Raw genomic sequence first — 121,896 nt, 5'->3', positions numbered from 1 at the left:
ACTTATTTTAACAAGTAAATCGAGTTGAAGAGTTTATGTTGTTTCGCAAAGGTTAGGGGGCTTTTAAATGCTATTTAAAAGCTTTAACTATGGATGGAAAAAATTACAAAAATCATGGTTTGTTCTAATTCAAAATATACTTTACAATTATTAACAATATATTATTGTTTATTATCGACAATTAACAAGATGTGCTAAAAGGACTAAAATATTTACAAGAATAATTCAGTAAACTAATTGTTCATATTAATATCCACACAAGATTATTTTCTTTTGTAAATTTTGTTTCTTTTTGCATTAAATAGATATTACGAACAAAGCACTGTTGAATGATACGACTATATATTCTATTTAATATTTTATTAAAAATGGTATTATGTATATGTAGGGATGAATATTTTAGGATTTTATGGCAGGGTTAAGATAAAATCATAAAACACACAATAATTTTTTTAAAAGTAAAATATATTTTTAGATAAAAATTAAAATAAAGTATTCAAAGAATAATTATTTATCATATGTTCAAATTTGTAAAAAAATTGTGTTGTCACCTATTTGCCATATTTATAAATATTGGGATAAAATGAAATTATTGTTCGAATTACCACGTTTATGTTTTCTAAAAAAAAAAAAGGAATTTTAAAGGGTTGCCATTCACTTTTATATTTTCAGTAATACTAAAAGTATTAATTCAACATTTTATTCTAAATTTTGTAATCAAATAACTTAAAATGTAGACATATACCATATACTTAGTATGTAACGACTCGTTTGGTTAGATGAAATAACTATTTATTTTATTGGATGTGTAATAAGAATGGAATAGACATCTAATAATGAAATTTGAAAATAATTATTTCTTGTTATAATTTTTTATATAACTAATTATAACTAACTTATTAAGATTAATTTATTCATAAAAATAGCAAACTAAACATAACCTAAGTGTTTGAAGTTCAAACCTTAAATATGAATTTAAATAAAATTAAAAAGTTAAATTTGATTTAATTTCACATAATTTTAAAATGCATTCCAAACAAGATCATGAATACATTCAAAATGAGAATTATATTTTATATCCTAATAGTCTCATTCTAAAATTAAACTATCATCTAAAATTGACCATAGACAGTGTACCCGTAATTTGGATGGGGAAAGAAATAGTTTACCCGTAATATGGGGGTGCGATTGGCAATATGCTAAGACACGAGGGCACAATTGCAAAAAGGCCCTTCAATGAAAAATACATATAGTTGAAAGCCCTGTGTCTGAATTCTGCTCTCTCTCTCTCTCTCTCTCTCTCTCTCTCTCTGTGAAGGTCTTTGTCTCGTGTTTATAGTTTTTGAGTTTGGTTTGCGGAGGAAGAAGCCATGGGATGGTTTCCCTGTTCCGGAAAATCAAGCAAAAAAGCGAAGAAGAGGCAGCAGAACAACAAGCTTCACGATCAGATCCCATCCGCTTCAGGTATTTCTGTCAATCCCTCTCTGATCAAAATTTAGTCCGAAAAACACTATCACTTCTTTACCCTACTCTTGCTTTTCATGCTCATTAATTTTCAAGGCTTCTTTGAGTGCTTTCATGCGTCTGAACCTTCCTGATTCGCTTAAAAACTGAAGAAGAACTTGTTAAATGCGCAATTGCTTTGGGCTTTCTTTCGTGGGTCTGTGGTGTTGTTGCGATCTCCGTTGATTTTGGAGGAAATGGGTTTGGAAATTTTTGCTTGAATTTATCAAATAATAAGAAGAAGAAAAAAATTTCTCGTGTGGCTGATGCATGCCATGATTCTTATACGGGCATGTTTTTACAAAGAAGTCGGAGTCAAATGTGGTAATTTCAGGGGTAATCTTAAATGTTAGGATTATGATTGTTTTTTTTTTGGTTGGTGGGATTTCAATTGCCGGCATTAGATTGCTTTTAAATCGTAGCTTTGACTTACGGGTTAATTCCATTGTTAATCTGACTTGCTTCGTTGGTCAGTCTATATGTATGCGAAGCTAAATTTCTCAGTTTTAAAGTAATGAAATCAGTTTGAGTTTCTTTTATGGGTTGTGCGTTTTTAACTGAAGAGCTGCTGATGTTAATTTATTGTGCGTGATTGCTTCAAAAGAGTATAATAGAATTTCACTCAGCTCATAATCATATCATGGCCCATCATTGTGCCACAATGAACGCTGTTGATGTAGCCACGGTGCCTTAATATTAGAGTTGCATCATTCAAAAAGTTTGAATTGGGTGTACTTTTCCCTCTCTCTCTTTGCTGTTTATTATAATTTCCTAAGCTGTTATTAATGGCTCTTATTATTTTTTTTTTGTTCTCATGGAAATCAAATTAAAGCCCATTAATGTTTTTAACACGGTACATTTATTTTGCTATTTGTATCTCCCCAGTTAGCGTTGATTGCGTTTTTATTATTGTTTTTGTTTTAGAAAAATTAAAACTGAATCCTTCACTGGATGTAAAGAAAGAGGCGTCTAAGGATGGAGGATCTGATCACATAGCTGCGCATACGTTTACATTTCGTGAATTGGCAGCTGCAACAAAGAATTTCCGGGCTGATTGTCTTTTAGGTGAAGGAGGTTTTGGCAGAGTTTATAAGGGACGATTGGAGAGCACCAATAAGGTATGTTGGGTTCATCAGATTTGGGTCGAAAAAATAAAGTGAAATAACAAATCCTGCACGACTGAATAATTGTTGCAAATATATATTATTATGCTTATCCTTGTCATACTCAAAATTTTGATGGTTTGATTTGATTTTCCATGGCTGTATCAATTTCTTTTTGAGTATTATAACGTTTATTGCTTTTGTAGTTATGGGTTGAACTTTGGCACCATACAAGCTCATTCTAAGACTTGGACCTTGTTATCTTGTGTGATGTAGATTGTTGCTATCAAGCAGCTTGATCGGAATGGGCTACAAGGGAACCGAGAATTCCTTGTTGAAGTATTGATGTTGAGCCTACTTCACCACCCAAACCTTGTTAACTTAATTGGTTATTGTGCCGATGGAGATCAGAGACTTTTGGTTTATGAATACATGCCGCTAGGATCTTTGGAAGACCATCTACATGGTAAGTTTGGTATCTTTTGTGTCCTAATATATTGATTACCAGGTCCAGCAGTGAGGGCTGTACAAGTACAGTTCATTCCACATGTGGTTTGTAATTAAAGGCTTGAGACCTAATTAAATGGGTCCCACCAAATATATTTGCATGAACAAAGGACGATTGAATGATTTTGTAATCATTTGTACTTTGCTATGGAACTTCAAAGCGAATGATCCATCATCATTCAGTCATATTATTCATGCACCGGCAATCTTCTGAGCTGCAAACTAGTTGTCACTTGTGAGTGCTATACTGTTGCATGGTATGTGAAATTATGGTGCTCAGCAATCTATGCTTTTGGTTTTAGACTCAGGTGCCAGAGGCCCCTACTCCCATCATGGTGCAAATTTATTGTGTTTCAGTTGCTTTATCTTACTTTGGCATGCCATTTTTTCCCCTGAAAATAAAGTTATTTCATCTGACATGATTATATGTGCTCCAGACCTGCCGCCTGATAAAAAACGACTTGACTGGAATACAAGAATGAAAATAGCTGCGGGTGCTGCGAAAGGCTTGGAGTATTTGCATGACAAAGCAAGCCCCCCTGTTATATATCGCGACTTGAAGTGTTCAAACATTTTACTTGGTGAAGGATATCATCCCAAGCTTTCTGATTTTGGCTTGGCCAAATTGGGTCCGGTTGGGGATAAAACCCATGTGTCCACTAGAGTGATGGGAACTTATGGATATTGTGCACCAGAATATGCAATGACTGGTCAGCTTACATTGAAATCAGATGTCTATAGTTTTGGGGTTGTTCTTCTGGAAATCATTACTGGCAGAAAAGCAATTGACAATTCAAAAGCAGCTGGGGAGCACAATCTGGTTGCATGGGTGAGTAAGAGAACCACAACTTGTCCAACTCTATACAGTTAGTGTTTAAATGTTTCTAAAGGCATTTTTCTTGAAATACATGTTGATGCCAAGTGAGATGACCTCAAGAAAAGATTCCCCTGAAGCGGTATCAAATCTGGACCATTGAATTTGTGAGTGGCATTTATGTATTGTTGATCTGTGATCATTGAAGTGGCCAGAAAAACATGTACGATAATGAGGTTCACCTTCTGGACCAGAAGTGCAACTGAAGATGGTTCTTATTTTTAACATGAACTTTGTACAGATATTGGTCTTGAACATGAGGCTGACAGCAAATCTCTGTAGACAATCCTTAACTCCTAATCATTTATTTTTGTTTCTATATATTGCTCTGGAGCATCTTCCCCTTTAAGATGTTTTCTAGTGAATTCTCGGGCATCTTCCCTTTTAAGTTGTTTTCTAGTGAACTCGGCAAACATCTTCTCATTTAAGATTTTCTTCTAGCTAATCTTGAATTTACACTTCATCCTGTTTGGAGTGGATTTGACTCAAGAGTATGTACACACTATGTTCAGGCCACTACTTAATTATGACAGGTTTACAATAGTATGCCAAAACATCTGGATAACCCATCATGGTCCTTGTGGATATACTCCTGACAAATCTCCACAAGTTAATGGTTCTCTGACCCTTCTGCTCCAATAGTTTAGTTTTAGGAGCTTCATATACCATGCCACTTGAATTAATCTTTACCCCTGCAAATCCTTTTGCTATTCTAAGTTCACTGATGCACATTTGTAGAATAAATTGACCAATAAACAGATTGGTTCAAATGTTCAACACGAATAGTATATTTTGGGATGTGAAAAAATGTACTTTGTAGAAACACCCTGTTTTTGCTTCTAGTGAAATCAGGGTGCCTTCTTTAAATTGGTAAAAATAATGAGGAAAAAGTGAGCGACTTTTGTTGATCTTCTGTAAATGTTTTGTCCATGTCACAGGCACGACCCTTGTTCAAAGATCGAAGGAAATTCAATCAGATAGCTGATCCAATGCTCCAAGGGCAATACCCGATGAGGGGATTGTACCAAGCTCTTGCTGTTGCCGCCATGTGTGTTCAGGAGCAGCCTACAATGCGACCTCTCATAGCAGATGTAGTCACTGCTCTGACTTATCTTGCCTCTCAAAAATATGATCCCGAAACCCAGCCAGTTCAAAACTTCCGCTCGTGCTCTTCCACGCCTAGAACAAGAAGGGAACAGTAATAATTTCTTATTGGTCTGAGAGAGAATAAGCCCAGAGGCTATTTTGAAATCATTTTATCATTGCAAGCAATTACACGAGATTTTTCAAGACATGATATGATTGCTGTCACCCCCCTGCTGTTGCACTGCTGTGGAATGGTTTATCTACTCAGGATGGGCTTGTCTTTGTACTTTGATGGTCATAGAGATTGGAGCTAAGTCATTCGCCATTGTTGGGGCTGCACCTAGTCACCTACAGTCTTATCTGTTGATCGAATTTTGCGTCTCTCCAGATAACAGGTTCAATTACAAACCTCTTGTGTTTGTTGTGAAAGGAGATCTTTTTCTTTCTTGAATCCCACCCCTCTCCCCTCACTTTTCTTATTGTACAATTTAGCTTGAGTTCCTTTCCTTGTATTTAAATGCTTTTTCTATAGGAACTGGTCTTTTCTTGAATAGTAAAACCATTTGATTATTGGTTATTAGATTTTCACCTTCTCACTGGTTATATTGCTCATGTGTGTGCAAATTTGTCCTTGTGTGTGGTTGTCTGCATCAAGATAGAATGTGCACTTGAGATCTAAATGCCCCTTACTCTGAACATTTTCTCCTTCCATTTGCATATTAGTATTAGGAAACTTATTTATCTTCTTTTGGAAATTTTGTGTTCCTTTTTTGTTTGAATTATACTGGTGTATTATGTGATTTTGAGTGTCCTGTTAGTGTGTGTGTTTTGTCTATGTTATTTAGTTTAAGCTAGCATCATCTTATTTTATTTTTTTATTAGATTTTGTGGTAGACTTTCCTCTTTTTATGTTTCTTTTTTGGTTTTATTGCTTCATCTTATTCTATCTATAATCCTAAGTTATTCTAATTTGTGAATTATTTGATGCATGCTTCGATTTTTTGTTAGCTTTGTTATATTAATTTTATTATTGCATTATGTGGTTTTTGTATTTGCTTTTTCTATGTTTTATATAGCGTATTTTGTTTTATTTTTGCTTTTGTTTCCATTTCTTGTTAATTTTAATATTTTATTTGAAAACTTATGCTTATATATGCACCTTTGGGCTCTCCTTTTATCCCCCCTAAATTGTTTTTAATTAAAAAAAAAATTCACTTTTTAAATAATTATTTTAATCATTCAATTTATTTTCTTCTTAAAGATGCATACTTTATGCGTTCAAAAAATACTAGTTATTTTTGAAATCCCAAAAGGAACAAGAAGCAATAACAAACAATTCCTTTACCCCGTACCCTTTACATTGAGCTATGGGGTTGTCGTTTTTGTTTGTGCCCGCCGCTTACAAGCTATTTTAATTTTTTTTTTGGTTGCTTCTATATATGCTACCCCTTTCCCTTTATATGATCTTAGTTTCGCATGACATGCTTATTTTTACTTTACTCTTTTTGGTCGTTTCATTGTATAATTAGGTTATTCTGACAATTTTTGTTTTTTTCCTTAGAAATGCACACAATGCATGTTAAAAAATGCTAGGTATGGGAGAGGAACTATAAATTTTTTACAATTTTCTTTTGGGGAAAAATTTTACCATGTGCATGTTACGTGAGCAATGAAAAGTTTGTATTGGGTGATTGTCCCCCACAATGAATTAGCAATGCTTTGGGCTTTGAAGAGATGATGCAATTTTTCATTGAGACGCAACCATATGTTTTAAATTGTGTAATAGGAAAAACATAAAGGAAAGAGAGAGTTCAATCATTGGCGATGCTTAGTACCACAGCTAGAAAGGGGTGGAAAGGATGTTCTTTTGGCTCGCTCCAAGCTTAAAATTGTTTGTTTGGTTTGCTGGAAACAAAAATGACATTCTTCTGTGGTGCATCTTACATTTTAAAATCAAGTTACATTTCGCAACCAAAATGTTTTGTAGGACTCCATTGAATTTAGTGTTGTGGAGTTTATCCTATGTCAAATCTTATGTGAGTATCTTGTATTCGGCCAAACATTTACAAGGAGCAATTGCATGAGTTTTATCTTTTCTTTTCTTTATCTTTTGGCTTGTTTTGGTTTTAATAATGCCCACAACATGCCCCTAGCTTAGATTGTCAGCTCCAGCTCATCCCCTCTTTGCCTGTTCTTTCGCTACACCAAGTACGAGCCTAAAGTTACGTCTAATCTGCTGAATGGTTATTATTATCATAAGGTAAATGACAATTTCAAATTTTTTATGAATCTATAATAAAGAATGGAATAAGTAATAGATAAAAATAATAATAATTATTTCTATCATAAAAGGCTTCATTGTATTTTTTATTATTCTTAAAAATACTTATTCTGCAAACTAAATATCACCTGAAAGTGCCTAGAGGAGGAGGCCTAACACCCTTTTAACCCATGAACAAATCAGAAAAGACAAGCTTAATTTGCTAATTTCAAAACAACAACAACATTTACACGAGAGATTTTGGCATTAAAATGTAACAAACTTGTTAATTTCTCTCATTTCGTTTCTTTGGTGTCGTCCAGCCTCCATTGCCCTCGTAATCAGTACCACCAATTTTATTTTAAAAAAGAAAGCCTACCATTTAAGCCGACTCTGAAACTTAAAACTACTATTTACGTCTCCTCATTCCCATCTACATACCATTAAAGCTCCTAGCTAATGCCAAACCAAGGTAAAACTTATGAAGACTTGGGCAAAGATTATCCTCAAATTTCTTTTGATAAAACCAACATAATCAATATCCATCCAATGAGAAGTGAAAATTTTAAGCAACAAAATAATACAAGAAATGAACCAAAGATTATACAGTTATGTAACCATGGAGCCCATGTTCTTTTTTGTTTTTTTTCCCTAACATTCTTTTCTCTAAACTATAATTTTAAGGACCTAATTAGAAAACAATGGATGGATCTATATAGCATAAATGGATCTGCTTAAAACGAAATGGGAGATGGGACTACTAAAGCCTTGCTGCTCCCTGAACTGATATCAACATAGGAGAGGATATGACGACATCCTGGCATGAAAAACATTTGAGGGTTTCACAATTTTTAAACATGGCTCTCTTTACTGTTTCTCATGCACTTGATGGCCGTTTCTGTCTTTCTGCTCAGTGCCTGGACTTTCTGCCTCATTACTACACTTGAAATCAGTCGGCTCCTCATTGTTTGGGGATTTCACCTGCTGCTGCTGCTGCATGCAGTATATGTGATTTCACATACATAGAAAAGTTAATTTGTACCGGTAGTTGTATCATTCCTATTTTGGTTAGAGCTCCTAGGAAAATGATACTTTGATAACTAAACACAGCATAATTGGGAGTTATATTTAGGGTTTGTCTGGAACACAAGTAAAAAGTACTTATCTGAAAAAATAATTATCTAAAAGTAATCTGAAATTACTTATAAGTTCCTTTTTTTTTTTTTTCAAAAAAAAAATATTTTCAGAAAATATTTATTTTCTTAAAAAAATAATTTCGAAAAGTACCTTTTAAAAATTAGTTAAAAGTCAAATGAAAAAGTACGTCTTAAAATAATACTGTGCTTCTAAAACAAGCACCCATGTTCTACTGAAACAAAGGTTTCCAGTAAAAGAGAGAAGAAATACATGATAACTATTTTGTTAAATTAGTTGTAAATGTGTCCTACAGACTGGCAGCCCACCTGTTCTATATCATCTAATGGCATAATAAATCCTACTTGCGTGGATAATTTGGTAATCATCCTTAACTGCAAATTGACATGAGAACTAACCTTGTTTCTGTCACGCCAGCCAAGCCCAAATGGCCTGGCTAGCAAACCAATCTTCCTCATCGGCAGCTCTTGTGAGGGTTCTTGATTGCTTCGTCCTGGTGAAGAATCTGAATTTACAGAGCTACAAAGCAAATTTATATTTGTCAAAATATACCAGCTACATCCAGAGGCATGAAAAAAAAAATCCCTGGGCCACAAGGCTCTCTGCTTTATGAGGGTAAGAGAAGGGTCGTCAGTGTACGCAGCCTAACCCCTGCAGAGATGCTGTTTTTTTGGACTTGAACTTGTGACCAACCAGTAACGAAGGAGCAACCTTATTGTTGATCCAAGGGTAAATTTCATGCATATGTTTCAAGTCTTTTCACATGTTTCAGACAGCTATATGTTGGAACAGAGGAAAGAGACTTGGAAGAAGAATAACAGATGAATATCAAAACCGATATTAAAAATCATGCAGGATTAATTTTTCTTGACATTAAATATGCGACTGCAAGAGCATATAAACCTAATATGTATACCACATACCGTGGAGAAGGTTGTGCTTTAACTTGGCCAGATTGATACTGCAAAGTAGCCTCCAGCATGGATTCTGCCATCACCGCCCTCTTCTCCATTTGAGCGAGCGAGGCAACAGCCTCTTCATATTTTTCCTGCAGGTTGGATCAGTAAAAATTACAACTTGAAACAATATGAAATATTTGGATCTAGAACACCAGCATCATGAAATTAAAAGATAAGTTAAACAACTACCAAATCATTAGGTCTAGCATTTTTACAAATAGATGCAGAGCAGCATGTAAGTAGGGGAAAAGAATTTAAAATAATGCAAGAGATGGTGACAGAAATAGGAACAAGGTCAATGACGAAAGCAACAACCATGGGCAGACTTGTAGTAATTTCAGTGGAGTCAATTGAGCCCAACTAATTTGGTTAAAAAAATATATGTATCATGAAATATTGAAATATTTTTGGAACTTTTCCTAATTTGACCCACTAACAGTGAAAGATAAAATTGCGGGTACTTTTTATACCTTAAAAAGGGAAAAAACAATCAACACCAATCCTTACAATCTTGCCAATTAAAATTAATAGCCAAATTCACAATGCCCATGTTGAACTTTGGGAGAATAATAACCTGAAACAAACATCTACGCTTAACCAAATCAAGTTCAGATCTTTACCTATCCAACAAAAAACAAACTTTGGTCATTTAGGAATTTGATCCATAAAGCATACAACAGTTGTGTTTTTAATTTTATCATTTTTAATTTTAAAAAAAAAAAATATTTTGAAGCATAAAGTGATGTAGGTTTTTCATTTTGAAACATAAATTCAGGTACATTTTTCATGACTTGTATGTATTTCGAAGATTTTGAAGTACTTCAATTGTTCTTGAAAATTAGTTTAAATGTGATTACATTTTTTTACAAGGGGCAAGTTACTGTAAAATTCTACCAAGAAACATCTATGGCAATGCCAGTGATAACATCCCCACCACCACCACCAAATTTAATGCATGAACATGCCATGAATCAGTTTGAAGGGGGGGAGGGGGGGAAGTACAGGAAATACTGGGGGAGAAAAAGGTGAGGGCGGATGAAGAAGATGATAATCATGACAACAGCAACGATGATGATTGAAGGCCATGTACTATAGAATCATAAATCATCACCACCATTGTCATAACATGATCCCAAACTTATACCCATCCACTAAAGCCAATGGCTTGCTTTTGAATTGTGAATCTGTTCACACCATGTTGATAAATAATAAAAACATATTGAGGTTTTTTGAAGCAAAATTGTTGATTAATTTGTCAAAGAGTGGACCTCCAGGCTGCCAAATACCACCAACAATAAGACGGTTTCCCTAGAAGATGTGAAAGGAAACTAGCAATTTAGTGGGTTGATAGCCTCCTTTTGCCAAGGGTTTGATGTCTTACAAGATTAGAAAAGCATATACTTCTTTAAAGGAGCATAATTAATGGATCCAACTCTCACCTCATGTGGGGAATATGATATGGCAATAGAACACAAACACAGCTCGGTCCAGTGTGGAACCAAAACACAAATTCAGTGCCAATAACTAGTGGAAGCTCCCCCAATCTAGACAGACACAGCTAAACATGACTGTGAACATTAAAAGGGTATACAATATGTAAGAATACACTGGACATAAAGGAAAAAAGATTATTTTTTTAAGATAAAAGCAGAATATATATATATATTAAGAGAGAAAGATATACAAACAAAAGAGGATAAGACATTCTCAAAAAAGGAAACTAAAACAGAGAAGAAACAACCCAAAACAAAACTGGTCACCCTCCGAAAAAAAAAACCAAATAAGAGCTACCTTAGAAAGCCCTGTTTCAAACTCTTTCCATCATAATTAATACAACACTGCAAAGTGGACAATTCCTGTTGTCCCTTCCTAGCCTTACTTTTACCACCATCCAATTGGACTTCCTTCCCCTCCCGATCAGCTCATAAGTCATAACTGCAAACCCCTTTTAGCAAATATTGAAAGCGAGACCCAGAAACAGACAAAATAGAAGCCTCAGTTTGCTCAATCATATCTCTTTCTTGCCTATTCCATCATACTCTGAAGCATGAACTCCCTCTAAAACATCCATTGGAGGTCAAGGCCTATAAGAAAACTCCCTCAATGAATCAGAAAAATCTTATCCAAGCCTAAGTTGTTAGTCAACCTCATTGATAATTAACGCCCCATATAATCAAAATCATATCCAGCTAACCCTCCTTGCTACATACATCACCCCGTTTCTTCTTCTCAAAAGGATTATTCTCGCTAACCTTTTAGTAAAACCTTTTTTCACTAAATCTCTCTTTTAAAAAGTAAACTAACCTCGCATCTGCACTCATTCGCCTTTCAGCTCTGCTGAGTATTCCCCTTTTATATGATGATTAGATGACTTGTATTAAGTACAATCCCATGCACGTTCATAGTGACGCATAAATAGTTTAGTGGAACTAAAGCATGCTGACAAGCCCAGCTTGGTCAAAGTAGGATGTTGAGATAAAATAACTGGAATTCATATTGAAGAGGAATTTGAGTTGGCTGATAGAACAATGCCTTTGGAGCTTGCTTACAAAATCACCTTGATCAAAGCAGGAACATTTGAGAGAGAGAAATGGGATCAGCAGAATTCATCATAAAATGAGAGTCCAGTTAATGTAGTTTGAATAATATGGAAATGCAAAACAAAAGTTGATTACAGAATCCCACAAAGGTTGTTTCAGTTCACAATAAAAAAACTAGTCAGAGAGAAGCAGGCAACCCTGCGGATGACGTGTCTCAAGAAATTAATGAATGCAAATATGAGTGCCCATGGTTCAGTTTAATCCCATTTTTAATACTCTTATGTGATTTGAATGAAACCACATCTATAAGGAAACCAAACTAAAATATTAGGAGTACAATCTGGTTTCAATTTATCCAAAATATGAAGTATATATGTAAAATCAGGTTATTTTATATATAAATACATTCCAAAGATACTATTTATCTACTTTATCTATAAATAATATTTTCATTCTATGAATCAATAACCCTGTAGTTTGGATTGGAATATTTAAGTATCAAAGCCAATCAAGCTGTTGTTTCAAACCGAACTGAAACAAAAATTTCAGTTTGCTTCCGTTAGCAGGTCAAACTGAAAGTGCATACTTATAAATTTGGGTTTAAAGTTGAAACCCTGTAGTGTTCGCCTCTTGCCAAACCAAAAAGCTAAGAGAAAGTTCAATAATGATTACACTGAAGACTTGTAATGAAATAATATATAAAAACTATTTGCTTTAGGGAGGTTACATAGCTTATTCAACTTCTTAGTTAAAAGCATAACATAACATTAACACAAAATTCAAAAGAATGTGTAAGAAAAACGTCAATGCACAAGCAAATCAAAATAAAAGAACCTGAAGAACTTGTGTGGCATATCTTTGGGCTGCTGCATCTTGCTCGGCAAATCTGCGAGCATCTTCAGTTACCTTTTGTTCTTGCTCCACTCGCATCAAGACCTATAAAATTAATAAGTGATCTAGCAATAGCAATTAATAATGAAAAGCCCTTAACATGATTAGTTAAAGAATAGAGATACCAGGTAGACAACCATAAAATGAAACAAAAAAGATACCTGAAGCATGGCATGCTCTTGTTCCTGCTTCTCAGCAAGGGCTGTTTGAAGTCCAGCAACCTCTTGCTCCAATTGCTCAACCTGGACAACATAAGCAGGTACTCAGCATGACAGCATGCAATGCACATTAACAGGTTTTCTGAGTACTGAAAAAAAAAAAAACTAACAAGAACTCAGATGATAAACAAGCATCTAACTTGACAACAATGATTGGCATATCCCCGATTGAAGTTATTAATAAATCAAAAAATTGTAATTATAAAACAAATCAACAATCACAGCAATTAAGAAAACTATAACACCTACTTAGGGCCGAGATGATAAACAAGCATCTAACCTGACAACAATGATTAGCATAGCCCAGGTTGTAGTAATTAATAAAATCAACAAATTGCATTTACAAAACAAATCAACAAACACAGTAATTAAGAAAACCATAACAACTACTTAGGGCCGAGCAAACATAGATGCATGCCTTCAGAAAATTCTGCAATCATATGTATATCAATTTCTCATAGAAATGTATACAAAATTTCGATCTTTGTAATTCAGATGCATCAGATGTTGATAGCTCAATCAATGCAAGCAAGGGAAGATGAAAACCTTCTGGAGAAACTACATTTTAAGATAATGATTGGTTTTTGAAAAATTACTAAGGGATAAAATGTTTTTTCTTCTAGTAAAATTGTGCTTATTTACATTGGGAATTGGTCTGTTTTTTAAAGCCTCCCAAGGGGATAAAATGTTTAAATAAAGTTTAAACACACTCGATGTGTTTTTCATATTTACTATTAACAAAAATATAACTAAATAAAATATGCCAGAAGAAAACAAATAAAGAAATTCAAAACCAGAAAGAGAGGTCAAACTAACACATACATCAGATCTGGAACCCCTAAAATCAGCAACGCAACCAACAACCAGTATATTAGAAGCTCCTTTAATCTTTTTACTGTACTTTCGGAACATGGAAGTTTAAGATGCAAGGATGCTTAACGAAGCCTGTCAATATTTTTTATAACAGCATCAACCAAAATTCAAAATATTTACAACTAGATGTAGATACCAAGAAAAAATGCCTATTTTATCATATATTTTTTCACAGAATTCTCCAACGAATGACTACTTTTTCCATTGTCAATATTGAACCCCAAACCTCCCATAGCATGCCTCACTGAATAAGATTTTTTTACCACAGAGCTGTCTTACATATTTAAATTCATCTGTTCCTCAATAGTTGACCTTACTGAAAGTGTGGAACCATGTATTTTACTGATTATTATATTTCTCAATTGCTAATTTTCAATTCACACAGAATAACTCCCAAGGTTTGTACACCACTTCTTTTCTTCAAGTTTGTGCATTTTAAAGAAAAACATCATCTTCTGATTCCGTTCTTTGCATTTTCTTATTTCTGTTTAATCTAGCCTCTTCCCCTTTATTGCATTGCAAGCATCCAGTTTCTCATGTCAATATAATTGTTAGATATTATGTAATTCATGCAAAATAGAGAAGGTCATTGTCTAACCACAGATAATCCTCAAGGAAAAATGAAGTTTACAAACATAGGTGAGGCAGGGCTGAATGCTATAACCATAGCACATACACATGCAGGCAAGCATGCATATGCATGTGTGCACACACATCTTATTATAGCTTCACTATGCATATGGGGAGGGAGAGAGAGAGAAAGAGGGAGTCGCGAGCTTATTACAATATGCATAAGTTTGTAAAGAGAAGGAGATTAGGAGTGAAGTAGAATCAATAACATTAAAGTCACACAAACACAAGTTTCTTACAATGTCGCCTAATAACCGCATAACCAGCAAGGATAGCATAAACAATAAATATCTCTGGCTGCCAAAATTGGGGGGAAGGTGCAGGAGATGAGGGAAGAGAAGTAAAGGAGAATGGCACGTGTAAAGGTGCTAAGAAGATACCCTAGCACTCAATTGGCGCCGATTATCTTGCTTGACCATTTCCATCAAAGCTGTCTCTAGCTCCTCAGCCCTGAAAACAAAGCAGGAAAATAACTGAATATCAATTATCTATCAAGCAAAAATAAATAAACAAATACAAACCAAAATACATCTAAGTGAATTTTAGAATTTCCCAGCCCGTGTTTTTAAGGCTAGTGAGAATTAAGAAGCTCCATACTTCCAGCTTGGAATATAATCAAGATATATTAAAAACTGCAATATTTTGGAAATTAGAATTCCATTATTTGCAAACAAAGTCTCTCTTCTTTGTATTATACTTCTCAATCATAAATTAATACAATCTATTAATTGAGGATTTTGATATTATTTCCCTATATTTGTTTCCATAATAATATTTTGCAGAAAAACCGATATACATTTTGCATTTTTAAGGTAGCTTGCATGTTTGAGTATTGAAACTCCAATTGAACTTTTTTTTTTTTTTATTTGTGTCATTTTCCTCTAATTTTCTCCAAATTTTCTTTAATTTATCTTTAGTTGCTTTTCCTTTTTTTTCCCCCCTGCAAATGGTTCCTGCATTAACTTACAGTTGACTACTAATATTTTTTTCAGAAATGCACAGACAAACATGAAAACAAGTATGTTAACATCATTGTACATAAGATAGATCGCATAAGGTCCAACAAAACCAACACTAATTGGGGTCTGATGAGGCAAAAGAAAAAGGAGTGCCCTTGATATATAACTTATTACCAACCAAAGTTTGAAAAGCTGATAATGCAACATCAAACGGATAACAGAAACCTGAGGAGAGATGATCTTTTCTCCTCCAGCAACCTGCACAATTCAACCTTCAACCACACCACCTGCACAGCATCCGCACAGTAGAATTTTGAAAAAGGTCGTGAGATAACTACTCCAGTTGACCACTTAACAAGAAGTTCAAACATTAATGACCTCAAAAGGACATATACTATGACCAAAAAAAAAAAACGTCCATAAAATGATGCAACACCCTTCCTCCAAAAGACAAGTTCAATAGTTGCAGGTTTCTATCCTAGTCATCTAACATTTTGCGTGCAAGAGGCCAGGTTGAGAATAAAAGGGAATACAACATTCAACCTCCTTTTCCTTCTCATTTTCAGTTGAGTAGAGCAATTCACCATCAATTGAAGAAGCAATGTGCACTCAAAAACTTATAGGTAATAGTGAATATACCTAGCATTATTTACTCTTTATTTGAGAATAGAACATAACAATAGATTATCTGATGCAAATCAGGCTCATTTATCAACAAGTTCCACAATAACTTTAGTTATTTTCCACCAACAATACATCAACAATATGCCACAAGTGCTAAGTTTGAATATGAAGTTCTAAGGCAACCATCTATCATCAGATTTATAATGCTTCTCTGTCCATAAATGAATCAGAGGATAAGACAGTCCTGGGCCAATTCCCTATAAATATAATTCACAGTTAAATGGAAATAATCATGTAGCATGTACACAATGCCCAACTCAACAATCCTAGTACTCATGGAATTTGAGTATTATACACCTAAGAACTGGTCACTTTTTTTTTTTCTTCAAATCATACCCAGCCCAACACTGGCATCAGCAAGATAACAGTTGATCATGACTCTCAAGGGAAACAGTTCGTGTCTTAAAGATGAAACAGCAAAAGAAATAGCAAATCAGTTATCTGTATATTTCTACATTCTACAATAGCAAAAGGCAAAGACACAGTTGTCTAATGACAGGGCTGAATGAATACAGACAGTTTCGGAAACATTTAAGAGTTGATTCCAAGATAGAGGGAATGGATAAGATATCGTTCTGCAGAAAAATGAAAGGAATAAACTACCTGTTCTTGAAGATCTGGAACAGCATCAATCTCTACATCCCCTGTCAAGCCAATAAGAAATTGATCAACATTAGTGGATCCAGAGTCGATAGAAGATACTGCACCATTAGTTTGTGCATCAGCCACTCGTTCTGTTTTATTTGAATCAGTCATCAGAGATTCAGGGTCATGCTTGAAAGTCAATAACTTAGATGCCAGACCCTGTGAATCCCTCCATGCCCGAAGCCCCTTTGATCGTTCCTCAAGAGCAGCCATTACAGCCGGTCGATGTTTATCTCTCGACGCTTGCAATCTGGATTCATTTACATTTTGGAAACCCATGCAAGCTGTCAAGACAAGTTGACTACTATCAAATGTTGATCCAGCCAGTGTCTGCAGCAAAGTAACAGCATCTCCAGCATCTTTGGTTGTTACCAAAGCAGGACCTACATTAAACTGAATAAAATTAAGATTCATGCTGCAAAACATTCTAAACAGATAATTCATGTCAAATGCACCTAAAATGCATCAGATCAACGAGACAATCGTTTTACCCAGTACCATATAACTCCATCAATGCGAGGGCTGTTCTAAATAGCATGACGCGATTTCCTTCGAAAAGCACCACATCCCATATTCGAAGAACTGGAGTCAAGATAAAGATAACAGACAATTGGTAAACTCGCATCTAGAACAGTATCAACGCTCATGTCATAAATGGCAGTGAAAACATCAGTAGGAAGGCCAAACATTTGAAAATATCCAGACAACTTTAATTGCATACTCAAGAAAAAGATATTCAATAAAAATTATCAAGCTATAAATTTTATGCAAGACAACATAGAACCTGACCACTTTCCCATGGAAGCATATTCATAAAAATGGAAAGGAACCATGGTCCAGTAACCCAGGCCACCTGCACTCCCAGGTAATCCAGATGATTGACTGCGCCACAAGCACACGTAAAATAAGAAACCATCCAATTTCAGATAAAGAATACAGTTGGGAAAGACAATATATCAAATCATAACAAGAAAGTGAGAAACAAACCCAATTTAGGAAATCTCTCCCGCACCAGCTCCTCAAAAACAAGTTGGTCCACCTGACAGCATAGAAACTTGACAAATAAAATTTTAAGGTCTTGTACCACCAATTTACTGTGGCCTATATAAGAGATTCTTCAACTTCATTTATACAACTAGTTTAAGGAGAGAAACCTAGAGCTGAAAGAAAATCATAAATAAAATAAATGCAGTGGGGTAGTAATGCATTACATCTTAAAAACTACCTAAAATAAAATTACCCAACCCAAGAAAAAATTAGAAACAAAATATTACCTGAGATTCTATCATCTCCTCTGAATAATAACCATCGAAATAGTCATCAATAATGCCCATCAAAGTCCTGAGAATTTCTAACCATGTATGAGTCTACATAGCCTGTTAAACTGTAATAATAGAAACCAAAATGATGCTTATGACGCTGCACTAGATAGAAAACATTGTGTCATGTATTCTTCCATGATATAATTGAATAATAGAAAGAGTAAATCAAGCCTATCATAATAGAAATTACAACAAACATGTTCCATAATCAGAAAACGCTCCCTCTACTGGATTTACACAGCTTTTCTTTCACATAAACTCAAGGTGTGCCAAATTTAAAATGCAGACGAATAAAATTTCTGAACATACCAAAAGGCGTTTTCTTCAGGCATTAGCAGCAATAATAAGCCAGCAAAGAAATTCATGGCCTGGACATACATTAGACCAAGTAAGAGTAAGGACAGGGAGACAATATGCACACACATGGGGAATAAAATACAAGCAAACTGAAAATATTACTTATAGTGGCAGAACAAAATTTTATAGCAAAACAAAATATATTCCCATAAGAGGAGCCGCCCATGGAACCCTTCTGCTGCACCATAAACTTGATAATCTTGCTTAGATCAGTCAAATTGGAAGTTTAAAATTTCATATCTCAGATACTTCTTTTTTTGATAGATTAATAACAAAAATATTAGAAAAAGAAAAGGAATACAAAAAGTAATTAAAATAAAATACAAGCAATTTGATTAGATCAGTAAATTTGTCTCCTGTCAACTGTTTAAGATGCAGCAATTTTAAACATGAAGCTGCTACAAACATTACTGACCTGCATAACTAAACATTGGCCTTGTATTCCTTTGTTTTCTGTTTTGGAAAATTAAGCATAAGTCGTACATTTTCATATGCTCAGTGCTACTGCGATAATATAATACTAACGCCTACCAACTCACTCCTTAAACAAAATAAAGATTGTGCTCGTTCAGAAGCTAACTCATTATCTAAAGGCAGGGTTTCGCACATTGGGTCCATTATTGCAAGGATGATATAAAACTAATCCACTGCCAATAGGAACCTCCATGGGAGCAAATGGCACTTACCATTGTGAAGAATTATTTCTCTGACTTTTAGCCAAGTGAGTTGGTGGTGGAGACTACACCCATTATTTGGAGATTTTATATGTGCACTGAGCTAAATCTTGTTGACTCATTTCATTTTTGGAATGAGCAAAATTAAGCCATAATGCATGTTTAGACAAATTAGAAATTAAGAACCAAAATATTACATGTGTTTTTCACTTGCCATTATAAAAACTGCATGATGAGTGTAGAACGTTGAGTTGCTGGAAGATGCATATATGTTGTGCATCTAGGAATACAAATGTTGCAACCCGCAAATATGAAAACTAAAGTATCATAGACATTTCTAAAGCAATAGTTCCTTTCTTTTTGGTTAAAATATATTAGCGCCACATCTATGATAAAGTGTGCATAAACTCTTCTGAATTCAAATACCTGACAGTAGCCAACTGAGGGGTTATGTCGAGCATATGCTGTAAGTAGACGCCTCAAAGCATTTCTACCATCCTCATCCAGAGCAGGATGACCTGGGAATGTTCGAGGCAAATCCTGCTGTCAGAAAAAAAAATAATAAATAAAAATGAATTTGACTGAAGGTAGCAAGTACAAAACTTAGAAATTGAACACTAAAGTTCAAATCCCAACCACGTTATGACCTTTTCAATTTGTCCTTTCCATTTCTCAGCTATACACGCAGAATCTGCAGATAACCCCTTGCTATTGTCATCTGATTGCAAATCATGCTGCTCCATGTTCTTGCCAGACTTAGTTTCTGGAGCCAACAGATCTTGATAGTAGCTCTCCACACGGCGTGCCCTTGCACCCACAAAGGCTTGCCAAAGCTGCAATTGTGAAAATATGGCAAAAATCAAGCTTGTTCAGAGAGAGTGAGAGAGAGAGAGAGAGAGAGAAAGAGAGGGAGCATAATATACCTCTCCTCTGAGAGCCATTGGCACTCCCCCACGTACAAGGCACTCTAGCTCTTCTTTCCAAGGGAATAATGATTCAACATCACCAGCATTGCTCGCAGCTGTGGAACTTACATTGTCACTTGAAGGGACATCTTGAACCAAGTCTGACCTCTCCACATCATAAAACTCCTCCTCAGAGTCCTCCTCCGATGCTCCTTTTGGGGATCTAGCCTCTTCGATAGGAGTAAGAGGCTTTGCAGGTCCATTGTCAGGCTCAATTTTTGACAAGTTACTCCTTTTTACGCGATTACTCATCATCTTCTCAATGGCATGAAGGGATGGTCTAATCGGAGTCCATATTTGGACCATGTGAGTTTTTGCCTCAGCTGCCACTGAACCATGATTTTTATCACTATAATCATCTTCTTTGACTCCATTCTCTGAGTTAGCATCTGTTTCTTGCTCAGTCTCCCCAGCATGCTCTGGCCATAATCCATTTAGCGGCAATTGAGCAGACTCTGTTTGCTGTTCCAAAAAGTCTTTCCACCTTTCTGATCTTTCCTCCTCTTCTTCCTGAAAACATAATGCCATCACTCATGCTGGATATAATCTTTATTGGCCACTTTTGGCTCCATTTGGTTGCTTGAAAAGAAAGAGAAAGAAAAGGTGATAAAATCAAGTAAACTTTTGAATCTTGAACTTCAGTTATATGAGTGTGATAGACACCAAATCAACAATAACCTCCATGCAAATACTCCAAAATTTTCTTGAAAACTAAAACAATAACGAAAAAATAATAATTCAAAAATGCTTTCCTTATCTTTTCCCTTTTCCTTGGTTTCCTCGGAGCCCAACAAAGAAAATGAAAATGAGAAAAGTAAATAAAAGAAGCAAAATAACCTTGTAGATGTTAGCATATTCCCTGTATCTTTGCAAGTGCTGAGGTCTCACAGCAAACCCATAAGCATCCCTGTTCACAATTCACTACTAGTTATGTCAATTTTTCAGTCACAGTACTCAACAATAAATTTGAAATAAAATTCTTAATACCACGCCAAATCAAATCTGCTCAAAACTACGTCAAATATAGGAACATTGAGTCATCGCGTTAGCAACAACAACGCTGCTCAATTTACCAGCAATCGACCGCCAAAAACGCCCACCCAACTGGACAACGGCAAATTTCGCGTAATATCTCAATCTTACCATCCATAGAGTTTTGCATTGCCTAGCGAAAAGTCAAATCACTTATCTTCGCACCACATTTCACTCGCCAAACCAGAACTCCACTACACACACTACACTAAACCTAGACCTACCAGCATATCAAGCACAGTTCAGATCAGAATCACGGAGTGATAGAGAACTAAAAAGAACACCAATCCACATTACAAAGCAATTCACCCAATCTATCCCGCCATCAAAATTCAACGGATTCAAAAAAACAATCAAATCAAGTCTACTGTCATTTCAAACCAGGAAAAGCTAAATCCTCCACGACGACGCAATGATCATCGACCGACGCAAGTACTCGGACCATAATACAGTAAAAATCAACACGACACAGACACAAACTGAAGATCGGCGAGACAGTGAGTGAGCAAAAACCCTAGAAAAGTGAGAAAACGAGTGCGGAGGATGGAGTGGTGCGCGGAGAGTTGAACGTACCTTTTGAGTTCGAAAGAGACGAGAGGGTTTTTCAGGGCCTCGACCTTCATGGCAGCGGCGTGGATCGATTCGATTGGCGAGAGTGAGCAAGAGAACCGAAGTCGCTGGCTTGCAGAGGAAGATCTTGAAGACTGTCCTTAAAATTTCTGCAACTGAATTTGCAGAAGAGAGAGGGGAGTGGGGGTGGGGGTGGGGGTGGGGGAGTGAGGCAGCTTCCGGCGGGCGTGCTTTGGGGGGTTGTACTAAAGAGGAGAGAGAGGGAGAGAGAGAGAGAGGAGGCGGAGGAGGGCACATGCAAATGGGGCCGAGATTACCGTCACGTTACATGTGCCATTTTCGTAGCACGGAGAACCAAGACACGCACACAGAGGGCTACCCAGCGGAAAGAGAAGAATGGATAGTGGTGAACTGGATGGGATCTGGTGATGCCGAGACTATCAAGGTTCGGTGGGCTCGAGTTTTGAGGACCGTAGATCTGCTTTGCCTGTAGTACTTCTACTTTTTTAAAAAAAATATAAATAATAATGATTTTAACAAGTGGACAAACTTATATAACATCTAATAACAAGTATCCAAATATGAGACACTTTTATTAATTTATTAATTATAACAATTAATTATATAATATTTATTTTTTGATAATAACTTTTTTGACAACCTTATAAACCTCTTTAAATTCTTGTTTAATTAATGCATTTTTTATTTTTAAGTAATGTTATAATATCGTGTCTTATTAAATTATTAATTAAAAACTCATAGGATTTCTCGTTTGGTATAAAATTTATTTAAATTTGTATTATGCAGACCATATAATTACATAATTATCTTTGTATCTTTATAAAAGCTATAAATAAGTGCATTTAAAAATATTCCTACCAATTAAACTTTAAATATTACATAATAATTTTTTTATTTTACTTTTGTGATATTTTACTTTTAAGAAATTTTTTGAAATATTTGTAAATGTTATTATATATTTAGAATAATAAATTTTGAATGCTAAATTTTAGAAAATAAACCAACCTTTGTAATATTTTATTTTAGGAAATTTTTTGAAATATTAGTAAATATTATTATATATTTAGAATAATAATTTTTGTATTCAAAATTAGACAAAAACTTTTTTACTCAAAAGTTACTATTTCAATTATTTATAAACTTAAGATTGTGAAATATATAGTTAGAGTTTGTCTCGTAACTACTAACCAGTATGAAACGTGAGGAGAAAACGATAAAATGGATATATAAACTATGAGAGGCCTTATGCTATGTATGAGAATATAAATTCAAAACTAAAGTTATCAAATTTTATGTGTTAAACAGTGTGATTTAATAAACAATGTGCATTAATTACAAATAATTTTAAAACTAAACTAAATTAAGTTTCTAATTAATTTCATATATATATATATATGTATATATATATTAATATCTTGATCATCATAAAAGTTTAATATGTATCTAGATATTTTATTGGACTAGTTATTGCATTTTGGCCATTTGGTAACAGAAATATTATAATTAAAGTATTAAAAGACCATATGTTTAGACAATGTTGTTGGTTAAGGTTCAAATCTTGTACATAACTTATATTTATATTGAAGAGAGTAAGAAAGAAAGAAGGTCATTTTATTCTATGAATCATTGAAAATTTTGAAAATAATTATTATTGCTGTCAAGAATCGTACGACTTTTATAAAATCATATTTCAATTGTAACCACCTGAAAGAAATTAAATATTAATGACTTGTAGGATCCGAAATGTATTCCAAGGATCACTCTGATGTTTAAGTTAGGGAATGAGAGGTTTAGATTGCAACATTAAATAAAAAGTGAGTGAGAATGAGATGCTTATATCTTCTTGAGATCCTCTTTTTATAGTGGTGAAGGCAAACTCCCCTTCACCTTGACATTTAAGAGCGTGTCATCATGCTTAGCAGGGTTATGGGTGACTTGTCATTATGCTTAAGAGGGTTATTGGTGACTCACCTTTATACTTGAGAAGGTTATGTAAGACATCAATAGTAGTTATTATAACTACATCGGAGGTTATGGATAACCTGAATGTTGACTTTTTAAGTCCAATCCTTGGTTTTGATTATGATAAACTGCATATTATTAATGTGCGTGCCTAGTACTTGAACAGGTCATTAATTCAGTGTACACACATGAAAAAGGATTGATGGAAACTTGAAAGACTTAAAGATCATACTCCTGGCATATTTAATGGGAAAATGAAGGGCAAAAGAAGAAGATCTACTTGTGCTTCATTTGTAAATGCATTTATTATATTTGGGTTTGTAATAATTTATATCAGTCTGTAATAATCTCTACATGTCATTCATATAGGTAATTGTAAGCTCAACATGACCGTAGATTGACCATAGGGAACTGAATGTCACACGTCGGGTTTTTAGGTTTAATCAAAAAACCTAGACCGTAGACTGACCCTAGGTCCTTACACATACACTTAAGATAGTCCCCTAAATCACTTGCATTATCAAGGGAATCAATTAAAGTGAATAGGACATAAATGCCAAATCTATGAGAGATCGGACGATCGAACCCTTGGTGTTCAAAACACTTCAGGCGACCGAACCATTGACTGGTTAGAATGTTGACTTAGTTTCGAGCGGTTGAACTTAAATGACCGCATCGTCCTCGGGTGACCAAACCATAACTCTGATCTTTCCCACCAACTTGGCCCGAACTTCACGTTTAAAATAATCTCGGGCGACTGAACACATGAGTTTGGTTAAATGAACTCCTAACTAGGCGATCGAATCGCGAACCTTTTGGAAATTGCCTCGATTCACCCAACCGAACCTTGACTCAGGCACCCGAACCTTCAAAAATAACTTTTTTGACTGAGTCTGTTCAGGCGACTGAATCGTAGACCGGGCACCCGAAAACTCTTAGGTTGTTTTATTTTTACCGCGATTAAGCACTGTTAAAAAGGGTTAATATTTCTAATTGGTTTTAAAACAATTTTAATAATGCCCATATGAGTCCTTAACGGTTATAATTTGACATACTTCTATATATAGGGGCTCATTTGTGAATATTCGAAAGTAATTAGCAAACTCATTAGCAAGAAATCCTCTCAAACTTAAAAAGCTTATTTTGCCAAATACTAGCCCAAATACTTTCATACACTATTTTCTTTGATCATCCAAGCATTGTTAGAGTTCCTATTGTGTCAGTGCTCTATTGTAAATTACTTAAAACTCTCATTTGTGCTATTGTGATTGTGTTTGATTTTGGAGAGTTAAGCAAGAGTTAACTCACAGATTTAACTTGATAAATCTTGTATTGAGAAAACTCATTAACTTGAGGATCTTAGCATTGTCATTGCAAAATTTCCTAAAATAATAATTTTTGTGTGCAAAGAATTTTACAAGCTATATTTCAAACAAATCTTGTACTTATTTCATTAAGGAAAATCTTTTGAGTTTGTTTGAATATTTTCACCAGCATCTTTGAAACCCTAATCTGAATATTGAGATTTGTTATATCTTGTTTCAAAGATTAGCTTGTTTGTACACTCTTGAGCATATTTGAGATCATACATTGTTGTGTGTTGTTTGCACAAAATCACATCACAAAGCTTACAATACCTATACTGTTGATATGTGGTTGATTGATTATCATTGGTACATATATGCTTGATTAAGAAGCATAATCACTGTACCCAGTTTATATTGAGAATCTGTTGTATTCCAGGCGTAGCCTGAGGGGGCATTAATCCAGCCCAGAAGAATTGGTTTGTGAAGGTTGAGGTCAGCTCTGTGTTAATTGACCTGATTGTATTAGGTGTCGTTCCACCCGTTAAGTGAGCCTGTAGTGTAATCCTTGTGTTGGTGAGCCAAGGCGGGGACGTAGGCAATTTGCCGAACCTCAATAACATTTCTCGTGTCGTCTCTATTTACTGTTTTATTGTGCATGCTTAATTAGACTACTTGTGCAATTAAATTTTCGCTGAATATATATTAATTTATCTTATACGCACTAGATTGATCTTAAGTTTGTGTAATATTGTTACTAGTGGATCGACCTAGGGGATCAATTTTTAAAATACCAATTCATCCCCCCCTCTTGGGATTACACCAAAGCTAACACTGAAGGTGGTTATGCGAGATATATGGGCATACTTATCAATTTTGGGTGTACTAATTTTGGATGTATCAATTATCATACATTGCATGTTTGTAGACTCTTTGAATAAACAATAAAAAATTAAATAATTAGTTAAACAGTAAGTATAAATGAATCATTTGTTGTTAAGCTTGAGGTTTATTGTAGATCAAAAGCAAAGAATATTATTATTGAAAGTTCATGGGTATGGGTGGCAAAACGGGTCACTCGTGACTCGTCCGTTTAAAATGGGTTTGGGTTTATGAAAGTCAACTCATTTATAAACAGGTTAACCCTTGACCCGCCCATTTATTAACGGGTCAACCGGGGTTTGGGTCAGGTCACCCGCTAGGTGACCCGTTTATTTGGCTCATTAATCATTTAAGGATTTAACCCACTAACCCTACCCTACTGAGAGAAACCCCTAAATCCTTATTTTGCGTTGCGACTACCTCCTGCTTCTCCTCCAGTCCTCCATCCATTCTGCAGCAGAACGCGAGCTCTCTTGCATGCGAAAGGCTCAAACACTCGAAGACGAAGGGTTGTTGTTGGTTTTATGCTAGTTTGAAAGCTTGAAGACTCCAAGACGAAGGGCTCCTGCTGGTTTCATGCTAATTCGACGCTGTCTTGTGTTGCTGCTTCGTCTTCTTCATGTGCGACGCAGGTCGAGAACAAGAAGCCTTCACTGTGCTGCTGCTTCTTCTTCTTCTTCGTGTGCGACGCATGCCTAGAACAAGAAGCCTTCGCTTCTCTTGGGTTGTGTTCAAATCTTCATAATCAGATTAGCCTGGGGTTTTTTTTTTTTTTTTTTTATATTGTATGTTTAAAATTTTTTAATAAATAAATTATATTTTTAAACAGGTAACCCATGACCCGCTTGTTTAAAAAATAGCCAGGTTAGGGTTTACATGGTTGCGATCTGTTTACGACCCAACCCAACCCATTAACAACCTGTCCAGACCCGGCCCGTGAACCCGTTTTGCCACCCCTATTAATAGGTATGCCTAACAATGCAAACTGCTAAGGTCGTAGTATTTTAAGAATCTCTAAAATTTTATCCAAATAACAATATTACTGACTAGTGTTCTGAAGTCGAATAATTGGTGGATGTTTTATCTTTATGTAATACTAAATGAAAAAAGAAAAATGGTAAGAAAGAAATATTCCAAATTAAATGCATCAAATTGATAACAAAAATGAGACAAAAAAGAAAAAAAGAGAAATAAGAGAAAATGTGAGATGAGATAGAGAGAATAAGGGAAGTGTTACACAATTATAGTATAGTAAATGTTGGAATTTGTGTATTCCCAAGAGAGGGTGAATTGGAGATTTAAAAATGTTCTACCTAGGTCAATTTAATCCAGCAACAGTATATCACAACCTAGGGTCTTTACTAAACAGATCCAATTCAAATATGACAAGTTAAGCAAATATAATAACTTTAGAGCAATAAAATTTGCAGGTAATGATAAATAAACAAATACAAGAAATTGTAAAGAGCAATCACATATGACACCAGATATGTTATCGGGGTTCAGTAATAGTGCCTACGTCCTCGCCTCGAGCTCACAAGCAAAAGGATTTCCACTACTTTGCCCACTTATGGGTGGAGTGGCACCATTACAACCTCTCTCTTCTTACTGGGCAAGGGAAACCCCAGGTCACATTAACAAGGCTGACCCCAACCTTTACAACCTCTCCTTAATGGGGCGGAGAAGACCCACCTTAGGACATGCCTGGATCACAATAGATAATTCAAATTTCTTATACAATACAAATGCTTCTAAACAAACAGATATGTATCACAATTCAGTACAGTATAATCAATGCACTTCAATATGTTAGAAATTATAAGCTCAATGAAGATTATATGACTTCTCTCAAGATAATGCAAGTATAGTAATCAGTATGTGAGAGTGTATGTGTAGGGATCTTTGAATCAAGATATCTAAATCAATCACATAGTGCAATATTAAAAATCTGAAACACACAAGCAAAAATCTTGAAAATGATTTTCAAAAGTCAAGCACACAAAATATTTTGAAAATAAGCTTGTCAAAAATATTTTCCTCAAATCACAAGACAAACTCTTGAGTCTTGCAACAAGAATACAAATACTCACAAGGTTAAGAAAGTTTTCCCAAAATAAATTTATGGATTAAATCACAAGGGAAAACTTTTTGGCTTATTCTCACTAAAATCAAAAATCAAAAATCAATCAATGTATATGAGAGTGTAAGCTTGTAGTAACAGTATGGATTATCTTAAGATACTCTTACCAAAGATGCTTTTGCAAAAGGAATGAGTAAGGGTGGAGTATGTAAGCTTGAATGGGAAAGAATAACTCAAGGAATTTTAGAGAGTTTTTTTTTTTTGTTAATCAAGCCTTAATCCTTCTCTAATTTTTCCAAATGAAGGTATATATATAGCCTTTGACAAAAATATAACCATTGGGACTTAAAAGGAATTTTTAGAAAAGTTTAATAGGCATTTTTACCCTAATTACTGCGGTTAATTTATGACAACCCGACAGTTTTGGTTGTTCGGTCCTTAGGATTGGTTGCTCGAACAGATATAGAGAGAAAAGTGAATTTCTCGGGTTCGGTTAACCGTGGGAAACAATCGGTTGGCCGAGCCAGGTGATTTCCCAAACCTTCATGGTTTCGGTCGCCTAGTGAATGGTTCAGTCTACCGAACCTCACAATTTGGTCGTCTGGGATGATTTTGATCTAAAAGTTCGGTCGCCCGAGAACAGTGGAAAAGTAGCTTTTAAGCATTCGGTTGACTGGAGATAGTTAGTTCAATTTAAGTTCGGTCGCCCAGGCCTTAGTCAACTTGTTGACTCTTTGCACATTTGGTCGCCTGAACCATTTTTAACACTCTAGGTTCGGTCGCCCGAAGCCTTTTCAAAATTCAAGTTATGTTCTCATTAGCCTCATAAGTTTTGTCCCTATAAATGTAAGTGTGATATTTAAACTCTTAAGTATTTTTCATTATGTGTATGGGGACCTATGGTTAGTCTACGGCCTAAGTTTTTAAATTTAGCCTAAAAACCTAGCGTTAGTAGACTTCTATAGTCTTTGAACTTATTCAACCTACCATGCATGCGATACATTAATTATTACAGACCATATTACATACCCAAATGAATTAAACAAAAAATACAATTGAAAAATGTTTGGTCTTCATTTCCTTTGCTTCTCCAAACGCCATCATATGATGTGAGCATTGAGCTCTTCATGACCTCCACCGTATCCTTACCCTTGCGTGCTAAGAATGGTCCTGTACACAAACTCAGGGCACGTGTAATATACAAAGATATTTGTCATTATCAAAATAAGATATGACATATAAGGTCAACAATAAACATTTTAACTTTTACAGATAATAATTCTTAATTGTATTTAAAGCTCTTACCAAATAAAATTTGAGTTACCATGTAACTCCACTTACCAATTTTGAGCATTTTATCCCTGCTTTATTTATTTATTTATTATTTTAAGGCATGTTGCATCATTACAAGTTTTAAAAATGGGTTCAACATTTTAACGGATCCATCTAAATTCAGTTTTAAAAAATTGACATTATTAGCATATCTATTCAACACTATATATTATGTTAATTAACAATTAAGTCGAGTAAGAAAATCGGAGAAAAAATTATCATGTAATATTATAATTTTAAGCAAAATTTTGTTCTCCCAAAAAACGATTAAGTTAATAATTGGTAAAATAGTAAACTTTTTAATAATCCACCTAATGTTGTTGGAAGCAATACTTAATTGATGACATGTAAATGCAAATCTATTGGTTTTTTTTAAACTATTAAAATTTTCGAAGCATGCCCAAATTATAAAATTTAGTAATCAATTCAAATACTTTGAACTCTTCCAATGTTTAGAACTTTCTTTTTGATATTCATGTTGTATCAAGATTCGTAATGGACAAATTTGATATTAATGACAGACGATTGAAATGCATTTATGTTAATTTTGATTTGCAGAATAAAAAAGGATGATAAATTAAATCTACAAATGCCTTGAAATTTTTTTCCATTTTATTTTATTTTTTATCTTTATTGCAAGTAAAATGCATTTATCCTTATTACATGATAAAAGGGTTAGATCTCGCAACTTTATTTTTTGCTCTTATCTTATTTTTCTATAATTTTTCTCTTACCTTTTGATATGTGTTTTCTCTCAAGTCTCAGAGTTTCAATCCCCTTTTCATTGAATTTCAAGGCCGTAGTTCTAATTTTTTTTAAAATTAAAATATTACAATGATTTTATACTTCCCGTGACATGTCAAGAGTAATTATTTTATTTTTTTTTTTTACAGATTATACTTGAGCGACACATAAAATATATTCTATTCCCTATTTTTTATGCTTTCTCACTTCATTATAAGGTTATAATTTAACACTTCTCATATAAAAGTTTCAAATTCTAACTGTTAAAATGCACATTGATAGATAAATTTCTTAGTCTACAAGGTTACTAAAATGAATATACAATAATTATCAATTGACATTTTACTCACTATTATTATTTTTTTAAAAAAGTTTATTATCCTTTTCATGATGGTAATACAATTTTCAAATGAGGAAAAAATTGATGATTAATATGTAATGACCCGAAGAATAATGATATTTAAATAATAAAGAGAGAGAGAAATGGAAACAGTAACGGAAGGAGAAAGCCGACTTCGTTGACGAATGCAACGTTGCACTTAGGGGTATAAAAATAATTTAGGAATTTTTTGATGGCCTCGTCGACGAACACAGGGCATTCGTCGACGAGGATAACCTAGAGTCTCATCAACAAAGATAAATTTTGTCGACGAGAAGATACCGAGAGTGAATTTTTGGAAGTCTAAAATTTGTCGACGAGGGTGCAGGTTCGTCGACGAACTTTCTATAGGACTCGTCGACGAGGTGACGTGGCTCGTCGACGAATCCCACAGTATAAATAGTGCTTAAACTCAGTTTTACGCAGAAATTTCAACGAAGACTCTCTCCTCTCTCTCTACGGTCCCTCACCCATTTTTCTTCAATTTTGGCCCCGTCAGTCGCCAGATCGACGATTTAAGGCCACCACGACGCTCCTAGCAAAGTTCTCTTCAAGTTTGCTGGGGCGGATCGTTGGTGGGATCGAGTCGAATTTCTTCCCAGAATCAGGGTAAGGCCTTTTAGTCAATTTTTGACATTTTGGCAGTCATAGGAAATGATGTAGACAAAGAAATATTGATATTATGTTATGGAGAATGTGGTTTTCAGGGTGTTGAGTGGAGAATCCTGTGGGTTTAGGGCCCGTCATAGTAGGGGGATTTTAGCAGGAAACACGTAAGAGAAATATGTTATGCTAGGTGATTCTAGTATGTTTTAGTATAAATTATACATTTTTATCATATTATTGTTCACAACAGAAATTTACACAGTTTATCAAGTATGTTAAATATGTTTTTAAATTACTGTGTGACTTGAGAATATGAATATAGTACAGAGACATGCTTTACAATATTTTTTAGAGCTATGTTTTATAGAATATATAGACAAAGGAAGTATTTTATAGTAATTACAGAATATCATGATTATATAGTTGATACAAATACATTTTACAGTACCATGACATATAGTTTTACAGTTCATTTTTGACATACAGTTGATATAGATATAATTTATCACAGCATCATGGTTTATACAATTATTATAGAATCATGGTAAAACAGATAGTTGTATATAGAGATGTATTATAGAGTATCAGACCCTGTTAGACCATTACAGATTACAGAGCACGGTACCGTAGGTATATACAGCATATAAAGTGCAACCACCTATTCAGATAATACGTGGTATAACAGTCGATCATATAGAGCCCACGAGTAGACAGACTTCCCATCAGTTATGGGTTGAGGAGAGTTGACCAGACTGATGGAGTATAGTGGTTTATTCCTGGTTGGCCAGCCAGGGTAGATCCCGCCTTCGGGCCACATAACCCTGTCATGAGGGGTTAAATCATGACACACAGTTATTCACAGGAAAGTTTTCATTTATTATTATGTATATACAAATTTACGGAGACAGAAAATATACTTATATATATTAGAAGTATTTTGAGTAGAAACCTAAAGTACAGATATGTTAAGCAACATGAAAAAATGATGGTTTATATTACTTATATTGTATTTACAGATTCAGTTATACATGATTATATCGTAATAAATTTTCATAATATTGTAACTCATTTGCCACACACTAGCAATAACATATTTCGTCTTACTGAGAGTTGGCTTATCCCATTACTTTAACATTTTTCAGGTGATCTAGGTAGGCGAGCAGATCAGACTTGCAGATAGAAGGGCCTCAGTATTGCCCTAATAATAGAGTGAGTATTTTTAGGAGTATTTTTGTATAACCCTAACCCAATTGAGAGTAATTTTGGAAAGCAGTCATATATATACATATTTTGGGAAACATTTTAACTTTCTGGTATTGTATATAATTATATATGGTTGTGTTTATCTGATTTTCGTTTCTCGCTGCTTAGGTTGATGGTTGGGTTTAATTTCAGTTTGGTATCAGAACATTATAAATCTCATAGTATATATAAAAAAAAAACCTCAAGTTAAATAACAGATCGTTACAATTTGGTATCAAAACCTAAGTTGTTAGGTTATGTAGACTTTAGAGTGCAGCGGAAGCAATATTAGAGTATAGAAAAGGAGTTGAGGTTTGTTCTATGGTCTGGGTATAAGATTACCGCCGTGATTTCTGTGTTTTTTTTGTGATGACGATTTCACGAAAATCATAGTAAACTATTGTCGGGTCGTGTATCTAGGAGACAGAACTAGAGATTGAGTTAAGGTTAGGGAAGATAGTTAATTTTGAATTGGTATAAGATAGGTTTTGTCCTATTTTTGGATCGGAGTCCTCTAAACCAAGGATTACTGTGTGAGTAATTATTTTTACTATTCTAATAATTTTAAAATTTTAAAATAAAAATTACCACACTTGTGAGTCAAACTTTATATATTTTGAATTTAACATGATTTAAAACCTTTTCACTAAAATTATTCTCCTGAATAAAAAATACTCTTGAAGAATAAAATAAGATCCCTCTATACAAAATATGGAACAAACATATGATTTTATATTATTATTATTTAGAAGAATTGAAGTAGCACGAATTCACATCTGTACGCATGTCCACTATTACTATATTTCATCTTATTCCAAAAAATAGTTGTTCTATGAATTAAACAAAATTTAAAAATATATAAATTTTTTAAAATTAAAATAGGCAAAATCATCAATTTTAAAATTAAAATCAATATGTAGATAAATTTATATTTTATTCAAATTTATAAAATACAATTTTAAAGTATAAATTTGAAAACATGCCGCACAAAACGGTGTCGGTGATGCAGGATGGAAAGAGCATCTAATAAATATTGTGAAGCCAAGGAGTCAAAGATATATTATTATGGATCTCGAGGAGGAGCTTGGAAAATAAAAAAATAAGTATATATATATTTTTTCCCGAAAGATGGTCCAATCTGAGGACCGTTGGATCTGATCATCCCATGATTCTCATGCCTTTTCATTGATTTGCATTTTGCACTTTTGTAATGTACAAAAAAAGGGTGGGCCCTGAGCCATTTTAATTTGTCGGGGGTGGCAACGTGGGGGCCATGACCATAAGCTTGCACCGCAGAAGAATTTACTAAATTCACACGCGAGGAATTAGAGACCACTTTTTTGACCCGACCCGACCCGACCCGCCACCTTCAGCTTTGCTTCAGCATGGTGGTGTCAGGTGTGGTCAGTGGTGAGTTGGTGACTAAGTTTTTACCAGATTAGTGCTGTCGTGTCCTACTCACCACTCCCCCGTTGGAAGAGATTGTGACTGGAGCCACTTTAGAAAGAGACAACACGGGCCCAGACCATATTATTATATCTACATAAATATCCTGCGGCTGTGAATGAAGGATTGTAACTTTTAATTAGGAGCATGAGCTTAAGCCGCTTAATTTAAATTTAGATAGATCTTGATAAATTTAATATAAATATTTACTATATTTTATATAAATTTATATCAATTTGAGAGTAAAAGATACTAATTTCTGTTAAGATTTGGTAAAAAGAAACTAACTTCTACTGGGGTTTCAAAATTTTCAACATCTTTATTGAAATTCGTAAAAAAAACACAAACATTCTCTTATGTTTTGTAAAAAATGAGTCATTTGAGTGAAATTTGACAAATTTTAAAAAAGATTTATGACATTTTTTGAAATCTCAGGGTCTTAGGGCAGGTCCCCTGTCTTTTTGCTAAATCTTAATAGAAATAAGTGCCTTTTACCCTAAATTTAAATTTAAGTGTTCTCTCAAACATAGTATAAAAGATTTTAAGTTCAACTTTCGTAAACACGTTTTTTACTATATGGTGTTCATTGTGACGAGTATGATAAGTATAATTTGGATACATATCAATAAAATATTACGTTTTTTTTCTTAGTGAGAAAATCTTGATATTGAAAAGGATAATAAATGAGACTATTATGTATTAAAAAGGATAAGAAATGAGATTGAGTCCATCGAGATAACGAAAAAAATAATAACACTAATTATATATTTATTAGGAATATAATAAATTTAGTATTCAAATTTTATATTTTCATCACATAGTTATTCAATCCATCATGCACTAAGCAAGCCATAATTTGTAAGTAATTGCAAAAAAGGGGATGATACAACGTCCTCAGGACTAGCAAAATAACTATTCTAAAATAAGATGTAATATAATGTAAAATTGAGGTGCTCAGACAATCATGTTAAAATTTGGGAATAATTATTTTTTATTTATTTCTTATTTTGACTCATAAAAAGTTCACTTTGTTTTTTGCTTTATAATAATAACTTAATTTCTTATTTGTTAATATAATTAATTATAACTAATCCATTGTACCTAATTTATTTTAAGAGTAAACATTGCGCAAATAAAAGGTAACCTTAATAAAAAGAATTTTAAGTTGTGAAGAGATACATGTTGTGAATAGGATTGAGAGTAATATAAATACAATTATTGAGAAGCTTCCCCATAAAGCATGGATAATGACTACTGAATTTTATTAGTTGCTAAATGGAATCCAAGGGAAGGAGAGAGAGAGAGAGAGAGAGAGAGAGAGAGAGAGAGAGAGAGAGAGAGAGGGAGAGAGCTAAATAGAATCCAAAGGAGAGAGAGAGAGAGAGAGAATTGCCATACACCCATTATTGAATTAATTTAGATAAAATTTAAAAGGTGTTTTACAAGACTTAATAATAAAAAATAATTTATAAGCTTTTATTAAGAGTTGTGGGTTTTGTTACGAAAACAATTATTTCATTTCATTTCAAAGAATTATAGAAATTTTCTTTTATTTTTTATTTTATCAATTTCTAACATTCACATAGAAAAATAATTGAGCAACATCTTTTTATTGCATAAATAAAATGATCGTTTTGTAATTTTAAAAAATAAAAAATAATAAAGCAGTCACAACTCTAGTTTCTTGCATAGATATAACAAATTTTAAAAATAAAATAATAATTTTAATTTATAACTATAAAATTTTAAAATTTTCCTTTGATATAAAAAGTACGATTAAAGAGTTTTAACTTATTTTTCTTTTTAGTCGATTGAAAACTCAATCTAAACTCGAGCTACACCAAAAAATAACTCATCCCTCGTATATTTTTATTATCTTATTCAAAATTTGAACTGTCAAGATAAAGTATTTAGATATCCCAATGATTTATAAAATATAAATTTTAAAGAACTGTCAACTGTAGGTGACGAGGCTAGGTGACATTAGACCAATGGGCACAACTACCTTTCGCCAATTAGATAACGCGTGGGCCCTTGGGCATGGTAATTATATATATATATATATATATATATATATACACGTATATATGATATGATAGGAGGGGTTGTGTGGCCTTTCCTGTCTCTTTAAAAGACGCAGAAGAACTTGAAAAATATTAGATAAAGAATTTAATTTTAAAATTTTAATTTTTATACTTAATTATTGAGAAAAATAAGGAAAAAAATAAAAAATTTATCAAATTAGAATAAAAAACTTGTTTTATATATCATTAACATGAGATTTTTCTTAATGTTCAATTGTATTGAAGCGAATTTTAATCTCTAGTAGTTGTAATATACCGAGAAAATATAATAGAAATATAAGTTTCTTTCTTATTTTTATTTTTTCTTTTCTATAATCAAAAATTCTTATGGAAACCAAAACTTCTATTCATATATTTTTTTTAATTTTTATTTTTTTTCAAACAAAATTCTTAATGCAAATCATGCACTAGTTTTCCAGATTTTAATATTATTTTAATCAAAATTTTTGTTCATTGATTGCGCACACACATTCTTACTTGATAACTAAATATAAACAAAATAAATTATTTTTTTCATTTTCAAATGGGGGCTTAAATGAAAGAGCGAGGTAAGATGCACATTCCTTTGACTAATTTTATAGATCCTAGAATACCCCCATAACTATCCAAAGAAAATCAAAAATACCCTTATAACTATACATAAATATTCTAAGAATACCCCACAACTACTCTAAAATAATATTTTTCTTTAAATTAATGATCATTTTTTAAAGTTTCATAGATTGATATACAAATGTATTATTTTTTGAAAATTTACTTATTAATTTATTTTGTTATATTATATTTATAAATAATAAATAATTATTACTCACAAGTTGCCAAGCACACACATTGCCAGCATTGATGACTAGTTATCATCATAATCATCAAATAACATAATTAAATGCAATGATTAAAAATGCTTATTTACTATCCTTAAGATCTATCAACCCTTTGAATATATAACAATATACATACAAAACAATTTATTCAGATTACAAAAAGATAGGCTGTTACCTGATCAAATCAATATTGTAGATCTAAATTTGAACATCAATGGAACTTGCAGGTCTCTCCGATTCTGATTGGATGAGGGTCAATTGAAATCAATATCATAGGTTAAAACCATTATTTCTTCAGTACAAAAGCATGAAAATAAAATCAACCTTCTTATAATTTTATATTTTATCATATAATCTTTCATTGCGTTTCATTCCCATACCATCCCATTCTATTACCTGGCCAAGCAACTGTTCTACATGGTTCGCCTAAGTTAACACCCCATCTCATCCTCTCTGTTGCTGTCTGCTGTCATGTGTGCTCGTGATGATCAGAAATATCCGGTTCTGTTTGATTGCAGGCCCTACTCCAATATTCCCAATGCCGAAATTTCAAAGTTCTACTCAACCACACGGATAAGGAACCAAAAGCAAGTTGAGGCATAACTTGTACACGCAATAATGAAATTCTATAGCAGTGACAGAAAACTGAGGAACAGCTAAACCAGCCAAAGTTCTGAATATTTTACCTATAATTCGTCTGCTTGAAAATATGTGAGTAATCAAGGTTTACATTTCTTAACATCAACCATATCATTATCTCTTCTAAACCACACAACTTCCACGTCCGTAAAATATTATGAAAAAAATAAAAAAGAACAAAATATCACCTATCCTACAGCATCCTCAGTCGGGGTCCAACTCTGTGCCACAGATGCAGAGTCTCCCTATCATCCCCGAAATATACCAGTGAGTTTCATCATCTATGTCATTTCTTCAGTGAAACAAATCTGAGAGATTTGAGATTTTGAAGAAATTGGGACAATCCCAAAACAATCGTTGCAGAAACTACCTCCAAAAATACAGAGTAAAAATCAACTGAATTTAATGAGAGAACCTCCTCTTCATTCACTTACCTTGAGACCCTGCATGTGGGGTGGGATCAATTTCCAAAATGGGGATTAACAATATAAACCCTCAGCATTAAGAATGCTTAAATCCAAACACTTCTGCTGATGGCTAGCCTGCTACTTAAGCAATACTTTCCATATCTTCTTCATATAAACAACTAATGACAACACAGCGAGCCCAGCTGAGATATAGAGCAAAACAACACCAGTAGCCACTAGAAACCCTGGCCCTGCAAGACTGTAAGATTGGGATTTTTTTTTTTGGGTTTGGGGGGAGGGGAGGGGGGAGGGTACAGATGCATACATTAAAAAACAATCTGACTACCTTCCCTCATGGATATAATCTATTGAAACAATCTAGAGATAAAATCAACATACCTGCTATCACGAGTAGCCAATAGGATGGTTAGCGCAGTCATCTGTGTGGCTGTTTTCCACTTCCCCAAATTATTTACAGCAACAGCCTAAGAATATTGTCTGTCTTATAAATTGCTATTCCCGATGAGTTAAAAATGAAATGGCTAACAGGCATTGTGAGATGAAAGCGAAACAAACCTCTGAAAGTTTACCATTCTGAGAAGCAGCCCATTCTCTAACTGCAGACATAGTAATCTGCATTTAGAATGCATATTGTTTGTAAGACATCCATAAAATCAGACAAATAGGCAAGCTCTAAAAATATTGAACACATTTTATGAAACAATGTACTTTGACCTTGCGTTTGAAAGCATAGAATTCAGACTTTGGATTTGAATGTGTGAATTTGGATAAGATGTAATATAAAATTGTGTTATGTTTCTTTCAAATTCAAACAAATCCAAATCCAAATCCAAGACCCAAAATATATGCTCCCAAGCACTACATAAAAAGTAGATGAGCTCATATTTGCACACAATTTTAGATGCTCACAAACCAACCTAACCACAAAAGGGAAGTGCCCGAGAACATGATCATCTAGAGAGTCAACTGAACAATGGGCAAGAGCAACCGGCATGGATCTCTCAACAGAGAAGTGATTAGCGGGCAAAGCATGAACGATTTTCTATACAATTCTGCCAAAAGTTACTGCTATTGAAGGATTTCAAACAAAGATGTGGGTAAAATAACGGGTTATCTGACCTGAAACACCATGCCAGTTTTCCCAGGCCTGGATGAGTGAATGGTAAGTGGCTTAAAGTTTTTATGCCAAAATACCAATGCTTGCCAAAAATTTTGAATTGACCCCAAACAAGAAAATTGCAGAAATGAGTTATAGAATGAGCCTGGTCTCTTGATTTGAGAAATCAAAGAGTAAATCATAAAATGGTGCATTTGGATGACATTTTGCAGTATAAATGAACTTTAGCTAGTGGGATAACAAACATGTTAACATGTTTATGTCCTGTATTGTTCAGTGCAAGATAAACATAACAAAGAAATCATCTCCTACATCTGGTCAGTCAGCCACAAACAATGCTTTTTTAGAGGGATTCTGCGCTTAAAATGAATTTGGGGAAGAGCAGTATAGCAGCCATCAATTTGACATCTAGTAGGTCTAGGGAGTTGGCTTTGTTAGCAGGTTGTGGTCTTTTGGACTGGCCCTTGTCTCATCTAATTCTCCCGTTGGAAGGTAATCCTAGGCCAATGGGTTTTTGGGATTCAGTGGTGGAGAGAGTCTCTTAAGCATTTAGGGGGTTGCATTACTCTTATTAGGCTTGTCTTGCTAGCATCCCTCTTTATTACTTGCCTGTTTTTAAGATTCTGGTGGATGTAGCTAGTAAAAGAAGATCATGCAAGATTTCCTTTGGTCAGGGGTTGGAGATAAGGGAGATCACCTTGTGAGCAGGGAGACTATTTGTAGGTCTAGCTTGGAGTGGGGTTTGGATCTTGGAAAATTTGGTGTCTAAAACACTGCTCTTTTGGCTAAATGGTTATGGCGGTTTCCCTTAGAGGAGTCCTCTCTTTGGCATGGAGTCATTGAAAGTAAATTTGGTATGCATGTGAATGGTTGGGATGCAAATTTTTAGGAATTAGGTGTTCTTCGGAATGCCCGTGTAGGCGTATTTCTCAGGTCTACCCCCTCTTTGTTCCTCACATTAAGTTTGTCTTGGGTAATGGTTCTCATATTCGTTTTTGGGACGACTTCTGGGTGGGTAATGCTGCTTTATTATATTCTTTTCATTGTCTTTATTGTTTGAGTTCAGGTCATGATGAGGTTATTTCCTTCTTTTTGATTTCTGAATGTCATTCATTTTGTTGAGACTTCAATTTCCATAGACACCTTAATGATAGAGAGGTAGAGGAGTCATCCTCCTTGTTGATGTTATTGGGGACTTCTTGTCCTTCCTTTGGGGTGGATAGGCGTTCTTGGTCTTTAGACTCTTCAGGGGCTTATTCTTGCATTTTTTTTTTGTAACTACTTGATTTATGCTAATATTTTCCATAGAATTATTTGGAAGGTCAAAGTCCCCTTAAAGATCAAGGCTTTTATTTGGCTGGTTGTTTTTAATAGAGTCAACATCAACAATTTGTTGTAGAGTAGAAGATCTTCAAAGGCACTTTCTCCTAATATATGTTTTATTTGTCATGACAATTCTGAAACAGCGTCTCATTTGTTTGTGCACTGCTCTTTTGCTTGGAATATATGGTATTAGACATTCCGAAGGCAGTCCACAAGAAGATGAATTCTATCCTCTCAACTTTCTTTTGGGGTGAGATAAATGGAAAGCTGAAAATGAAGTGGTGCTCGTGGTCTAAATTGTGCAAGCCCACTAGTGAGGGTGGATTAGGTGTTCGTGATTTTGGTGAAGTTCAAAAATCTCTACATATGAAATTTGCATGGAGGCTCAAGACTTTGGACAATCTTTGGACAAAATTCTTCTGTGCTAAATATGTGAAACAAGGACATATCTCCATGGTGGTTTCTAATGACTCGAGTTCTCAGTTTTGGAAATCAATCATGCAGGTTTTACCTCGAGTGAAAAAGAACTGAAGGTAAAGGATGGCAAGGATTCGTTTTGGTTTGATAATTGGTTGGCTAGTGGCCCGCTTTGTTTGCAATTAACAATATTCAAAACCCACTGCTTAATATTATTAAAGATGTGTGGGTGGATGGTGCCTAGGATAGGCAGCACTTAGTGGAGTTGGTTGGTAATGACAAAGCCGAAGAAGTCATTCAGAATATTTCTTGTGGGAGACCAAGTGAGGATATTTTAATTTGGAAACTCAATGAAAAAGGAAGCTTCACGTTGTTAAGTGCATGAGATATAATTAGAGTCAAAGGTCCACATGTAAGGGATATGGATTGGTCGTGGCACAATCTCTGGCCAAAGAAGGTCAACATATGTGCTTGGAAAGCTCGTTTTGACAGCTTGCCGTTGGATGATAAAGTTCAATCCTTGGGAATTGCTCTTACTTCTCGGTGTAATTGTTGCGAGTTGGGGCAGATAGAAACCTTGAATCATGTGCTTTGCTCAAGCGAGATTGCTGTGAAGGTTTGGGATTTTGCTGCTACAGCTTTGGGGGTTCCTTGTATGACTACAGTTTCTTGGATTTGTTGTGTTCAACAATGGTTTACTTATGCTAAGAGATCGACTCAGAGGGGAGTAATCATTGGTATCTTGCCGAGTTTAATAACTTGGAGACTTTGGGTGCGTCAATGTAGAGTACGAATGGAAGGTGCTAAGGAATCAGCTGAAGGACTTTGGTTGACAATCAAGGCATGGCTTAGAAGGATTTCAGAGAATATGAGATCAAGTGGATCCCTTTCAACTCAGGATAGCAAAGTACTAAGTGCTCTTGAGATTCCAATTATCACTCCGAAGACACGGACTCCGTGTGTTGTTAGGTGGGGGAACCCTCGGGTTGGGTTCGTAAAGTTGAACGTAGATGGTAGTTGCCGTGGAAAGCCAGGGACATGTGGAGGGGGTGGTGTGATTCGAAATTGCAGCGGGGCTTTCCTGGGTGCTTATTCTTCCTTCTTTGGCTACGACACTAATAATAAAGTCGAACTCAGGGCCCTGATGAAGGGAGTGCGGATGTGCAAAGAGATGGGTTATATAAATGTGGAGATTGAATGTGACTCTAATGTAGTGGTCGATTGGGTTCGTTCTAGGAGATGCATGGTATGGTATTTTTGGGAAGAGCTTCTTGAGGCTCTTTCCATGATTAATTCACCATTGCTCACTAATTCAAAGAAAGAAATAAGGCAGCAGACTCCTTGGTACGTTAGGGAGAGGAAGACACCACTATGAGATGTCTGGAGTTTGCTTCTTTACTTGTCTAGTTAGAGACAGGATACGACTTGACAAAATTGGTCTTCCTAAGACCAATTTAAGAGTCTAATGTGTTGTTTTGTCTTCGTTTCGTTTTCGTTACGTTTCGTTTTTATCTGTTTGTAACTTATTTTGCTGAGACCACGATATTCCTCCGCCATAAGTGAGGGGTTTTTAATAAAGAAAGGAGGTGCCACCCTCTTTTATGAAAAAAAAAGAAAAAGCTTTTTGGTCTTTTTGGGAGAAAACTGGGTTTGTCTGAAGTTGGTGGAGGATTTGTTGGCCACTTCTTTTGTTGGTTTCAGTAAAAGGAAGGATGCTTATGCTTCGTGGATGTGTGTGGTTTTTGCAGTTCTGTGGGGTTTATGTATTGAAAGAAATGCTCAAATATTTAAGGAAAAAAACTGAATGAATCTTTGTTATGGGAGAAGATTTTCATTATTTGGTCTCACTTCGGCGTGCTTCTGCTGGTTGTTTTAAAGGAATGAAGTTCTCGGATAATGAATGGAATTGGTTGGTTCTGGTAGTTTGATCGTTTGAGGTTTGTTTTATTTTTATTTTCTATTTTTTCTTTCTTCTGTTTTGAAGGATTTCTTGTTCTCCTTCTTGTACATTCTTCTTTCTATAATGAAGTCTTTTTCTTTTGCTATCAACAAAAAAATAAAATAAAAATGAAAGGTTTCCCATTCTTGCATTCATCAGATCAGACATAAGCTGCATTCAGTAATCATTGAGATCTCACCTCCCTACCAATGATGGCAATTGAAGGCACTGTAAATAACCAAGGTGCTTGTCCAAAAATTGCAACTTCCATAGGTTTGGTGCACAACAATACCAATGTGGCAGCAACCATAAGCTGCATCCAGTAAGCATGACAATCAAATAAGACATCCTAAGTGGCTGTCAGAAGCTTAATCCATGCAACCTATTTCATTCTTTCCAAGTTCACATCTTAATTAACTCAAACTAGATCAAGCCAGTAACTATAAAGAAAAGAACCATACCTTATCCGCCACTGGATCTAAAAATGCACCAAATGCAGTCCCTAACCTCATCTGAAATACATCCAACCATTTACAATTAATAACATACCATTTCTTCTCGATAACCAATAAATTGTGACAAAAAATAAAACTTTTAAAAATATTCCTGCTAGTTTAGCTCTTTTGGACTTCCAATGCAGATACTTCAGTACCTTTCGGGCAATGTATCCATCAAGCCAATCAGTAATTGCTGCAGCGATAAATATACTTGTGGTAGCAGTCGTGCCCCGCCAACTATCTATGTAAAAAGCTAATGAGAAGAATTCACACATTAGTTCATTGATTTCACAGACTTAATGCAATAACCAGACTAACACACCACTGAAAAAAAGGTACTAGAAATCATGCAGCACTCTATTTTTTCAGGCACATATGATATAGTTCAAAACAACTCAGAGCAATGCAACCACTTAATATGAGCAAGCAGGATAGATTGAACTAGAGTTCACACAAAGTATATAAATGCAAGCTAAACTAAAAAAGTGATTTGATGGAAAAATCATTGTGGGGATGCAAGTTGTGTTTAGAAACTAATAAAGCAAAAACATTTTCATGGAAAAATCATTGTGATTTGATGCAAGTTGGCCACAAGCAACTGGATATTTGAAATTAGGACATGATCTAGCAACATAAAATTCATGACAATCGACATGGTTAACTTCATCAATGCTTATGCACCCAAAGAAAAAAACACAGCTGATGATGTCCATTCATTATGAGATATTTTATACAGGCACGACCTTTTTCTCAGTACAGAAGCATTTCCATTCATTTTGGGATATAGACATCATTTCAGACCAATAAGTCAATGTTTCCGCACACTAATTGGAAAAAAACATTCGACAAAAGAATTCCACACAGAAACATACAAAGTACACATAAAACCTACTTCAGAAATACCAATAACCGGCAACAAATATTCAATCCACTTCCAAACCAGAGATTTGTCAAAACTTAGAGCTATAATTATCTTTTTTTACTTATCAGATTCTCAAACAAAATCCATAATTCTAAATGTTACATTAAGGTAAAGCATAATTAATGCTACTTTCACCACGTTTCGACCAAAAACTCAACCAATGTATCCGTAAACAAAAACTCACAAATTCAAAGTCCACCCGCCGAACCATAGACGGGGACGCAAATGGTCATGCATGAGTTTATGCAATGCTGATCCAAACAAATGCATTCCACACAAAGCATTCAACAAATGCAAATCAGTGCGCAAACCAATCCTGATATCAAATGTCACCCACAAAATTGTTTTAGGCTGCAATCAGAAAAATGCACCAAACAACCCATCGGAGCTCAAAAAAGCACACCAAACCCCCAAATCTCAAAATTCAAACAACGAAAAACCATCCCAATAATTGCAGAGAAAAAAAATTGGCAACAACGGAAGAACGAACGTACTGCAAACAAGAAGAGGGACGGCCGCGACACGGCCGAGCGTCAAGATCGTGGGCAAGGTGAGGACTTTGGAAGGCTGCTGATGCTGGGGCGGAGACGGCGGCGGTTGTTTGCGGTCGCTGGTGTACCAGGCGGCGGCATTGTTGTTCTCGGAACCCATGTCGGCCACGAGACCAGAAGAGCCTCCCCCTTTGTCCTCGGACGAAGAATAAGGAGTTGTCGAGAAAGCGAAAGACTTGTGGCCACGAAACCCTAGGTAGCTTTTACCAGAGCCCTTATCGTGCGCAGGGGGTGCGCACGGGGGCATTCTCCACCCCACCACGGAGATTGACTCGGCTTTGCTATTTAAGGTTGGTGAGGCTTTTATGGTAAGACTACTACTATTAGTGGCGGTGGCAGTGACGGCGGTAGGGGTAGCGAAGGTTATCGTGCGCACCCAATTGTACGGTTTACCGCCAATGGAAGCTGCCATGGTCAGCTTGAGAGCTGACATTGGAGCGTCGGGAAGGTTGGTTGGCACTCGGCTTAGGTTAGCAGCAGGCGCGATGGTTAAGTTGAGATGGACTGATTATCAGAATCAAATTTCGGATGAAGAAATGATGGGTAGGAAAAAGGTCTCGATCCCCCTCCCTCCCTCTCTCCCACTCTCCTCCCTTTCTCTCTGCAACTTGGCGACCAGTCTCGGGAAAAAAAATGACAGTAATATATCAGATGTAATAATTAAATTTAAATTTTCTTTAAAAAACTAAATTTGGAAATGACACATGAAACAACGAATAAATTAAAATTACGTAAGACATTATAATTAATTGCAAATTATTTTTATGTTATATATTATTACATAGCTAGTTCCATTAAACTCTTAAAATTTAATAGTATATATGTTTATAAATTTAATTATATAATTTTAAAAAATAAATATTATATGTTAATACTTTTATTGAAATGATTGATATATTTTAAAATGCATGAATCAAAATACTTAAAACGCTTATTCTATAAATTCAAATTTAAAACGTCTCCAAATATAGAATAATGTTACATTTTAAGAGTATAAATTTCAGATTTTAAATTTGAATAATTTAAATATATTTTAATACAATTTCATATTATATTTATATAAATTCAAATTTAAGACCTCTCCAAACAGAGGATGAGAGTATTTGCCTGATTTTAATAAGTCACAATAATGAAAACAAATAAAAAATAAATGCAAAAATATATTAATATGAATTATGAACATGAAGGAAAATTTTGCATATTTTTGGTCATGATCTCAACCAGTCTGCCAACTTGCAAATTGCTATTACACTTCAAATCATCACTCTAAAAGCCACACAACAATCAACTCTATTCCTGCTTTTGCAAAGCTAAATGGCAACAAACAAAACCAGTGTGCAGCCCTTTTATTTACACACAACTAGTTATAGGTATATCCACCGCAATGGACTACCAAAGCCAGTTATTGGTATACTCAGTGTGCAGCCCTTTTATTTACACACAACTAGTTATAGGTATATCCACCGCAATGGACTACCAAAGCCAGTTATTGGTATACTATGCCAAAAACATGTCTCTAATGACGTAACCATGGTGTTTCTCACCCAAAAAGCACTCTTATGAACTTGCACCAAAAACACGAATTCTCTGTTCAATTGGAACCTGGCAGCATGGACAAGTAGCAGCCGCTCCCTTCTTCCCATACTTCTCGCTACAATTGGCGCACACAACTTGGTGGGCACACGGCAAGAACACAACAGAAACTTCATCCTTCATACAGATCAAGCATTCCCTATCAGAGTATACTTCTTTGTCCGACGAATCCTCCAGTTTATCTAATTCGTGAAGCAGCTTCGCAATTGTTTCTGCCTGGAGTGTCGCTTCATCAGAGTTTCCAGATGTTACAGTATTGGATGAATGATGAGGACCACAACGTTGGGTGGATTTAGCAGATGCTTTGAGATGGGAAAGTTCCTGCTCAAGTCTCTGGAGATCATCCTTGTGGCGTTGGAAGTCTATCTCAATCTTTAGGCGCAGAGCCTCGTGCTTTCTTTTGTTACTAGCCTCAGCAGCTTCCTTGGACTGTTGTTCTTCCTCCACTTGTGCTAGGGCTAGCTCTTTAGCTTTCAGCTCCTGCCTGAACTTTACCTGTATTGACAAATTCTTTAGCATAACCAGCATGACATTTAATTTAGAACAAATGGACTAACACACGTTACAAATGAATGGATTTTGGAAATGTAAGAAGCCAAACATCCAATTGAGATGGTAGGAATAGAACAAGAAATCAACACATAAAAACAGTGTGTTATGGACTAGAGGTTGAAAAGCAGGTAGGTATACTATAAATGGGATATAAACATGGATATTGTAAAGTTCCCAGGAACTCAAGCCTAATTGACAGTATCATACTGTAGTAGTGAACCCATATTAAATGGAAAATACAAAATCTGGCAAGTGCTTATGAATCTGCAAGGTGCTCACGCCAAACACAGCACAGGCAAGGGCTATGAATTCAGCACACCTATTGCCCGATAGGTATCACACAAGCATGTCCAACAGACAAGAAGAACATATCCCCTCAAACACACCGTAAGTTCCAAATACCATGTCAATCTACTTCATTTTCATGCAAATTTCATGAAACAGGTTGTGTCATATACAAACTTCTCAACTCCAGATTGAGAAAATTAGATATTTATTTATTTATTTATTATCATCTTTAGCATCATCATCATATATAAAAGAAAGTTCATTGAGATAAAAGAAGAAAGAGAAAGCAGGGGATATGATATCCACCTAAAGCAAAACTGCAAAAGAAAAGAAAAAAATTACAAGAAGAAAGAAGAGGAGAAGATTTAAAGGACATCAAGCCAGCAATGTTTTCCAATCCCATCAAAATTCTTTCCCTTGAAACAATCAGAAGAGAAACTTCAAAGAGAAGCCATATATTCAATTCTATATCTAAATGCAGCAAAAAGGTCTTGGCGCATCCCTTAAAAATACAGTCATTCCCTTCCAACCAAATGACCCATAACACAGCAAAAACCACAGAACGCCACAAAACCTATTAGCACCCTTGAAACAAATAGACAAGAAAGCCACTGAAACAAATACAAAACAAAGCTTCCAGAGATAAGTAGAAATAAGACAGAATGTATAAGATGTAATTTAAGTTATAATAGGAAGAATGTGGGAGAAAAGACTAAACTTGATGGTCAAGAAATTGATAGCATTACTGGATTTCAATATCTTGGATCTATTGTGCTAACTGAAGAAGAAATCAAAGAAGATGTAATACATAGAATTAAGGCAGGTTTGGTTAAATGGAGAAATGCTTTGAGTGTGCTGCGTGATTGTAGAATACTATTAAAATTAAAAGGAAAATTTTATAAGATGGTTATAAGACCAACTATGCTATATGGATTAGAATGTTAAACGACTAAAAAATAACATATCCAAAAAATGAAAGTTGTCGGAATGAAAATGTTAAGGTAGATGTGTGGTAGAACTGTATAACATTAAAAGATAAATTAAGGAACGAGTATAGTCGCAGTAAGTTAGGCATAGTTCCTGTAAAAGATAAGATAAGGGAGGGGTGACTCTGATGATTTGGGCATTTGCAGCGTTGGCAAAGTAGCGTACCAATAAGGGGGAGTAAGCCAATTACTCTGAGGGGTAGTAGAAGGAATAGGGATAGACCCTAAATAACTTGGAATGAGATAGCGAATAAGGATTTAATAGTCCTAAAATTGTTTGAGGAAATGCTAACAGTCATATTAATTGGCAAAAGATTACTTGTATAGCCAACCCCTCCTAGTGGGACTTACGGCTTAGTTTGCTTTTGTTATGTTTTAGTTTTCCAATTTGTATTAAAATGGTAGAAAATAAAGGATTTGTTTAGTTGCTGAAAAGAGTTTCCATTTTTCATTTTTCAGTTTTCAAAATAATTATAAAAATCATCTTGTTTTCAAATTTTTTAAAAAATTATATAAGAAATCAGAAATCAAGAAAACAATAAAAAATATGTATTTCAACTTTCTTATACAAATTTAGAAAATTGGAAAACAAGGTGGCTTTTTTTTTTTAATTATTAAAAATTAGAAATGGAAAATAAAACTGTTTTATGCAAGTGAATTTGTCAACTTTTTATTGTTTTCCAGTTTTTTAATATATATGTTGCAAAACTGAAAAAATGAGCTGAGTTTATTCTATCACCTGGACCGGCCATGGGCCCCGTTCTGGTTCAACCTGGTCAGAGCGGCTGATCCAGTCCAAGTTTTAAACCCATGGTGGCTCGTAGGGGATACTACAGCAAAAAATTGGTAAGGATTTATATCATAAAGATCTAACAAGTTTTGCGACAGCTGTCAGCTACTTAACGCAACCCTTCCTCCTTTACCCAAGCCTGGGACTAGCAGAGTTGGGAAACAAACATATAAGCTAATATTTTTATACTAATTCAAAAAAACTAAAAATAAAAAACTGTTTTCTACAGCTAAACAGGCCCTTGATTTCCTTCATCCTAGCCAAACACTAAATTCCACGGAAAATGCTACCCTTGTGAACTGTAAAATTACCATACACTTTTTAATTTTTTTCATGACCTCCCTTTGGCCTTTCAATTTTCTAATAAATTTAAAACCTTCCCAACCCATAACTGGATAGCCTCTTCAATTCTCAAGCCTCAACTGAAGAATGAAAGGAATGATGAATCAACCATATATGCTCAACATGGAAAGTACTAGGAGTAGGACCCCATCACTTTACTAGACTCAAGAATTAATAGGAAAGTGATCTGATACCAGTCCAGAAAGCATTCAAGATTGGAAAATTCTTCCTACCACTTCCCAAAAAGGAAATCTACCCAGCAGACTAGACACAACACACTCTCCTCCTACTGACAAAGTTAAACAAAGTATTATGCAAAGGGACGTCCTACAAATCACATTTCCTAATAAACCTATCAAAGCGCTGCATACTAGGTACAAACCTAGAAATACCTCATATCTTAATAGGAAATCCAACAACATTCAAATCCCCCTCTGAAACCCATCAAGGCAAGCAAAACCTTCACACAACTGTACAGCTTGTCAAATATAAGACCTAAAGAGCTGAACTAAAGGGTCCAAACACAAAAGTGGGCTTTGACACCAATTTGATGTAGTGCAACTGAGAGAGAGAGAGAGAGAGAGAGAGAGAGAATTTACAATATACCATGAAGTAATTAAAATATTAAAATAAAACCAAAATAGCTAAAAATCCTAAAACATGTAAATTTCTCAAATCAAAATGAAATCCTTAATTTAAAAAACCAAATAAATTTTAGAACAAAACAGAAGTCAGTTGCAAATCCAGCAAAATCAGCAAGAAAAAGTAGAAAAAAATAAAAGGGGAAAATGCAGCTCCAACCCAAATATGCAAAAAATTATACACTACTCAAGGAGGATGAAGACTTTGACATGCCAATTTACTATGTTACTTTATGACCTAGCACACCATATTATTGGAATATCTAGGATATTTCTTTTTCTTTTTTATTGGCAAAGAAAGAATTCTACAAACTGTGTTCTCACAACTCTCACCAAAATATTTCTCTTTTTGTGCAATACAACCTGTGTTGAAGTGTTGGGAAATTGGAAGACCAAATTACAAAGATATGTCTACCCCTGTATTTGTAATATACATGCCAAGTACATTAGAATGACAATATTACCCATACTAACTCACATTTATTAACACAACAATAATACTAAATAACTAAAGTAACCACTAAAACTCCCCCTATATCGTATGCTCCTAGCTTGTTACAAATGGATTTGACCCAACCAACCCCCAAGGCTTCAGTGAATAACTCAACAAGTTGGAATTCAGACTTCATAGAGCTTTTGGACAAGTTTCTCTTGAACAAAGTGACGATCAACTTCAATGTGTTTTGTCCACTCGTGGAAGATTGGGATGTAGCACTGATTATCACACATCAACTTCTAAGGTTAACAATGTGGAAAACCAAGTTTTTCTAACTTGTTCTTCAACCAAATAAGCTCAAATGTAATGTGGGCCACAACCCTATACTCTAACTCAACACTTAACAAGGCCGCCATAGTGTGTTTCCTACTTTTCCAAGAAACCTGGTTACCACCCAAAACACAATACCCAACTAGGGACCTTGTGTGAGAAGGGGCCAATTTGCATCGATATATCTCTGAATAAAACTGTGACCCAATGCTAATATAAGAGACATCTTCTAGGTGCACTTTGAGGTATCTCAAGACACAAATGATTGCATCTCATCTCACTAACTTGTTCTCAAAGAATCAAGAAATTGGCTCAAATCACCCATGCACTAACTTCTTGTTAGGATCCACGGGTGAGGATCCCACTAGATCTCATCTATAAAATCTAGAACATACTTCATTAAAATGAGAGTTTTATGTCAACCCGCCGTTTATGGCAGTGTTCCAAGTAGCGAGCTTGACTTGAGCCAAGAACATTGTTGCATTGGACTTGTCAAAAGGCATGAACACAAGCATTTAGTGATCATCATTGACCAGGCCTGATACATCATCATCAGTTTGGTTATAGATTTGAAGGTGATGGGGTAGTGGATGTCAACAAGGGTGGCTATGAAGGTCTCTTCCACCAACAAATCCTTCTTGGGCTTTGTTGTTCCCAAGGCCACTACCCACAATGAAGTCCCCATCTTCGTTCAAGACCACTGGCTACAGCAGTGGTTGTCTGGCCTTGGGGAAGCACTTGTTGGGATCTGGGAATTGAGGTTTGCCAGTGCCACACCCCTAAATCATCTCATTTACATATGAATTAGGAAACGAGGGTGGTTTTCTGGTAATTTCTAGAGGCTTGGCATTCACTTTTGGATTTTGGATTGAAGTGGATTATATTCTAAGAATTACGTTGCTTGGAAGAAAGATCACCTTAATCTACTGAAATATCCAAACTTCTTATTGCTAGAAAAATAAAATTCAAAAAAGATAAATGTGGAGTTCGATGGGAGGTAAAGGGGGAGAGAGAGCACATTGGGAGCAGGGAAAGGACAGCAATTAATGTTTTCCGGTGTGAAGTCTCTGGCTGTATGCATCTTGAAGATGCATATTGGCCTATTTTTGTAAATTGTTTCAAATAAACCTTACTTTTGTATATTGAATTCCTAATAACCCCATTTTGGTTAATAAAAAAATTGACATAAAGGTCCTATACAAGATATGAATACTTCTATACCCAAGAAGTATTTCAATGGCCCTAAATCTTTGGTCTGAAATTTAGTTCGTAAAAAATGCTTTAGGCACTGGATACCTCGATCATCATCACCAGTAATCACAATGTTATCTACATATACATGAGCAAAATCCTACTAGAAGTGTGATAATAAAATATAGATTGATCTACTGCGCAACCCGAAGACCAAACTCAAGTACAACGACACTGAATCAATCAAACCATGCTTTGGGAGACTATTTCAACCCATACAAGTAGTTGCTCAATATAGAGCTCCTCCTAAAGATCACTATGTGGGCAAAAAATTCTTCACATCTAACTAATGCAAAGGGCAATGACATGTGTTGGCTAAGGATATTAACAAACGAATTGAGGCAAGTTTGGCAACCAGGGAGAATGTTTCAGAATAATCCAAACTGTATACTCAATATATCCTTTAGCAACAAGGTGAGCCTTCAAATGAACCAAAATAAACCATCTGAATTGCCTATCACTAAATACACCAATCAACAACCAACCACAGAGTAATTAGGAGGAAGAAGTACCAATTCCCCATCATAATCCTGGAATGCACGCATCTCTTTAACTGATGCAGTTCTTCACCCAAAATGGAATATGGCTTCGGAAATAGAAGTAGTAAGAACAACAAAAGACAGAGTACTGATAAAACAGTAATATGAGGGTGATGAGAGTTTGTAGCGAACAAAATTTGAGATTGGATGCTGAGTAGAAAGTGCATTTACCTTTCTAGACAGCAATAGGAAGATCAACATCTTAGGAAATGGGATCAATAAGCCAAGGAACTAAAAGGTATAGAAGTAGAAGCTGGAGGAGGCTCTCCTCTTCTAGGTCACTGTCCTGTGTACACTTGCAAATTAGGATGATCCAAGGGACAAGAAGGAAAAATGAAGATGCAGGAGGACTCACAAGAGACACAGGGTAGGACCTAGAAGGCTAGCCAGAGAAAGGTACTCATCAAGTTTAGTAAGATTGAAGGAATTAGAATAGTATGGTGTAGACTCAAAGGTAACTTCAGCAAATACAAAGAATCGATGTAAACTAGCAACAACATCGATATCCCTTTTGAATATGATACGAACCCACAAAATACATTTGATAGCATGAGGATCCAACTTATCCATTCCTTGACTTAACTAATGGGCAAGGGACATAGTCAAATGTAGGAGGGGATGAGAACAAAGGGGCCTTTGGGAAGATAATTGAATATGGTATTTTACCATCAAGGACAAAGGATGGCATTTTATTGATGAGACAACAAGCAATATGTGCTACCATCACTCCAAGAAATTTTTTACGACATTCATTTGATACAGTAGGGTAAGAGTGGCTTCTCTAATTTTTCGCTCTGCAACTCCATTTTAGAGTGTGGGCACAAGATGACTCATGGACCATACCAAAGTCATATGGGTAGTGAATCTAAAGTACTCCTTAGCATTATCAAGGCACAAAAGATATCAAAGAGGTCCTTATTTAAAACACAAGGCACAAAGGACATTAAACAAATTAGGTCTTCATTAAAATACAACCAAGTCATCCCAAAATAGTCACTAACAAATGTAACAAAGTATCAGAACCCCAAATTTGACATGACATGACTAGGATCCCAAACATTGAAATGAACATGAAAGGGTTGACTGCCCGTTTATTGAGTTGGGAAGCAAAGAGAACATGATGGTGCTTTCCAACTCACACTCAAGATTAAGTACAAAACTCAAAGTAAGAACTAGTTGCTTTAATTTCTCCAATGAAGGATGATCAAGGTGATAGTGGATTTGAAGTGGTGTTGCAGCAACAATGCAGGCAATAGGAGGAGAGAGCAACTAAAAGTAATAAAGTCCCCCAATCTCACATCCTATGCCAATCGACTTCCTCGCTTTCAAATCCTAAGTAACAACAAAATTAGGACAGAAGGTTATGGAACAATTTAGTGACTCCGTAATCTTACTAACAAACTTGAGATAGAAAGGGGATTTAGGAATGCACAAAACAGAAGAGAGATCTACTACTCATATTGTCAGTGGTGAAGAATCAATGGCCCAAGGACTTGTGAGAGAGGCGTTAGATGACATGAAATTGAATTACCTTTTTGAGCAAAAGATACAATGTGATGAGATGCTCGTTGGGACGCCTGATATTGCAAGAACCTCAAATACTCCTCCTATAAGATAGTTATACACATTGTTCACAACGAAATAGAATTTTGGGATTTCTAGGCTCCATCCCAACACACACAGAACCTTGACTACTAGAACAAATCATAAACACACAATGAACAATGTACTTTTGGGATTTGTGGATGCCATCTCAACACACACAATCTTCAACAACTGGAGCTGTTAGCCCTAGTGGCTAAGGGTACTCATTCCAACTTGTTTTGATGACGACAACCCATTAGTAGTTCTTAAAGTATGCTAACATTTTTCCTCAAGTTCAATTAAGATATACAGGAAAATTTCAAGGCAAGCATAAGGGTCAAACATGTATCAAACAAGCAAAGAGCAAATGACCATCAACAAAGTCCAACATATGACACATCCGGAACTCAACCACTCAAGCAAAGCATATAGTTCATAATAGGTTAGAACATGTATTCTGAGTTCACACATGCATATCGAGTCACTTAAACTACATAAGATGTCAAAATGGCTTTCAAACGCATTTTATCAAACCAAGACATCTTAAAATTGGTAAAAATTCTGGACAAGATGGGACTTTAACTTGAACAAAAATTGTTTTGGAACTTGTCCACATCCATGTAGGTCCTTATATAAGTAAAGCAAAGGGACTCGTTGATGTACACAGGGGAATCGTAGACGATGAGATCCCGAGACCACCTAAAATCTCATAGCAGACTCGTCGACGAATATAGGGGATTCGACGACGAAGGTACAAAGGTGGCTTGTCGATGTACACGAGGGAATTGTCGACGAAGAGAAACCGAGACCTATCTGAATTCAGCATAGAAGACTCGTCGACGAAGTCATGGAATCATCGACGAGTGTCGGGCTGCAGACAACATTTAATGCACAGTAACGACTAATTTTCAAATTGTCTTTTCTCCATTAATGCCCAACAACTCTCCAGCGAGCTGCTCGTCCCTTTGCCCTTTAATATGAGTCTTGTGCATTCATTTCATGTAAGTTGAGCACTTGGTTGTTAAGCACATTCATTGAGCATTCAATTCTAGGGTTTTATCTTTGCTCATACTCTTTTGCTCTTTACTCTTGTCTTACATACCATTCACAAAAAGAGTAGTGTGAGGTGTTGATTTGTATTATCTGCTCAAGAAGGGGCATTTTGTTGTTGTGTCTTATTGCTTTGAATCATTGTATCGAGTGGGTTCTTTGCGAGCCTTGGTAAGGTAACTCTTGGTGAGAACCTTGTTGTAGCTCTTGGTGAGCAGCAAGATTGTGTACCCAAGATTGTAAAGGCTTCTCCGCCGGTAAAGGAGGATTGCTTAGTGGATTTGGGGAATCCTTGAGTTGGTCTCAAGGCGTGGACGTAGGCTTGGTGCCGAACCACGTTAATATCGCCGTGTTAAGCTTCTCTTATCCTTCCTCTTTCATATTGTTTGCTTGTTATTATTTGCCTTGAATAAAAATTGTAATATAATACTCTTGCAACTTGCCAAGTTATTTTTGTGATTGCAGAAAAAGTTTTATATCCGCAAAAGACATCTATTCACCCCCCCCCTCTAGACGCACACCCAAGCCAACAAGTGGTATTAGAGCTCTAGTCACTGGACATTCGGAGTAACATCCAGGCGAAAAGATCAAATGGCGGATACGTTTGCCGAAGGACAATTGGTTGACCGTCCACCTAAGTTCTACGGAATCAACTATCCGGCATGGAAAGACCAAATGTCAATCTTCATCCAAGCATATGACTACAAAATGTGGAATGTAATCACCGAAGGAGATTACGTATTCAAGGATGACGAAAATTATAATCATACTGATTGGGAAACTCTCAGAAGCTGATGCAAAACTGGCACAACTAAACTTTAAAGCAAAAAACTTTCTTTATTGTGTTGTGAACGATGAAGAATACAACCAGATTTGCGGATGCAACACAGCAAAGGAAATGTGGGAGAAGCTCCAGGTAACATATGAAGGTACAACTCAGGTGAAAAAATAAAAAATTTATATGTTAGTCAAAGGATATGAAATGTTTAAAATGGAGGAAGGTTAGTTGATTACTTCCATGTTTACACATTTTACACATAAAACGAACGGACTGAAAGCACTTGGTAGGGAATATTCTATGGAAGATAATGTGTAGAAAGTTCTTCGTTCATTACCAAAGTCATGGCACGCGAAGTCTACGGCGATTGAAGAAGCAAAAGACCTTTCTAAGGTCACTCTCGATGAGCTCATTGGGTCTCTCATGACCTATGAGATCAAGAAGAAGAACGCCTTAGCTGAAGTAGAAAAGCCAAAAAAGACAATGGACATGGCTCTAAAGACAACAAGCAAGAAGGAAATTATCGAAGAAGAAGAAGAGTGCGACAATGAGGAAGAAGTTGCTCTCATCACCTGGAGAATTAGAAGTTTCTTGCTAAACAAGAAAGGTAAGCAAAAGAATAAGGGAGAATCGAGTATGAGGTGCTACAATTGTAAGAAGCCCGGTCATCGGATGGCCGAATGTCCCTTATTCAAAAACAAAGGGAATAATCAGCAAGGAGATAAAAAGAAATACAAAGCCATGAATGCAACCGAATGAGACGAGCTTGATGGACTTTCTACCGATGAAGAAAACGAAGAAGAAGTAGCCAACTTTTGCTTCATGGCGGATGAGCAAGATGAGGTAATTTCTAATGACGAAAACACTCCCTCATATGATGAATTAGAAGATACTTGTAGAAAACTCTATAATGAATTAATTGCAACTAAAAGAAGAAATAAACATCTTGAAGAAACTCATTCAAAATGCAAGAGAAAAGAAGTATGTCTCTGTTCCACTTTAAAGGAAGAAAATGCATCTTTGAATGCAAAAATTGAAGAGCTAAATAAAAGTTCTCAATTAGATCATGAGTTTTTTCAAAAGAAAATCGAAAAGTTGAAAAACCAAATCAATGAAAGTGTTGAAGAAAACTTGTCTTTGAAAAAGAAAATAGAGGACCAAAGCATGACTATTTATAAGTTTACAAATGGAAGGGAAAATCTTGACAAAATACTTGGGGCCCAAAGATTTGGGATTTACAAAGAAGGTTTAGACTATGGTTTTTCTTCATGCGAATCTATTGGTATTACAAATTTATGTGCCAAAAGAAACTTGTTTCCTAACAAAAATCCGGCACCCAAACCAAACCAAACCCTTTGCATGCTAATAAAACTTGCTTATATTGTGAGAGAAAGGGTCATGTACGCTTCACCTGTCCTTTTAGAGGAAATAGAGGAAAAAGAAAGAAATATGTATGGGTGGTCAAGAACACTAACCCCATAGGACCCAAGGAAAATTGGGTACCAAAACAAATCACCTAATTCTCTCTGCAGGTTTGCTTGAAGACCTCCATGATGAAAAACAAGTGGATTCTTGATAGCGGGTGCTCAAGGCATCTAACGGAAGACGCCAGCAAATTCCTCTCACTCATCTACAAGAAAGAAGGACTCATGACAATCGGAGACAACGCCATGGGAAGAATCATAAGTAAAGGTAAAATAGGTAACTCCTCTCTCTCCATTGAAAATGTTGCTCTTGTAGATACGCTTAAGCATAATTTGTTAAGTATTAGTCAGCTATGTGATAAAGACTAAATGTTTTATTTCCATCCACACAATGTTCAATAACTGACTTACATGGAAATACTATATTAGTGGGCAAGCGGGAATCAAACGTATACACCATTGAATTTAATGACATAAATTCTTGTGATGTAAAATGTATGGTTGTAACAAGTGAGTCTAGTCGGCTATGGCATAGGAGGTTAGGTCACGCTAGCATGGACCTTGTGCATAAACTATCTTCTAAAGAGTTAGTAAATGGCTTGCGTAAAGATAACTATGTTAAAGACAAAGTATGTGATGCTTGCCATTATGGAAAACAAAATAAATCATCGTTTAAAATGAAGAAAGTGATTTGCACATCAAGATCATTAGAGTTAATTTACCTTGATCTATTTGGGCCAAATGATGTTGCAAGCATAACTGGAAACTTGTATGCATTTGTTATTGTTGAAGACTTCTCTAGATTTTCTTGGGTTATCTTTTTAGCAAACAAAAGTGACACATGCAGTGCTTTCATTCACTTCTGTGGTAAAGTACAAAATGAAAAAGGTATGCCCATTGTTCATATTAGGAGTGATAGGGGAAGAGAATTTAGAAACCAAGAGTTAGAAGACTTTTGTAAAAAAATGGTTACTCACACAATTTCTCCACACCTAAAACTCCACAGCAAAACGGAGTAGTTGAAAAGGAAGAACCGAACGCTCTAAGAAATGGCTAGGACAATGCTCAATGAACATAAACTTCCAAAATATTTTTGGGCTGAAGCCGTTAGTACAACTTGGTATGTTAGCAAACGTGTCATCATTAGATCCAAGATAGGAAAAACCCCATATGAGATTTGGAAGGGTAGAAAACCTAACATCTCACACTTTAAGGTTTTTGGATGCAAAGGCTTCATTCTAAATGATAGAGATCATTTAGCCAAATTTGATTCAAAATCCGATGAAGGGATCTTTCTAGGGTATGCAATGAACAGTAAAGCCTACAGAGTATTTAATAAAAGGACTCAAATTATTCAAGAATCAATACATGTTATTTTTTATGAAACTAACCCTAATGCACCCAAAGAAATAGTTGACGAGGATGATCAAGTAACTACCATGAGAATTGAGAAGGAACTTGAGCAACTTAAGATAAACGATGAACAAAATGAAAATTCCCAAGAAATAAAAAATGATCATCAAGAGTCATCACCTAAGGAAGACTCTGTAAGACTTGAAGAAGAAAATCAAGAACTCCCTAGAGCATGTATATTCGTTAGAAACCACCCAACCAACCTTGTCATAGGTAATCCATCCCAAGGAGTTAGTACTCGATCTCACTTGAGAAGTGGATGTAATCATATAGCCTTCGTGTCTCAACTAGAACCTAAAAACTTTGAGGAGACTGAAAATGATGAAAATTGGATTATTGCCATGCAAGAAGAACTTGACCAATTCGAAAGAAACAAAGTATGAGAATTGGTTGCTAAACCCAAGAACACAACAATAATTGGCACAAAATGGATGTTTAGGAATAAGAAAGATGAGGATGGAAATATTGTAAGAAACAAAACTAGATTGGTTGCACAAGGTATAACCAACAAGAAGGAATTGAGTATGATGAAACTTATGCCCCTGTAGCAAGACTTGAAGCCATTAGGATGCTGCTTGCCTTTGCCTGCTATAAAAACTTCAAGTTATTTCAAATGGATGCAAAGAGTGTTTTTCTAAATGGGTACTTTAATGAAGAAGTTTATGTTAAACAACCCCCAAGTTTTGAGAGTCATACACATCCTGAATATGTATTTAAACTCTCAAAAGCTCTTTATGGACTCAAGCAAGCACCAAGAGCTTAGTATGAATGATTAAGCAAGTTTCTCTTGGAAGATGGCTTCACAAGAGGAAAATTTGGCACTACCTTGTTCTTGAAACATAAGGAAAATGATATGCTAGGCATACAAATTTACGTAGATGATATCATTTTCAGTGCTACAGATGAGAATATGTGTAAAGAATTTGCCCAAACTATGCAGGAAACATTTGAGATGAGTATGATGGGCGAATTAACCTTCTTCCTTGGGTTGCAAATAAAACAAATGAAGAATGAAATTTTCATTAATCAAAACAAATACGTCAAATACATGCTTAAGAAATTTGGTCTTGAAATGGGAAAACCTAAAGCAACCCCTATGAGCATAACAACGAAACTTGATAATGATGAAAAAGGGAAGAATGTTGACCAAAAACTATACCGAGGGATGATTGGTAGTTTGTTGTACCTCACTTCCAGCAAACCTGATACTATGTTCAGCGTTTGCTTATGTTCTAGATTATAATCATGCCCCAAAGAGTCACATCTTAATGTCATCATGAGAATTTTTGGGTACCTAGCAGGAACACATAACTAAAGGCCCTTTTACCCTAAGAATGCTCCATTTGATCTCACCTGCTACTCAGATGCTGACTATGGAGGGTGCAAAACCAATTTGTTGTGACAACACTAGTACCATCAATATCTCGAAAAACTCATGCCTGCACTTTAGGACCAAACATATTGAGATACAGCACCACTTTATTCGAGATCATGTTCAAAAGGGGGATGTTAAATTAGTATACGTGAATATTGAAGATCAACTGGCTGATATTTTAACAAAACCCTAAACCAAGAAAGGTTCAGTAAAATCAGGCATGAATTGGGCATGTGCACCCCCAAGGACCTATCTTAGTTTCTGCCATAAGGAATGCCCTTAGATTAACACGTTGCAAAGGTCTCCTCAACCCCTTTTTTCGTAGGAAACTCTTTCAAACAGGGACTTTGTCAATAAAAGAATAGAAGAAAATAAATTTGCTCTTTGTTTTTGAAACGATGAGTGAAAAACTCACTCAATTCTCTTATTCCTTCTTGGCTGTTCTGAATTCTAAAGGCAACAGTTTTCACTGCTTTCGTCGACGAGCACAAGGCTCTTGTCGACGAACCTTCAACGGCTACCCGTCGATGAGTGTCGGCAGGGCACTTTAAAATATTAGACTTAGAACTATTCCTTCTTCGTGCCCTAACCCTAGCTTTCGCGATTTTGCCCCCTTTCATCCCTCTGATCTCCATTCTTCTTCCTCTCTCCTCCTTGAAGCTCTCCTTCTCCATTTTCCATCCTCCTCTAAGCCTCCGCAACCCTCTTTCGATCTCTGTCTCTCCATTCACGGCTACTCTCCCAGCGCACCAGACCTCCCTGCCATCCGAGCCCTAATCTAGCTCTCATCCCTCATCTCTCCCTCTCACGCACTCCCCTACTTTGTTTGCATCAACAACGCTATCTTTTAAGTTTTTGTCTACAATAATTCCTACTCAATTCTTATGTTTTTCTTTTCCAACGTACCAAAGTTTAAATCCAAATTTATCAATTTCTCTAGCTTTCTCCCCCCACCCACTTAGTTTCTTGAAGGAAAATTATATTAATTTTTTGTCTAATCATTGTGTCCACAATTTTCATGTTTTTACTCGTAAGTGTCCCTATATTCCAAGTTGCTAATCTAATCCTAGTTTCCTGAACTAACTTCTTTACTTGCCCATGTCCAGAATGATGCAGGAACCCTCATATTTGACACCATACCCGGGCGCCAACATGGGATGTCGCTTCAAGGCAACAACCTAGCCCACCATCGCCCATTGCTACACCCGGGTGGTACAAGTGCAACGCATCACTCATAGGGGATGCCCCAACAAATATTTGGTAAGGATTCATATCATAGTGATCTGACAAATTTTATACTAGTTGTCAGCTACCCAATGCAACCTTCCTCCTTTTCCCGAGCTTGGGACCGGCTGTGTGTGAAAAATTATGACATTAAGTGCATCATAGGTGGAGTTGAAATTGAACAAGATAAACAACTAAACAAATAAAGAAAAACAGAGAAAATACCACTGTTTCGGTCTCAATGAACTCAATGCACACTGACAAACAGCCTCCAAAACCACACCATAATTCCCAGAGTGCCGCACATAAGTATCTAAAATTTTGGACAAATATCCATCACAAAAAAATTTTCAAAGAGATGGTTTATAGTTTATAGAGGGATTCGAACAACACAGGATTAATTCAGGCCAAAAATATGGCTTTATGAAGCTCGATGCGCCAGTGCACGGGATTAGTATTGCCAGCCTTCGACTAGCGTGTAAGGACAGCTCCGGCTATGGGCTATCGCCGTGTCTATGGTGGCTACGGTGTTTAATTTGCAAGGTCTAAAGTGGATTTGGTGTTCCTGAACTGGAAGTATCATCCAAGAAATTTCTGACAACTGCTATGTCTTATGGGCCCTACAGTAGTGTCAGCAATTCTCCTAATGTGGTAGACATGCAGCAGATTTAGGGTTTTAGGCTTCGGTTTGACGGAGGCTGTGACACTTAGGGCTTGGGACCATGCTCTATTACCATGTTAAAGTGTTGGGTAAATTGGAAGACCCAATCACAACGTTCTTTCCTCTATCTATGACATGCCAAATACATAACAATGAGCATATAACCTTACTAACTCAACTCACGTTCACTAGTAAAGCAATAAAACATAGCAGTAACACTAAAAAACTAAAGTAACCAGTAACATCCTGTCTTATGAGGTATTGGCCTTGAAGAGAGGCGCATGTAGGTGGAGAGGTGAGAATCCACGTGGCAGGTGGGAACAGAGGCCAGTCCAGCAGCGTGATCAACACTGACAAGGGGAAGAATCTTGCTTTTGCTAATATTGATATTAAAGTCGGAAACAGCTTCAAAACAAAGAAGCAGCCTTCTTAGCCATCATAGATCATCAGGAGAGTCCCTACATAAAATTAAGAGTATTGTCAGCAAAAATAAGATCAGAAACTGTAATGGTACTAGCACCCACCGGCTTCACTGTTGATAAGGATCGAGGACGAGGCTTAGGATATTCTTGGATCCACCTTCTCCAAGTTCACCACGAACATTTTTTCTTGGGGTGCGACAACACATCCCAACTGACCTGGTCAAAAGCCTTTTCCAAGTCCAACTTCCAAAGAATGCGGCTGCATCTGTTTTTTGTTTGTTTGGCAATGCACCCATTGGCAATGAGGGAGGCATCAAAGTATTCAACTACCATGAATAAAGTCATCTTGGTTGGCGGAGGTGATTGCAACCATCACATATCTCAATCTGCCTGCAAGTATTTTAGACAATTTTATTGAACAAACACGAGGCTAATGGACGTGTAATCTTGAGAATTTTCTGCACTTTTCTTGTCATGGACAAGAGCAATGGAGGTTAAATTCAAGCATTTTCCAAATCTGCAGATGGAAAAAACTCTGGCAAAGATGCCTTAATCTCTATTTTCACAAGAGACCAGCAACACTGAAAGAGAGCAGAAGAGTGACTCGTCCAGGCTGGGGCATTATCACCATTTAAGTTATTGATGGCCAGAAGAGCTTAATCTTCGAGGAAGGGTCTTTTCCAGCCACAAATTATCAGGAAGCTGTTAAAGACCTCAAAGGCAGTACATCATAGTATAGTAATTCACTACTTCCTCTTTAATACTCTCCCCATCATCAAAAGTATTTCCTTTTTTCTTGAAGACTGATTTTAGAGATGAAATTATACCTCCTATGAATGGAGGCCATGAAGTGAAAGAATTTGGTTTTCCTCTTTAAGCCATATCTCCTTGGACATTTGCCACAATGCAACCTCTTCCACAGCTAGCAAATGTTCAAAGACTGCAAGAGTTGCTTTTTCAGGATACGAGAGAGTAGAGGTTTCTTACCTTGACATCGAAGCTCTATGGCTGCAGCAGGATGTTATTCTCCTGAAAATCTACAGTTCCAGAGGAATAAATTTTCCAGGAACAAATTTCAGATTTCAAAACTTTAATTTTCACAAGGATGAAAGAGGGGCAGCTTGAAAAGGTGAAGTATTAGTGAGTGGTCAAAGAGGATATAGGGAAGAGCTGATTGGAACTTCCTATTCTTGAAACACTAAAAGCATGTCAAATTAGGAGAGCAAATGGTTATCTTCATGATTATTCCACATAAAATTGAGCTCCATTGAGGAGAAGATTGACCAATCGGTGTTGAATGCTGAATTATGAAAAATTTGCTATGGCCATCATGGGGGTTACTCTTTTTGTGCACCCATTCCTTTCATGGAGGTGCCTTCTAGGAAGCACTGACTGGAAGAATCTCCAAGTGATGGTTTTTCCAGACACTCATCCAACTCTTATTTAAAATAAAATTAATTAATATAAACATATTTTTTTAACACGACCCTAAACACTTCCTGAGACGGTCCATTACATCCTTCCGCATATTTCTTATACTTCTTCAGGTACTTGTTCTTAGATCAATGCTTTTCATGCTTCTTATTACCAGTTTTTTTTAGATAACATGCTTCTTATCAACATTTGTTTGTTGTCTTTTGTCTTTAGGAGATTTTTTTTTAATTACTGATGATACTTTTATGATTACGTTATAAATCTGATAGCACTTCTATAAATGTGAGTTGTCAAATTATGGAAAATCAATACAGAAAAATGGAATGTAGATGACACTGACATTCATCCAACACTTATTAAAAATTAAAATTTTATTTATTTATTTTTCCAACACAACTCAATATGTTTTTGGACATGGCCCTAACACTTCCTGAGATGGTCCAATACATAGTTTTTTTTGTGTTTTTTTCATACTTTTTTGTTAGACAACTACTTGTTCTTGGATCAATATTTTTCACGCTTCTTATTGCCAGTTTGTTGTTTTTGTCATTCTGTAACTTTTTATCATTGAGGATACTTTTATGATTGTGTTATAAATCTGACAGTACCTTTATAAATGTGCAGTGTGAAATTATGAAATATGCATACAAGCAATAAATAAAGAAGGGCATCCAAAGGCCACAAGGCTCCTTGCTTTGCAAGGGTAGGGGGAGGCTTGTCACAGTGTTTGCACTTCGCAGCCTTACCCCTGCTTTTATGCAGAGAGGTTGAGGAGCAACCTTACTGTTGAATGTAGATGAAATTTTTATTTGTAGAATGTACATTAATAATGCCTATAATTCAATAATTTATTATAAATTTACTTTAGTGCAATATTTTACATCTAAAAGAAAATAAGGAAATACTAAATATGCCTAAATATGTAATTTTTTTAAGATTAATTAATTCAATGTTCCTGCCATGTTGTATCCTTGTTTTTCAAAAATAGTCATTCCATTGTATCGCTGTTGCATCATGTCTGTGTCACATGTCGATATCAGTGCTTCAAAGACCTTACTACAATGAGGTCACCACAGATGCACCAAGGACCAGGCATGCTTTCATGGGCTCTGCTAAGTTATCTCCATAAGAAGTCTGTTTAATTGTCTTCATGGAGTAGGCCGCACACTGACCGTTCTTGGTTGGAAGTTTCTTTCAAGATTATGATGATACCACCTGCGGCCACCAAGCCTGAAGCTCCAAAGAGAGTTGATCAGGAATTGATCAGCTTTGTCTGTTTTAGATTCCTACATGCACAGGATATCTGGATTCCATATTTTATGGCAGAGAGTAGTGAGCTTTTTTTCTTGACTGTTAAGGCCTCTGACGCTTAATGGGAGAGAATGGTTGTGATCACGTTTAGAGTTGGCATCGCCATGTCTATTAGAAGAAGTGTTATCTCAATCATAGTTAATGGAGCAAGAAAGCTTTTTAAGCTCCAATGGTCATAACTAAGGCCTAAGAAGGAACTAATAAGTCGTTCAATTCTAGAGACTACCCAATCTGAAATATCAATATCAGAATCAGCTCAAGATGAGCTATTAGAGCTAGAGTAGAGGGAGTGACACTGAGGACTAAAATCAATCAAAAGTTCGTCAGGGGTGCTCAAGGAAAATGTCATTTGATACGCCTTTGCTCAGGTGAGGATATTGTTTGGGCTTGATTAAAGGGTGCTGGTTTGGGAAAGCTGAGGGAACTGCCATGGTAGAACCAAGGAGAAGGGTTTGAGTAATTGGGAATGTATTGGAGTGAAACCCGACATTATGAGGGGAAGAGCTCAGGAAGAAACAGGTTAAACCCGGGCCAACCAGAGAGACATCAAGATAAACATTAAAGTGCTCAGTCCCAATAGAAACAGGTCCAAAGAAAACCTGCAGAAGAGCTTCCCCAGCTAGCATCAGAAGTACGGCATTTTCTTTGATCAGAGGAGTGATAGCGAGGTGGGATTTGAGGCAGTATGAGATGAATTAGAATTTGAAATTGATTTTGACTCCTCGAACTTATGAGATTCAAGGTGCAGGATATTCTGACCACTTGAATGCTGAAGGAACCAGCTGAGGTATTGCTGAATCCTGTTTGACTGATGAGAGGTGGCTGGCAATCCCAATGTGCACCAGTGGCATGTGAGCTTTGTTATCTTCCAAGACAGCATTTCTGAGATCATATTCTACTAGAACTAGAAGGGTACTAAAAGGGACAAGAGGAAAGTCTGGTTTGTGAGGATCCAAAGCCCCTCTAGCAGTATGAAAGAATTTTTCAGGAGTTGGAATGAGATGAGGCTTCGGCTCCCACAATCATAGAAATTGGCAGAAAAACATTTATGTAGCCGACCTCACCTAGTGGGATTTAAGGCTTGGTTTATTGTCGTTGTTTTTTGTTGATAGGAAGAACCCTGAGAAGCAATGCATAGGAAGGAAAGTAGTTCACCAATCTCTTTCACCTTCGTTAAGATGCAACACCTTTTGACAGATAAATGATCAAAGTTTTCATGACCGCTTGGCTACAAGCAAAAAGTGCCACACCTCAAATCTGGAAAATCATCACTTCCTTTTCATACCAGTGAGGTGGAGATTGGTAGAAGTACAGCTAGCTATAGGGTGCATGAATCTCTCAAAGAAAGAGGGTGGGATGCCAAGACATCCCACCACAGCACTGCCTAAAGACGGGAGGGGAAGAAGAGGAGGAAGATATTGTTAGGGGCGTCAAAGGGGTCGCCTTGACTGGGCATCTCCAGATTAGTTGCAAATGGTGCTCTTAACTCTTGCAAATTACTCTTAAGGTGGAGGAGTTTACTCAAAAGGCAAGCTTTAGATACTTGAACAACACTGAGCCAAAGCTTGTCATCTTTCTTCTGGAGGCAGCAGTGATCGTCACACTCTGCACCCTCCCAAGGGAATGAAATCTAGAGAAGAGAACCCTTTTTACAAAACACTGTCTCACCACTTCTGTTTGCCTAAGCTTATCAAACAAGAACACCACCAAGATCTCATTAATAAGAGTATTTTCAGACTAGAGCTTACTATCATGCAATGTCTCTGACATATGTTCATTGTGATCAATCAAGCCGCCTACTTGGTTTTATCATTGCTTGGAAGACCAATAATTGCACCCAAAAGGAATAATTTAGCTCAAATTGAAAGAGGTGAAGGAAAAAAGGAAGGTTAAAAAACAACTGAGTACAATAAAAAGTTTTTATTGAGGTATGTTGCATACTAAGTTATTAACACTCTAGTTTTCATTGTATCACATTTCAATTTTTAAAATAAATCATTCCTTTTTCATAATGATCATTTTCAATGCAAAAATATGTTGCAAATCAACCAAGGCCAATGTAATGTTGTTTCAGTTGCAAAAACTCTACCAAAAAGTTATATCGTATCAAAGTGATCTTCATGAACTTTGGACAATTACCAGATGAACAAGCTAAATAAGCTGTAATGCCATCACCTAGTTGTTCTAAAAGTAACTAATTCGATGGTTTAGGATAACTGGAAGCTAACAAAATTTAAGCAACGATTTCTAATACCTTGAACTGCCCAATTTAGGCTCTTAACATAGACTTTCCTGATGACCAAAGCCATGGAACCTCAACCACCCAAACAAAAACAAATCTCATTTTGAAATTGGGTTGTGATTTATTATTCACAGGTCATAACCCAAGCTAAGCTTGAGTTCAAAGTGTTCCTGAAAATGAGTTATCATCCTTCTACAAATGAACTGCAAATATTGCCTTTGCACTTTGTCAGATTGCCCGCATTCTAATTTTCTCAGTTACTTTAGTCAATGGATCTTTGTAACCTAAAAAATTTTTTATTAGTTTTTGCTGAGAATATGCAATGTGTGCTCCTTGAGCCAGTCTTTGTAGTTTGGGGGGCTCCACATTGGATCCATCGGCAATTCAATTACACAATTTTATCCAAAAAAGAAAAAGAAAATCCCTCTCCTTAGTTTGTACATGATATGCATATGGTTCTGTCTTTTCATTTCTTTAGTCTTTTCGAGAAAGTTTCACAGATAAAAAAGGGCAGCCCGGTGCACAAAGCTCCCGTGTATGCAGGGTCCAGGATAGGGGCGGACCACAATGGGTCTATAATATGCAGCCTTACCTTGCATTTTAGCAAGAGGCTGTTTCCACGCCTCGAACCCCTAACGTCCAGGTCACACGGCGACAACCTTACCGTTGCACCTAAGCTTTACTTCAAAAAGTTTCACAGATGAAAAATAAAAATCAAGTAAAACAATCTGTACGGCACAGAAAATTAATAAATAGAGAGAAACTTCAAAGTATGCATTCCTTAGAAGACCCAACCAACACATGCTAATTATGCATTTCACCAACTCATTTTTGTAGATCATTCTCAAGGGCAGGTCAACCCTTGGATGGGATGAAGAAAAGGTCTAAACTGAAAATTAGAAGAGGAAAGAATGACAAAAGGCTAACAGCATAAATCCCAAGTGAAAACTGAAAAAATAGAAGTGGGCCATATAGCATCGGCAGGGATCCAAAAAATGAATTTTCAGTCATTACTTTGTTGGCGTCACTGCTTTTTCTTCTCAGTTTACAGATTAATAAGGATAGGTCAGTGTCCCTTAGGGTTCACATGCAATGGTATGAGCATGAGATATCCATGTTGGAGATCTCAAGTTCAATTTTTTTTTTTTGTGGCCGCGAGGGGCGAGGGGGTTGGTGCGGTCAGGTCTATACCCCATTTGTAACTCAAGATTGAGTGGCCCAGGCTGTGAGACTTGGACTAAAAAACATATGGATAGGTTGAATGTGTCAGTTTAAAGTTGAAGTCAATGCATTCCATTCAAGACAAAAAAAAGAACCTGCAAGGCATCTACCTGCATAAGTTGACGAGATGGACACAATCACAAGGAATATTTCAGGTTCACCATTTGTTGCATTAGTTTTATGCTAATCTATACAATTCCATGTACCTCAGCTTGTTTCTGAGCCTGCTCAATCTGGACCAACTGCTGTTGCAATTCAGAAATCTTCCGCTTCTCCTCTGAAATCTCCTCCTGCAGCTTTGTTTTCTGTTTCTCCCAAGCCAAAAGCCTCTTCAGACATTTTTTCTCCCTCTTGGCAACTTCCAAACAGGTTGTAACTGATTCGGACGCACTTAACTTGGAAGCCTCCATCTCTGCTTTAATTTCTGCATTCTCATTCTCAAGTCTTCTCACAGCTGCATTTGCACGGTCTACTTGACTGCTTGCCTTCCTTAGAGCGTTTTCCATATCTGAAAGCCTCTTCATTGTTGAGTCCTCAAGAGTTTGCTTCCCTTTCTTTAGCTGTTGTGTCTCCTCTCTCTCCATTCTCAGCATCTTAAGCTCCATTAGGTCATTACTAAGCTTCCTAGCAGCTTGCATTGCCTTCTGATGGGCCCACTCTTTCCGCTCCTTTACCTGCTTTTCAAGTTCCTTAATTTGATGGATCAAATTTAGAAGCATCTCATCCTTCTGATCTTCTGCCACACGCTCCAGATTATCATCGATATTCAAATCATGAAATTTACTCAACACCGAGCTAACCATATCTTGGTTCTTTGCATTCCTAGACTCCTCACACTGCTCAACTGGCACTGTAGCCCCTGACACAAACCCCATTGAGGAATCCCCACTCGACAAAGAGCTGGGGCAGGCCTGTGATTGCATCAGCATCTGTTTTGAGTTTGCTCGGAACCCTGCAGCAAAAATTGCAACATTCCGCTTCAACAAAGACTTCATTGAAGGTGTAAGGTTAAACCTCTTCGGGCATTCAATATCTCTCTGCAAAGTCATACTCGGTCCATCTGAATAGAACCCATTAACCAGAAATTCAGAACCATCATTTCCAAATCCCCAACCACCATGAAACTTACAAAGAGCCGGAGTGACACCCTCCAAATTATTGTTAACGCTCTCAACATTACCAGGTGCTGAACCACACCCATTGCTTGCCTGCGAATGAAGAACTGGAATTTCCATAGCGCTAGCACGACCTACATGAAGATCACACATGAGGAGACACCACATGGCATCGCCTTTACTCAAATGCGGGCGCAACCGTTGTAACAAACACACCATACCTGCTAGCGAGTACTCCTCCAGCTGCCTCAAATCTGTAAGCAGAGGCTCAGATTCCTCCAAGTTCACATTACTACCCCCACAGCTACCATTCAAATAAGCTAAGGTGTTATGCAATATGTTTGATAATACATCCATGCCCCCATAACAATGGCCGTTCCGAAGTACTGCTTTCAGAGCAACACCTTCATCATAGCCCAAAGCCACAAGCTTCGAGATAGCTTCACTGTATAAGAACTCTAAGTTCTTTAATAGTATTTCCTCTAATTGTTCTTCAGTACAGTAACCCCAACCACTATCATCAAAACTAGGATTATGGCTAGGGCTTTGTGAGGGATTGTTCATAGCCAGATGGTAATGCAATGGTTTGATACCCGATTCGAGTATTGATTTAGAGATCGATGCTGGGCCCAAAGGATTAGTGTGATCGAGATCCGGTTTCGTGGATCGGGGTCGCCTTCTATTGGTTCTGATATGCTTTTCTCTCACAGTACAACCCATTACAGAGAACGATCCAAACCGTCCAAGTGTGAGAGGTAGAGAATGGGAAGAGAGACTTACAGATTGAATTGAATGTCAATGAAAAGAAAATAGGAAAATATACATTAATGGATAGATTGAGAACAACTTACAGAACATTGGGAATGAAGTTTTGCTTTTGATTCTTGAACTGAATTGCAGAAAAATTGATCGCGAAGAGAGAGAGAGGGAGAGAGAGAGTCTTCCTGCGACTCATTGGTTCAGCGTCTTATAAAGGGAGCCGATCAAGTTGCAGCAGAAATTGTTTTGTGCCTTTTTACTAGCGAAAAAGATTGCCGTGAAAACTCTGGGCAACATGAAAATAGTTTTTAAAAAAAAAAAAACGGAATGAAATACAATTTAATGGAAATGAAATACGATGAAAAAATAGGAACTAATATATAAACAATACAATAATTATTTATAAAATAAAAATATTATTATTTTGAAGTAAATCACTATGATAAAGCTGATGTTATTCAAAGAAATTAAAAAAACAAAATTATATTTTGGGACTTGGATTTTGATTTGAGTATATTTAAATAAAATTAATATAATTTTGTAATACATTTTTTTCAAATCCATACAAATTTAAATTCAAAAATTCTCTAGAAATAAAATAAGAAATATATATTTAATTTTTATAATAAAAATATTTATTCTTTATATTAATTGAAATAACTTTTTATCTGATTATATTTACTTGTACCATCTTTCTTTTATGTTTATGTTCTTTTTTAAATCTCTCAACTCTTGAATTTAGAGTTATATTATATTTGGATAAAACATAACATAAAATTGTATTCAACATTTTTTAAATCCACCCAAATCAAAATCAAAGGTTCGAAATTCATGTTCTCAAATATAACATTAGAGCAAACTATTAGCTGAAGGCACATTGTAAGAGTAATGGAGAATTAAAAAAATAATATAAATTTGTGCCGAGTTGTTCATTGTGTTTGAGAATATAGAATTCAAGTTTTAAATTTGGATTTAAGTAGATTTGGATGAATTTCAACACAATTTTATATTACATTTTATCTAAATCCAATGACTCTAAAAAACATAAGTACTTTATTTTTGAAAAAATAATCATTTTATTGGACAATGGATTGTTAATAGAAAAACAAAAGTTCGTTCCATTTTTAAAATAAAATTAATTGATTAAATTACTTTTATTCTCTACTCATTTGCAAATGTTGTAATTATGAGATCGTTTTTCAATTGAGACCATTTTTGAAAAATGGATTAAAAAAAAAATTGATTGAAAAGTGTCTAAACTTTCTTATAATTAACAATAGATATATAAATAGTGTTTTCTTGTCCTCGTATCATATTTCATTTCTCAAACAAACATAATTTTGTGCTTGTTCAAATGCAAATAACTATTCCACTCATATTATATTTTATGAATTAGGATCATTTGTATTAAACTCATTTCAAATTCGTAAAATTGTTCCACATTGGAAATAGAACCAACAATCTTATAATTATTAAATTTACTCGCAAAGGACTTCTAACTTCCAACAACTTTGACGATAAAATTTTCTCTCAAGACATTTTCAAAATTCTTTATAGCGACCATTATTATTTGGTATGAATAAATTATCTACTGTCGAGTTAATAATGTAACCATGACACATAGATCGTCAACTTTCAAGAGAAGTAAACCAAAGTTTGTTCCATCAAACCTCTTCAGGTTGACAACATCACAAATTTATTTAAGTAGTGTTTGAGAGCATGGATTTCGAACCTTAAATTAGAATTTGAGTGAATTTAAATAAATTTCAATATAATTTTATATTATATTTTATCTAATTCTTTTTAGAATGAAAGTATACTGGCATTGCATCATAGAAAGTCCCCAAGTGCTTCTTATTATTGGAAGCACTTCTAATTTCCTAATGTTCGATTACATTGACAAAAAGGTTTCCAACCTGAGTTTTCCCGTTTCAAACGCAAGAAACTGCTAACACATAACTAAAGTCTTTGGAACAAGCTAAGCACAAGGTACACAACAACAACATGCATTTCAGTTTAGAGCCATTTTCAGAACATGAGAAGATGGGCGTGCAATTTGCGAATTTGAATGGCCTGGAGTTTAGAGCTGGGCCTGCGCATGAATGATGGATGGGTATTCAGTAGCTAGATATTTCCACTTGTGATTTGAGTTGATATACCATAATTTCAGAGAAATCAAATTCATATTAATGAGACAATGAGTAGTGAACAGGGAATACCATGAACCGTCGTTTGTAGATTTCAACGAGCTCTTTTGGATCATGTCGGGTTGGTTTGAAAGCCTCATTGTTGTTCAACTCCTACGTGACAATATGCCACAATATTATTCCAATGAAAAGGAGAATCACTGCTCAAAATGAGTAATACCCAAATGCAGATAATACTCCGATTACCACTAATATATTTTGCAATTTTGACATTGAAAACCAAAAAATTTCTTTATATAAGAAGACCTGCATTACATTTGGGAACATAGATTTAGGATCTTGGACTTAGATGTAAGGATTTGTATGAGATGCAGCATAAAACTACATTGAGTATTTTTTTTTTTTCCCAAATTCAAATAAATTCAAATCCGAGCCCTGAAATACAAGCTCTCAAACACTATCTTAAAGTTTCATATAATCTTGAAGGTAACTATTCTCGCCCAAAATCTGAATTCTCCAGTTCCTCAAAAGAAAAAAATTGAGCATAAAATAATAATATTTTTTGGCAGTTCATATCATACTGAATATGGCACAATACATTTAGAACTCTGTTCTTGTTTGGGCATGCTAATTGCTAACAGAAATGTTTTGAACCTTTAAACTTTGGAGGTCATGCATAACATGCCAAGGTACAAAACTTTGATATTAACTCACCTAACTCAATCCCAAAGAAATAATTAGTGATTTTTTTTTTGAAAAAAAGTTAAGGTCCAAAATATCAAGTTTATAGAAGCAGAGTGGTTTTTTAGTTTAGCTTTAGGTAGTGCTGTCCTGTCATAAGAATCAAGGACAAACCAGTAAATTGGGACGTGGTATTTTGAGAGTGATTGCAGGAAAGGAAAATTCATTCGTGTAAGCACCTTCACCATTACAAAGCAGACACATAGGTTTTAAATTTCTTCCCACCACCAATCCCCTCCCCTCCACTCCACACACACACACACAAAAATAATAATAATAATAATAATAATCTCAAGATGTCAAGTCTATTGGTATAAGTTGAATGTAAATTATGTAATTTATCTTCTGTTAGAAGAACTTGGACAAAATTTTGAGGAAGCCAGCATGAATCACACAATGAATTAGTGGTATTTTGGGCACTCTTGGATATATAATTAATTTTGGAGGTCTAGAATTCAAAAGCAAATTTTACTTATCACCACATTCAAATCCATGGGTTACTCCTTTGTGACCAATGGGTTCGAGTCCAAGGAAACAGCCTCTCTACATAAAAGTAGGGGTAAGGCTGCATACACTGTGACGACCATCCCCTTACCCTCGCAAAGCGGGGAGCCTTATGGCCCGGGGACGCCCTTTACCACATTCAAATCTATGTCTTCAAGATGCCAAATTTCAATTTAAAAACAAGCAAATTCTACTTATCATCACATCTTCAAGGTTTCAAAGTTTGATTTTCAAATTTCAGTTTCCTTAAAATTAGAATGAAGATCTCTAGAAGTTCAAAAGCATAACTACACAAAGGAGCACAGCTTGCAGCCATAGAGAAGGTCACATACAGGAGATGAGTATGATTAGTTTTACCTCAATCCATGCAGCCAGTTTTGACCTGCCAGCAGTGATGTCATATTTCTTTACATCAAATAAGAAAGGCTGAAATCTTTCAATGAATGGAGCATAAGCTATATCCACCTGAAAGCAAGACAAATAATTACCATTTTGCATATTTATTAAGAAAACAATCCTGTATGGAAAAACACATTGAACAGAAACAGGGTAAAGTGGCAAGAGCATTATGATCTGCCATACTAGCAGTTGGCAAAAGGCAGAAAGAGCAGAAAAAAAATATGGGAAATGTTCACTTACCAGACTGAACTGGCCAAGGAAAAAAGGCCCATCATCAAATTTGGAAAGAGCTGTCTCAATGTAATCAAATGCCACACCTGCTCCAGTGTATTTCCATGGTTATAATATATGCTTTATTTTTTCTGCATAGGAATAATCCTTAAAGATTCATCTGAATAGGGCACTTTTAGAAGGAATTTGGATTGTAAGAGATACTTAAAATTCAATTTTAACAATTTTTTTTTTGTTTGTATAAACTGCAAATACAATTTTAAAACCTGTAGGAATTATAAAGGGTACTTGGACAACACAACTTCCCTTTCCAAATGACATCCAAATGGGTATCACGTGAAAAATCTTTCCCAATGATTCCTTTGCAATGATTGCGATTTAAAATGCTATATTGAAATTTGTAACTTCTTTCGTATGTTACCTAAACAAAGAATTTAAAAAGTTCAGGATTTTGCCATGATGGGATTTGAAATATTATTATTATACAAGTTCATAAATTTCTGAAATATCCTCTCCAAATGAGCCCTAAAGGAAGCAAATTTTCAACTCACAAGCTTCATCCACTCCATCTCCCTTGAATGAAGAAATCACTGATCTATTGAATGTGTCAGTATAGGATAGCAACTCTTCAGCCAACTCTCTCTTGGCAGGATCCTACATTTTCAAAGGATAAGCTCTTGCAAGATAAAACTCATGAGATCAAAATAATAAATTACATACATCAATAGCATCAAAATCTTACATCAGGGAAGAGTGATGGCCCTTCGAAGTTACTGTCAATATATTTAATCAAGTCAAGGCTCTCTCCTTTAACTTGGTTATTGTGTTCCAAGGATGGCACCTGCATAAAAACTCGAAATCAAAAAATCCCAAAAAAAAAAATCCAACTCAAACAAAATAAAGCAAGGGCATTTGGATTTTCCTTAGAAGGATACCTATTGGGTTCGGGTATCCCTCCTATGTGGAGAAACCCATTTAACCCTTTAGCCCATTTTCTTTGGGCTCTTTATTAGGCTTATTTAGAGGCCCCTTTTTACACCACATTTAAATAAAAAAAATTAGGGTTGGCAGAGAAGAATTCCTTCAGAAAAGTGAGAGAGAGTGTGTGGCAGAAAGAGGCAGAAGCAGAAGAGAAAATCTGGGTTTTTGCAATAGTGTGCAGTTTTGATCAATCGACGATTGGATGGTCATCCATGGTCTGATCAAGCTGATTTTTTGTCAGTAGATAGAGGACTCATAGACTCTGATTTTGAACAGTCGGATTGGTCATCCAAGCACTGTAGCATTAGATATCAGGTTTGAACAGTAACCACATTTTTTGGTGAAATTCTCAACTTTGCCTCTTCGATTTTTAAGATCTCTTATTGTTAGCTAAAAATAGAGTTATGTACAAATTGTGATAGCTGAAAATTGTGATCTTGTACCCACACTTTTATCATAGTAAAGTTTTTGAGTGGACTCTCAAGTCCCATGGTTTTTATCTTTTGATTTGAAGGGGTTTTCCACATAAAATTGTGTGTCTCATGCGAGTGATATTTGTTATTATTTTTGGGCTAATTTTGTGCTTCTAAAAATATATATTTTTGCGTTATTGTCATATCATAAGAACTGATTTTGTTGCATGGGAGAGAAAGAACTTCCAATTGTGCTTCGGTGATTTTTTGGTAAGTCTCGTTTCTTCCCAACACACTGGTTTTAGGGTAAGGTTCAATATTCTTGTGTAATTATGGATGTTAGCACAAGTAGAATGATTCTTTTGAATGACACAAATTATCAACTGTGGTAGAATAAAATGAAAGACCTTTTATTTGTGAAGGCTTTGCATCTTCCTATTTTTGCTACTCAAAATCCTGAGTCTAAGACTGATGAGGAATGGGAGTTTGAGCATCACAAAGTGTGTGGTTTTATTCGGCAGTTCGTTGAGGAAAATGTTTACAATCACATTGATCAAGAGACACATGCACGTACTCTGTGAAACAAACTTTGAAACTTATATGCTTCAAAGACTAACAATAATAAGTTATTCTTGCTTAAAAGGATGATGCAACTAAAATATTAAGAAGGGACATCTGTGGCTGATCATCTGAATGAATTTCAAGGAGTTATGAATCAGTTACTTGGTATAGGCATTAATTTTGATGATGAAATTATAGGGCTTTGGCTGCTTGCTACCATACCAGATTCTTGGGAAACATTTCGAGTTTCACTTATCAATTTTGCTCCCAATGGTGTTGAAACTATGGAATTTGCCAAGAATGGTGTGTTGAATGAAGATTTGAGAAGGAGGCGTCAGGGTTCTTCATCACCAACTGAGGTTTTAGTTACTGAAAATAGGGGGAGAAGTAAAAACATAAGCGAAAATGGTAGAGATAAAAGCCGAAATAAGTCGAGATCAAGATAAAAAAATCTTGAGTGTCATCATTGTGGCAAGATGGGCCATATGAAGAAATATTGTTGCAAATAGAAGAGAGAGAATAGTGGTGGCAGTGATAAACAAGAGAAAAAAGATCCCAAAAATGCAATGAGACAAGTTGGGTGATAGATACTAGAACTTCACTTCATGTCACTTCACGGAAGGAATTCTTCACATTTTATATGCCTAGTAATTCCGGGGTATTGAAGATGGGTAATGATGGCTTGTCATAGGTTGTTGGCATGGGAGATGTCAATTTGGAGACTAACAATGGAACAAACTAAAGCTCGAAAATGTCGAGTATGCACCAAATATCTGTTTGAATTTGATTTCAACAGGAAAGCTCAATGATGAGGGATTTTGTAACACCTTCAGTGAAGGTCAGTGGAAATTGAATAAAGGCTCCTTGGTTATAGCTCAAGAAAAGAAGTGTTCATACCTGTATTTGATGCAGGCTTCAATTTCCAAAGGCATTGTTAATGTGACATAAAATGAAAACTCAACTGAGTTATGGCATAAACGACTTAGTCACATGATTGAAAAGGAGCTTAATTGTTTAGTGAGGAAGAATCAACTTTCTGGTTTGAAGAGTGCTACACTGAAGAACTGTGCTCATTGCTTGGCTGGAAAATAGAAAAGAGTCTCATTCAAAAGTCACCCTCCTTCAAGAAAATCAGAATTGCTAGAATTGGTACATTTGGATGTTTGTGATCCTTTTGAAGGTAAGGTTGCATAGTGGTGCACTTTATTTTGTGACTTTTATTGATGACCATTCAAGAAAACTTTGGGTCTATACCTTGAAAACAAAAGACCAAGTATTTGATGCATTTAAATAGTTTTAAGCCTCGGTTGAAAGGCAAACAGGGAAGAAATTGAAGTGCATTCATTCTAATAATGGCGGTGAATATAGTGGACCATTTAATGAGTACTATCGACTACAGGGAATCGGACATCAGAAGACACCTCCTAAGACACCACAATTGAATGGTCTGGCTAAAAGAATAAACAGGACATTGATTGAGAGAGTCAGATGTTTGCTTTTAGATGCAAAGTTGCTTAAATCATTTTGGGCTGAAGCCTTATATACAATGGCGCATGTGATTAATCTGTCTCCTAGTGTTCCTTTGCAGAGTGATGTTCCAGATAAAGTTTGGTCTGGCAAGGACGTCTCTTATGATCACCTGCATGTGTTCAGTTACAAGACATTTGTATATGTTCCAAAGGATGAGAGGTCAAAGTTAGATGCCAAGACTCATCAGTGTATCTTTCTTGGTTATGATCAAGCTGAATTTGGGTATAGATTATATGATCCAGTTGAAAAGAAGCTTATCAGAAGCAGAGATGTAGTTTTCATTAAAGATCAGACCATTGAAGACATTGAAAAGACAGAGAAGATAGTTCCACGGAGCAGTGATAACTTGACAGGTATAGATCCAATTCCTTTAACCCCTTCGCCAAATCCAATTGAAAATGACATGCAAGAAGATGTTAATGATGATCAACAGGGTATAGGTGAACTTAATGCTCCGATGGATGATGTTTTGGATGATCAACCCCAAGCACCTATGAATCCACTAGCAATTCCACTTCGAAGGTTTACTAGAGACCGGCAGTCTTATACGAGGTATTCTTCTTACCAGTATGTTCTTTTAACTGGTGGAGGAGAACCATAGTGTTATAAAGAGGCTATGGAAAGTGACTACAAAGATCAGTGGGTTGATGCTATGAAAGATGAACTTAAATCTTTGCATGACAACCATACATTTGAGCTGGTGAAACTGCCTAAGGGTAAGAGAGCTTTGAAAAATCAATAGGTTTACAGGTTGAAGCAAGATGAGAATTCGTCAAGTCCAAGATACAAAGCCAGATTGGTCGTTAAGGGTTTTAGTCAAAAAAAAGGGATTGATTTTGAGGATATATTTTCGCCAATTGTAAAAATGTCCTCTATCAAAACTATATTGAGTTTGGCAGCCTACTATGATTTAGAGGTTGAACAAATGGATGTGAAAAATGCTTTTCTTCATGGTGACTTGGAAGAAGAGCATAACATAGAGCAGTCAGAGGGTTTCAATGCACAAGGAAAAGAGGACTATGTGTGCAAATTGAAGAAGAACTTGTGTGGCTTGAAGCAGGCTCCGTGACAATGGTACAAGAAGTTTGAGTCTGTTATGGGGGAACATGTCTAAAAGAAGATTACTTTTGATCATTGTGTTTTTGTTCAGAAATTCTCTTGTGGTGATTCTATTACTTTATTGCTCTGTGTTGATGATATGCTTCTTATTAGTTGTAATGCTTCTAGAATTAACATATTGAAGCAAAAATTGAGTAAATCCTTTGTGATGAAGGACTTGGGACCAGTAAAGCAAATACTTAGTACAAGGATAACATGTGACAAAAAGGTCAAGAAGTTGTGGTTATCACAGGAGAAGTATAATGAAAAAGTACTTCAAAGGTTCAATATGGTTCAATATGGACAAAGCTAAAATGGTGAGCACTCCTCTTACCACACACTATAGACTGAGTGTCAAGCAAAGTTCTTCCACAGAAAATGAGAAGGAAGGACATGCTGAAAGTTCCTTATGCTTCAGTCGTGGGTAGTTTGATGTATGCAATGGTATGCACAAGACCTGACTTAGCCTATTCTGTTGGTACAGCTAGTCGGTTTCTTTCTAACCCAGGTAGAGAGCATCAGGGTACCTCCAACTTGAAACTTTTTTTTATTAATGAGAAACCTGTTCTAGTTGGTTATACAGATTCTGATATGGCTGGAGATATTGACTCCAAAAAATCTACTTCAGGTTATTTGATCACTTCTAGAAGGGGAGTTGTGGCTTGGCAATCCATATTGCAAAAATGTGTTGTATAATCCACTACTGAGTCAGAGTATATTGCAGTGAGCGAAGCGTGCAAGGAGTTGATTTGGATGAAGAGATTTATGCAAGAACTTGGCTTTACACAGGAGAGGTACGTGATATTTTGTGATAGCCAAAGTACTATTCATCTTGGTAAGAATTTGACCTTTCATACTAGGTCTAAACATATTGATGTAATGTATCATTGGATACGAGATGTTCTAGATGCTAAACTGCTAAAACTCGTGAAAATTCATACTAATGACAATGGTGTTGATATGTTGACTAAAGTCTTACCAAGAAGAAAGTTTGAAACTTGTTGCTTGATCGCCGGGATGGCGAGCACCACCATATAGTTGGGGGGGGGGAGGTTTGTTGGGTTGGGGTATCCCTCCTATGTGAAGAAACTCATTCAACCCTTTAGCCCATTTTCTTTAGGCTCTTTATTAGGCTTATTTGGAGCCCCTTTTTTACACCACATTTAAGTAAAAAAAAAAAAAAAAGGTTGGCAGAGAAGAATTCCATTGAGAGAGAGTGTGCGGCATAAAAAGGGAGAAGTAGAAGATAAAATCTGGATTTTTGCAATAGTGTGCAGTTTTGATCAACCGACGATTGGAAAGTCATCCGTGGTCCGATCGAATTGATTTTTTGTCGGTAGATAGAGGACTCACAGATGCTAATTTTGAACGATCGGATTGGTTATCCAAGCACTGTAGCATCAGAAATCGGATTTGAATAGTAACCATATTTTTGGTGAAATTCTCAACTTTCCCTCTTTGATGTTTAAGATCTCATGTTGTTAGCTAAAAATAGGGTTATGTACTCATTGTGATAGCTGAAAATTGTGATCTTATACCCACACTTTTATCATAGTGAAGTTTTTGAGTGGACTCTCAAGCCCCGTGATTTTTACCCTTTGATTTGAAGGGGTTTTCCATGTAAAATTGTGTGTCTTGTGTGTTTGATATTTGTGATTATTTTTTGGCTAATTTTGTGTTACTGAAAATATATATTTTTGTGCTATTGTCATATCATAAGAATTTATTTTATTAATTGGAAGAGAAAGAACTTCTAGTTGTGCTTCCACGATTTTTCGGTAAGTCTCATTTTTTCCCAACAATACCATCCTAATGTGTATCATTCAAGAAGCTAACTGCATTCTAATGTTTGTCATATAATTGAAAAGGACTTTGTTTGCAGTAGGCATCTATTACTCCTAGAAATTCAAAATATGATGAACTGCACATTTGCACTTCATTAATAAACTCCATTCCAAATCACAATATTTTTTTTATTTTCAAATGGACCCAAACAAGCAAAATGTAGCTGTTTAAAATTTCATGGAACACCCAAACGCCCCATAAAACACAATTTGGTATTGCATAGTTTCACCTTGTTAAGAGGGTAGACTTTCTCCTTGTACCAAGCAGGTCTGTTTTGCAGGTCAATGGGAACCAATTTTATCTTCTCCTGCAGCCCCTGTTAGTGTTCCCCCAACAAAATTAAAAGAAAAATTAAAAATAACAATAATGATGTCAGAGAGAGAGAGAGAGAGAGAGAGAGAGAGAGAGAGAGTTTGAAACAACCTTAGAATTGCGAGTAATCCAGACCCGTTGAGCATATGGGCATGTGTAAGAAATATACAACCTTCAAGGAATAATAAAATTAAATAAATGGCCACTCTTAGTATCAGCAATGTGATAAAATGAAACAAAGTACAACTAAACTTCGCATCAACCTTGTTGTTCCGTCGAAAAGGGAAGGAGGATCCGAACTAGAATCAAGAGCTGGTGGAAGAACCTCCTGCACAGTTCTGCATAGTGGGGGGAAGCCCATTAAAATATTAAATTCTCGGGCCGCTTGATTGCGGAGGAAAATGCGGGGATTAAAAAAAAAAAAGGAAACGTAAAGACACTATCTTGAATCTTAATACCCAATATCTAGGGACCCAAAAGAGGGAAAATGAAAATCCGAAGTACGACAAACACTACAATAAACTATTAGACAAGCAGAGTATGTCAGCTATTAAGCACTCTTCCGATCCTCCGTTTTTCTCACAAACAAGCGAGAAAAAGAATTCTTCAAGCACTTACCCAGTAGCCATTGTTGCAAAAATTGCACCTCTGGGCCTGCTAAAGGACACGAAGAGAGAAGGCGCGGAGCGAACAGAGAGCAGCGGCGGAGATTGAAGCGAAGAAGGAATGGAAAGCTGATCTTCTCCGAAGGACGTCAGGCGTGAAGAAATGCAGCAGTAGCTAAAATTCAAAGCAGCCATTCTTTGTTTCTCCTCTCTGATAATGCTAGGTGGTGCGTTGGTGGTTGTCCGTCGCATTCCTTCTTTGCGTCCTTGTGGTGTGCATACACTCGTCCACGTGCACTCTACTCTGTCGCCAATAACATTAATTTTCTTTCTTTCTTGTTTTTTCTTGATAATATTTTTTATTTGATAAATTTTTTTTTTTTTTTTAGATTATATAGGAACTTCAACCACTAACGAGCCCTTCGGACCCCTGGTGCGACACCAAACCTACGGATCAACGTCCTCCACCCTTAGGTCTACTGATCAGGGCAAAGTCCAAAATGCGGACACGACTTATGTGCATCAATTAGACGTTCGGCCAACCTGACCCCCGGGACACATCTCCATTACCATCCACGGTTCTCGCTAACTCACAGAGAACTCTCATCATTTACGGTCTCCGCTGGCTCACAAAATAAATTGTCACCATCTACAAGTACCACTGTCTCCGTGAATGTATTTACCTGAAATTGAACATCCGATGCTCCTTCTTACGTACTGATGTCTTTCCACCGTGCCATACCCATGGGGGCTTTTATTTGATAAATTTTGATCGCATGTTTAGGTGTGAAATTTTTTTTCTTTTTTTTTACTTATATTGCATAAAAGTTTAAAAAGTATGAAAAAAAATTTTCCCCTCAACTTTTTGGTACAATGTTTGAAAAAACTACAAAATAATGTTGATATTTTTTGCAATTTTTTAAAAAAAAAAATAAAAAATTAATTTTATTTTCGTGATTAAACAAGCCAGTGCTTTTAAAATTGGGTTAAGAATCATAACATGTTATAAGAAAATCTCATTTTAGTTAGTGGTCTTAATTTTTTTTTTTTTTATGAAGAAATTTATTAGACCTATGTTGTACAAGAAAATTATCTCATTTCTATTTCCTATTATTTTTTACTCCTATCAATATTAGAATCTAAAAACTTGGATAATATTTTTCATGAAATATCTTTTTAATGTCTATTATAACTTTACCAAATTTATAGATGTATTTAACTTAATTAGTCGATAATTATTTTTATTCAACTTAATTAGTCGATAATTGTTTTTTCCCCTTTTTAAGATGAGCAAGAAGTTCAAATGTTTTTTTTCAAAAAAGTTGATTTTTCATGTTGACAAATAATCATTGCTCTAAGATCAAGTGATTGGATAATTATGAGATATAAGACTAGATTAAGAGAAGACAAAAATAAAACAAAAAAAGAGTACGTTACAAGTTAAAATGACTAATAATGATGCAATAAAATGTGACAATAAGATATTATGTGCAACCACCTTAATAGAAAGAAGAATCTTCTTAACTATTGTCGTTCATTCATTTTAACAAGAAAGAAGGCCGGATGCATTTATGTTCTACAATCTTTATCTTTAACCATTTATTAATCTTCTTTTTCAAGCTTGAACCTATCCACAATGAATCTCAATAATGAAACATTGTGACACTACTTAAATTAAAATTTTGTTAGAAACGAAAAAAAAGAATTATTGAGCATTTTCTCTTGATATTAGATACTAATTTTATACAAATATTAGTAAAAAGTATCTAAAAAACAAAAACATAATAATATGTAAATTTAATTTTTTGTTCATTGATTTACTATTTTTTTTACTATATTTAAAAAAAAAAAAAAAGTCCTTGAAAAAAAAAAATTTTCGCTCCCCAATGTTATCCCATAATTTATTTTATACATATTGCAATGTTTGAAATGTTTGCCCACGATCCTTCTGTTTAAAAAATAATAATAACTTAAAGATAAAAATCCCGATTCAAATAATATTTATTTATTTATTTTGCTGCACTGCGGTAGTAGCTGCCTCCATCTGCTATGAGAGGAAGTTTAAACACCAATTTAAACCTCGCCTTTCATCATATTCCACAATAATCCAAATTCACCGTCAAAACTAACAAGACACCAAATTCACCAATTTAAACTGCTACTTTGTCCTGGTAGTTCAAGCTCACAAGCTTCAAAATAATCATGTAAGGGTCAAAGGCTCCCTCGCTCATTTATTTAAAATAAATTCAGCCATTCAAGAGATCCAAAAGATGTTATTGTTGGGAGCTAGAGAACATGTTATATTGAAGAATTCAATGGTGAGTACCCTGCAGACTGAAGCATGTTGGAAATCCAAACACCCATATTGTAGAAAGTTCAAAAACCAGGAAAAATGCAAGTGTCAGAAAGTAATCAGAACTCAATTTAGCAGCAGCACCACCACCACTGGATCCTGCACAAAATCCTGTTGATTTATTCTGCTGTTTCTTGTATTCCATGGTATTCCTTGAAACCATGCCAAAATCCTCAATTTCAAGTCTTCCCTCTGTTCCAAGTAGTTTGCTGAAACTATAAATCAAAAGCAGGTAATTGAATCCGTGGTTTTCGTTTGTAATTTAAGAGTCAATCACCAAAAAATTTATAAACACGATGTTTCTTAAGCATCTCAACAAATCTACAATCTCCGGTGAGATCCTGATAAAAGTATGAAAGCAATAAAATGGAGTTTCTTGAGAAGGGTGGCTGTAGATAAAGGAAAAAAAATAAACGAATAAAAAAATCTTCTTTTTTTCTCTTTTTTTGGGAGGGGGGGTCAAGTTGCTCTTTTCATTCATACAAAAGGGGGGACAAGGATTTGAGTTTGGAAGTTTAGAACCTCTTGAACTAGGCATTGGGAATTCCAGAGACACCTACGCCTCCTTTGATTGAAAAGGAGGGTCCATGGGAGCTGCTGCGACTGATCAAACGGGAGTCCAGGAATAAAACTATTACTGAGATATCATCATGGAAGTGTCTCCGCACCCCTCGGTCAATCTTTTTCAGGTCTGAGTACCTCATTTCTCTTTTCTTCGCTGCTACTTGGAGCGCAGCTTTGACAAGTCTCCTTGCAATCCCCTGCACAAATATAGAAAAATTAGGATATGAGAAAGAATAATGAAGACCAACTGAACTTGAAACAAATAGAAGTGATCATTCTGCAGTGTTGGTACCAAGCGCGCATATATCAACAATAGTCAACAAGAACAAAAATTGAAGTTTGAAACTAAAAATAGAAGTCTTACGTTACGTGGACAGGAGTGGACAATGTCAACAGCCTCCTGGTTGCTAAGGTGCTCCCATAGGCCGTCTGATGCAAATATAAGAAACTTATCTTCAGGGTGGAGTTTTTGCACTACAATTGATGGTTCAGCTCTAAGTATTGGCTTATGGAAGGGTTCAGGCAATCTAAACTTTGACAGTAGAGGCGCCTTGTTGAATTCTGCATTCTTCAGATAGGCATCACCGATGGATCTCGAGACCTGGCATGGTACAGAAGTATTATAGTAATTTAAATGACAATATCAAAGAGGCTAAACATCCCTGAATCCTAGGAAGAAAATCATATACAACTTTTACATTAAGCATAATTGAGTAGGTGATCTGCTTAAATTGCATGTGCAGTTCAATTCTTGAATTATTCACTTAAAATCACATAATCAATTACTCCTAATAACTATCATAATAAATTAAAAGTTAGAACCATTTATGCATGGGAAGCATGGCCCTCCTGGAACTTTCCTCAGCATTTTATACCCAGGAATACCCTAAACCTGTAATGATTATTATATTCATCATTATAATGTGCATGTCTATAGAAGTGGAAGGCATTGAATCTCATCCCTCTCGCCATAAAGTGTGCTTGGAAAGAAAGAAATAAGAGAGCCTTCAAAGATACACAGCTACTCCACTTCAGATTTGCAAAGAGCAGTGGATCGCTGTTGTTTCCAGCTGGCTTATGGGCAAATTGTTAATGATCTTAATGTAATCCTTGATGTTTGCGACCCTCTAGAGAATAGCTGATGTTTTGCACCATGGGATAGCATCCCCTTGATGATTTGCTAATATAAATTTCTCTTTACTGATAAATAAATAAAAATGTGCATGAGTCTATATTTTGTGTGTGGGTGTAAATAATAATAGTAATAAATTTCACTTGTATTTTTAATAATAACAGTAATAGCAAACAATGGGAAAAAAACAATCATGAGAACAAATTTTCATAATTCTTCTTACTATATTAACCATAACAATGAAAGAATAATGATAGTAAAAGCTATTATTATTATTATTATTATTATTATTGCAGCAGCAGAAGCAATAGTAGTAGTGAATAATAATAATTTGAATATTGAAAACCAACAACAACAACAACAACAATAATAATAATAATAACAATAACAATAATAATAAGGAGGCAAAAGACACTCACTTCCCTTGAGGTTTGACAAAAAGACAGAGACCTCCCCTAAAGTACCAAAAATGTCAAAAACCTCCCCTGAGGTTTGCCAAAAAGGCATAGACCTCCCCTCAAAAAACTTGTCTTTTTGTAAAATACAATAAGAGGTTTGTGTCTTTTTGGCAAACCTCAGGGAAGGTCCCTGAAATTCATGAAACTTAGGGGAGGTCCTTGAAATTTTTGAAACTTCAAAGGAGGTCATTGTCTTTTTGTCAAACCTCATGGGGGGTTAGTGTCTTTTGCCCTAATAATAATGACGATGAACAAGAAATAGCCAGTACTCCAAAGATCACACCCATGAGAACCTTGCTGAGTAACCCGAGTCTCCCCCCCTCCCCCAAAGGAAAAAAACACACACAATTATAAATGACATGAAAAGAACCCCTAAGTCAACATTGCCTCTAAGACCAAAGCTTTTGTATGGACTTTCGGATTAACAAAATCAATACCAACGCCTTGTTGTAGGTGAGGGGGGCCTGTAAAGCAATGAGCCAGGATATTTGTGTGCTGTGCTTAGATTCCAACGAAACACAAACATCTGTTTCATTTCTTTGTTAAGTACACATACAGCTTTTGTTTAATTTTTTCACCTTTGCTGGTGAGATGTTGGTTATGAAGCTCTAAAATAAAAAAGTGTTGGGCAGAGTGCCTGAGCTGCTATTTTGTGGGTTTTGTGGATGGAGAGGAATGCAAGAATTCTTAAGGTTAAAGCAACAACTTCTGAATTGCTGTGGGATGGAATTGTCTTTCTTGCTTCCTAGTAGGCCTTGGCTTTTGGGGTGTCCTAAGACATATCTTTAACAGACACACAATGGGATAGGGCGGCAGCTCTTTTGAAAATTTTCATTTCTAGTTGCTGGAGGACATCATGTCCTCTAGTATTTGTGGCTTTCCTTTAGTCTTAACCCTATGTTTGGAGAGGCATTGAATTTGGATTTGTATTGAATTTGGATAAGATGTAATACAACATTGTATTGAAATTTGTCCAAATCCACCCAAATCCAAATCCAAGATCCAAAATTCAGGCTCCCAAATGCAGCGTTAATGTATTCATTTTTCTAATTTCTATCAGATAAAAAGAAAGTGGGGAGGGGGAAGGAATACCTTCTAAATTCTCCCTTCCACCCCTCTCTCCAAACATAAAATGATTATACCATAATTTATTTAATTACAAGGAAAGTTTAGGAGATTGCTAATGATAACCAATAAATAAATATTGCTAATATAGAAGAGACACATCAGTTTTAATGATGAACAAAACGATTATCAATAAATTTTGTGACTGATATTTCTACATTCACATTTTTTATGTTCTATCCATTTTAAGACTTCTACAATACAAAATGAAATTACACACACAAACACACGCATGCATAGAGAGAGAGAGAGAGAGTAATACGTAACTTGTCATAGAAAGTCACTACGAGGACAAAGGTAAGCCTACAAAAACTTGGCAAAGGAGATCTAGAAATATACAAGCAAAGGTGTGACTCTCTCCATTCCTCCATGGGTCTAGAGAAGCATCTAGTGTTTATTTGCTTTTATTCCCCCAGTCCCCCTCCTAAACAAGTGAAGGATACTAAGCTTTTTAGATAGACATGGGCAAATGCATGCACTCCACATGTGTGGATGTATGCCTGCATGCATGTGTGTACATATTTGTATTTATCCTTATGTATTGCAAATTGTCCATTCTATGCATTATTTTGCAGCAACTTTTATTTACTATTGTTGTTTATTCATTAATTAATTTACAACAACAACAAACCAAACTTTAAGTTCCACTAGGTGTGATTGGCTACATGAATCCTTTCCTACCACTTAATACAATCCTGAGCAATTTCCTTCGAAATTTTAAAGACTATTGAATCTTTACTATATTTCATTTCAAGTTATTCTAAGTCTACCCCTACCCATTTTATTGCCACTAACAATAACTTGCTCACTCCTCCACTACATGGCCCACAGTGCATGTTCCCAACCATCTAAGCCACCCCTCCCTTGTCTTTAACTTTAATGGTGCTATACCTAACTTACCATAAATAAGTTCATTCTTTAATTTATCTTCTAATGTTACACCACTCATCATCATTCTCATTTTAGCAAATTTTACTTTTTGGATATGTTCATTCTTATTAGTCCAACATTCTTATTCATATAGCATGCCTATTCTTATAGCCACCCTATCAAACTTTCTTTTTATTTTAACGGTATTCTCTAATCACAAAACACGCTCAAAGCAATTCTCCATTTTACCACCCTGCTTTAACTCTATGTAATAGTGCTATTAATCCCTTGACCATTAAGTTTTATCCTTTCTCTAATATTCCTCCTACCATGACTGGAATTACATTTCATATATTTTGCCTTGTTATCCTAAACCTTTGGATTATAAAGCTTCTCTCTATAATTCTAACTTAGATTCTACTCAATCCCTATTTCATTCATCATGATAATATCATTCACAAACAACACACATCATGTCCTCATTTTGGCATCTAGAAAGTTCATCCATCACTAGTGTAGAAAGATAAGGGCTCAGAGAAGATCCTACCACTATTATGATTGAAAATTCCCTAGACTCTCCACCTATAGTCCTAAACTAGTCATTACACTATCGAACATATCCTTAATGACATACTGACTACATACTCTCTCTTTTTTTTCTACTCAATCCCTATTTCATTCACCAAGATAATATCATTTGCAAACAACACACATAATGTCCTCATTTTGGATACTTCTAGTAAGTTCATCCATCATTAGTGCAGAAAGATAAGGGCTCAAAGAAGATCCTACCCCTATTATGATTGAAAATTCCCTAGACGCTCCACCTATAGTCCGAAACTAGTTATTACACTATCGAACATATCCTTAATGACATACTGACTACTTACTCTTTTTTTCCCTTCTAAAACCCACCATAAAAACTTCCCTAGGTACCCTATGCTTTCTCTAAATCAATAAAAATCATATACAAGTCCCTCTCTTTTTTTTCCTAAACATTTCCATTAATCTTCTTAAAAGATATATAGCCTCTATAGTCAATTTACCCGACATAAAACTAAACTGATTTTTTTAGACCCTCATTTTTAATCTTAGTCTTTATTCAATTACCTTTCCCAATTGTTTCTAAGTATGATTAGTTTAATTTCACCATAGTTATTACAATTTTGAATATCTCTTTTGTTTTTGCCTATAGGTATTACAATACTTTTCCTCCATTCATTTGACATTTTCTTAGTTTTTATAATTATCTTAAATAAACTAGTTAATCATATATTCCTTTATCATGAAGCATTTCCAAACTTCAATTGGGATGCCATCCGGTCCTATAGCTTTTCCATTTTTCATCTTTTTAATGCAAACTTAACTTCATTAATTCTATTTTTGTGAAAAAAAAAACTCAAGTTTTTTGCTTTTTCTTCATTTTTTTTTTCCTTTTTCTAATAGTAAGTTTTTTCTTCATTTGTTAATTCTAAGTTTAAGCCTCCTACTTAGTTTTCATAAAGTATCTTATTAAATAAAATTCGCCATCCTGCTTTTATCTCTTTCCTCATTTTTTTTATATATTTTACATTTCTTTCCTCATTTTTTTTTTATATTTTACATTACTAAGTTCTTGCTCTTTCTTTCTCTAGTTTTAGTAAGTTAAATGTCTTTTCCCCTTTCTTTTTCACATGAGTTTCCTTCTTGCTATATAAGGAGCAATATCAGTTATTGTAATTTTCCCACATACCAAAAACAAGATAACTATTTTCAAAACCAGATACCCACAAGATTCTATTTCTGACACTAGGTTGTTATAGAAATAATGAATTTAAATATATATATATATATATATATATATATATATATATTCACAATGTGTGAAACACGTGCCTATGTGAACTCAAGTTTTATGTAGAAATAAACAAGAAATGACTCAATCAGGTAGAGACAATTCAAGGCAATTAACAAAACAAACATGATGAAGCCCAAAGAAATCACCTGTATAAGACCCTTCACCCGCCAAACCTTGTGCTTTAAAACCACAATCTGTGGATCATCAGGGTGCAACAACCGCAACTCTTCTCTCACAGATTCCATACTTGCATTGTGCTCAGTCGATAACTGAATGGCTTTAGTCTCTCTAAGAGCCCTTTCCAATCTTCCTAACACCACCCTAGAGTCTCCTGCATTTGCAATGTACAACAGTCCACTACATATTACACCCACCAAACAGCATGACCCCACGGAAGCAATCTGCGGCTTAACAAGCCACTGTTTCTTTACAACTGAGAGGAATTCCTCTTCTGTTGCCAAAAAAGCTTTGCTGATAACATCAGCTGACATTCCCTGATTCTCTGATGTGAACTCTGCACCATGAATAGCTGTCAAGTCAGTAAAACTACGCATTAGCTATCTCAAAAAAAAATTAAAAACAGCAAATACTTAAAATTTAAAAAATAAAAATAGAAAAACAAGACACAGTCATACACACGTGCATGCATGAAGGATCAGAGGCTATATTTGGTACTCTGGAAACATAAATCCTGGAACTCGTACTTAGTTCTTGCAACATAACAATATACATATGGTGTTGATAGAATTATCCATTTTTCAAAATGAAAGAAAATAGCTTCATTTGATAATTTGGTTTACAATTGCCCAGAAGATAGGCTGGACTCAACCTACTAGCTTCAGCTTATAACATATAACTCTTTAATAATGTAGTTCACATAGTGAAGAGTAAACTATTTATGAGCATAAACACCATTTTATTTCCTGATTTTGTTTTCAGACCAAGACAGGTGAAGCCTAAGGGGAAAAAAATAGATCTAAGATCATGCCAAAAATACTATGAAATTAATTATTTTCAATCTCCTATGAACTGATATCAAGTACAATTTTAATGTATAATATGCAATGAAGAAGATGGGTTACTACCTCTAGCAGATAACTGCAAAGTGCTCAAAACCATTGCAAGTTGGATACAACCACTTGGGAAATTTTCCACAAGTCTCTTCAAAAAATCCAAAGTAAACCCGAATTTTTGCTAAGCTTAAATTATCCAATTTTATCTTGCATTTATTGGTTCTTCAACTACTAAAATACAAATAATGATAGACTACAAATGATGAATGCCTCTTGAGCAATTTATAAAAATTTGAAAAAATTTGATGCTGCATGTTTGTTTGATATTATCATACTGACATTCACTATTTTAATTTCCAAAGATTTTCCAAAATTATCAACCTAATCATGGCAGTGAATGTTCCAAATCCTGAGTTTGTCCTTGAGGCTAAGGCAGCTTGCATTATGAGATGTCTATTTTGTTCAAATTCATGCTTTCCCCTCTAGACTTGGGATGGATCCTGTCCTAAAACTTAGCCTAGAGTCCAAGAACTGTCTTGATCCCATCACCATGAAAAGAGCATAAGTTGGACATTTAAATTCTAATCATGCAGATAATACAACTACCAGTTGAGTGCATTGGCATAAGTGAAACACATCAGTTTTTTTTTTTTTTTTTTTTGCCCAGCGGGGAAGGTTGCAACATATGAACATGGGGAAAAAATGAATTATTCTAATAAAAACAGCAATAATAATAATGGAGCAATTGAAGGCACCGAGAGAAAAAATACATACTCTTTAGATTGTCAAATAAGCGATCATTTACGAACCGGGAAGCTTCTGGACCTCCATGGCCATCAAAAATTCCAACAAAGGTTCCTTGTGGACCTGAATCGACCGCACTCATGGACCCTGATTCAAGCCGGCTTTGATCTTCCAACAAATTGTTTGCTTGAACTGCCGCCATGGAGAATTCCCCATTAACGTGATGTCCTGAATCCTTATACCACAACAAACCATCAACCCGACCACCAGCATCTCCCCCGCTCCTACCAGAATGTTCACCCTCAACCAGGGAAGGTTTCCAACATGGTGACATGATCTTCATAAATGTTGTTGATATCATACTCTCACATATCCTCACCCAAATGACCCCGCAATGGTTATATTCATCAAATGGATACCAGAAACAAAATCTGACCCTGATATCTGCTCTAATTTCTCCTCAATTTCAATACCCACATCACAATTTCCAGAAATTAAATATACATTGATAAATGCAGACACCATTAATCTGTACTTGTAATTAAGAAAAACAAAAAACAAAACAAAACAAAAGTAATGGGTATTTGCCAAAATTTGCATAAATGAATTTGAATTACAAGTCAAACATCCACGGTGAAATTCTTCATTAAAAAAAATGGGAAATGTTCCAAACCTACCTCGAGGCTGTCCGTCAATATTCTTACAGCCCTTTCGCCCTATGCTCTTACAATCGTATGGTTGTGTGTAAAACCCGTCATTCGACGGATTAAACCGATTACAAACAGACAAAACTTGGATCTTCTTGTCAGAAGATTCGTCAGAAAGTTGAAGGGTAGATCGGAAACAGAGAGAGAGAGAGAGAGAGAGATTGTTGAGCTTCGTTTTCCTCTTTGTAGTCGGCGAGAGATAGAAAAAAAAAAAAGAGAAAGGGAGGGTATAAAAGAAGAACTCTGTCGAATCGTTTCAGAAATGCATCACCTTCACCTCTCGAAGGGGGAAGGGGGAAGGGGGTACAGGGTCTGTGGGTTAGGTTTTCAGTTTTGGATTTCTAATTTATTGCCCGGGGTTTTGACCTTGACCCACAACAAACCCCCCATTCTAGGCAACTTTAGCTCATCTCCTTCCTCCTCAAAATAGTAAATTGTCCCCTTTGCTGTGTTCACTCGGAATTCAAAAAACTCCTTCATTACCCTTCTTCTTTCTTTCTCCATTTTTTTTATATCAGCCATTTAAATTTATAATTTTATTCAGTCGTTCAAGAAACACCTGTTCTTAAAAAATTAAAAAATAATCTCTTTAATAGCCCAAAGGAAAAAAAAATATTCTTGTATTATTTACCGTAAGAAAAATAACAATGAAAGAATTTAGGCAGATTAGATTATGAATGACCTTCAATGATTATATCTATCTATTTTTAAATTAGTAAAATATTATATCATAGTTTTGTCATTAAAATCTTATGATCGTTGACCTAATTTTAATATTTTCAAAATAAAATATTTTCAAATGATGAAAAAATATAATTTATTTGAGAATCTTGTAGCGATCATTCTTACAATTTCATTTTTTTTCTGTAAGTTTGTTATTTGTGATAGTTGCTTCTGATAATATGAATTTTAAGTTTTGAATTTGAATTTGTATAATTTTGAATAAAATTTGCTATTATTTTACATTACATTTTATCTAAATTCATACAAATTCAAATTAAAGTTTATATTTTAATATTCATATGAACAATAATCTCCTAAAGAAAAGAGATAATTATTTAGTAAATAAATTTAAATATTACGCTTCAAATGTTGAAGACCATTTTTATAATGTTACAAAATCATAATGTTTTGGTTTCTCCAGCAGACAGTTCTTTTGGTCACTCAAAAACTTTACGAAAGATTTTCAAAATTCGTTGGTGGGATAAATTTATTATGCCAGAAGGAAAGGTTCGTGCTTGGCTTTCAAAGTCATCTTGTCCAGAAATTCCCATTAATCAGAAAAAGAAGGTTATTCTTGAAGAGGAAGACAATGCGATGTCTACAGTCTCACTTTCTTCGAGAAGGTCAAAATCTTCTACAAAGTCAAAATTACTCAAGATGATTGCTCAACTTGCTCCTGATGAGTCCGCATCCGAATCCGACTCGCCACCTGCTCCAAACTTCAATCTACTAGGATCTGACATTGAATCCTGGTACAAGTTTATGAATGAACATGAGGAAACTTCCTCGAAGTAGACTGTTTATCAAGACAAAGACCTCTTTGGCATCTCCCAAAGCTGCGACAGGCCATCCTGTCATTTATCATAATTCCCCAGCTGGCATTCACTCATTCCAGCTTTGTTTTATTATTGTAAATTATGAGTATGAAAGGTTTTAGTATTTTACACCTGTCCACCATTTGGGGTCAGGGTTGTAATTTTCTAGTCGGAGTTAGTATTTTATTTAAAAGTGGTGGGTTCCCACACAAATGCAGTCGTCCATGTGCTGTCACCTTTATTTAAAGTATTTTATTTTGTTGTGTCGGCTCGTTTGTCCTGTAAGGATTCCGTGTCTTCTAAGTGGACGATGGGGCCCAAAGAACACCCGCACTTATTTTCTCGGACTCCAAATTGTTTCAAGTCCGAGCCAATCTGCCTATAAATAAGAAGCTTAACTTCAGTTGTTCTTCGCACCAAGTTGAGGGTTTAATTTCTCATAAAGAAAGCCCGAGTCTTCGAGCTCCACTCAACTCTTGTCTTCTCCCATCCCTCTCAACTTCTGTAAGTCCATTCTGTTTTGTAAATTTTAACAATATTTAATACAAGCCTTTGAAATTTAGAATTATCAATTTATCCAATAAGTATGTTCTGCACTTGCGACTCTGTTCGATCTTGTGCATCAGAAAAACTGTTTTAATTATTCAAAATTCTCAAATATTGCTCAAGGGTTGTCTGTTAAGCCTGACTTGATCAGTTAAACAGACGTAATAGCCAGTCCCCCCAGCGAACTCTTAGTCATCCCTTAAATCTTGAGAAAGTAATTTACTTTCAATTTATGCAATTTATGATGCTTATGTCCTTTTGCTTGCCAATTGTTTAATCTTCCCTTGTTTTAAGAGTGATTTAGACGTATCTGGTATCAAAGCCAAGTTCTATTCATTGCTCTTTCAATAGTTTTCATTTTGGTGTATGTTTTTTATTTTCGCTAAGCGTTGGTAAGGCAGTGAAAATCCGTTGGTCAGCTCACCGAAGCCAGGAGAGCGTATAGGGTGGTCCCGGTGCCGTTCCCGATTAGGAAGACCTCAAAACATATTCTATTGAAAAGTAAGAAAGAAGATGGATAAACTAGTTCAAAGTATCATGAACAAAGGAAAATTCTTAAAAGAAGTTAAGTACAAACAAGAAGAAACAAGCAAAGGATCTGATAAGAAAGAATTACAAATATCACTTGGCAAAATTGAAAGAAGATTATCAAATTGAAATGGTAAAAGTTTACCAAGTCAAGATTCAAATAAAATTTGGAAAATGACAAAGTCCGAAAGCCAAATTATTAAGCATAAAGGATCAATTAAGAAAGATGAAGAATATTTTATTAAAATTATTAACAAATCAATTTCATTAACAACCAGTGAAGCAAGACAACAGAAAAGACTTTTTAGTCTTAAAGATCTAGAATCCCTTAAATCAAAATATGATAGACTTCATATTGGAATGGTTCAAGTCGGATTATTCATTTTAATAAGAGCAGGACTTAACAAACCAGTTTGTGTTGTTTTTCGTGATGTCAGGCATCATGAATTTAATGATTCCCTTTTAGGAATGTTAGAATCCAATATTGCTGAAGGTCCGATTTATTTTGAATGTTATCCAAATATTAGGGCAAATCTTAATGATGAATCATTATACAAACTATTAACATTAGACATTCAAACTAAAGGTTATGATATGGATTCAAGAAGTTCAAATCTTGAACTTATTTATCAAATTTATTATTAAGCAACAACTTCAACAATATTACCAAATTCAATTCAAACAAGTGAAAAAGGAGAAACTCTTATATTACAAGCTAATTATAATAGAAAATCCTTTGCCTCTCATCCCAAGAAACTTCTATGGAATGAGATTCAGGCAGGGGGAGAGTGGGAATTCACAAACTTAAATGAAACAGATCATCAAATTATTTTTGAAACACAAAAGACAGTTGCTACAAAAATTATTCAAGATCAAGAAGGAAATGTTAAAATCAACTTTCAACCCTTACTCACAAAAAGTCACAGCTTAGGACAGACTTCTAGACAACCAATCGATTTAGGAAGAAAGAGTATTTCAAGCCTCTACACTTATGTTGAACCAAATCAAACAAATTTTAAGTTATAAGGAGTTGATTTTGGTCCTGAAATACCTCAAGGATATTATCAAGAAATTCCTGAATCAAGTTCTCAAATTGAATCACAAATTTTAACAGAAGAACAAAGAGAAAATCTTTATGAAGAAAGTAAAATGAAGAATGTTATGGTTATCAATAAAGAATTCAAACCAAATATGGAAATGATTAAAAGAGACTATTATCATGAACTTAATGAGAAAAACAGAAAGTCACTTCTCAAAAAATATAATCATACAAAAAGAGAACAAATTAAGGCATAATGGTTTAAAAAGATGGAACGGATAAAAGAAAATATTCCTTTCTTTAAATTTGTCAAAGAAATAAACGATTAATGTAATTCAAAATCCTGTTAAAAATTGGAAAACTACTGATAATTATTTTGTCAAATCAATTCATCCTCCAGAGAACTCAATCAGGTTTAGCTACAAAGGAAACGAAATCTTAGCCTCACCTTTTAAAGAATCAAAGGTAAAGGTGAAGTTGATCAGTTAATTAGTCAAAATAATTATACAAATCAAATGCTAAGATCAATAGCTACCCAATCAATAAGGATTGAAGAACAATTTGAAAGTCTTGTTGAGATAGAAATTAATAGTACTTATGAAAAAGGTGAATCAAATAAATCAAAAGAAAGACTTGAAGAACCAATTAAATTTAACACAATTGATCATAATCTTAAGAATTTTAACTTTGACTAACAAAATGAATTACTTATCAAAAAAATTGATGAATTGGTTAGTCAAACTTCAAACCTTAAAATCAACACAATAACCAAAGAAAAAGCAATTAATGCTCTCTTGAGTCAAACTTTACGGAAGAAAGCTTTGACATAAATAAAATCAAAGACTAGAAAAGTCAAAGTCAAAGAACTTATTACAAGAAACCTACACCGCCAAGCCTTTTATCAGAATAATCAAATGACCTTCTTCCTCAAAGAAACTTTCAAGGAAATGAAATCCATGAATGGAGAATTGATGGCTTAACAGAACATCAACTTCATTCCTTTTTACATCAAATGGCTATGGCAGCAACTGCCTATAGACTTCATTCAAACAGAGCCAGTGAGGAACAAATAGTTTCTCTCCTTACTCATGGTTTTACTGGAACCCTTAGAGAATGGTAAAATCATTATCTCATTACCTTTGAAAAAAGACAAATTTACGAATCAAAGAAAGTTAAGGAAGAAAATAGAGTTTCTACGCAAGAAAGTGATGCTGTTGCAGCACTTATTTGGTCAATCTTTAGACAATTTATTGGTGAATAAAGTAGTCAACATGAAAAGAATAGTGTTATTCTTCTTAACCTTACTTGTCCAAAATTATCAGACTTTCAATGGTACAAAGATATTTTTATTGCCAAAGTTATGGGCAAACCAAATGGAAGGTCTGGATTCTGGAAAGAAAAATTCATTAGTGGATTACCAAAACTCTTTGTTCAAAGAGTGAGAGATCGTGTTAAAGAAACTTTAAGCACAAATTATGAATCAATTACTTATGGTCAAATTGTATGTACAATTAATCATGAAGGTCTTAAATTATGCAATGAACTCAAAATTCAATCCCAGATGAAACCTGAGTTCAAAAGAAACAAAGGTGAACTTGGAGATTTCTGCGCTCAATATGGGTATGAGAAGATTCAAGCACCTTCAAGAAAATATCTTAAGAAAGTTCATAAAAAATATAAACCATCCAAAAAATATTATAAAAATTACGATAAAAAATATTATAAGAAAAAGAAGAAAAGATCTGAAGAAACCTCAAAGCCTCAGAGAGGAGAAAAACCTCAAAAGTTTAAGAATCAAAAAACTTGTTTCAAATGTGGTAAAAGAGGACATTATGCAAGAGACTGTAGAGTTAAACAAGAAATAAAGGAACTTAACATTGGGAAAAAATTAAAAAGACAAATGCTTAACTTAATCATTAATAGTGAATCAGAAGACTCTGAAACTTCTTACTCAAGCTCAGCTGATAAAGAATTTATTAATAAAATTAATACAAGTTCTGATTCATCAAGTCAAAGTATATCTTTAGAAGAATCTTATCAAGAAGATCTAGGATTTTGTTCATGTAACAAATGCTCAAAATCTGTTAATGTTATTTCAAAGACAAATGAAATTATTCTTGAAATGATTGAACACATTCAAGAACCAGAAATCAAAAATAAGTATTTACAAAAATTAAAAATAAATTTAGAAAAAGATAAACTTCCCAAAATTGATTAAGGTTATAATCTTGAAGAAATATTTAACAGATTTAGAGATAAAGAAATTTTACCCAAAGAAATAATATCTATTCAAGATTTACACAGAGAAGTTAATCAAACTAAAGAAGAAATAAAAAAGTTAAAAGAACAAAGTGAATAATTTAAAAAAGAAATGCTTCATTTGAATTCAAAAGTTGAAAAAATTAATAATAAAGGAAAAGAGAAAATCAATTCAGAAGATGAAGATGATTTTCAAATTAATCTAGGATTTCTTCATTATTTATCAAAGGTTAACATTCATAAATGGTACTTAGAAATTAAGATTGTTATTAACAAAGACTTTATTTTTAAAGGTTGTGCCCTATTAGATACAGGAGCAGATTTAAATTGTATCCAAGAAGGACTTATTCCTACCTGTTATTACGAAAAAACAAAAGTACAATTATTCAGTGCAACAAACTCTACACTCAAAATACAATACAAAATTTCTAATGCTCATATTTGTAAAGATAACATTTGTCTCAAAACTACTTTTGTACTTGTCAAAAATATGCAACAATAAATTATTCTTGGAACACCCTTCTTTATGATGATATACCCTTTCACAGTAAATGAAAAAAAAATTTTTACTTCAATCAGTAATCAAGAAATTACGTTTGAATTTATTGACAAAATGCATGAAAAAGAAATTAATACATTCAAGGATTTAGGAATAAGTAAAATAAATCTTATTCAAAATAAACTAAAACATATTAAATATTTATCCAGAGAAATTTATCATAAAAAGATAGAAGAACAAATTCAAAACAGAGAGATCAAAGAACAAATTAGTTTATTCAAAGAAAAACTTGAAAAAGAAGTTTGTTCGGATCTCCCAAATGCTTTTTGGGATAGAAATAAACATTCTATTAAATTACCTTATGTTAAGAACTTTGATGAAGAAAAAATACCTACAAAAGCAAGACCAATACAAATGAATAGAGAATTACTTAAGTATTGTAAAAAGGAAATTCAAGAATTACTCAATAAGAAGCTCATTAGAAAAAGCAAATCCCCTTGGAGTTGTGCAGCCTTCTATGTTCAAAATCAAGCTGAAATAGAAAGAGTTGCTCCAAGACTTGTTATTAATTATAAACCTTTAAACAAAGCTTTACAATGAATTAGGTATCCAATACCTAATAAAAAAGATTTGCTCAATAGACTTAATACTGCATCAATATATTTAAAATTTGACATGAAGTCTGGATTTTGGCAAATTCAAATTGATGAAGCTGATAAGTACAAAACGGCATTTACGGTACCATTCGGACATTACGAATGGAATGTTATGCCATTTGGTCTTAAGAATGCTCCATCAGAGTTTCAAAATATTATGAATGAGATTTTTAACAAGTACACAAATTTCACAATTGTATACATTGACGATGTCCTTGTATACTCTAAGTCAATAAGTCAACATTTTAAGCATCTTAACATATTTTACAATATTGTTAAGAAAAACGGTTTGGTCGTTTCTAAACCAAAAATCAAGTTATTCCAAACTAATATTAGATTTCTTGGACATCAAATTTATCAAAATAAAATCACCCAAATCCAAAGATCTTTAAAATTTGCTGACAAATTTCCAAATGAAATTACCAATAAAAATCAATTACAAAGATTCTTAGGATGTCTAAATTACGTTGCAGATTTTATTCCAAATTTAAGAATCTTAATCAAACCACTATTTAAAAGACTTAAGAAAAATCCTCCAATTTGGAATGAAGAATGTACTCAAATTATCATTAAAGTTAAAACCCTTGTTAAATCATTACCATGCTTTAGTCTTCCTGACCCTGGAGCATTTATGATTGTTGAAACCGATGCCTCTAATGATGGATTTGGAGGTATTCTTAAACAAAAAATTGATTCGAAAGAAACCTTGGTTAGATTTCACTCAGGAGCCTGGTTAGGTCTTCAGGTTAATTACTCCACCATTAAAAAGGAAATGCTTTCAATCGTTTTGTGTATTCAAAAATTCCAAGATGATTTAATTAACAAAGAATTTTTACTTCGAATTGATTGCATTAGTGCAAAAAATATTATTGAAAAAAATATTAAAAACCTTGTTTCAAAACAGATTTTTGCAAGATGGCAAGCAATTCTTTTGGTTTTTTATTTTCAAATTGAATTTATCCAAGGGACTTCAAACTCAATTCCTTATTTCTTAACAAGAGAATTCATACAGGAAAATCATGGCCAGAAGACAAACTGCAAGTGATCTTTACTCCAAAGCCTCTTCTTCAAAAGCCCCATAAAGAATCCCATTAACAAATAGATTTTCTCCACTTGAGAGACCTTCAAAACCTCAAGCCCCTAGTTTCAAAGATATTATGGAAGGAAGAGTGTCTTCCCCTTGACCTTCTCCATCAAAAGATTCTCCAAAGGGTTACTTTACTAAAAATGTTTATGAAGACCTATTTCCCGTTGAAGTCGAATCGGATGCCTCTCAACCATTCGAGGTTGTCAAAAAATGCTTTTTTAGAGGATGTCATTTTAACACTCCTGACATTATCAAAGACAGAAGGTTTTACGAATTAATCCTTATTGAAACAAATTCAGTTATCATTGATGATACATATGATCTTCAAGAGTCTCAGAAAATAAATTTAAACAAATTTAGTTATCATTGATCATACCTTAAAATCATTATTATAAGCATGCTATTTACTTTGAATTAAATTTATTGCATATGAATTTATTCGTGCAAATAATAATTATATTATTTTTTTATTCAGAAGGGGTACAAAAGTCAAAATTGAATGATAGATAATATCTTATGATTTTTAGATTAATTTGGGTTACTTTAATAAATTTGATACATAAAAAGAGAAATAACTTTCTTTTTTATACTTTTTATTGCATTTTCAAATAATAATAATAACAAGCATAAGAAACCATTTGATATCAAGTTAAAAATTTTGAAAGGAAAATAAATATTTAAATTTAAATTTAAGATAAAAAGCAAAAGTATGTTTGATTGTCAAAAATATAATTAAATAAAAAGTAGAAATTTAAAAATAAAATAAAATAAAATAATAATTAGACCAATTGTTTTACCTATTTATTATACTTAAATACTCACGTTTTTACTATTACAAGAATAATCTTATTGTACTAAAAAATAATAAAAAGTATTTTTTAAATGACGTCTATTAGTTTTTCAAATTCAAAAAAGAAATATAAACATTTTTGTTTCAATAATATTTTGAATTCACATAATCACTTTATCTTAAATATAACTAGAAATAATGATTTGTTCTACAAACTTTATTTTGGTTGTTAAAATATTATAACATAATATTTCAAAAATAATTGAAAGTCATAAAATTTGACAAATAGTTGAACACCAATAATTGAGTTGTTATAATTTATTTTTCATAATGAGGAAAGAAAATCGAAAAGATATAAAATACCTGTAATGATCATAAAAATAATTAGTGTAATAATTCTAAAAAAAATATTATTATCAAAATAATTTAAATTATTAATTAATTAATAATAAATATACATATATAATAATATCATATATGTATATATATATATATATATATATATATATATGAAGCCATCCTCATCATTCAATCTGAAATTCAGATTGAATGGAAACAGCCGCCCACACCCTCTCCGTCCTTATCAACCTCTCTCTCTTCTTTTAATTTACTTATTTAATTATTTATTATTAAGAAATTATTGAAATTACGAAAATGTTATTTCCTCAATTTTCTATAAATAGGAGAGTTATTAGTTCATTTAAAAAAAAAAAAAATTAAAAGAAAAGTGAGAAAAAAGATTAGTGGAGGACAAAAAATTTGTATACACTTAAAATTCTCACTCTTTCACTCTTTCCCAACTCATTTTAAGAATTCATCTTAAACTGTATCAAAGGAGTATATCAAAGTAAGTAAGCTTGATTATGTCAGTTTTTTATTTAAAATGTTATCAAGTTTATTTATCTTGGGATAATTTACAGAATTATTATATTGTGTTAAAAATAAATTCCTTTAATGTAGAGACTCGAAAAATTAAATTAATTAAAGTTATAAAATAAAAGAAATGAAAAAGAAGAAAAAGGGAAAAAAGGGGATCAGCAGAGGTTTGTTAACGAATCAATGGTCTTCGTCGACAAATGTCTCTTTAAGTCTTGTAAACGAAGTACACGTGTCTCATCGACAAGAAGATAATAAGATTCAAGGAATTTTATGTTCATCGACGAACCAGTTTCCTTGTTGACGAAGTGTCTTCATTGGCTCGTCAACAAATCACTTTAACTCGTCGACAAATGCTAGCCTATAAATAAACCCTCTGTCATTTTCAGCATAATTTCTTTCATTCTCTCTCTCTCTCTCTCACGATGGTTTCGGTCCTCCTTCTTCCTCTCCTCGATTTCTGCTCCGTTTTAGGCAAAATCAACGATCGGAAGATACCATAAGGTTCGTGGGAAGATTATCTACAACTTAATCAGAGCTTATTTTCAATTTAGAGTTTCAAGACACCATCCTAAAATTAGGGTAAGTGAAGTATTTTAGAGTTTAATGGACTATTTGAAGTATTCGGAACCTAGGAAGTGTTAAATGAGAATTGTTCTGGAAATTGAGTTGCTTAATTTAAGGAAATGTGAATTTTAGGCTTTTGAGCTACGAACGCCGTGAAGCGTAGGATCTAGGGTGTTAGTGAATCTCTCAGTAAGTCAGGTAAGGAGAATAAATTATAGTAGTATTTTATAAATTATGGGTTGAATAAATATGTGAAAATGGTGATATGGTATGTTAACTGTACATATTATGATATGAATAACTGACGAAACTGTGTGGCATATGAGTTATATTGAGAACACGTTTGAAACTGGGTTATGTGAAATGCATGGTGAATTATGAGAATATGAGATAAACATATATTGAAATGTTTTTGTGCAGAAAAGAATATAAGAGAAATCGAGTGATGTTTTTATACTAAACTATAATAATAATAAGAGAATTGTTTTATTGAGAAACAATGAAAAGTGATATATTGAAGAATATTTTTTGGGAAATGATGAAATATGTAACATGGATGTGTCTACTGGAAAAATGTTTGAGAAATATTGAAATACGTGAAATGAGAAACTATTGCGAATACTGAATTGTGAAATAATGTAATGTGATTATTGAAATGAGAATATGAAAAATGTGAATGTTGAAATGTGAATATTGCAATACAAATACTGTAGTGTGAATACTGAATTGTGAATAGTGAAATGTGAATGTTGAAATGGGAATACTGGAATGTGAATGTGTAAATGTGAAAATGAGAACCCTCATGGATAGATTGTGATAGAAAGCACAGTATTGATGCTTGTGGATGATAAATGCAATCACACGGTCTCGTGGAGAGTGTGGTGTGATAGTTGAATGAGCAAATGAGAAGGGTAGTTTTGCCCCTTGGAGTTTGGACCAGGGTTAAGTAGGTCATTCGTACTACAAACGGATATATGGATTGTTTTTTTTTATCTAATTGGGTAGGCCAACCTGTAACGACCAGAAAATTTTTTACTATTTAAAATAATAAGAAAGATAATAAGAAGAAAAAGGAAAATAGAAGAAAGGAGAAAATTTTTGAAAGGGTAATAGCAGGCGCTTGTCGACAAGCTGGTTTTTCTCGTCGACGAGAAAACTACAGAGCCTCGCCATCAAGTATGTTTGTCTTGTCGACGAGGGTTTACCGAGAGGGGGTTTTTGAATACTTGAATTTCATCGACAAGCTCCCGGTCTTGTCCACAAGTGATGTTCTCGAGCTCGTCAACGAGTCTAGACGTCTCATCGACGAGGCCACGTGACAAGTTGCTTATAAATAGGGACAAATCAATTTTCAATGGAGGAAAATTTATTTTCTCCACTTTCTCTCTCTAAACCACGGTTTTTCTGCCTTCTCTCTTCGATTCTGGGCCGGATTTAGCTCAGTTCAACAATCAGAACTTACCACGAGACTCTTGGGAAGATTCTCTACAATATGGGCAAAGCGGATTTTCAATTTGAGAAGTTTGGGAAACATCCCAAAACCAGGGTGTAACAACCCAAAAAAAAAAAAGTATTATTATTAATTAATTAATTATTAGTAAGAAAATTAATTAAATTAGGAAATTTGAGGATTGTGGGTATGTATATATATATATATATATATATATATATATATATATATATATAAAGTTATTATATAAAAATTATAAAGTAAGGATAAAGGAAGAAAAAAAAAAAAGGAAAACTTAGTGCTTAAGTTTCCTGGAGCAAGCGGGAAAAGGAAAGAAGAAGAAGAAAAAAAAAAAAGCTTCACGTGCAGAACAACAAGGGAAGGGAAAAAAAAAAACCCTCTCAGCTCACGCTCTCCACTCCTCCTCTCTCTACGATTTCGCAGCGGATTCTCGCCCAATTGAAAATCCAAAAATACCACTGGACTCCATTCTCCGCCACTGACATATCTATCGAAGTGGATTTGTTGTAGGAGCAACATAGGCATATCTCCTGAGGTTCGGTAAATTCTCATTCTTACCTCAATTTTTCTTAAATTTTAAGTCAAATTAACAATCGGACACCATCACGAGAATCTAGGGATGATTCTCTACAAGTCTAGCGGAGCAGATTTCTCGTGGGGTCGTTATAGACATAGCCCCAAAACTAGGATAAATGGGTTATTTAAAAATTAATTGTTATTCAATTATTGTAAATTATGAAAGGTTAAAATAATATTTTATTGTAGTTGATTTGATTGAATCAGGGTTCGAGTGAACGCCGCGGGTACAATATTAGGAACCCTTAAAGCGTGGTTCAGGAAATTAGGTAAGGGGGAATAAAATTATGTCAGTATTTTATTAAAGTGAACTGGTTATTTACGAGCATATGAAATTTATTATTTATCTATATGATTTTTTTTTAGAACAGCTTGAGTACTGGAAAATAATGAATTTTTTTAAGGTTTATATTTGGGATAATTGCATACAATATTAAATTTGTGTGACATAGGAACAATTTTTCCTAATAAATTGAATATGAATTACTGTGGTATTTGGGTTTGCATGTGGGAATGTTTGGAATGATTATGACATGATGAATGAATTGCTATGTTTGACTCATGTATGGATATGTATTGATCTGTTGGATTACTATGTGGGAATGTGGATATGCTGGATACCTGTGTGGTAATGCATTGCTGCGTTTGTGTGAACTAATTAGTGTGGTTATTCGTATGCATCTCAATATAACGTTGGCATGAGGAGTTTGTTATATTGCCTAGATATAAATCATGGTATGATGCTGGCAGGTTGAGGAGCTCGTCATACTGTCATTTATATGGGGTAGGACATTGGCAGGTCCAGGAGCTTGTTTTACTGATGTACGACGAGTAGGTCATGGGGATTGGATACTGGTGAATAGTGGTGCCCGTGTGGGCCACGTGTTGCGGAAGCTGGAGTGGTGCCTGTGTGGACCACATTATATCTTGTGTGGATAATGGCGTCTGTGTGGGCATGTTATGTATCCTGTGTGGATGGTGGCGCCTGTGTGGGCCATATTTTGTACCATGTGTGGGTAGTTGTGTTTATGTGGGCCACTGTAGATAAGAAGTACGTAGGTGCCTGTGTGGGCCACATACTGATATGTACGCAGTTGCTCTCTGGGAGCCACGTACTGAGGACATTGGAAGACAAAGTATGAGATGCATGATTCATGTGTGGATGTGTTGTGCGTGTGTGAATTTAATTAAAATATAATAATAATGATATAACATATTGTGAATGCATGTGTGTGCATGTGGCGCGGTAAACATACCACCGGGGGCTTGCTGAGAAAAGCGAGTGCTCTACTAGGTAGTTTCTTGGTATCAGTGCAAAAGGATGCTACTTGTATGGGCGGGTAGACATCTCGATTCCCGGAAGCCTTCGCCTTTAAAATAATAAAGATGTATATACTGGTAGCGAGGTGATTCTTCACCTAAGGGCTTACTGAGTAAGGTGAGTGCTCTGGTAGGTAGTTTTTAGTACCAGAGCAGAGGAAAGTTACTTGTATGGGCGGGTAATTTTCTCTATTCTTAGGGACTTTCGCCTGTATAAAAATTATATACTTATGCATATTGGATGTGTGTATGATATCAGAAGTCAATGATGTTATTAATGATACATTTGCTTAGTTGTTGTTGATATTATATGAGAAGCAATTTATTTTGATATATAAATATTAAAACTCATTTATCATACACTGTTATAATTTATTCCACCTTTACTAAGAAGTGTCTCACCCTAGTGGATTAACAACTTTTGAGGTTCTACTGGAGATCGTGCTTGAAGGCCTAGATTGAGACTGTTTTTTGTGGTTTTCTTTTTTGGGATATTGTGAGATACTAGTATATATACAAATATATTTGTACGGGGTTATGTTTTAAATGCTGGTTATGGATACAGATTTCTGGATGTTGTAGTATTCATTTTTGGGTTGTTATATAAAACTCTGGTATTTATTTGAGGTTATTTATTTATGTTCAGCTGTGTGCATGTTAATTATGGTATCGAATACACGTGATTGGAACACGTGGCACCCGGGCCCCACTTGGCGAGTTCGGGGCGTCACATAGGGTAAGTGAGATATGTAACACCCCGACCCCGAGGGGCCTGGGATATTAACCTTTTACTACTAATTTACAACGGAAGCAAATAAACTCAATTTTATTCAAACCAGAACGCTAATTATTCATGTTACAATCACTTTTTTCAAAAGAAGAAAATTACACAAACGTAAATATCTGAAATCATACTATATTTCTAATTAATTTTTATTTTTCTAATCCCCACCCGCATGCTTGCTAAGCCTGATTTCCGACATGTCCTTCAGAGTTATCTGAAATAAAATATGATTGGGGTGAGACGACGCTCAGTAAGTAAATAAGATTATTATTAGTGTGTGGCCAAAATGAGCTTTTAAAGAATTTCGTAAAATAATATTTAATACTATAACTTCAAGACTGCTTTTAGAATAAACATAAATTTAAAAATTTTTGCATAAAACTTTTGTCATCAATTTTAACAGTAAATTTTTACAATCATATACTATAACTGTTAAATTAAATTTTTAACTTTAAAACTGTAAAAATATTTAATGATAAACATACATATACTTTTCCTTATACGTTTTCCTTAGATCGTCATTTAAGCACCAAAATGATCCTTTTCACGTAAACTTACACTTTCCCTTCAAATCATCAGTAACTTTGTACACGTAATTAAATATGTATAAACATATATTGTAAAAACCACCCTTAGGCCTGTTTGCCGTAAGTCATGTTTACCCCCATGACTGGGTTGTGCGGTCCGAAGACTGGACTTAGCTGGCTGGCCGACCAAACTAAATCAACGTACGTAAACTTTAAGTGAGATTTTCCTTATTAAGTCCTGGTCCGGAACCAGGTGTGCACTCAGGAGAAATCCACTAACATAAATAACCACTCTGTAAACAGTGTGGGTGCACTCTGATCCGTATAAACTTTAAACTGCGATACCGAGCATCTGTAACTTTGAACTTTCGTTGCCATAAGGGGTTTTAAAATCATCTTATTATAATTTATGGAATTTAAAAATAATATCGTGAAAATCTCATCTTTACTCATATTTTCATAAAAATGCAACGTAAAAATAAACTCATGCCACACAATTTTTGTGTTAAAAATATATATAATTTTATTTTTGAATAGAAAGAAATGCTGAAAATTTACCCGAGGGGATTGGAACATTTCTTAACCCAAAAATAGATGCAAGTATATTAAAGATAGAACTGGTATAATTAAATATGCGTAAAAATAAACTCATAGAAATTTTGTGGAACTAAGTAACATAATTAAAATTTACGTACAAAATAAACTCGGGTATGAATTTAAAATAAAAAGAAACTAACATAATCAAAATTTACTTACCTTCTTCTTTTACCGTGTGCTACGAACACAATAACTATCTTTAAGATATGAGATCGGAAAGAGTGGGTGAGTGAGAACTTACTCAAAATTCTCACTCCACCACAAATTCTTTCACTCACTAATCCTTCTCTTCCTTAGAAAATTGTTGTGAAAAATGAAGGTTGAGAGCTCCCTATTTATAGGAAAATTTTGGGGAAGAAATGGAATTTATAAAAGTGTGGGGAGATGGGTAAAATTATAATTTTTAAAAATTAAAGAATGGGCAAGGGATGGGCAAGGTATGGGTTGAGTATGGGATAGGGATGGAGGCCATGTAGGGGGTGCTTGCCACCATTCCCACTAAATAATTTTTTTTAATTAATTACTTACCTAATTAATTAATCAATAACTTAATTAATTATTTTATTATTTTATTATTTTTTTTCTAATCATTATTATCATTGTTATTAATTTTAAACTACTTTTAGTATTTATTTATTTTATTATTTATTTTTGAACAAGAATTAAATTTAAATTTTAAAAACTCATGTGGGCCCCACACAACTTTGAGACCCGAATGGATCCTACGTAACTCGAATAACTCTTATACGATTTTATGCATCCTACATAGCTTTGAGACTTGTGAAAACCTCCATACGACTTCGGGACTCATGTGGGCCCCACACAGTCTTGTGGGCCCCGCATAGGATACCTATATTATTATTATTTTATCATATATTTTTACAAATTATATCAGTTAAAACATTATTTTATGTACTTATTTACGTATATAAACAGTGTCTTGTGGCTCCGGGACTCATGTGGACCCCGCATAGTCTTGTGTGCCCCACATATGATACCTATATTATTATTATCTTATTATGTATTTCGACAAATTATGTTTGTCAAAACACTATTTTATGTATATATACTTATTTACGTGTACAAATAGTGTCTATCCTGTTTATCCTATGAAATTCCATTTTGACCAGGCTGACCTCCAGGGAGCGACTGAGCCGCAATGGTCTCTGAGCACTCGCTAAGACAAGGTCTTTCTTAGGCATCAAACATGGAATTAAGGATCCTACAGAAAAACACTTCCGTATTGATATTAACTTAATGACTATTTTTATTATTTTATTATTATTGTACTTTAATCATATATATATATATTTTTGGGTCATCACAAGATAATTTAAGGTATTATTATTATTTTGAGGTATTTCGAGCCTATGAAGTATTATAAGGGTATTTTTCAGAGATTTGAGGAATTTGGAATTTTTGGAATACAGGGTCTCGTTTTGTTTAGATTTTGAACAAGAATCCCGAGGAGCAGGTAAGGGTAAATCTTTTATAACAGTACTTTTATTAATAATAAACAACTTATTTTGGGTATAATTCCTACATATTCAGGTATAACTTTCTGAACCATACTAGTATTGAAAATACTGATTTTATATATATATAGGGAAAAATCGTGTGGGTGAAACAATTCTTGTTAATTAAATGATTGTGTGCATTGTGGAATGATGAATCATTGAGACTACGAATAATGTTTGGCTGGGATTTCTACCTAGTTGAATATTCTAGATTGGTTATGAATACTGATGTTGTATATGTTGTGGTAGAACTGTAGATGTGTTGAATGATTGGTTGTTGTTGACTTGTGTTGTGGTTCATTTAAATTGTAATATAGCGTTGGTAGTGGTATAAGGAGGTTGTTATATCATACCTGGTATAACCGTCATAACACGTTGGCAGTGGTATGAGGAGGTAATTATATGAGCGTTTATATTGGGAGGTAAACATTGGCAGTGGTATGAGGAGGTTGTTTACCTATTTACTATGAACGAGGTTTTGTTTTATAACTTGTGTGGTTTAATTAGTCCTGTGTGGACCAATCTTGTGTGGACATGTATGCTATGTGATTGGTTTGTCCTGTGTGAACCATGTAATCTGTGTGATTGGTTAGTCCTGTGTGGACCAATCATGTGTGGACATGTATGTTGTAATTGACAGTCTTGTGTGGACGTGTATGATGTGTGTGTTAGAGTCCTATGCGGTTGAATATATATTGTGTGGATGTCGACCCTGTGTGGGTATGATTGAAGACTGTATGATTATCTTGTGTGGATTGATTGAGATACGCTTATATGTGTGGAGTTATGTGAAACGCATATGCTTGGTTGCGTGAGACTTTAATTAATTAAGTATTTATGGTAAAGCAGATTACTCCACCCGAGGGCTTGCTGAGAAAGGCGAGTACTCTGATAATTATTTATGGATACTAGAGTAGAGGGAAGCCACTTGTATGGGTGGGTGACCTTCCCTATTCTCAATGACTTTACCTAGATACGTAACTCAAGGGCTTACTGAGAAAGGTGAGTGCCCTGGTGTTAGCACTAGAGCAGAGGGAATTTACTTGTATGGACGGGTAGACTTCCCTATTATCGGGAATCATCAATTGAATAATCATGTATGTGGACATGTGATTTGGATGACAGAGAAATTTACCATGGTGTGATTATGAATAGGTTACTTTGGCTGCTGTCGGAATTTGAATGTGTTTATATGAATATTTTAATTATATATTAAATACTTCAGCCACACACTATTATAAATTATTTCTTTCTTACTGAGAGGTGTCTCACTCCGTCGATGATTTAATCTTTTCAGGTTATCCAGGTGATCGAGCTTAGATAGCTCCAGGGCGGGGTAGTTTTGTGAGTGGTACTAGGACAGTTATGTTTTTAGTTGTTATGTTATATATATTTTATTCAGGTTTTGTAATATGAAGAATGAGGTTGCAATTATTATGGATCTGCATGTGTAAATATAGAACTTAGGTATATTTTGTTGAGGTTATTTTATTAGTTCCGCTGCGTGAATGGTATCAGAGACGTGTGTTGGTCTTATAACAATTTGAGCCCCATGTAGCGAGTCCGGGGCGTTACACAACTGTGGTTTAGATCCACCCTTCGGGCCGTGCAACCTCGACTATGGGGGGAACCATGGTGTGGAGAATATCCTCAAGGCAACCATGAGTTACAGACGCATATGTATTGGTTACTGAGGATAGTCATGTGCTCAATGATGAAATGAAAATAAGAAAAGAAAGAACGTGAGTTTAATAACATAAACAATTAAGGCGAAGTAAAACTCTCCGCCTAAGGGCTTACTGAGTAAGGTGAGTGCTCAGATAAGTATCAGTCGTAGCTGCACTCGAATTATTTGGGTAAGGTTACAAACAATATCAGAGCAGAGGGGAGCTACATGTATGGGCATGTAATCTCCTCTATCATCGAGAACTTTTGCTGATAAATATGGGTTGTATGTGAATGAGTTGAAAAATGGAATTAAAACTTATAAAAGCTTGTATTTTATATCTATATGATTATGAGTATAATTGGTATATTTTTCTTGGATGATATTATCGCTGAAATGAGAATATTGTGATATAACGAAACTCTTATTGCCACGCACTGTAAATAATTTATTCCGTTTTACCGAAATGTGTCTCACCCAAATATCTAAATATTTAAGGGAATCGTGATAGACCAAGAGATAGAGCTCCGAGATAGAGGGGAGTTGGTACCTTGAAAAATAGGGTGAGTGTTTTAAGGTGGGGATGTATGTTTTCCCTATAGTTTTTGGTTGATTTTAGGAATGTGTTAGATATGTGTGTGTGTGTGTGTATATAGTTAAAACTCTGGTTATTTGTATTTTGAATGGTTTATAAATATTGACTTCCGCTATTAGGGTTGTTTGTATGACTGTTTACCTGGCACCCACTTCAGGCCGAGTTATGTTTAAATGGTATCAAAGTTTTTGACGTGACCGATGTTTGATTGATATTTATTATTTACTGGGAAAAAAATGGTGTGACAATCGAGGCGTCACATTTAACACGAAAATCATATGGCTTCAGCTTCTTTTTTTTTAATTACATTACATGTTAGATATGATAAAATTATATGATTTTTTTATTATATATACAATGGATATGTTTGGTGATATCAAGGTAATGAAGGATAGCAATACGTAACACCCCCGAGGGCTTATTGAGTAGGCCTATCGAAAGGGGTAGGGTGCTTGATAACTATTCTAATAGGTATTAGACATTGTCACTGAAAGATAGATTTCTATATAAGTAAACATGGTCTACAATATTAAATATTATTTATTATAATATCGTAAAACTCATTTTAGTCACACACTGATAATAATCTTTCTTACTTATTAAGCGTTGTCTCACCCCAATTATTATCATACATTACAGATATCTTGATGAGCATGCCGAAAATCAAAGTGGTGCAGCGAAAGCGTGGGTGAGATTAGAAAGAGAAATTTAGAACAAATATTAAATTAGATATATTTTTATGTTTTTAATGTTTTAGAGGAGACGGAGTTCCCCCATCCAAATAACACAAGTTGTAAGGAATACATCAGAACCTAGGCATACCCAGGGGCACGAGGCCATTTCACATAAAAACTCAAACAAAACATCAATACAATCAAATGATGACCTACCCAACTAACATATTACAATCAAATCTTGTGTAGGTCAAATTTATCAAACACAACTCTATAAATGTGTCTCTAAATAACCTTAATCAACTCCTCAATTCCAATAGCCTTGTGTTCAAAACTCATATTATTCCTGAAGTGCCATAGGAAAAAAAATAGTAGTGGCAAGACCAACCATTTTCCCTCTCGCACCAATATTATTTCCTTTTACCTCTTTATGAAGCCACTTCATTGCTGCTTTCTGTGTAGACATGGACCTCCTTGTTGTTATGATAAGATTATTTAGTTATCTGGTATAATGTATTTGGGGTTTTATTATAATAATTATAGAAACTAGCACCCTAGACCCTACCACGTTCGGGGCATGACAATACCAAACATATAATACATATAGTTGAATAGTTAGAGGATAAAAATTAGTAACAGCCAAATCATAATTTTTTATAATTTTAATGTATATTTCAAAAATTAGCACGATGATCATTTCATTATTAAATTAATGAAAATTAAAAATATATATTAAACCAATAATATTATACACACAAATTAATATGTATAGTAAAATTTTAAATTAAATAAAATAAAATTTTAAATTAAAAACATTAAAATGATCAATTAAATATTTTAGAAAACATAAATATGTTTTTTTTGTTAATTAGAAAAAAAAAATTCAAAAGTTTGATTACAAATGCTAATTATAAAATTTTAATTTTAATCTTGATTAGATAATATTAAAAATATTAATTAAAAGTATTAATTAAAAAAATTAATTAAAATTTTAAATTATAAAATATTAAAAATGTCAAAATTATTGTTATTTTTTTAAGAAACAAGTAACGTATATTATCAAAAGAAGAAATATACAATGATACAATTTTGGTTCAACCTTCTCACCACTAGATTGAAATTGTTTATAACATAAAATAAAAAAAATAAAAAACAATAAACTTTACACAAATCAATTTAATATCATTTACGATCAATTTTACTATAAAGTTCCTCTTTGGCTTAATATTAGTATATACTATATTGGTTAATGACCATAAATTATGTTAAGAATTTCACTTGTGAGTTTGTCCCACATTAAAAAAAATTGAGTGGATGATGGGTGCTTATATACATGGTTGGGTCCAATACCCAATAGGTTTAAACTTTTGGATCAAGTTGGTATTTACCCATTTGTATCAAGTCCACCCATGGGCTCCTCCAATGCTAACAAGTGGTATCAAAACTGACGACTCGTAACTTTGGGTGAGTAACATCGTAAAAATCGAGACGTGGAGTTAATTCTCTTGACATACTAATAGTTGGAGGACCAAGTGTGTGACTAAGGTCAATAAGGATCACCTAGGCCAGGGATGGATCCGAATATGGTCAAAACGTGGGAGGTAGGATTGGTTCGAAGGCACGTGGAATGCAATCCGAGGCACGTAAAGCGCTAGTGGCTTAAGCAACTGTTGGGGAATTCAGGTTACTCCTATAAGGGAGACGGTTTTCGTTCGAGGGGGAGCAATTGAAATTCACAAGTGAGAAGAAAATTGTTGAGAGTTCCACTTGTGAGTTTGTCATACATTGTAAATGTTGTGAATTATGTTTCACAGAGGGAAAATATGAAAGGAAATCAAGGTGCATCAGAGCTGAGGGAGATAGTTGATGGTTTCAGGAAAATCGTCGACAATTTGGTTTGGTACAGACTGTGCATATTTCGAATTTTAAATTGTTTGGATGTTATTTTTGGTTGGGTTTCGGGGGTAAACTTCTGAGGGGGCTTATATATACATATATTGTGAAACCTTGATTTTCGTACAATTTTTTTAATATAAATAATAATAAATAGATATTCACTCCTCGCCAACAACATTCACAAATCGGCCATATCATCAACCTTACTACCATTCATACGACTCGACCCGCATTGGGTATCGAGTAAAAAGTCGTTTTATTTATATAACCTAATAGCGGAAGATAGTATATACATAACAGTCAAAATTCAATACCTAGAGTGTGACAACCTGCTTAATTTCTACATTTTTTTTTATATAATCACTATCATAATTCCCAGCTCAGTAGAACATAATACACCTGGACCCGTGGGTACCAACGATAAATCAGAATGCAACGCGGAAGCCTAAGCAGCGTGAAACGTATAATCATAGTATTATAAATACAAAACATCCATCTCATTACACAAATACCAGAGTCACTACTTTCACTGTAATATAGTATATACATCTCAAAAATAAAATCTGGGGACATTTCCCACAAAAACCTAACTGTCCCTACAAAACTTACCCTCCAAAAAGGGTGGGTAACTGCTCTAGATCAGCGGGGCTTTTCCTGCTCTTTTATCTAGGGCTCCTGAAAAGTTTATAAAATTTAGGGGTGAGACACCTCTCAGTAAAGGAAATAAACTAATACTAATGCGTGACAACATGAGTAAACTATGTTATACATATCCCATACAGAACATATCCAGTAACTGTTTGGTCAAATTTGGGAAAACATATATATTTCAAATCATGGCAGAACATATAAAATTTTCATAAGCATATTTCATCTCTTATAATAATAATAACGTAAAAACATTCATGGTAGGTTAGCTGACTGTTGTCATGTATTACCCCCACATGACTAGGTTGTGTGGCCCAAAGGCGAGACCTGACAAAGGTTGGCTGACCACTGCCAAGTCAAACATACAGTTTGTAAGTCCGATGGGTCTGCCTGAGCTGGTTCGTACACCAGGGTCGATCACACATACTTCTTAATAACCACATCGACCATCCAATCTCACACCACTCCGTACAGCGACGTTAACACAAATATCATGATCACGAAGACCATGGACACACAGCAACGGTACCGTGTAAGTGCTAGCCTAGACCAAGCCAACCAGGTTCTGATATCATATAACATATACTAAAACTGTGATACATAAATATCTCATATCATTTATTTTCACATTAATCATATCATTTTGCGTATAAATGTGTATCATAAAAATCATCGGCCGGTACGTCGGTATTACACATTTTATCATAGCTCGGCCTGTACGCTAACAAATCATAGCACAGCTCGTACGCTGGCAAATCACATCATAGCACGGCCCGTACGTTGGCAAATCACGTCATAGCATGGCCCGTATGCCGGCAAACATACCATAGCACAGCCCGTACGCTAGCAAATCACATCATAGCACGGCCCGTATGCCGGCAAACATATCATAAAATCTCGGCCCATACACTGGTTTTCAATTATAAAAATCCGTATCATAATCACATTTCCAGAAAACAGTATCTCATAGCCATTTCTACTCATGCCACACTAAACAAGTTTTCCATATTCAACATACGATCATATTCAACAATATTTCCCAATATAAATCATATATCATATAAAAATATATTTATTTTCTAGGAACCAAATGCTATATATATATACATACATTTTCTAAAAAAGAATTAGTTTAGTTTATCCCCTTACCTATCCACTGAGAAAGCCCCCAAAATATTTTAGTCTAACTCCCGTAGGATTTCCTGACCAATACCCTGAACATGAAAACTCCCAGTATTAAACTTTAGTATTTCCATGCGTACATCATTTTCTATAACTATCGCAAGACCAAATATGACTTAAAAAGCCTTACCTCAACTCAGAGATGATTTCTAACTCGCTTTCACCAACGATCCGTTCCGGTAGATTTGGAGATAACTTCCCCAGGAGCGTCGTGGTGACTTCGATTTGTTGATCCGGCGTAAAATTGGCCCGGAATCGAAGAGAGAGAGAGATAGAGAGTCGTAGGAGAGAGAGAGGGGCGCTGAAAATGACAAAATATCTCGGTTTTCCACTATTTATACTACCAGATTCGTTGACGAGACACTTCATTTCGTTGACGAATCCTTCAGTAAATTCGTCGACGACTCCCTATATTCGTCGACGAAATTCAGGCTGCCCCAGAACCTCTCTCGGTATTTTCTTGTCAACAAATCCCTATATTCATCGACGAATTTCCTTATGTACTCGTCGACGAAGCCTTGTATTCGTCGACGAGTTTCCTTATGTACTCGTCGACGAAGCCCTGTATTCGTCGACGAGTTCTGGCAATTCCTTAAAATTATTATTATTATCCCCAATTATTATTATTTCCAAAATGCGATGTCGTCGACGAACGTGAAGCGTTCGTTGACGAAGCCTACTGCCTCCTTCTGTTTTTGTTTTCATTTCTCTCTCTTTTAATATTTAAATATCATTATTTTCTTAGTCGTTACATAGAGTGTCAACACACATATATATACATCACCATCACAAACTCAAAAACAACTCAACTCTGGGGAACTACACCTCCCCTAGTCCAAAACTCACCGTGTGTGTCAAGGTCTCAGCTCCCCATGGTCACAGAGCTCTATCACTTGGCCTATACCTGTTCCCTTAAAAATTTAGATTATTTGGGTGAGAGACATTTCAATAATAAGGAATAAATTATTTATAGTGTGTGGCCATATGAATTCAGTTATAATACACTTTACTTTTCAAATCAACATTTCATGTGAGAAAAATACACTGATAAATATATTCTTATAATCATATAGATATATAACACAAGCTTTTATAAGTTTTAAAATCGTTTCTTAAATTCAAACATTCGAACACATATTTACTTGTGAAGTTCCTGAGAATAAGGAAGATTACCCGCCCATACAAGTAGCTTCCTTCTGCCTTAACACGTTATGCTGCTAGGAATGGCCACATATGATACCTATCAGGGCACTCACCTTACTCAGTACGCCCTCAGGCGGAGAGTTTCATTTCACCTCAATTATTTATATTACTAACTCACACTGATCCATTTCTCAATTTATCATCTTATATTTCTCAATTTCCATTATTTCTTTCATTTCTCATTTTAACTCGTTTTATCGTTCTTTCACTTTCAATTTTCATTTCACTATCTAACTCATAAGTATCCTTGGTACCTAATACCAACATCGCGTCTGTAACTCATGGCTACCCTGAGGATATTTCTTTTAATGTCATGTTTCCCCCTATGGTCAAGGTTGTGCGGCCCAAAGGTTGGATCTAACCATGGTTGGCCGACCTGGTTAGATCAAAATATCATATCACATATCACGTCTGTAGTACGACTGGCCAGCCCATAACCCTAATCCGGACTCAGTGGGCACAACAACTCTACAAAATGGCATAGTCGACTGTCACGCCACACGCTCCAAGAGTTTGTGTGGTTGCACTACGCCACTAGCAACGGTACCGTACACAATATCACAACCCATCATTAGGGTTCCCATAACCATCCATCAGGGTTCACTACCACATACCCGCAATCATTATGCGGTATTGGCATTTCATCAATCATATTTCAATATATACGTTTAAGAATTCATGTTTCAATATTTCCATATCAATATACATCATTAAACTCATATCAGTATATCTCAATTCATCTCAATATAAATGTTCTCATCATTTTTGTGCACATTTCATCATCTCATAATAGTATATATCGTGTTTCGCGTATTTCAACATTTCTCAAAATACCCATATCAATAATTCGAAAAATCTCATTTTTCATGCAAATCATTTTTACTCACATATAAATACCATATTTCATTATTTTCCCCTAATCACAACAATAATTCTCATTTCAATATTTCCTCAAAAATTACTCATCGTTATATTTCACATTTTTCAATACATGTAATATGCCACACAGTTCTCATCTAATATTCATAACATATTAATTTCACACACCAAAATATCACAATTTAATGTTACTCAAATGCCACACAATTTATGTGATATTTATATCATAATAATTTATAGACAAAATACCATATACTCATTTTCACATATTAATTCAAACAGTAGTTCTAAAAATACTGTTATAATTTATTCTTCTTACCTGACTTACTGAGAGTCTCGTTAAAACCCAAATCCTATGCCCTCAGCACCCGAAACTCAAACCCTGCAATTTGCATTTTCCCCAGATTAATTAACTCATTTATCCAAAATAATACCCATCTAACATTCTATAGGCTCAATATACCCCAAATTAACATTTAAACTAACATTTAATACCCTCACTTAATTTTTGATTTATGCCTGCAGGTCCCGAAATTACACCTGCGGTGCTCACCCGGGCTTTAAATTTCAAAAATCCTACTTCAACCTCAAATGCTCAATATTCTAACATTTCTAAATTAGCACTAATTAAATAGCAATTAGTCCCTTAATAACCCCCTTATCCCAAATTTGGGGTTATGCCTACAACGACCCCATGAAAATTTCGCTCCGTTAGACTTGTAGAGAATTATCCCTAGATTCTCGTGGTGGTGTCTAATTGTCAATTGAACTTATAATTTACAAGAAATTGAGATAAAAACAGAAATTTGGCTTACGCTAGGAGATACGCTTACGCCGCTTCTACCACCAATCCGCTCCGGTAGAAATGACGGCAGCGAAAAATGGAGTCTAACGATATTCCTTGATTCCCTATAGGGTGAGTATTTGTCATGGAACTGAGGAGAGAGAGAGAGAGATAACGAGGAGAGAGAGAGAACTTTAGAGAGAAAGGGGGGGCGTCCTGCGCAGAAGATGCCTCTGTACCTCCTTTATGTGAAATCCTCCTAAAGCTTCTTCAGGAGGATTGATGTTATCTTATAATAATAATAATATTATTATTATTATTTAATTAATATTAATAATAATAATATATTTTATTAATAAAATAAAAATAAAAAATAAATTTTAATTATTATTATTTTTAAATTTAATTAATTATTTATTTTTTATTATTTTTTATTGGGAATCACCCCACTAATCTTGTATCTCCATTTTTTGGGTTATTACATATATTACATTGTATATTAAGTAAGAGGGTAAGAGAAGGAGAGAAGATCATTGTATGTAAATGTATTGTGTGTAACGACCTGAGAATTTAAATAATTAGAAAATATGATAAATGAAATGCATTAATGGATAATGAAGGAAAAATGAAAGAAATTAGAAGGAAAAGCAGGCCTCATAGACGAATGTTCTGTATTCATCAACAAGTGTCCTTCTAAGCTCATCGACGAAGTCTGCTTCTCGTTGACGAAGAAATCCCGATAGAGAGTTTTGGAAACCCTTAATTTCGTCGACGAAGGTATCTTCTTGTCGACGAATACTCTACAGTGCCTTGTCGACGAACCCACGTGTCTCGTCGATGAAGCCTTGCTTATAAAAGGGGGTTTTCTTGATTTTTCAGCGTAATTCTCGAACTCCCTCTCCTCTCTCTCTCTTTAGAAAACGATTTCCCAACCTTTTCTCTTCGATTTCGGGCCGATTTTGACCCGGTTTGATGATCTGAAACCACCAAGAGGTTCATGGGATCATTCTCTTCAAGGCTGTAGGAGCTGATCATTGGGTTGTGAGGTTTGGGAAACATCCCAAAATCAAGGTAAGTTAGTTATTTTGGGATTCTCTTAAGAATGTTGTTATTTGGAACCTAGGAAGTAGTAAATAGGTATTTTATTTAAGATTTAAGTTAATTGGAATTTATTTTAATTAAGTTAGGCTTTTTGGATTCAAGGTCCAAGTGAACGCTGCGAGTATCGGTTTGGGAATCCTGCCAGCGCAGTTTGAAAGTAAGGTAAGGGAAAAATTTATATATTAAATCAGGTTTTTCATGAATTAAAATGGATTATGTGTTATTTATGTATATATGTTTATATGTGGGTTTAAAATGCCAGTCATGAAATTTATATTTTCTGAGCCTATGATTGTTTATATAGTTATGTATATGTGAAAATAGATGAATAAAAGTGAAAAGGTATTTTTCTAAGGAAGTAAGTAAGGAATGAAATGTATTTTTAGCATATAAATGTTAATTATGGGTTAGCTTATTTTGTAAGAAATGTATATGAACTTTACTGCTAAAACTGTGTGACAGGAGATTCTGTGCAAATATATGTTAGATATATGAGATGTAGGTTAAGTAAGTAAAGCTTGTGAATAAAATATGATACAGACAATGTTGCTTGTGTATGTTAAATGCAATCATGTAAATGTAAGACAGCTGAAAGACAGTCGTGTTAGCAGATTCTAGCACATTTCTATGTGTACTATCTGTAACAGATTCTAGCGCATTTCTATGTGGAAACTAACTGATAATGGCTAAAGACCAGCTATACTACGATGTAGTGAAATGAAATGTTATAAAATGAAATGACAATGGAATGACAATGCAATGAAATGAAATGTGAAATATGAACGATCCGAATGGGAAAGAGTCACTTAAAGTGAAAGGAAATGCAAAGTAAAGTTATGAACTGGAAAGAATGTGTATGAATGTATAATGACAAAAAAGAATTATGTACTATGATATTAGAAGTATGTATGTACGTAGAACATGTTGTGATTGGGCGAGGCGAACTTTTCACCTGAGGGCTTGCTGAGGAAGGTGAGTGCACTAGTAGCTTCAGATATGGTAGTAGCTGCATAACTCACTAGGGCAGAGGGAACCTATTTGTATGGGCTGGTAGATTTCCCTATCCTTAGGGCGTTTGCCGCTAAACTATTATTGAATGCGTGAGTACGAGATTAATCTAATACTTGAGGGCTTACTGAGTAAGGTAAGTGTCTTGGTATGCTTTAGTTGTGACCTTAGGGTTACCTAAGTATCAAAACAGAGGGGTGCTACTTGTATGGGCGGGTAATCACCCCTATTCTTGAGTAATTTCGTGGGTAAAACTTTGCATGTGATTGTTTAGGTTCAGAAAACGATTTCAATGTTATGTAATGATTTGCTAAAGTATTAAAATGATATATATATACCTCATGTTGGCCACACGCTGTTTTAATATGTATGTTTCTTCCCTTACTAAGATGTGTCTCACCTGAATATGAATGTTTCTTTTTCAGGACATCCTCGAGGTCGGACATAGGAGCTCGAGGGTATTATTAGCATTTTTGGAGGACTATAGAAACAGGGTAAATGTTGATAATATTTTGGGAATGGAAATGTTTATGTTTTATGTTTTTACATTTTAAGTTTATTAAGAACGGAATGGTTGTGAACATACTGAATGTTTTGGAGATGTATGTA

At 34.9% G+C, this 121,896-nt stretch overlaps 6 protein-coding genes across 17 annotated transcripts; 1 reads left to right on the top strand and 5 right to left on the bottom strand.

The window, feature by feature from the left end:
* Positions 1-1,266: 1,266 nt before the first annotated feature.
* On the top strand, positions 1,267-5,653 carry LOC131167076 (probable serine/threonine-protein kinase PBL7). Its single transcript, XM_058125857.1, has 5 exons — positions 1,267-1,464; positions 2,428-2,621; positions 2,883-3,072; positions 3,551-3,942; positions 4,926-5,653. Exons 1-5 carry the CDS (start codon positions 1,371-1,373, stop codon positions 5,187-5,189), a joined length of 1,134 nt encoding a protein of 377 aa, XP_057981840.1. The 5' UTR covers positions 1,267-1,370; the 3' UTR covers positions 5,190-5,653.
* Positions 5,654-7,822: 2,169 nt separating this feature from the next.
* LOC131167075 (uncharacterized) lies at positions 7,823-22,218 on the bottom strand. 7 transcript variants are annotated; one of them, XM_058125855.1, is made up of 19 exons: positions 21,811-22,218; positions 21,043-21,112; positions 20,164-20,715; positions 19,888-20,073; positions 19,667-19,780; positions 18,519-18,577; positions 18,162-18,228; positions 17,875-17,926; positions 17,677-17,769; positions 17,386-17,469; positions 17,046-17,270; positions 16,846-16,886; positions 15,784-15,845; positions 14,980-15,049; positions 13,040-13,120; positions 12,822-12,923; positions 9,412-9,536; positions 8,887-9,007; positions 7,823-8,326 (listed from the first exon to the last, which is right to left on the bottom strand). In XM_058125855.1, the coding sequence occupies exons 1-19, from the start codon at positions 21,858-21,860 to the stop codon at positions 8,201-8,203; spliced, it is 2,280 nt and encodes a 759-aa protein (XP_057981838.1). In that variant the 5' UTR covers positions 21,861-22,218; the 3' UTR covers positions 7,823-8,200. The 7 variants fall into 7 exon arrangements, with proteins under 7 accessions (XP_057981838.1, XP_057981839.1, XP_057981837.1 ...); XM_058125856.1 differs by having other exon boundaries at positions 7,823-8,323; positions 21,811-22,165; XM_058125854.1 differs by having other exon boundaries at positions 19,667-19,783; positions 21,811-22,163.
* A 9,402-nt stretch (positions 22,219-31,620) lies between these two features.
* On the bottom strand, positions 31,621-45,170 carry LOC131167073 (CDP-diacylglycerol--glycerol-3-phosphate 3-phosphatidyltransferase 2). 5 transcript variants are annotated; one of them, XR_009139979.1, is made up of 11 exons: positions 44,487-45,151; positions 43,226-43,323; positions 43,035-43,085; positions 42,773-42,886; positions 38,333-38,389; positions 38,156-38,241; positions 37,784-38,015; positions 37,538-37,594; positions 37,107-37,231; positions 36,886-36,949; positions 31,621-31,938 (listed from the first exon to the last, which is right to left on the bottom strand). XR_009139979.1 is itself a non-coding variant. In XM_058125848.1 (7 exons), the coding sequence occupies exons 1-7, from the start codon at positions 44,974-44,976 to the stop codon at positions 37,895-37,897; spliced, it is 1,017 nt and encodes a 338-aa protein (XP_057981831.1). In that variant the 5' UTR covers positions 44,977-45,170; the 3' UTR covers positions 37,357-37,894. The 5 variants fall into 5 exon arrangements, 1 of the variants encoding a protein (XP_057981831.1); XR_009139980.1 differs by having other exon boundaries at positions 37,538-38,015; XR_009139981.1 differs by lacking the exon at positions 31,621-31,938 and having other exon boundaries at positions 36,795-36,949; positions 44,487-45,160.
* A 515-nt stretch (positions 45,171-45,685) lies between these two features.
* LOC131167072 (MND1-interacting protein 1-like) lies at positions 45,686-70,621 on the bottom strand. The gene is made up of 2 exons (XM_058125847.1): positions 68,637-70,621; positions 45,686-46,631 (listed from the first exon to the last, which is right to left on the bottom strand). Exons 1-2 carry the CDS (start codon positions 70,263-70,265, stop codon positions 46,101-46,103), a joined length of 2,160 nt encoding a protein of 719 aa, XP_057981830.1. The 5' UTR covers positions 70,266-70,621; the 3' UTR covers positions 45,686-46,100.
* A 1,483-nt stretch (positions 70,622-72,104) lies between these two features.
* On the bottom strand, positions 72,105-81,971 carry LOC131167071 (glutathione S-transferase L3). The gene is made up of 10 exons (XM_058125846.1): positions 81,685-81,971; positions 81,330-81,404; positions 81,178-81,238; positions 80,984-81,070; positions 75,069-75,167; positions 74,878-74,980; positions 74,336-74,412; positions 74,054-74,161; positions 72,524-72,604; positions 72,105-72,396 (listed from the first exon to the last, which is right to left on the bottom strand). Exons 1-10 carry the CDS (start codon positions 81,921-81,923, stop codon positions 72,385-72,387), a joined length of 942 nt encoding a protein of 313 aa, XP_057981829.1. The 5' UTR covers positions 81,924-81,971; the 3' UTR covers positions 72,105-72,384.
* A 2,301-nt stretch (positions 81,972-84,272) lies between these two features.
* On the bottom strand, positions 84,273-92,976 carry LOC131167070 (probable protein phosphatase 2C 38). 2 transcript variants are annotated; one of them, XM_058125845.1, is made up of 5 exons: positions 92,445-92,976; positions 91,798-92,296; positions 90,157-90,524; positions 84,953-85,189; positions 84,273-84,785 (listed from the first exon to the last, which is right to left on the bottom strand). In XM_058125845.1, exons 2-5 carry the CDS (start codon positions 92,126-92,128, stop codon positions 84,555-84,557), a joined length of 1,167 nt encoding a protein of 388 aa, XP_057981828.1. In that variant the 5' UTR covers positions 92,129-92,296; positions 92,445-92,976; the 3' UTR covers positions 84,273-84,554. The 2 variants fall into 2 exon arrangements, with proteins under 2 accessions (XP_057981828.1, XP_057981827.1); XM_058125844.1 differs by having other exon boundaries at positions 90,157-90,539; positions 92,445-92,960.
* Between the last annotated feature and the right edge of the window lie 28,920 nt (positions 92,977-121,896).

The sequence above is a fragment of the Malania oleifera genome, chromosome 10 (genome assembly GCF_029873635.1).
Source record: "Malania oleifera isolate guangnan ecotype guangnan chromosome 10, ASM2987363v1, whole genome shotgun sequence".
Taxonomy (NCBI): domain Eukaryota; kingdom Viridiplantae; phylum Streptophyta; class Magnoliopsida; order Santalales; family Ximeniaceae; genus Malania; species Malania oleifera.
This window is presented reverse-complemented; position numbering and strand designations above follow the sequence as displayed.

Coding starts and splice junctions, on each gene's coding strand:
- LOC131167076 (XM_058125857.1), top strand. CDS start 1,371: ATGGGATGGTTTCCCTGTTCCGGAAAATCAAGCAAAAAAGCGAAGAAG. Junction 2,622..2,882: donor GATTGGAGAGCACCAATAAG/GTATGTTGGGTT, acceptor TGTGTGATGTAG/ATTGTTGCTATCAAGCAGCT. Junction 3,943..4,925: donor AGCACAATCTGGTTGCATGG/GTGAGTAAGAGA, acceptor TCCATGTCACAG/GCACGACCCTTGTTCAAAGA.
- LOC131167075 (XM_058125849.1), bottom strand. CDS start 21,860: ATGAAGGTCGAGGCCCTGAAAAACCCTCTCGTCTCTTTCGAACTCAAA. Junction 18,578..19,666: donor CCTCAGTTGGCTACTGTCAG/GTATTTGAATTC, acceptor ATGTATGTCCAG/GCCATGAATTTCTTTGCTGG. Junction 15,846..16,845: donor TTCCAGATCTTCAAGAACAG/GTAGTTTATTCC, acceptor GATGCTGTGCAG/GTGGTGTGGTTGAAGGTTGA.
- LOC131167073 (XM_058125848.1), bottom strand. CDS start 44,976: ATGTCAGCTCTCAAGCTGACCATGGCAGCTTCCATTGGCGGTAAACCG. Junction 38,390..42,772: donor TTGCCATCATTGGTAGGGAG/GTGAGATCTCAA, acceptor TTCTAAATGCAG/ATTACTATGTCTGCAGTTAG. Junction 38,242..38,332: donor AGAATGGTAAACTTTCAGAG/GTTTGTTTCGCT, acceptor CAATATTCTTAG/GCTGTTGCTGTAAATAATTT.
- LOC131167072 (XM_058125847.1), bottom strand. CDS start 70,265: ATGGGTTGTACTGTGAGAGAAAAGCATATCAGAACCAATAGAAGGCGA. Junction 46,632..68,636: donor AGGCTCAGAAACAAGCTGAG/GTACATGGAATT, acceptor TTGTCAATACAG/GTAAAGTTCAGGCAGGAGCT.
- LOC131167071 (XM_058125846.1), bottom strand. CDS start 81,923: ATGCGACGGACAACCACCAACGCACCACCTAGCATTATCAGAGAGGAG. Junction 81,405..81,684: donor TTTGCAACAATGGCTACTGG/GTAAGTGCTTGA, acceptor CCCACTATGCAG/AACTGTGCAGGAGGTTCTTC. Junction 74,981..75,068: donor GGCCATCACTCTTCCCTGAT/GTAAGATTTTGA, acceptor TTGAAAATGTAG/GATCCTGCCAAGAGAGAGTT.
- LOC131167070 (XM_058125844.1), bottom strand. CDS start 92,128: ATGATATCAACAACATTTATGAAGATCATGTCACCATGTTGGAAACCT. Junction 90,540..91,797: donor CTTATTTGACAATCTAAAGA/GTATGTATTTTT, acceptor CTGACTTGACAG/CTATTCATGGTGCAGAGTTC. Junction 84,786..84,952: donor TCCACTCCTGTCCACGTAAC/GTAAGACTTCTA, acceptor ATATTTGTGCAG/GGGATTGCAAGGAGACTTGT.